Source organism: Panthera onca, chromosome X, assembly GCF_046562875.1.
Source record: "Panthera onca isolate mPanOnc1 chromosome X, mPanOnc1 haplotype 2, whole genome shotgun sequence".
Classification (NCBI taxonomy): Eukaryota; Metazoa; Chordata; class Mammalia; order Carnivora; family Felidae; genus Panthera; species Panthera onca.
Window position 1 is genome coordinate 127990344 of NC_138357.1, and position 144179 is coordinate 128134522.

Here is a 144179-nt window from a genome sequence, read left to right on the forward strand (position 1 = left end):
GGGACGCAGCTGGGAGTCTGAGATCTAGGCAGGGCTGAGGCTGGGAGGCTGAGATCCAGGCAGGGCCGAGGCTGGTTCCTACTGAGGCCCTCTAGGAGTGTATGTGTCCTAATGTTCTAAGGACCCCAGTCCTATGGGATCAGGACCCCCCACCTGACCTCATTTTACCTCAGTCCCCTCTTTAAAGACCCCACCCCAAATAGAACCACATCCTGAGGTGGCTTCCACGTGTGAATTTTGGGGGACGCTATTCAGCCCATAGCCACGGGTATCTTTGATCACAAAGCTTTCGACGTTCTCCAAAATTTAATTTTAAACATAAATTTGTAGACATAACATGACTGGGCCTAAATGTATGGTCATTTCTAACACAGTACGTCCTTCTGCTAATGGACATTACAGCTAAAAGTGTGTGAGAATTCTCTTGTGGGCAGGGAGTAACCCATGCTTCTAGTATTAGATGGATTTTCAAAATCAGCCGCCACGTTTGTTCTTTGATACATTTCTTCCATCCCTTTCTTTTTCTCCTTCTCTGAATGCCCCTCATCTATGCACTTCTTGGGGCTTAATTCTGCGTTAATACCCTTCGACCACGTATCAGTCAGCATATACGTTTTTAATTTCATTTATATTTCCATAACTTTCTTACGTGTTTGGGTGGTCATGTCTTTTTTTTTTTTTAATTTTTTAATTTTTTTTTTAATGTTTGTTTTAAATGTTTCCATTTAGTTTTGAGACAGAGAGAGACAGAGCATGAGCAGGGGAGGGGCAGAGAGAGAGGGAGACACAGAATGCGAAGAATGGCTGGTGGAAAAGCGGGCTGTGTTTTGCAGGGGGCAGCAGGGCGGGCCGGGCACGCGGGCCAGTGCGGTGACCCCGGGGGTTTTGTCGATGGTATTTTCAAGTTCACAGTTCTTGTCATGTTGCTTTGTCAGACTCTTTAGTTACTTCAAAGCTTCAGCGACTAGCCCGGGAGCAAGGCGTCCAGGCAGAGCTATGTGACCCAAGTGATCAGGGCAGGCCATTGGTTTGCATTTTGCCAAGCGTTATGCACCTGTGTGAGCTCAATAGCACGGCTTAGATTTTTCCAGAAACGTCTCCAGCATCTGAGGACCGAAACCTCTCACGCACATCTCGGGCGAAGAGTGAACTCAGCAAAGTCTAATTCCAGGCTGGTGCGGCCCAGACAGCGTTCCCCCTCTCTGTGCTTCCTCTACGGTTTCCTTTGAAATCACTTTCTAGAAGCCTCGGACTAAATAGGCACGTTCAGAAGCGTTATTTTTAGAAGTCCGCGCTCCATGCAAGAATAAGCCTGTCTGCTCAGATTTTTAAGCTTTACTTTGGAGAGACGGTGCCTTAGGGTTTGGCTTGACTTTAGTGATTGATGATTCATTGATTTTCCTTAAATGCCCAATTATCGGATTGCTCATGTTTCTACCCAGTGAGTTAATTGCTGTGAGCCCATTTGGAACTCGCGACCTTCCTGCCCAGGGAAGGGTTTGTGAGGTCTCCAGGGTGAAAGCTTCATTTCCATCACCAGCCTGGGTATTTATTTCTTTTTTCTTTTTTTTGTTTTTCATTTATCTTCAAAAAAAAATTTTTTTTTTTTTAATGTTTATTCACTTTTGAGAGAGAGAGGGCAGGGGCACAGAGAGGGAGACACAGAATCGGAAGCAGGCTCCAGGCTCCGAGCTGTCGGCACAGAGCCCGACATGGGGCTCGAACCCACGAACCGTGAGATCATGACCTGAGCCGAAGCTGAACACTTAAGTCACTGAGCCACCCAGGCGCCCCGAGAGTGGGCACTTCCAAGATCATTTGGTTTCAAGACATATGTTGGGCCAGGGCGGCATTTCTGATACAAGTGAGGGTGTAACATGGGGTCCCCCGACCCCCCGAGAGCCAGCTACCGAAATACAGCCCTGGGGTGTCTGTGCAGGCTGCTTGCGGAAGACGGTGACTCAGCGGGTCTCACACTGGAGCAAGCCTCCATGACTGTGGCCACACATACAATTATAAAGCAAGTTTCATCATCTCTGATTAGTCACCAAGGGTCTGCCTCCATGCACAGAGGCCCAAGTCCCCGGGATGGTAAGAGAACATGGCCCACGAACCATGAATTCCCATGAATTCCCAACGCATTAAACCAACACAGACCCACCAGGGGCCGTCCAGTGACCGGGAAGAAACCAGAAGCAGAAGATTGCAAAGCTAAGAGCAGTAAATGCTGGCCAGTCCTGGAAACCCTCCTTGCTGGCCAAAGGGTCATCGGTGATCAGCGAAAACTCGCAAACCCCAATACATGGCTTTGCCACAGCTCATCTGAGAAAGTGGGGAGAGATGTACTGACAATGGAAAATGACCCTGTTATATTCTTAGTAAACACAGGACACCTGGTACAGGGCTTCACCTGAATTACAGGAAAATCTAGCTGCTGAAATCTGAAACCCTAATCCCGTAGCTAAACATCCATCAGAATTTTCTGCCTGCCCGCAAAGAGCAAAGCCTAAGTGGGCATATTTCCAGGCATCCAGCGATAGAAATATTTTCATCCCTGGCTGCGTCCACATTCAAAGCATTCCTACGTTGTTGAAAGGATTGCTTTCCAGAAGTCCTGGGAAGGCTTCTTCCAACCATGTATTGAAACCCACCTGTATATTTCCAAAATATGAGTTTACCTGAGTGAGAGATGCTATACAGACATGTATTTAACTCAAAAGTATATATATTTTTTGCATATATAAATATGCAAATTTTTCATATAAATATGCAAAAAAGGCAGCTGAATGCTTGTTGTTTAGAATATATGTATTAGAATTTATAGTGAAATATATTAGAATATATATTATACAATATTAGAATACAATGTATAATATATCTAACATTATATATAACTTGTAACGTCTGAAGGCAGCTGAACATGTTTTTTTTACTTGTTTAACTAATCAATTTATTTTTTATTTTATTTTATTTAAAAAAATTTTTTTTAACGTTTTTATTTATTTTTGAGACAGAGAGAGACAGAGCATGAACAGGGGAGGGGCAGAGAGAGAGGGAGACACAGAATCCGAAACACGCTCCAGGCTCTGAGCCGTCAGCACAGAGCCCGACGCGGGGCTCGAACTCACGGACCGGGAGATCATGACCTGAGCCGAAGTCGGACGCTTAACCGACCGAGCCACCCAGGCGCCCCTCAATTTATTTTTTAAAGCTTATTTATTTTCGAGACAGACAGAGCGAGTGGGAGAGGGACACAGAGAGAGAGAGAGAGAGAGAGACAGAATCTCAAGCCGGTTCCAAGATGTCAGCACAGATCCCAATGTAGGGCTTGAACTCACGAACCATGAGATTATGACCTGAGTGGAAATCAAGAGTCAGATGGTTAATTGACTGAGGCACCCCAATGCCCCTGAATATGTTTCTTAGAATAGAAATGTTAGAATGTATAATAAAATATATTAAAATATACATAATAAAATATATTGGAATATATTACAGAATGTTAGAATATATATAATACTCAATATTATATATATATACATATATATATATATATATATATATATATATATATATATATATATAATGTATATGTACATACATACAAGTTGTAAAGTCTTTGAAAGGCCATAAGCATGTCTTTTAGAATATACATAGTAGATGGGGCGCCTGGGTGGCTCAGTCGGTTGAGCATCTGAGTTCGGCTCAGGTCATGTTCTTATGATTCATGAGTTTGAGCCCCGTGTCGGGTTCTGTGCTGACAGCTCAGGGCCTGGAGCCTGCATTGGATTCTGTGTCTCCTTCTCTCTCTGTCCCTTCCCCGTTCATGTTCTGTCTCCCTGTCTCTCAAATATAAAATAAAACACAAAAAACATTTAGAATATATATAGAATACATGTCATAAAACACATTAGAATACATATTATAGAATATATCCGAATATAACATACACAGTATGTAATATAATAAGTATAAAGCCTGCAAAGGTAACTATATACCTTTTAATTAAAAAAAATTTTTTTTAAGTTTGTGTATTATCTTTTGAGAGAGAAAGACAGTGAGAGCAGGGGAGGCACAGAGAGAGAGGGGGAGAGAGAATCCCAAGCAGGTTCTGTGCTGTCAGTGCAGAGCCTGATGCAGGGATCAAACCCACAAACCGTGAGATCACGACCTGAGCTGAAACCAAGAGTCGGACGCTTAACCGACTGAGCTACCCAGGCGCCCCTGTACTTTTTAATTTTAACTCACTGTCTCTACAGTCATACACACACACATCACACATACGTATACACACACATATGTACAAGTATATACCTAACTCTTCCAAAAGAACGACACGTATACATACTCCCGCTGGCTTAGAAAAGTACACATTTATTCCTCTGGTATTGAACACCTGGACGGGTTGCTGCGTTAACCTCACGGTTCACGGGACTAGAGCCAGGACCTCCTTCTTTGCACATGACAGAGTTCAGTGTGCCTTCCCTGCACCCAAATGTCATGTCGCAGCCCAGAGGCTGTACTGACCCCTTAATGCCTAGCTTACAGGGTTTTGTTTTGTTTTTTTCTGTTGTCTTTCCGAGTCATATGCTGTGGTTTCTGAAGAACTTTTATGATCGTCCCGGATGAAAGCTGCTTTTGTACAGCAAGGTGTTGCCGAAGCTGGCCAGGATATTTGTTGCCGAAGCTGGCCAGGATATTTATAGGAAGACGTAGGTATGTGGTCAGGCTCAGGGGTGGGAGAGGACTGAGTCACGTCAACTGGGCCACCTGGCCTTATAATGATCCTGAAAGTTTTTCTGGAACCCTTGCTGCCTGGGTGCAATAGGAAAGGAAAAAAGCATGTCCCTGATTGACCCAGACTTGACCACCAAGCTTAGTCCCCTAGCACCATCGAAGGGGCAAGTCCCCGGGGACCATCCTGAACCCCCCCACCCCCCCAACCCCTCCGCAGGGCAGGGCCAGGCAGGACCTGGTGCCCAGAGCCCCTCCTAATTCCAGCCCGGTGCCCTCGGCCTGCTCAGGGCGCGCATTTTTTTTTTTTTTTTTTTTTTCCACCTCTCTGGCAATAAGCGACCAGACCCAGCGCTCTGCCTAATGCCCTGGGGAAAATGCCACCCACAAAGTGTAGACGAAGGGTGGGGCGAAGCTGGCAGCCCGGGGCCAGAACGCCACACCCAGAGCCGGGTTCTGGTTTCCTGTCGCCCCTCCCACTTGGCCAAGCCCGGCAGGCATGGCCTAGTCTCGGTGAAACGCTTCGCTTCTGACTTAGACGTGGCCTTGCCTTCTGGACCGGCCGCCCCTGCCCGCCCCGAGCGGACAGGGTGGCCAGACACAAAACAGGACGCGCCGTGACATTCCAAGTTCTCATACACACTAGTCGTTTATTCTGGAAGTGTGCCCACATGGGATCTCGGACACGCTTAAACGGGGGCGGGTGGGTGGGAGACGGAGCTGTAAATGCAAATGGCCTGGGGCGCCCTGCCTTCCTTCCCCACATTGTGCCCGGTGTCCTGAACACAGGGAGCCGTCAGAGTTGGGGGCACTGCCTTCGGGCGTCCGAGCTCTTAAGTCTGCCTCTGGTTGCTTTTGTTTCGGAAATAATCATGGGTTGTTAGCAAAGCTTGCGGGAAACTCACGGGGCGGGGGGGTCCTGCGCGCTCGCCCCGCCCCTGCCCACCCCTTCCCCTCCACTCCCGCCAGCATCTTGTACCAGTTTGGCTCCCCCCCGCCCAGGAACCAGGAAGCCGACCTGGGCGGGGTCTTAGGATTCGCCAGACCCGGCAAGCGCCCCAGGGGCCGCGCGGGCCGCGCGCCCTGGGCGCACTCAAGCTCCCGCTCCAGTTGGATCTTTTAAGTTTACTTTAGTGCCAGCCACGCCCTCCCGGTGCCCAGCCCGCCCCGCCTGCCGGCCTTCCGGGCGAGCTCGGCGGGGACCCCAGCCCCCGGGGGCGCGCGAGGGGGCGCGGCCACCACCCCAGCGCCGCCCGCCCGCGCGCCCCGGCCTGGCGGGGGCGGCTCCGGGGCGCGGCGGGGGCGGAGCGCGGCGGCGGCGGCGGCGGCGGCGGGGACGCCCCGGTCCCCGGGCCGGGCGCGGGCGGGCGGGAGAGCGCGCGGCCCCGCCCAGGCCGCTTCCGCCCGCCCCCCCCCCCTCCCTCGGCGCGCACGCTGCGCCCGCGCGGGTGGCCGCGGACTCGGGCGGCGAGGGATGAACCGGGACCCCGCGTCGCCCCCGCCGGCCCGGGCCGCGCCCCCCGCCTCGGCCGCACCGCCCCCGCCCCCGCCCCCGCCGCCGCCCGGGCCCCCGGGCCCGCCCTCCGAGGCCGCCGGCTACTCCCACCAGCTGCTGCTGCTGCTGCTGCTTCAGTGAGCGCCGCCCCGCGCCCCGCCATTGTCCCCGCCGCTCCGCCGGGCCGCGGGGGACGCGCATGGGTGGACGCCGCTGATGCCGCCGCCGCCGCCGCGCCGCCCTCCGAGGCTGCGTCCCGCCGAGCCCGGCCCCGCGCGCTCCCCGGACTGGAGCGCGCCCCCATGGAGGCGCCCGGGCTGGCCAAGGCGGCCAAGGCGGCCAAGGCGACCGAGCCCGAGGCCCCGGGGGGCCGTGCCGACGCCCCCGACGGCGCGCCCGCGCTCTGCCCCAGCCCCGAGGCGCCGTCGCCGGAGCCCCCCGCCTACCGCCTGCAGGACTTCGACACGCTGGCCACCGTGGGTGAGTAGGGCGCGCGGGGCACCCGGCCCGGGGGGACGCTGGCGTCAGACAAAGGGCGCGCGTGTGCCGTCGCCCGGCCGTCCCCCTGACCGGCCCTGGCCGCTCGCGTCTGCGCGGGGGGTCCCGGCCGTGCGCCCCTGGCCCCTGTGGGCGCCCCGAGACCCGGAGCCAGTCCCCTTCCAGCCCCCCGCGAGTCTCCCCGCCTGCGGGGCGCCCGAGCCCCGCGCCCCAGAAACCCCTTTAGGTAGGACTCCCGTCCTCCCCGGCCGCCCCAGGTGTCCGTGGCACCCGACGTCACGAAAGTTCCTGGGGGGGGGGGGGTCACCTCACGTTGGGGTCGTCGCCCGCCCTCCCAGCCAGGGGCCCCGAGCGACCGAGGCGGCGGCCACACGCACCTGCACAGCTCTTTCTGGGCAGCGTCCCTGTGTCCAGCGGCAGGATGCTTCCGCGTAGACCTCACCGGGGGCTTGGCGGGGACAGGTGTCCCGGGGCGCCCGTCACGGGGCGGGCGGGGGGCGGCGAGGGACACGGACGCCTTGAGCGCCTGAAAGTTGGGGCTCCTTCCCGGACACTGATTTCCCTTTGTCTCGTCCCTTTGACTTGCATGTAATTTCCAGCGAGTTCCCTGGGCGCGCGGATCCCCAGACGCGCTGGCTTATGGGGCCGCCCCGAGTGGGGTCAGAAAACCCCGACCGCACGGCGGTGCCGGGTTCAGGTTGTGGACACCCACCATGGGCCTGTGGCTGCTTAGCACGTCTTTCCGGCCCACAGGGTCCGGGGATGTGCGCTTTGTCAGAAAGCGCGTGGGGAAGGGGCCGTGTCACCCTGGGACAGGGGAGTTCGGGGACTTTCCTGGGTCCCCTAAGCCTGTTTTGGAAAGGAGGAAGCTGGGCGGGGAATCATGAAGCCGTGAACTCGAGGTCGTGGCCTAGGGTCAGTCACCCCGGCAGACGCGGCCAGACCTTCTCTTTTCCCTCTGGGGTCCCCTGCTGCCCTCTGCACTCGGCTGTGAGGAAGGGTCTCCAGGAAACCTGATTTGGGGAGGACGGCCCGGGACGCACCTCCTCTACCTCTCCTTGCTTGCCTGTGGCTGTCTCCCTCATCCTTCCGTCTGTCTGTCTCTCTGTGCCCATCTCCTTCCCTCCCTCCCGGAAGCCGGCTGGTGGAAAAGCGGGCTGTGTTTTGCAGGGGGCAGCAGGGCTGGCCGAGAACGCGGGCCAGTGCGGTGACCCCGGGGGTACGTGGAAATCCGAGTGAACAATGGAAAGTTGCTGGGGGACCCGCCGAGCCTTGGCACGCAGAAACACCCATTGTATTGCTTCTGGGCACAGACATGGCTGTATTGTCAGACGGGCCCCGGGCCCCGGGCCAGGACCCCGCGGCAGGGTGTGGGCGGGCTGTGGACCTGACCTCTCCTGCCGCCTGCAGTCACGCGGGGCCCCGTGGGCATAGGTGCCCAGCCGGTAGTCTTGTCCTTAAAAATAGAAGGTCGCCGCCTTTGGGGACGGAGAGGGGCGGCTGTGGGAGGGTGACTGCTTCCGTCCAGCTGCCTCTTGGCCTCTCCTACTGGGGACGAGGCTCCTTCCTCAAGGATAACTTCCTGCGGGCTCCAGGGGTGTGGACGGAGAGCTGGGGGCGCGTGTTCAGCTGTTCGGTTACAGAGCGTGGTCAGGGGCCCAGGGGTGTGTGTGTGTGAGAGAGAGAGAGACAGACAGACCCAAGTATGTGTATGTGAGAGACCCAGGGGGGTGTGAGTGACGGAGGTGTGTGTGCAGTTTCTGTGGTGTTGTATCTAACCTTGTGCTTCAATACTGAGGAACCTGAACCTGAGCCCTCTCAGCCCCGGAGACTAAGCCTGGAGGGATCCCCGGCCGTCCCGGCCCGGCCGTCCCGTCCCGCAGCCTGTGCGTGTCCCCTCCAGGTCCCGACATAAGGTGCAGTGGGTCCCAGGGGGACGAGCAGCCGGGCGACCTCACGGGGCCCCAGGCCACACGGGCACCCATAGACCACCTGTATGCGCTTTTCCTCATGAGAGTGCAGTCCTCCGTGACGGGAACCCGCCCTACACGCGGAGGGAGCACTCCCCAGATGCCCCCAAGCCCTCCGCACCTCTGTTTTCCACCACCGTCCCCACGCCCCAGAACCTTCTGTGCAGGATGATTCGGGATGGAAGGGCACAGCCCGGCTCCGCCCCAGAGGACGTTTTCCTTCGTGGTCGCGACACACAGTGTGGCTTCCCGTTGCCCGTCTCCCCTTGGGTGTGTGACTCACTCTTGTCCTCCCCCCGACCCTGCCGTGTTTTCACCCGTCACTTGTGCCTGCCAGCTGGGTGCTCCGGGGGGGGGCGGGGGCGCCCACAGGACAGGACTGACGAGTCCCCGTCGCAGGTCTGACTTCGGCTCAGGTCATGATCTCGCGGGTCATGAGTTCGAGCATCGGGGCTCCGTGGTGACAGCTCGGAGCCTGGAGCCTGATTTGGATTCTGGGTCTCCCTCCCTCTCTGCCTGTGTCCCGCTTGCCCTCTGTCTCTCTCGCTTGCTCAAAAATACACAAAACAATAAAAAAGTAAAAAATATACTATATGTTTTGAAATAATTATACACTCGCAGGGAATCCCCAAATCCGTCCCGTGCACCCTTGGCAAAGCTTCCGTGCGTCCTGATTCCTTCTTGGCCCAAGATCCCAACCAGGATGTTGCCTTTGGTTCAGTCGCAGAGACCGTGAACCGTGTGCAAGGCGTCCCAGTTTCTGCAGGCACGGCTTTCAGATTCTGCGGGGGATGCCTTTCTCTCCAGTTTTACCCTGTGCGTTTATTCCCCTATTTATTTATTTATTAAAAAATTTTTAATGCTATTTTTGAGAGAGAGCGAGAGCAGAGGAGGGGCAGAGAGAGAGGGAGACACAGAATCCGAAGCAGCTCCAGGCTCTGAGCCGTCAGCACAGAGCCCGACGCGGGGCTCGAACCCACGCACTGTGAGATGGTGACCTGAGCCGAAGTCGGGAGCTTAACCGACTGAGCCCCCCAGGCGCCCCATCCTGTGCATTTCTATGGCGGCCAACACCCCCAAGTCGAGGCCAGAGCGAATTCCCTTCACACAGCCTGGGGGCTCATGGTCACCACCTGCTATTTGTTTAGTTCACATGTGGCACAATCACAAAGTTGTATTTCCTCAAGATCGAGGAGACCTTTGTCCGAGAATCACTGACTGTAGGCGGATCTGCCTAAAGTCCTGGCAATCATTTTGCTTCCCCACCAATAGGACTTTCTCCCGCGCTCTTGCTTCCCCCCAACTTGGCCCTAATCCCGCTCCCGCTGCCCTATAAGGGCAGCTCCTTAAGGGAGCTCCTATAAGGGAGCTCATTGCAGCCCCGGGGGGACCCCAGCGTCACAACCTCGCCTAATCGTAAACACGTCCCGAAGGCCCAACAGCAAATGTGAATGCCATGATGCTGGGGGGCACGGCGGGGACACAAACATTGATCTGCGTCAGTGCGTAACTCCCTCCATCCCCCTCCCCCAGCCCCTGCCTCCGGACATGGGAGGTCATAGACGGACATGGGAGGTCATAGACGGACATGGGAGGTCATAGACGACTCAGCTCGAGTTTACGCTGCGCTGAGACGGGCGCACGGTGGGTACCATTGGCGGGAGGAGAGAGCAGCGCCGTGGGATCGGGGCCACGGCAGGCGGAGGCAGGGGCGGGCCATGCTGGCACGTGGAGGGCACCGTGGGGTCCGCCGTTCCCAGGAGGAGATGTTTGATCGAATCCTCGAAGGTGAGGCAGGGGCTCCCTTGCGGACAAGACCGTGGGCACCGTGGCTGGTCTTCAGGCTTGGGCCGCGTCACCATCCCCTGCAGGGCCGATGCTGGCCCCGCCCTGGAGATTTTTCCTGGGTCCCCTCCCTTGAGCTGGAGCCCGTGACTCTGCATTCCTCACAAGTCCCCAGCGATGCTGCCAGCCCAGAATGTGCTCTGGAACCCCAGGGCCACCTCAGGGCCCCGTGCACGTGTTCCAGAAGCTCTCAGGAGGTCACTGTGGCCGGTGTGGGGCTGGGCAAGCCGGGACCGGAAGGCACAGAGCAGGGCTGGCCGGGTGTGAGCACTGGGGGAGGGGGCTGTAGGATCTTGAGCTGTGACCGCGTCTCCCGTGGGTTCAGAGGTTCTTGTTGGGGCTTGTTCGGGACAGAGGCTTGGGAGCATGCACCCTTGAGGATGTGGTGGATGGTGGTGTTTAGAATCGGGGACATCTTACCGGGTGCTCGACTTCTGGGACCATTTGGAGGTTGAACCGAGACTATTTGCTGTGTGAAAGTGACCGTATTAGCCCAGTAGAGCCGCTGGGAGACATTGCCACAGAGTGGGCGGCTTAAACCGCAGACCTTGGTCTCTGGCAATTCTGGACGCTGAAGGTCTGCAGTCAGGATGCGGGCTGATTGGGTTTCTGGTGAGACTTTGCTTCCTGTTTCGCAGATGGCCATTTTCTCATCGTGTCCTCAGGTGGGCTTCACGTGCAAGCTGAACGGGTCGGGGTGGGGACAGGGTGCGTCCTCCCATGTCTCTTCCTACAGGGACACTTACAAGGGGTTCTGTTGGATGAGGACCTCACCGTTAGGACCTCATTTCACGTTTGTTTCTTCCTTAGAAACTTCGTCTCCAAATACAGTCACACTGGGATTTAGGTCTCAAAGACGTGAATTTTGCAGGGGGGGAGGGGACACAGACATTCCGTCTGCAACAGTGACTTAGAGAACTAAGTCATGAGTAACTTCAACTCCAAGATTTTTGGGTTAAATAATGGGAAAGCTGGTGCTGCATCAGGCAACGCAAGGTGGGCTGTGGATACATCCGTGTTTGAGAGAAGATCACCACATCGTCACCATTCACATCACCATCACCTCTGTCTATGCTTGTCCCTGACACCTGCCCACATCCTACCTCCTCTATCATGTTAACCACCACCATCATCAACAACACCATCATCATCATGGCCATGGTGACCACCAACACCAACCCTATCGTCATCATGACCATCATGATCATGGCCATGGTGACCACCACCGCCAACCCTTTCGTCATCATGACCATCATGATCATGGCCATGGTGACCACCACCAACAACCCTATCGTCATCATGACCATCATGATCATGGCCATGGTGACCACCAACACCAACCCTATCGTCATCATGACCATCATGATCATGGCCATGGTGACCACCACCGCCAACCCTTTCGTCATCATGACCATCATGATCATGGCCATGGTGACCACCACCGCCAACCCTATCGTCATCATGACCATCATGATCATGGCCATGGTGACCACCACCGCCAACCCTATCGTCATCATGACCATCATGATCATGGCCATGGTGACCACCACCGCCAACCCTGTCGTCATCATGACCATCATGATCATGGCCATGGTGACCACCACCGCCAACCCTGTCGTCATCATGACCATCATGATCATGGCCATGGTGACCACCACTGCCAACCCTTTCGTCATCATGACCATCTCACCATGACTCACGACCACCACCACCAACCCGATCATCATCACCAACACCATCATCCCCACCTTCCCTTCAACAGCTGCCTGCATCCTCCCTCTTTGTACCCTCTTTGTCATGATCACCATGGTCCTCGTCACTTCCGACACTCATGAAACTCTTTTTAATTGAAATTCACGTGACATAAGATAATTTTGCAGTGAACAAACCCGAGAGCATTCGGCACATTCCCAATATGCAACCCTCCCTTCTGTCTTGTTCTTAAACAGTTCCGTCGCCCCAGAAGGACACCTTCTATGCATTCAGCAATCATTCTTTGCTCTGCTTCGCCCTGCCCTTGGCAACCACCCGCCTACTTTCTGTCTTGATGGGTTTGTCTATTCTGGACGTTTCATGTAAATGGAATCATACAGGATGGGGCCTTTCTTAATTTGTTTCTTTCACTTGCATGATGTTTTTGAGTTTCGTATGTATAGGTAGTATATTTCAGTATTTCATTCTTGTTTATGATCAAGTAATATTTCATGGAATGGATAGACTACATTTTTTTTTTTTTTTTTTTTTTTACCCTGTCCTTTGAGTTTGCCTAGAGAAACAGCACTGCAGACGGGCAGCTTCAGCAACAGACATTTATTGCTTCACAGTCCCGGAGGTCCCGGAAGTCCAAGATCCAGGTGTGGGCGGGACCGGTTTGTTTTGAGGCCTCTCTCTTGGGCGTGTAGACACCATCTTCTCTCTGTGCCCTTACATGGCCTTCCCTCTGTGTGTGTCTACGTCCTAATCTTCTCTTCTCATGAGGACACCTGTCCTACGAGGTCAGGGCCCGCGATACTGACCTCCTTTTACCTGAATCCCCTGTTTTAAGACCCCATCTCCAAATACAGCCACCACAACCCATCAACCCTCAAGGTGCCTTGTGCATTCAGGTAGCACGTCTAGCAAAACTCTGCATGGGGTGTGGGCGTTCTTTCGTCCTTGGGAAGGGATGGCTGGTGAGAGGTGTTACTGGTTCCCGGGGACCCTGCGTGCCGCTCGTGGATCTGGGATGCCGTGCGTTCCAGGGGCTTTCCTGGGGTGCTCTGTGGATCTCCTTCACGCTCCACCGAGAAGGGTGAATGTCTGCCCCATCTGGTGGGATGTCTGTGGGACCTGGTGCATAAATCTGGGTCCCTCCATGTCTTGGGAAGTCACCTTCCGTGACTTCCACGCCATGTGGTCGGGCAGCCCAACTTTCTCATTCTTTTTTTTTTGTTTTGGAAAACATTAAATTTTTTTTTTTAATTTTTTTTTTAATTAAAAAAAAATTTTTTTAACGTTTATTTATTTTTGAGACAGAGACAGACAGAGCATGAATGGGGTAGGGTCAGAGAGAGAGGGAGACACAGAATCTGAAACAGGCTCCAGGCTCCGAGTTGTCAGCACAGAGCCCGATGCAGGGCTCGAACCCACGGACCGCGAGATCATGACCTGGGTCGAAATCGGACGCTCAACCAACTGAGCCACCCAGGCGCCCCTTTTTTTTATTTTTGAGAGAGAGAGACACAGAGAGAGGGAGACACAGAATCGGAAGCAGGCTCCTGGCTCTGAGCCGTCAGCACAGAGCCCGACGTGGGGCTCGAACTCACAAACTGTGAGATCATGACCTGAGGCCAAGTTGGACGCTCAACTGACTGAGCCACCCGGGTGCCCCTCTAATTCTTTTTTTTTGAAACAATTTTTTTATTATAGTGATATAACATAAAATTCACCATTTTAACCAATTTTAAGCGTACAACTCAGTGGCATTAAATTATTCACAGTAGTATGTAACCATCACCACCCCCTACTTCCAACACTCCCGTCGCCCCCAAGCGAAACCCCACACCCATTAAGAAGTCACGCCCTCGTGTCTCCCTTCTTGAGACCCTGCTAACCTCTAAATCGTTTTCTGTCCCTATGAAACCCCTGTTCCAGGAACTTCCTATCAGTGGAGTCCTACGGGGTTAATCCTCATGTGGCTGGCTTCTTTCTCTCAGTGTAACGCCTTCCGGGGTCATCCACGTTGTAGCCTGTGGTGGTGCCTCATCCATGCTTTCGCCCTGCCTTTCTTCTTTCACTACTGGAGAGTGGTCAGTGCACTTACGAACCAACAGTGTGTTAGGGTTGGCGCTCAGGGTCCTGGGCTGAGTGACGGGGACAGAAACCATGCCTCCCCAGCACCGTATTCCCAGCTCCGTATTCACTAAATGGGGTATAGTTTCCTGATGCCTGTGGACCTGGCTCTCCATCTCCACATTTTGCCCACATGGTCCTCGAGCAGGGGTTAGTGAAGGGCTGGGACGCTCCGTGGTCGAGGCGGTCACTCGCCAGATGCACTTTTCACGTAGTGCGGTGGGTGTGTGTTGTGTTTTATTGTGTCCTTTGAGGAGGGCTGCGGGGCTTCAGCCATGAGCACGAGTGTCTGCTGTCCTTTGGCATCAAGTAGGAAGTAGGCACGCCTCACCAAGGCGAGCATCGCCATCATCATCGTGGCCATCATCATCCTCATCATCGCTTCCCAAGCGTGGTGCAGGCTCGTCATTTCAGGGACGGATGGTGGTGGTATTTGTCTGGATTTGGAGCTTGTGCCATTCAGTAGATCTTGAATCTTCCGCATATGCTTCTCTTGAGGCCGCTGAAGAGTCTTCACCACCCCCGCCCCGCCTCTTTGTTCCATCTCCTGGTTTGGGAGTTGGGGTGCGGGGAGGGGTCCCAGAAAGCCCACCGCAAGGTCATCTCTGCTTACTCTCCCATTGTGATCACTCTCGGGGGCCTTGTCTCTACATGAGTCTTCCATGACTGCTCTAACAACTCACTCCACACTTAGTGGCTTAAAATAACACGCATATTTTAAATCCCACAGCTGTGCAGGTTAGGAGTCTGAAGGCGGGTGCCCCTGGGTTCACATCGAGGGTGAGCGGGGCTGCGTTCCCTTCCGGAGGCTCCGGGGGAGAGTCCGGTTCCTTGCTTTCTACAGCTTCTAGATGCTGCCCGCCTTCTTTGGCTCATGACGCCTTCGTCATCTTCTAGTGCAGCATAGTTGGGTCAGGTCTCATGGTTCTGTGTCTCCGGTCCTTGCTTCCCTGCCTCCCTCTCCCACTTGTAAGGACTCACCCATCGCACCGAGGATCGTCTCCCTATTGCGAGTCAACGACTTAGCGTGTGTAATTAGCACCGGGAAACTCAGTTTACCCTCTGCCATGTAAACTAACATTCACACGTTCTGGGGATTTGGGTGACAGGTAGCACGTTGGTGGTGAAGGCATTACTCTGTCTCCGGCACCCGCTTAAGTCGCACCGCTTAGAGAGTGGAGTGGGGTGGGGCGGCTGTGCTCCTGCCTGACCTTCCCCCTTCTCCAGCCGCACTGACTTCCCTAAATGGACAAACCGCATTAACAATAAAAACTCTTCCATTAGGAGGAGAAATGCTAGGTCTGATTAGCTATGCATGAAGTTCTAAGTGGGGTGTGTGTAAGTGAGAGACGGGGGCGGGGGGGGGGGGGTGGAGAGACAAGGGATTCATTGAGTTAATTGACCATCTTACCTCTGTGCCCTCCTCTGCCTGGACTAATTGCCACCTCTGTGGGACCCGTCCCCTGCGCTGGGCAAGCAAAACCAGTTCTCCTGTTACAAGGGAGCCTTGGTGGTGGCGTTGCTCAAAGCGGAGGTGACACCACCTTCCCTTCTAGAAGCTTCAGTCCGGCCCTGGATGCACAGTCAAGACACGCAGCTCTGAACCGGACGGAAGGCTCGCCACATGGCATCCCGGAAGCAGAGCTGGTGTCCACCTGGAGGCGTGAGATCAGGAGGACAGACAGGATTGTCGGCGAGGAGTCTAGAGCTGCTTGACTGATTTGATAACACGGGCACTTCTTTTGGCTTAACTTGCCAGGCTCTGTTCTCCGAGTTAGCTCGTGAGACAGTAACACCACCAACACGAGGAAAGGCTGTAAGGAGCTAATTCCGGGAGCCTCTTCCCCTGCTTCCTGTGGGTAGGGGTCTCCGCGTCTGTGCCGGGTGGGATGGACCCCATGGGCCATTTCTGCCTCAGCGTTAGCGCACTTACGTGGAAGTCCAGTTGGCATTCGGATTCCATTTGAAGAGGAGACAACGCGGTCCTTAGCCGCCCGATGCATTTGAAGTTGGCCAGCGATTTGTCCTTTCAAGCCTCCCGAGCTCCGAGACGCGCCCCAGCAGGGCAGCTGTATCAGGGCTGTAAGTGGTGCGCATTCCGGGGTGCAGAAGCCTCCCTGCTCCTCCTGCCCGGACGAGGCCGAGCAGAGACGTTCTTCAGGGTGGGGGGCTGCCTCCAGCCCCACGGGTCAACCGTGTCCGGGTGTAGGAGTTTCCTGTAGGACCCCTCTGGGCGATCCTTCCAGCTCGGGTGTCCCGTGGGCTCCCCAAGACCTGCTTGGAGCTTCCCATGCCGCTCAGGGCGGGAAGCCTGCCGAGGCTGGACCTGGGGCGTCCCAGGACGCCTCCCACCTGGGTGGTTCCATGCTTGAGACAGACATCCACCTTGGGTGCAGCGTGTTCTGTGCCACAGTGCGTGGAACTTCAGGGACATGTGGAAATTCATACTGGCCTTTCCGCCAGTAGCCGAGGAAGGGCACCGTCCCCCAAGATCCCTGCCGAAATGGACGAGTTGCTGCCCGCCCGTCGCACCCGCTGCCCCATTGTCTTGCGCGGCTCTCGTGTGCGGAAATTACAGTCCTTGTCTTGAGGTGGTTCGTTTAGACATATTCTTGACGAGGCAGCTCATCAAAGAGGTTCGGAGGGCAACCCCCAGAGAGTTCTTTTAAAGTGGTTGACGATTAATTTGGTGGATGATTTCATCCCGCTGCATCATTATCTCGGTAGCCACTCCACGGAACAAAGGGCCCCGCACATGTGGGGCCGGGTGTGGCCGGCAAGAGCTGGGGCTCCGAGAAAGAGGGCCTTTGTCATGCTCGGGGCCCCCGGGATGGGACTGCGGAGGGCGGACAGAGGCAGGACTGTGTGTGTGCCCGGGCGTGCCTGCTGGGGGGGCGTGTAGCTGGGCCGTCGGCCGGAGGATTCTGGGCCAGCTTATGTTTGGGGACAACCTCAAAGGAAATCATTCTGCAGAGTCGGAAAATCCAGCTGGGAGTGATTACTCCCGACCGAAAGGGCCTTAAGATGGTAACGTGTCCAGAATTTCCCCTTCCTGGGCCCCGGATCCCGTTATCCTTACACTTTCAAGAAAAAGCAAGTGTATGTACAAAAATAAAATCGGTAATGAATGGGGTGCCCGGGTGGAGGCGTTGGATAAGCATCTGACACTTGATTTCGGCTCAGGTCGTGCTCCCGCGGTTCATGGGTTCGAGCCCCTCCCCCCGCGTCGGGCTCTGCTCTGACAGCTCAGAGCCTGGATCCTGCTTCGGATTCTGTGTCTCCTCTCTCTGCACCTCCTGTGCTCATGCTCTCTCTCTGTCTCTCAATAATAAATAAACTTAAAAAAAAAAAACACCTAAAATCAGTAATGACTCCCCAGTCCCCGAATAGTTGAGTTATATTGTCAGGTGATTTTACTTATGAAGGCTTTTCTGTCTTTGGTCGGTATCTTTTTTTTTTTTTTTTTAATTTATGATTCTACTTATTTATTTATTATTTTTTTTAATTTTATTTTTTTGGTTTACATCCAAGTTAGTTAGCATGTAGTGCAACACTGATTTCAGGAGTAGATTCCTTAATGCCCCTTCCCCATTTAGCCCATCCCCCTTCCCACAACCCCTCCAGCAGCCCTCTGTTTGTTCTCTATATTTAAGAGTTTCTTATGTTTGGTCCCCCTCCCTGTTTTTATATGATTTTGGTTTCCCTTCCCTTGTGTTCATCTGTTCTGTGTCTTAAAGTCTTCCTATCATGCAGTCATATGACGTTTGTCTTTCTCTGACTAATTTCACGTCGCATAATACCCTCCAGTTCCCTCCACGCGGTTGCCAACGGCCTTTGGTCGATATCCTTAAACAGTTCAGTCTTTTATTTTGGGAACAGAGCCCAATGTGTCCATTGTATTGATCTTTTCCAAGAACCAGCTTCTTTTTTCTTCGATTCCCCGCCCCCTGCAGTCGACTTCCTGTTTTTAATTTCATGGGTTTCTACTTTCTTCTTGTTACTTCTTTGGTTTGCTTGTCTTGTCTTTCCTTTTCTATCTGTTGTTTTCTTTCTTCCTTCCAGCTTCCTTGATGGCTCTCATTTTTCTGGCAGTTCTGAGTTCGTGTTCTCTCTGCTCACCCCAAGTGTCTTCTTTTGATCAAGATTCTGGGCTGCAAGAAGATTGCTGGGAAGATTGCTCAGAAATGCCCAGCCCTTCCTGGAATCACACCACTTTCCGGGCAGCCCCTTGGTACCCCGCCTCCTGTGGGGGGCTCAGAGTCTGCTTCTTTGGAAGCTCGTGGCCTGTTGGTTCTTTGAACGGGGCCGTGCGTTCTCGTGGGGCACAGGGTGTCCCTCCCAGCTTGGGCTGGCGTAGGCCTGGCTTCCTGCCACCACACAATCAACCACCCTCTGCTGCTTCCCCGTCGCACAAGCCACGAAAGGGAGTGTGAGGAAAACAAGTCAGCGGCCACCTGCTCCAGAAACGTGTCCCCAAATGCGCTGCATCTCAGGACAGCTGCTCTGAGTCCCAGGGGGCTTATCCTCCTTCACAAGAAAAAGTAGAGGGGCGCCTGGGGGGGCTCACAGTCAGTTAAGCGTCTGATTTTGGCTCAGGGCATGATCTCACGGTCCGTGAGTTCGAGCCCCGCGTCGGGCTCTGCGCTGACAGCTCAGAGCCTGGAGCCTGCTTCGGATTCTGTGTCTCCCTCTCTCTCTGCCCCTCCTGCACTCTCTCTCTCTCTCTTTCTGTCTCTCAAAAATACATAAACATTAAAAAATTAAAATAAAAAAACAAAAGAGGAAACAGTTGAGTAACACTGCCATCCGGCTGGAGTGAGTCTAGGCGTGAACTTGAGAACACCGTTCAGAGCTTGCGATGTTCGTGACAAAGCCATCAATGGGAAGCTTTGACAGGTGGCTCTGTGGTCTGGATTCTTTATCTCTTGTATCAGCAGGTGGGGGTTCCCTACCTTTAAAGGTGAAAACCTACTGTTTTTTGTTAAGTTGGGTTAGGTATTTTGTGGCGTGTTTTTCTTCTCACGTTCGTTAGCGCACGGGACGTGTGCACACGGTCTTGAGTAGAGGATACGCAGCTGGAAGGGGTTTGGCTGATTGGGTGACATCCCTTCGGGCACTCGGACATACTGTCCTTCTTTGGATTTTGGCGAACAGGGCGGCTCCACCGAGACCGGCTGCCACATTATATGGGGAAGCAGCGTCCGGCTCCAAAGCTGGGTGCCCGGGGTTCTTCCTCAGCAGAACAGGCGGCCCCCTGCTCCACCCCAAAAGGTGGCTTGGAAATTGTGCCTTTGGACGGTCCTTGTTCCAGAAGCGGTGTCCCATACTACGGCTGGGCATCCGGGCTTCTTCACTGGTAGCACAGGAAAGACGAATTCACTGTACTGAACGTCACACGCTGGTAGGAAAACATACAGCAGGAGTTTTATAAAATTCGCCATTCGGCGAAGGAATGAATAACTCCGTAGTGCGGAGAGCAGTCGCGTTCGATGCGTTTGCTTGACAGATGGCGCATGTCACGGGACGGGGGGAGGCCATAAGACAAGGTGAATGGGCATATCAAAACTCTTGAGGGAATTGGGATATTGTGTCTGAGAGACGGTTGTGAGGGGGACGTATTTGCATCACATTCTCCCAGGGGCACCTTTGGTCCCGGAGGAAAGGTTGTGCTTTGACGCGGGAAGCCTTGGGAACACTCTCCGTGGAAGGCATCCTGCATCCGGCTGTGATACGTCAGGGTGCGTGCCGTTTGCTCGAGACTTTCTGAATGCCCGGATTTAGTGCGTGGGGCCCTTTAACGATCGCCATGGACGTGTTACCGCAGGGTGACAAGGGCGCATCGTAAAACCTTACAAACGAAACGTTTGTGTCCTTTGCAGAGCAGAAACTGATACCGAACATACACCTTCGTCGTGTTCGCGGAACTGTGCCGTGTGCAAAATACTCCCATTTAACGCCCCTTGGAGGACCTTGGTGGTTGCATGATGGGTTGCCATGGGGAGCTCATGGTTGAGACCGAGATAGTTTTCCAAGTGGGGCCCGGGGACCCGTGGGGCTCCCCTGAGAACGTCTCAGGGAAGTGCATGGGGTCACGCCTCTGTTCACCATAGCACGAAAATATCCTTTGACCTTTTCTCTCTCCCTCTTGCCGGGGAGTGTCTGGTGGTTTCCGGAGGCTTCCTGAAGGGTGCTGATGTCATCTCTGGCCACCAGTGGGGTGCACTAGCTCGCTCTTGTGTTTTCTATATTTGTTTTCCTCGCTGATATGGTTACGCTCGCCAGATAGTGACACCCACTATCCACAGGCCAACAACGCAAGCATCGTTTAGAGTCCTTGATCTGTTGCCAGGGTGCCGAAGAACCCCGAGATCAGGGCGTTTGACGACTGCCGTTCTAAGCCAACGACCGGGTCTCAGAGGATCTTGAGTGGGCACCGGATGCAATGACCGATTCATGGCGATTTGCATATCTGGCGACTCTTCAGAACATGAAACGCCTCCTCGTGTCCAAAGAACGTGCGTTGAATTTGTGGCTTACGTCTTCCGCCAACCAGCCGACGCGGTCACTGGTGCTCACAGCTGGATCCTACCCGACTGCGTTGCTTCCTTCCAGCTCTGGATGTCCCCAACGCAACGTAGGTTTGGAGTTCGCTTCACAGAGGCGTTACTTAGAGAAAGCGGTTGTTCGCGCGTCCTGCGTGCAAGGAACCGTAACGCGTCATTGGGGGAGGCAAAAACACAGGATTTCAAGAATCGCACGAACGCAAATAGCTCTAAGAAAAGGTCAGCGTTGGAAGGATTATAATCAAGGTGCCAAGAAGGAGCTAGCGATTTGATAACACATGTTCAGTGCCGAGCAGGATCTGGGTAAACACGACCGCGGGGGGGACGCAGGGCTTCTGGGCTCTCCAAGATGATGCTTTCGCTCTGAGAGCCACCCCCGCTCCCCACACGCACTCCCTTGCGGAAACTTTCAGAGTCGCTCTCTCTGGTATCGTCTCATTCTTAAACGGGGCGGTGGAGTTGGGGGGAGACCGCAGACCTGATGTTTATCAGCAGGTTGCACTGTGCGAGGCATTAAGATAAGAAAAGACATGGGATCCCAGCAGAAGCTGATCATTCAGGGAACCCAGGAGAAGCTTGATTAAAACAACACGAGGAGCACGGGAGACGTTTGACACATTAGACTTACGTGGAGTCCCCCTTTTAGAGAAGTTGAAGATACTGTTCCCATCAGCGAAAATAGGATGTGACCGTAAAAGAGAAGCAGCTTTAAATAGGATTGCTGAAAATTTAAATGATTAAAGAAGAAAAGTCTCAAAGATCGAAGGCTGATCTTGGCCATGCTTGTGACTTCGGTCGGTGAGAGCCGTGGGCTCCCAAATGCACACCTGTAACCTAGACCTTTCTCTTGAGTGAGCACTGGACTGGAGAGCGTGTGTCCAAAGCAACGTCCATTGAGGGGTCCTTGTCTCCCGACATCCAGGAGTGTCTTCCTGTGGCTCTCCTAGCAAATCACTGCGAACACACAAATTTGTGTTCCCACGGTTGTGGAGACCAGAAGCCTGAGATCCAGGCGGGATAGGGTTGCGGTGATCCAGGCAGGGGGGTGGGGGTGGGGGGCGGAGCTGCTGAGGTCCAGGTGGGACAGGGCTGTGCTCCCTCCAGAGGCTCCAGGGGAGGGTCCTTCCTGCCTCTTCCAGCCTCTGGGGCTCCAGGCGTCCCTGAGCTTGTGGCCGCGTCCTTCCCGTCTCTGCCTCCCTCTTCACGTGACTTCTCCTCTGTGTCTGTGTCTCTCCTCTTCTATCCTTTATAAGGACACACATATTGGGTAAGTGCCCACCCTACTGGCTTCCTTTGATTCCATCTGCTCCTTCCCTTCCTCCCCTGCCTCCTTCACTGCCTCCCTCACCTCCTTCCCTTCCTCCCTCACCTCCTTCCCTTCCTCACCCCTTTCCCTTTCTCTGTCACTTCACTTTCTCCCTCACCCCCTTCCCTTCCTCCCTCACCTCCTTCCCTTCCTCATCCCCTTCCCTTTCTCTGTCACTTCCTTCCCTTTCTCCCTCACCCCCTTCCCTTCCTCCCTCACCCCCTTCCCTTCCTCCCTCACCCCCTTCCCTTCCTCCCTCACCTCCTTCCCTTCCTCCCTCGCCTCCTTCACTTCTTCCCTGCCCCCCTGCAAAGCAGCCTCCAGCCTGAGCCACCCTCCTCTTTCCATTTTGAAACTTGACTTCCTCGAAAGGGACAGCCTGAGCCACCCTCCTCTTTCCATTTTGAAACTTGACTTCCTCGAAAGGGAATGTCTTTTCTGACCCCTGACCCCAAGGTAAGTTCCATCCTTTTCTTCCTCCCACACCTGTCTGACACAGTCACAGAGCCTCCACAAGCTCAGGAAACCCCAGTAAGCTCATCAACGTTATTATTGCTAGTATAACGAATGTTTGCTGCCTGCCCGCCCGGCCTGGTTGTAACTAAACTAAGTGAAAGCAGGAACCGCCTTTATATTGTGCCTTCCTGCATCAGGGGCGTGTGAGCGTCTGACACACAGTGAAATACGAACCGCGGTGGAAACAACAGCTGGCCTCCTTGTATTGACTCTGTCTTTGTTCAGAGACCTAGGGTGTATTCATAACACGGGTGAGCTGAATGGTAGAACTTTATTATCCTTAAATATTTATTTTTGATACAGAAAGACAGAGTGTGAGCAGCAGAGGGGCAGAGAGGGAGGGAGACACAGAATCTGCGCTGATAGCTCAGAGCCTGGCGTGGGGCTTGATCTCATGAACCACGACATCATGACCCGAGCTGAAGTCAGATGCTTAACCCACTGAGCCACCCAGGCGCCTGTGAACGGTGGACCTTTAAAGCAGTCCAATATGGTAGCCACGAGCCACATGCAATACAATGGTCTCATCAGCTAGTCTCAATGGCCACATGTCAGATCCCCAGTAGCCCCTGTGAGCTTGTGCCTTCTGTGGTGGACGGCAGGTTGGGGAAGGTTCCTGCCCCACAGAAGGTCCTACCTCCAGTGCTTGCTGCATGGCAAGGGTTCGTAACTAGGGGCACTGCCGTTCCCCCTGGACACTTGGCAATGTCCGACCACTATTGGTTGTTACGAGCGGAGTTTGGAGGGGGTGTGGCACAAGCATCTGCTGGGTGCAAAAAAAGGGATGCTTCTCAACATTCTACAGTACTCAGGACTCCCCAGATGTCATTTATGGCAAGGTGGAGGAAACTGTGGCTTAGAGTGAGAGATTCTGTCTCTCATTTGTCTGCCTATGTATGTATGTATGTATCTATCCATCCATCCTATCTATCCGTCCTATCTCTATCTATCTATCTATCTATCTATCTATCTATCTATCTATCCATCCTATCTATCCGTCCTATCTGCATCTATCTATCTACCTATCTATCTATCCATCCATCCATCCTATCTATCCATCCTATTTATCTATATCTATTTATCCATCACTCCTATCTATATCTATCTATCTGTCTATCCATCCATCCATCCATCCATCCATCCAATCTATCCATCCATCCTATCTATCCATCCTATCTATATCTATCTATCTATCTATCTATCTATCTATCTATCTATCTATCCATCTATCCATCCATCCATCCATCCATTCACCCATCCATTATATCTATCTATCTATCTATCTATCTATCTATCTATCTATCCATCCATCCATCTATCCATCCATCCTGTCTATCTGTCCTATCTATATCTATCTATCTATCTATCTATCTGTCTATCTATCTATCTATCTATCCATCCATTCATCCTATCTATCCATCCATCCATCCCTATATCTATCTATCTATCTATCTATCTATATCTATCTATCCATCCTATCCATCATCCATCCATCCTGTCTATATCTATCTACCTATCTACCCTATCTATCCATCTTATCTGTCTATTTATCCATCCATCCCTATTTTGATCTATCCATCCATCCATCCATCCATCCATCCATCCTATCTATCCATCCATCCATCCCTATATCTATCTACCTATCTATTTATTTATCTATCCATCCTATCCATCATCCATCCATTCTGTCTATATCTATATACCTATCTGTCCTATCTATCCATCTTATGTATCTATCCATCCATCCCTATTTTGATCTATGTATCTATCTATCTATCTATCTATCTATCATTTATCTATCCATCATATCTATCCATCCATCCATCCATCCATCCATCCATCCAATCTATCCATCCATCCATCCCTATATCTATCTACCTATTTATCTGTCTATCCATCCTATCCATCATCCATCCATCCTGTCTATATCTATCTTCCTATCTGTCCTATCTATCCATCTTATGTATCTATCCATCCATCCCTATTTTGATCTATCTATCTATCTATCTATCTAAAATCTATCTATCCATCATATCTATCTATCTATCTATCTACCTACCTACCTACCTATCATCTATCCATCCATCCACCCATGTATCTATTCTCTATCATCGTAATCATGTATCATGTGTCTGTCTATCATCTGTCCATCAGTGGTGGTTGTTTTCAACCATTGGTGCTTTCTGTTTTTCCACACACACACTTGAGAATGTCTGGGGACATTTCTGGTTGTCACACCTGGGTATAAGGGTTGCTCCTGGCATCTGGTGGGTGGAGACCAGAGCCGCTGGTCAGCACCAAATGGAGCACAGGATGCCCCGCCCCAGAGAGTCGCCCAGCCCCAAATGCCGATAGTCCTGAGGCTGAGGAACCATGATCTATAGGGCTGTACATTTGGGGGCATTTGAGGGGTTTCTCTGACACACGCCCATCCCGTCCTGGATACAGGTTAGGGCTGCGCCTTTAACCTGGCCAGCTTGTATTGTGAACGTGTGAAGACCGACCTTTGTTCATCTTGGTACAGACTCAGCCGGGTGACATTAAAAGCTGCAGATCTCCTGCTTATAGGAGCACTGAAGCCGAGCCAGGAATTCAAAGCATTTCCCTTGTGGGACATTTGCTCCGGCTGGGGGCGCGCAGGAACTTCCTGTGTTTCTTTTTTCATTCGTGATTACCTATTTTGTGTCTTTGATGGGGGAGAGCATAATTTAGTAAACAATTTGTAAATAGGAGAATTGTGGTTCTAAAATGTCTGTTCTATTTTTATCTTTTAAAATAGAACGATGTGAAATTGAACGTGGCTTGACTCAGCAAAGTTTTGAGGGAGTTACTTGTTTAAAAACACAAAAAGCTGTCTAGACAAGCGATCTCGCAAAACAACCCCCTCCTGCTCAGTGCTGAGCTGAATTGGTCCAGTTTTTTTTTTTTTTTCCAGCTGATCTTTGAAGTAAATATTCCAAGTTAAAACAAAGAACCTTCATGAGATTGTCCAAAGCACACCGTTTCTGTAAGTTTTGCATACTGAGAGATAGATAATTCACAGACCATAAGAGTCACCCTTTCAGAGTGTCCAGTTCTGTGTTTTTAAGTTAAATCACAGAATTAGCAGACATTTTTTTAAGGGTTTTTTTCCCCCCATAAAACAAAAGTCTGGCTGTACTTGTCTGCAACAGTAATTTTCAGAATTGCCTTTTGAAAGGAGAATTGCATGCGTTAGACATTTATTATTTCATACATTGTAGCTTATAATCTTTTCTGATATTACCAAGAGGGGGACAATGCGAAAAGGAAAGGAAATGGGTTTTGTGATGATAAGTTCATATATTATGATGTAGTAATTACAGTAGACTCTCGAATAACATGAGTTTGAACTGCGTGGGGCGTCTTATACGTGATGTATATATACATATATATACACATATATATGTATGTATATATATTTACAATAAATTGAGTACAGTACTGTAAATGTATTTTCCTTAGGATTTTCTTTTTAAAAATTAAAAAAATATATATTTATATATTTCTGAGAGAGAGAGAGACAGAGTGTGAGCAGGGGAGGGGCAGAGAGAGAGGGAGACACAGTATCCAAAGCAGGCTCCAGGCTCCGAGCTGTTAGCACAGAGCCCGACGTGGGGCTTGAACCCACGAACCATGAGATTATGACCTGAGCCGAGTTGGATGCTTAACCAACTGAGCCACCCAGGCACCCCTTCCTTAGAATTTTCTTAATCACGGTTTCTTTTCTCTAGCTTACTTTATTGTAACAATATAGTATGTCATACATGGAACATACAAACCGTGTGTGAATCAACTGTATACGTTATTAGGAAGGCTTCCAGTCAGCGCTAGGCTATTAGTAGTTAATGTTTTGGGGGAGTCAAAAGTTGCACGTGGATTTTCAACTGCATGGGGGGCGGTCCAGTACCCCTAGCTCCCGGGGTTATTCAAGGGTCAGCTGTATTTTGAAATAATTACTTAATGCATCAATTTCATGTAATTGATCCGTTTCACTCAAATGTTGCTATTATGTAGATAAAACGTTTCTATACTTTGAGAATAAAAAAAAAAACTAAGAAAATTAAACTGTGAAATGCACCTCTGTTTTTGTCCCCGGTCTGTCCTCTCCCGTGACCCCCTGGTCCCCATCTTAGCGTCCTGTATCTTTTCACAGACATCCTTTCAACACATAGAAGCCACCAACACTATAAAGCGGGGACAGATATTTTAATGACCAACAGGCTGAATGCTTTTGGCCTCCTTAGCAGTTGTATGCTTTTCAGTTGCTTTACACATTCCCCAAGCTGATTTCAACAGGTCCAAATAGAGTTCAGCACTTCCCGGTACAGGAGGACGCTGCTAACTGGCTCGTGTGGTGTCCCCTGGTGGGAAGAGACCCTCCCCAGATTTCTCAGGATGTCCAGTGACTCAGCTGAGTCCGAGATCCTTCCCACTGTGTACCAGCCTCACGTTAGGAGTCTGCTTATTCCTTCAGGCCACGTGGCATGCCGGGTGAATTAAGGGTGTGTCATGTTCTGCCACGTCCCCGTCATGCACACTGGCTGCATCTGGGGGACACAGGGCCTTGAGGACAGGGGTGTCCGATCCTCAGGCAGTCTTGGGTGTGAAGCATAGTCCAGACCCTCCTGTAGCTGCTTATGGTGGGGTGGGGGTCACCCAAGGAGGTTTCTGGTTGCTGCTCCTCAGTACATACCCCCCTGTATCATCCCATGTACCTTAATGTGCCACGTGGACGGATGAGGAAGGAACGTGTTCCCTCCCAACCCAGTGTGTGCCATAACTGTGTGGAGTAGTTTGGACTGTCCCAGCGTTGTGTGGGCTGTTAGGAAATCAAGTTGGACGTTATGGGTTATTGCCAGGTGGGTTTTGACAAGGTTTTATTTTCTATTTGGGAAATAAGCTTACAAAGTAAATAAATGGCTAAAGTTAATTAGTGTCTATCTGTCCATCTTTCTATCTATTTATCTACAAAGCTAGTATCTTTCTGTCCATCCGCCAGTCCATCCATCTGTCTTATCTACTCGTTTATCTTCTCTATCCTCTATCAATGTATGTATCAGTAATCTATTTATTATTGGTCTGTGTCTGTGTCTATTTATTTATGTGCTAGCTATCCTCTATCTCATCTGTCTTATTAGATCACTCATGTGTCTACCTATCAGTCATCTGTGTATCATCTTTGTTTATATCTATCTGTCCATCCATCCATCCATCCATCCATCCTTCCATCCATCCATCATACCTATCTATCCATCCATCCATCCATTGATCTATGAATCCTGTCTGTCAATCTATCCATCCATTTGTCCGTCTGTCCATCCATCCATCCATCCATCCATCATACCTATCTATCTATCCATCCATCCATCCATCCATCCATTGATCTATGAATCCTGTCTGTCAATCTATCCATCCATTTGTCTGTCCATCTGTCCATCCATCCATCCATCCATCCATCCATCCATCCATCTATCCATGTATGCATCCTATCTATCTATCTATCTATCTATCTATCTATCTATCTATCATCCATCCATACATCTATGCTATCTATCTATCTATCTATCTATCCATCCATCCACTTACCCACCTATCCAGTCATCTATCCATCTATCTATCATCTACCCATGGATCTGTCTACCTATCATTTACTGTGCATCTATTCATCTTTAACTCCTTTTGTGACTCTTCTTGCCTTGGGATCAGGGAACACATATCCGTGTTACCCAGTCAGAGTCTATTTCATGGCACAAAATAAAACTATATTCTCATATCCAAAGTAAATAAATGAAATGGGATTTTATATTTTGGGTGTACCTTTGGGGAGGAGGTGGGAGACCCGAATACAGACACATTCACATCAAACCCAATGTCCATGTCTGTCTTTGTCTTTGTTTCAAAGGAAACGCCTTCATGCAATTATTTGTTTGAGTGTGAATACTTTTATACAATTGCAATTGGTACTGTTTCACTCTTACCTGTGTGGGCTGGCTTGTGGGTTTGTTAGTTCCTCTTGGGACCTATTATTACCTTCTCCTTGTTCTTTTCCACAACGTTTAAATGGTGAGGTCGTGGCTTAGGTATTTGACATTTTGTGCCAGGTCTGAATGTGCTTACGGACCTGTAGCGTTTTGTGGTTCCTGTGTGTCTGTTTGATTATGAATTCCTTAAGAACTGAGAAAACCTCCTGTTTGTAGTTAGTTGTATGTTTGTAGCAGAAAACACCATGGGGTGCCCATTAGTGAGGAAACTTTGTGTAAAGGGAGGCTGGAGAGAACACAGTTCTGTCTCCAGGAGCGTGCGTTGCGGTTGGGAACGGAATTTCATTTCCCTCTGTTTTCTTCATTTTTGCGATCACCAGCAGTCAGTCAAGTTTAGTGGCACCAGGTACGATGGACCCGTCAGTGGCATTGGCTTAAAAACTTACAGGGTCAGTATCAAGGACATCGTTAAGAGTCTTTTAGAGGAAACTACAAGAAATGCCTCCTTTCAGTGCTGTCAAAAAACAGTCAAAAACCAAAGCAGAACAAAACAAAAAACAAGTAAAGCAAAACTTAGAAGAAATAAAGTAACCGAAAGGAAACTATGCAGGAAGGAAAGACTCACAGCAGCTGGCCCAGTCACCTCTGACAATCACTGGACTTCTAAGGAAGCAGACTGAACAGATGACTTTCGAGGAAGAGACGCTTTTACCAAAATATCTGCGGTCGAATCCTGAACCTGTGCACTTAGGGTATAGGCCTTCTTGAAGATGGTCACACAGGCTACTCAACTTGGGTTTAAGGTAGAGATGATTTTTCCTAAAATTTCTTACAGGAAATAGTTTGACTCTCCATAATGTAAGACTCTTCAGAAGTTGTGAAATAGTGGACAGGAGACTCCCCATGTGCCCTCACCCCCAGGGATAATATCTTCCATAATCAAAGGACATCCATAAAACCAGGAACTGGCTTCTCTGTGATCCCATTAACAACTGTGTGGACCTTCTTTGCGTTATTGTGGATGGACTTCCTCAATTTTTTTTTTTTTTTTTTTTTGGCAAATATATGGAGGTACTTTATTTATTTATTTATTTATTTATTTATTTATTTATTTTTTAACATTTATTTTTGAGATAGGGAGAGACAGAGCATGAACTGGGGAGGGTCAGAGAGAGGGAGACACAGAATCCGAAGCAGGCTCCAGGCTCGGAGCTGTCAGCACAGAGCCCGACGCGGGGCTAGAACTCACGGACCGCGAGATCATGACCTGAGCCGAAGTCGGCCTCTTAACCGACTGAGCTACCCAGGCGCCCCTATATGGAGGTACTTTAAATATTCCTTGTTGCATTCCCTGTGGAATTGGAGCTATTTAGGGCCAAAGGTGTTAGTACCATACACAGGCCTGAGATGCCACCCTGGGTTGTCACCTTCTCCTCATTCCTGCTTCTCAGTCTGGGCAAGCTTCTCTAACTTTGTCCACATTTATCAAAGGACCTTCTAGTCTTCTGTCTTCCTGTAGCAATAGATTTGTTCCCAGTTCCCATGCCCTGTGTGGGATCCTTTCCCCACGAGATATATTCTACCTTTCAATTGAGGGTTGACGGATGTCTGTATCCAGGGCCCCAAAGAATAATGGGTGGAAACAAATTCCACCTCTGTTTCATGGAGCTTACTTAAAAAAAAAAACTGTCTCAGCCCAAATTTTTTGGTGTGGGGGTCAGTGTTCTTGAGGTATAATTTACAACAAAATTCACCCCTTTTAAGTGTTTGCATTGATGAAGCGCTCTCTCTGTCTCTCTCTTTTTTTACACAGATGGAAAATTCATTTATTACATTGGTTGAGATGCTGTGTCGTGTGCCCTGTGTGTGTTATTTTATTTAAACCCTGTTGGGGTAGAGTTTTGTTTTGTTTTGTTTTTTTCAGTTTTATTGAGGTGTTATTCACAACACTCTATTAGTTTAACGTGGATAGCATTATGACTTGAGAAATACGCATGTGTCGAAATAATTACCACTAACTAGTTAACGTGCGTCTTCTCATACAGTTAACCAAAATTCTTTTTCTTGTTACGAGAGCTCTTGGGATTTACTCTCTTAGCAACTAGTACCCAGCAATTGTTACGTTGACCGCCTTCAATGCACAGAGCACAACGACAACGTGAGTGGTGTTGGCTATAACTCATAAGGCCGTCCTTACGTACAACAAAGCTAAAAACTGGAAGTTTTACTTTCTTCTTTAAAAATTTTGTTCTTGTTTAACATTTATTTATTTATTTTTGAGAGAGGGAGACAGAGCAGGAACGGGGGCAGGGGCAGGGAGAGAGGGAGAGAATCTGAAGCAGGCTCCAGGCTCTGAGCTGTCAGCACAGAGCCCCACGCGGGGCTCGAACTCACAGCCTGTGAGATCATGCATGACCTGAGCTGAAGTTGGACGCTCAAGGGCCTGAGCCAGCCAGGCGCCCCTGGACTTTTGTGTTTCCTACAGGCAGACACTGAGAGCTGGCGGTGGATGTTGGTGAGCTTCCCAGCACCAAGTGGGAAAAGCCCTGTTTGCCCATTTCTTCCCACCACCTTGATGAGTTACAGCCAACACCACTCACGTGGTCGTGTGTTCTGTGCATTGAAGCCGGTCAAGGAGACAATTGCACTGTACTGGTTTCGTCCCCCTTGAACAAGACTTTACTTGTGTGGTCCTGGAATCCGATGGCGTCCAGGGACTGCCCGCGTCCAACAGGGTGGCACGGGCTTTGGCTGTCACTCAGAAGTCCCCCGTTTTGAGTTCTGTGTGTTTACGGCTGACACTGCTCAGAGGGAGCTTAACGCAAGTGGCCGGGAGAGACACAGAAAAATCTGGGTCATAGCTGGTGTGTTTCATGTACGTGCATAGGCACTGACAATGTCCAGGTGCAGATCCGACTCAGGTGCTGAGAAGCCAAAGTATCATCTAGTAAATGCAGTGCAGGGATGAGTCGGGTTCTTCTCGGGGGCAGTGGAGACGCATGGGCAGAAAGCACGGTAGCAGAGTGTAAGATCTAGGCACGCAGCCTTCTTTCCATCATGGGCATCTACCCAGTGGTGTGGCTGTCCTTTTATGTTCCCCTGAGGGCTACCTGCCCTGTAGGGGAGGTGAACAACAGAGGCCAAAAAGGATTAAATGTGTTTGTGCCAGTTCACGGATCACATAAACGGCAAACCTTGCATCTGACCCAGTGGAAACATCAGCGTCGTCCTAAAAACGAGTCAGCATTGCCAGTTCACTCTCTGTACAGCCTTCCTCCCCACACGCTTCGTGCTTTTGTCTTGATGGTGCAGAATTTCAGCAACATGCTCCTGCCTTAGCCTCTTTACAGTCCTGTGTTTGCTTCCAAATTCTTCTGATGAGCAAATCTACTTTGAAAGTGGATCAGCCCCTCATCATTTCCTTCTTCTTACACAGCACTTTCTTTTCTTGGCTTTTGTTGATCACTTTCTGTTTCTCCCGTGGTCAAATATTCATGATCGGAAACTGCATCTAAAGGCCAAGGTTCCTACTCACTGTGCCTTCTCCGACCCCCACGAGCCCCCGCCTGGGGAGGCGAGGAGATTTATTTCACAGCTCGGCAATTCTAATGTGTAGAAAATGCTAAAACCAAATGTCTTGCCTCACTGGGACTTTGTTCTCTTTCTCACGTCACCGTGTGCGATTCCAAACTCTGTAGGACAAAAAAGGAAATCTGTGGCTGTGTGGTTATGTTGGCGGAGGGGGTCCCTTATCTTCTCAGCTTGCCTTGAATTTCTTTCTCCCTCTTACCACATTAATTGGCATTATTCCAACCAGAGAGCCCCAACTGTTGACCTTCTTCCCCGGGAAGACCCCTTCTTCCTCATTATTGCCTAGACAGACAGTGATGGAAAACACAGCCGCCATTGATAAGCTCCGTGGGCGCCAGGTACCTGGAGGCTCACAGGTACAGATTTCCATTTTTCTCTCCCATCTTTATATCTTTTCTGGCTGTCGATAAAATTCCCTTGGATCTTTGACCTCATATTTGCATTAAGTGGTTGCCAGCCTGGGTGAGGGCTCCAAGGTGGCCACCATGCCCCCCTAGGAATAGAAGGGTCTGGAAGGGCCGGTGGAGGTTGCATTTGGGTTGGGAAGGTCCTGCCAGGGTATAAAAGGTTGGATTTCCTTGCATATTAGTAGGGATTGCAATTTTTAAATTTCAACCCGCTCTCAGACTCTATTCCTTTATATCCTACCTGAATACGTATGTATTCCCATATCCTATTGGTATCTGTCCCATATTCCAATCCTCTGCATATTTTAACGTAAAGACACAGCTGATGAGTGTCGTGTGCCCGATCCTTTGTCTTTATTCAGAAAGTCTTGAAGAGGAAACAACACGTTGAAGAAATGCCTTTACTCAAACTTTCCTTTTTTTTTTTCTATTTCATTTTATTTTATTATTTTTTTTAACTTTGTAATTTAACTTTATTTTTTTATTTTTTAAAATTTACATCCAAAGTAGTTAGTATATTGAAACTTTCCTTTCTGTCTGTCCCCGTCCGTGTGCGTGCGTGTGCGTGCGGTCTGTGGGATGACTCATCTACAGAAACGATGGCCGGCTTCCCCACTCCCCCTCCCCACCCCACACTGTCCCCCTGAATTACAGAACATTTCAGAGGCAGGTGACTGACTGTACGCACATCACATGTGCCCTCCCTTGAAGCTTCCAGAAGGCAGCTTGTCCTAGATTCTCAGCCCTCCTGCTGTATCCTCGGGTCATGAGCTTTGAAGCTGCCGGAATTTCCTCAAGGTCCTGATGCAGCCTTGTGCGCTGTCCCCCCTCCTCCAGGCACAGGGACGTTCGGGCGGGTACAGCTGGTCAAGGAGAAGACGGCCAAGCACTTCTTCGCCCTGAAGGTCATGAGCATCCCCGACGTCATCCGGCTGAAGCAGGAACAACACGTGCACAACGAGAAGTCGGTGCTGAAGGAAGTCAGCCACCCGTTCCTGGTCAAGCTGTGAGTCCCTCCCCACCGCCCCCTGCTGGTCCCCACCCTGTCTCAGATCCCAGGTGCTGGGCGGTGAGGTCACAGCTGGCCCTCAGTCACCTGCTCAGCCTCATTCGTGCAGGCCACTCGTTGGGTTTCTAGTGGACGATTCTGTATCTCCATTTAGATGCACCACAGACCCGTCTAGTTGAGCGTGCCCAGCACCGAACAAATACATCTCTCTCCTCTGATGCTCTTTGCTAGCAGAGGGTAAGACCATTCTGCAGCCAGGTGTCAGAGGTGGGATGCCCAGACGTGGCTGTCTTTCCGTGCGGCACCCATGGGTGTGGGTACCTTGCAACCAGTGTCTACGTCTTCCCTTCTGCCGTCTTCCTCTTGCTCCTTCTTATTCCCACCCCCCGCCCCTGCCTGATCCAGGCCGCCGTCTCTTCCCTGAGTTTTGACACGGACCTCGCAGCGGGTTTTGCCCTGCAAGGCCTCCTTCCCGCCAAGGCGGTCTCCATCTTACAGCTGCGGAGATCGTCCCGAGAGACCTCTCTGGTGACCTTCATTGGCACCTGCAGATCCTCAGGGAATCCTGCGGTCCCCAGAATATGGCCCCAGTGGCTTAGTGTCCCTAAAAGGCTCCTTGTGGATGCACCTCTGGCTTTCCCTTCTGCTTGCTGTCTCTTTCCTACACCCTGTCATCCGCTGCCCGATCTCAGAGCGCCGCCTGCAGGAGAAGGGGTCCACGCTGTCGCTCCCCCGCGTCCCTCGGGCCACCCCTCCCCTGCAGTGCCTCCTTCCTGTGCATCTCCCCTCTGGACACCCCTGCACCTGACCAACTCCTGCCCTTCTCTAATACACCTGTCTGCACACAGACACAGGAGCCGTTCGCCACGGCTCCAAAGCATCTCGCGTGCATCCCGACTTAGGGACGGACGCCTCCAAGCACAAGGCCGCCAGGGCCCCATCCTCCAAGCCCAAAGTGGCACCTTACCCAGAACAGGGCCATGTTGCATGTTTAACGAGGAGGAGAATGGAACCGGTTGATTTTTTTTTTTTTTTTTTTTTGGTTTTACTTTCCTTTTCTGGAGGTGCAGGTGATTCTGTGCCGATGCGGAGGGCTCACTACCATATCGTGGTTTCAAGTCACAAAAGTCACCGGTGATTCAGGGCACTCAGTGCTGCCCATTCAGTCAGCGGTGAGCCTCCCGTTTGGTCCTCGGGGCCAGAGTGGTTAGAAACACGAACGCACGTCGATCTTCCTCTAGGATTAAGGGAAGCTTCTAGTTCTGTCCCTTGCATAAACGAAAATAGCGATTCCCGGGAAGAAAGTTTATTTATTTTTGAGAGAGAGAGAGAGAGAGAGAGAAAACACAAGCAAGGGAGGGGCAGAGAGCGACAAAGAGAGAGAGAAAGAGAGAGCATCCCAAACAGGCTCTGTGCTGACAGTCCAGAGCCTGATGCAGGGCTGGATCTCAGGAACCATGAGATCACGACCTGAGCCGAAATCAAGAGCCCGATGCTTCACCGACGGAGTCACCCAGACACCCCTAAACAAATATTAGGGAACTGCACTCCTTTATCTTATTTCTGGACTGTTCTCCCGTGTCTTGGGCTTCCTTCCAAAGGTAGGGAGTTTCCAACCAATCTTGTGGTTCATGAGATGCAGGGACCATGTGGGGACGTGGGGAGCAGCAGGGAGCAGCCTAGATACTCTGGGGTCTGGACTGGCTTTGCGATTCGAGAATCTAGGTCAGGGGACTTCCCAAGATGGAATCTTCAAACTTGCGGAAATTGAACACGCACGCGGAAAGACGGGAGCTCGCACGACATAGCTGTCTTGAGTTCTTTCTGCCTCCTTCTTTCACCCCTGACTTGTTTCCATCACACATTCTAGAAGCCTAGATTTCGGCGCAATACAGCACAGGAACAGGTCACACAGTCAAATGTCGTCTTTTTATTTTTATTTATTTATCTTTAAACATTTTATTCTTTAAGTAATTTCTACACCCATTATGGGGCTTGAACTCACAACCCCGAGATCAACAGTCGAATGCTCTATGCACTGAGCCAGCCGGGCGCCCCCAGGTGTAGTCTGTTTATATGTCAAGTTCAATGTCGGGTGTGGCTGAGAAGAAGGGAGTTTTTCCTCATCTTTAAATCTACGTGGAATTTAAGGAACATTTAGATATTCGTCTTGGAGGGCTTAAACTCACAGGTTTGGGCAAAAGGTGGCAGGGCCTCGTTTAAAAATCTCTCTACTGGTTTCAGTCAGTTTTGGGTTTTTCCCCACAGTCCTGAGATGCACAAGACGACGCCTGTTGGCATGTGGGCTCTCCTGGAATGCTCAGGATCTAGAGAAACGATCATTAGCCATGGATCCCCTGGACACGTAATAGCGATCCAGATTTGCAGGTGACCCTTATCAAGAATTCTAGAGAATAAGTGTGTGCATTTCGGCTGCCATGACGTTATCACAGGCGGGGTGGCTTCATCAAGGGACGTTTATTCCCTCCCGGACCTGGAGGCTGGGAGTCTGACGTCCAGGTAGGGTTGAGGCTGGGAGACCGAGATCCGGGTTGGGCTTAGGCTGGTTCCTCCCGAGTCCTCTGTCCTTGGTGTGTAGATGCCATGTTATCCCTGTGTCCTCACGTGGCCGTCCGTCTGTGCGTGTCTGTGTCCTCATGTTCTAGGGACCCTAGTCCTGTGGGATCAGGACCCATCCTTCTGACCTCATTTTACCTTAATCCCCTCTTTAAAGGCCCATCTCCAAATACAGTCCCATTCTGAAGTCCTGAAGGCTTCAACATGTGAATTTTATGGGGACATCATTCAGCTGTAACACCTACTTGGTGAGTTGCCAAGAGTAGGTCTTTAAGAGCATAGCACAGAGGGCACGCTGTGTCTGGATGGGAGCCACAGGGTGTCCGAGGGCTACGTGATGAAGGACGTATCTTCCTGGGACAGACCATTAGTGAAGAACGCACCGAAACCTTCCAGCTGGGCACTTTCTCTTGTGAATGAGTGTCGCGTCACCCAACATCTGCTTCCCATACTGTCCGGAAACACGGAGGGGGTTTTGCTTGCATGTCTGGAGGCCGCGTGGAACACCGCTGGCTCCAGATATCGGGCCGCACAGCGACCGTTTGGAGTCTGATGTTCCAGCCGAGTGGTTTGGCAGCCTTGCCCGTGGCGTTGTCCAAGTTCAGTATGTGAACTGCTCCTTCGGTGTGTTTGAGAAGAGGCCAGGGCGTTCATTAAATGCACATTAGAGAACACGTTCTATTTGGGGATAAACCCCTTCCGAAGGCCAGCTCAGCCCGTGGAGATGATTCTACAAGAGCTGAGTAGCTCTCTGTCCGGGGTGCAAAGTCAAGATTTCCCTGGGACCGAGGCTGGGGGTGTGCCCAAACACCGGCGTCCCGTGTCCGCTTCTCATCCTTTTGGGCATATAGGAGTCGCTGGTGGTCTAGAGTTGTTTGACCCCAGAACAGGGGTCCTCAGTCTCGGCACTGTTGACATTGGGGAACCAGGTCATTCTGTGTGGTGGGGCTGCTGGTGTGTGTGGTGTCGCATCCCTGCCGTCCTTCCTCTCACTGCCCCTAGTACCCTGTCCCCAGTGGTGACAACCAAAAATGTCCCGAGACATTGATAGAAAACCTCCTATGGGGTGAAATAGTCCTCCATTGCAGACCACCGCCATAGGGCTATAGACAGATACTAGATAGCGATGTATAGATTTGATGGATGGATGGATGGATGGGGGAAGGAAGGAAGGAACAGAGGAAGGAAGGCAGACAGGATGGATATATAGGATAAATGATAGATAAATGATGTGTACATAGATAGGTATTTGATATAGAAAGATTGGTGATATAGATAAATATATGGACAGATAAACAGATGATAGATAGGTGATAGATACATAGGTGTGTAGGTAGGTAGATGATAGATGGATAGATAGATGATAGGTAGATAGATGATAGATAGGAATTTGATAGGTAGGTGATTGATAGATAGGTAGATGGTAGGTAGATAGGTGGATAGGTAGATAGATCAAAGAATGATAGATAATAGATACATCAATCGATAGAATGATAGATAGATACATGATAGATGATAGATAGCTATTTGATAGGTAGGTGATAGATAGGTAGATGGCAGGTAGATATGTGGGTAGGTAGATAGATCTAAGAATGATAGATAGATGATAGGTAGATCAATCGATGGAATGATAGATTATACAGAGATACATCATAGGGACATAGGTGGGGAGGGAGGGAGGTAGATAGAGAATGTCCCATGCTAAGGAAGACTTCTCAGCTTCAGCACTGCTGACATTTGGGGCCGGTTGACTCTCTCATGTGGGGTGTCCTGCATGCTCTAGGGTCACGAGCGGCGTCCCTGGTCTCTCCACCCTCCACATGCCAGTAGAACTCATTGTGACACCCAAAAATGTCTCCACGTTGCTGAGCGTCCCCTGTGGAGAACCTCTGCCCTTGGGAGATTGACTGCTACGAACCCGGTCACCACGAGGCGATGGGTTAGCCGGAAGGCCACTTGGTCAGGGTCCAGGAAGACAGAAATCTGGGGAGGGTTGACTTCCCTGCACAAAGAGTGGGTGCCAGCAGATTAAGGAGGGCTCTACTTGCCTGTGGTGACTGGCTCGGTGAGACAGGACTCGGGGACATCGTCGTGACACCAACCGGCTGGAGCTGCCATGCCTGCTCTGGGAGACACCTCATGAGGGACGCCCAGTGAGGCCAAGCTGGCCTGAGGCTGCCCCCCGGTCATGCACCTGCAGGAGACGTGAGTTGTCCACTCCTGCACTGAATCCCCGAGGCCCCCCCGGGTGTCCCTCCTCCCCCCTGGTTCAGGATGTACCTCATCCTGCGGTTGAAGTCGATCAACTTGAGGTTGGTCAACTCCCTTCCCATAGCCAGAAGCTCTTCCCTGACACCTGTTGACCAGCTGAAGCAGATCAGGGACCACAAGACACTTGTCTCCTGCCAGCTGCCTGCCCCTTTCTCTGGCCATTGCCGGTGCTTGCTTCTAGGTTCTCAAGTCTACTCCGTCCCAGGACAGGGTCCTCTCTTCCTTCTGGCTCAGATGCTTGCTCTGCAAAGAAGCTTCCAGCCAGACCGGGCCTGGGATGACCCCACTGGATGCCTCCCATGTCCCTATTGTGTGCCACCTCCAGTGATCGCCACAATCTGCTTCAGTACTTGTACGTCAGATACAATTCCAGTGAAGGCATTAATTCCGAGAAATCAAGTCAAACCAAGGAGTAGCTGGCTTTTTAAAAACATTGACTTGATGGAAGTCAGTGAACATACAAGAAATTCAGGACAGGGGTACCTGTGGGCTCAGTCAGTTGACCGTCTGGCTCCTGGTTTCGGCTCAGGTCATGAACTCACAGCTTCGTGAGTTTGAGTCCCACATCAGGGTCTGTATTGGCAGCATGGACACTGGGATTCTCTCTCTCTCTCTCTCTCTCTCTCTCTCTTTGTCTCCACCCCTCCCCCACTTGCACTGCCTCTGCTTCTCTCAAAATAAATAAATTAAAAAAAAAGGGAGGTCCCTGGATGGCTCAGTTGGTTAAGCATCCAACTTTGGGTCAGGTCATCATCTCCTGCTTCGTGGATTCGAGCCCCACGTCAGGCTCCATGCTGACAGCTCGGAGCCTGGAGCCCGCTTGGGATCCTGTGTCTCCCTCCCTCTCTCTGTCCCTACCCCGCTCACGCTCTGTCTCTCTCAAAAATGCATAAACATTTTAAAAAGTTTTTTTAAAAAATTCAGGGGGAAATCGCATGTTACCTTTGGGTGCCGAGCAGTCTCTCTCTCTCTCTTTTTTTTTTTTTTTAATTTTTTTTTTTTTAACGTTTATTTATTTTTGAGACAGAGAGACAGAGCATGAACGGGGGAGGGGCAGAGAGAGAGGGAGACACAGAATCGGAAGCAGGCTCCAGGCTCCGAGCCATCAGCCCAGAGCCTGACGCGGGGCTCGAACTCACGGACCGCGAGATCGTGACCTGAGCCGAAGTCGGACGCTTAACCGACTGAGCCACCCAGGCGCCCCCGAGCAGTCTCTCTTTATACACATGTGATCGCACAGAGAATTCAGCATTCTTAAGTAGTTGGCGGAAAGGTACCTACCTCCCGCCAGCCTGCATCTTGCTGGGATGTGATGCTGCTAAGGTCTGACCCTCCTAAAGCTATGTAGGGAGCAGATGTCCATGCCAACTGCAGTAACTAATGTAGCTCCCATAGGGGGCAGCGTGTAGGGGCTCTGGAGGGAGACTTGGTCACGCTCCTCCCAAGGAACCCCGAGAGACACCGCAGGCAGACGCGGGGAAGGGAGCCTTCCCTGGACCCTCACTGCCCATCTCTCCTGCCTGCCTGTCTCCTGCTAGCTCACCAACCCTCAGACGTAGGAGCTCACTCTCTTTGTGCCTGGAAAGGTGCACGGCCCATGGCAGGTGTTCAGACTCAGGGATGTTGAGTACGAGGACGGAGTTGGTGGTGGGGGGCGGCATCCTGGGTACGTGAGACAGCACGATCCCGACGACCAGAACAGAGAGGCAGATTTGAAGGGATAGACTGTCTCAAGTGTCCGACTGCAAGCTGGCGACTCAGGCAGGGTTTTATATGGTAGTCAAGTCCACAGGCAAAAATTCCCTCTCCCTTGGAAACCTCATGTTTTTTTTGGGGGGGTGGGGGCGGTGGTGGCTCTTAAGGCCATCGACTGATTAGACGAGGCCCACTCATATGAGAGAGAGTCATGTGCTTCTCCTAAAGTCAATTGACACTAGATGTTAATCACGTCAAAAATAAAAAAAAAAAAAAGAATCTTCATAGCAATATCGAGGCTCGTGCTTAATCAAATGTCAGTTTTGTCCTGTTCCGTTCCCCCCTTCGGCTGGTCCTCCCGTGTTCCCTTCCCGGCCAGCATCTTTCAGGCTGCGTTCTATCCACGCCTGAGCCACAAGGGCTCATTCTCTCGCTGCCTTCTCTCGGACGCCTCGTGCTCACGAACGTGGTTCGGATCTGCTTACGCCTCCTCGTGGGGCAACGTGGGGAACCGTGGGACAACGGTGAGCGGTCAGCGAGCAGGGATATTTGGGACGGTGCCTTCTGCCCAGCTACAGAAGCTGCCGTGCTGTCTGCCATTGCACGGAGTCAGGCTTGCAGGCGGTCACGGTCACGGGGGGGGGGGGGGGGGGGGCTGATTCCGCCCTTTAGAGGCATTATTCCGTAAGCCTCCTTCTGATGCTTGCGTCCTGTCTGCTGGAATGGGAAAGAGTGCATGGCACGGCTCGAGGGCTCCGTCCGTCTTTACCTCTTCTTTTTAAATGTTCCCTTATTTTAGAGAGAGAGAGAGTGTGTGAGCAGAGTAGGGGCTGAGCGAAAGGGAGAGAGAGAATCCCAAGCAGGCTTCGTGCTGTAGAGCACAGAGCCCGACACGGGGCTTGAACTCATGATCCGTGAGATCACGACCTGCCCCGAAATCAACAATGGATGCTTCACTGACTGAGCCCCCCAGGCACCCTGTCTCTACCTCTTCTTCCTAGTGGTCCCGGGACTCGGGCTTTGTCCCCATGACGTTGCTGCTTCGGGATTTCTCCGCCTGGGCACTGCTCACATCCGGGGGCGGATGGCCGTCTGACCTGGGGCTTCCTGTGCCCTGTGGGTGCTGACCGACATCCCCGGTCTGCACCCACTGATGGCAGTGTCCCCTCCTTTCCCAGTCGTGACCATCACAGTAGCCCTGGGCGTTTGCAGGGGATGCTGTGGGCCCCCTGTGCACTTGCCGGGGACTGGCTTCCAGGAAACCCCAGGAGGCGGTCACCCCGTCTCCAGCTGGCAGAGTGGTGTATTTGGGGTGGGCACACGCTGAGCAGGGTGGGTGGGTGATGCTGTAGATGCCACTTTGCCGACGAACAGGATGCAGCTGTCTCTGCATGGAGGAGGCGCTCAGCCCCCTTCAAGGTGCCGTCAGACCGAGCCAGTGAGGGCGGGTAGGGGATCCTTGGGGAACAGAGCTGGAGGACACCCTAGGCTGGGGGATGAAGCAAGGTAAGGGTGCCTCGGGGCAGGGCTGGTTGCCATGGAGCCTGGGTGGAAAGTGGAAGGAACTTTCCAGAGCCTCAGCTTGCACAGAGACATGAGTCCAAAGGGCTAGGGTGACGCCCAGGGATGGTGTCTGCTTTTCTTGTTTTCATGGCAGAAGCCCAGCTTTATACCTCGGCATCGGGAGACAGGACGACAGCCGTTGTTAAATGAAGGAGGCCGACTTTCGAATCGGCTACGACGGCCACACGCTTTGCAAGGGAAAGACGGCGGGGTGGTCGGTGTCAGAGGTCGAAGGTGTTGCTGGGGGTTGTGGTCAGGGTCAAGCTCGTTTGCTTTTCGTAGATTCCCACGTTCTCTGGAATGCATTTCAAAACGATCATTTCTTCATTGTGCTAAAATGCACCTGAACCGAAAATTGGCCTTTACCTGTTTTTCAGTGCACAGCTCAGTGGCATCGAGCACATTCACGCTGTTGTGCAAGCATCCCCACCAGCATCTCCAGAACCTTCCATCTCCCCAAACTGAGACTCTGCCCTCCTAAACCCTGGCTCCCTTCCTTATCCCCAGGCCCTGGTCCTACCATCTACTCTCATCTCTATGGATGCGATGCCTTCAGGGACCCCGTATACGTGGAATCATGCAGATTTGTCCTTCTGTGTCTGGCTTATGTCACTGAGCATCAGTTCCTCAATGTCCATCCTTGTGGCAGATGCAGAACATCCTTTTTCAAGACTGAGTCATGTTCTACTGTGTGCATGAACCACATGGTGTTTATGCATCTGTCCACCCATCCATCCATCCACCCATTTTCTATCCATCCATCCATCCATCCGTCCACCCACCCATCCACCTATTCATCCATCCATCCATCTATCCATCCATCCATCCATCATCCATCCGTTCATCATCCATCCATCCATCCATCCACCCATGATCCATCTGCCCACTATTATCCATCCATCCACCCATGATCTATCTGTCCACCCACCATCCATCCACCCATCCATCATCCATCCACCATCCATCCATCCATCATCCATCCATCCATCCATCCACCCATTTTCTATCCATCCATCCATCCATCCGTCCACCCACCCATCCACCTATTCATCCATCCATCCATCTATCCATCCATCCATCCATCATCCATCCGTTCATCATCCATCCATCCATCCATCCATCCACCCATGATCCATCTGCCCACTATTATCCATCCATCCACCCATGATCTATCTGTCCACCCACCATCCATCCACCCATCCATCATCCATCCACCATCCATCCATCCATCATCCATCCATCCATCCATCCACCCACCCACGCTCCATCTGTCTACCCACCATCCATCCACCCATCCACCATCCATCCATCCACCATCCATCCATCCATCCATCCATCCATCCATCCATCCACCCACCCATGCATCTACCCATATATCTTGTCTGTCTGTCTGTCTATCTATCTATCTATCCATCCATCCATCCATCCACCCATGCACCCATCCATCATCCATCCATCCATCCATCATCCATTATCCATCCACCATCCATCCATCCATCCATCCATCCATCCATCCATCCACCCACCCATGCATCTACCCATATATCTTGTCTATCTATCTATCTATCTATCTATCTATCTATCTATCCACCCATACATCATATCTATCTATCTATCTATCCATCCATCCATCCATCGACCCATGCCCTACCCATATATCTTGTCTATCTATCTATCTATCTATCTATCTATCTATCTATCTATCCATCCACCCATCCATCCATCCATCCATCCATCCATCCATCCATCCACCCACCCATGCATCTACCCATATATCTTGTCTATCTATCTATCTATCTATCTATCTATCTATCTATCTATCCATCCATCCATCCATCCACCCATGCACCCATCCATCATCCATCCATCATCCATCCATCCATCATCCATTATCCATCCACCATCCATCCATCCATCCATCCATCCACCCACCCACCCATGTATCTACCCATATATCTTGTCTGTCTATCTATCTATCTATCTATCTATCTATCTATCTATCTATCTATCCACCCATACATCATATCTATCTATCTATCTATCTATCCACCCATACATCATATCTATCTATCTATCTATCTATCTATCTATCTATCTATCTATCCATCCATCCATCGACCCATGCCCTACCCATATATCTTGTCTGTCTATCTATCTATCTATCTATCTATCTATCCATCCATCCATCCACCCATCCATCCATCCATCCATCCATCCATCCATCCACCCATGCACCCATCCATCATCCATCCATCATCCATCCATCCATCCATCCATCCATCATCCATTATCCATCCACCATCCATCCATCCATCCATCCACCCACCCACCCATGCATCTACCCATATATCTTGTCTATCTATGTATCTATCTGTCTGTCTATCTATCTATCTATCTATCTATCTATCCATCCATCCACCCATACATCATATCTATCTATCTATCTATCTATCTATCCATCCATCCATCGACCCATGCACCTACCCATATATCTTGTCTGTCTGTCTATCTATCTATCTATCTATCCATCCACCCATCCATCCATCCATCATCCATCCATCCATCCATCCACCCACCCATGATCCATCTGTCTACCCACCATCCATCCACCCATCCATCATCCATTATCCATCCCCCATCCATCTGTCCACCATCCATCCACCATCCATCCATCCCCTATCCATCCACCATCCATCCATCCATCCATCCATCCACCATCCATCCATCCCCCATCCATCCATCCATCCATCCATCCATCCATCCATCGACACTTGTGTTGTTTCCACGTTCTGGCTCTCGTACTTCGTGTTAATGCCAAGTATCTGTTCGTGTACCTGCTTTAACTGCTTGCTGCATTTTCTGTGTCGAATTATATCTCCTTCCTGTTTGTGGAGGAGCTGAAGCATTTTCTCTTGTTGGTTTTCTTTTCTTTTTCTGCTCCCCTTGCGTAGGGCTTTCCTTTGTCTCTTCTTCCCACCCTCCTTCAGTGCCAGGTAATCACACGGACAGTCTGATACAGATCTTTGTGTCCTTAAAGCGCGCACACAAACACACACACACACACACACACACACACACACACACACGACTCAGGCTCTGCGCTGTCAGGGCAGAGCCCCACACGGGGCTTGAATTCAGGAGCCATGAGATCATGACCTGAGCCGAGGTCAAGAATTGGACACTCAACCGACTGAGCCACCCAGATGCCCCTACATACTGAATTTTCGACCCAGGAATGCCTCCTTTTCTCATCCCACTCGTGATAAACCCACTTCTTTTTGCCCTTGCGTTTTCATTGTTTTTTAGCCTCTACGCGAGGGGCGGAGCCCCGCAATGAACCGTTATTAATTAACAAGCGGATTGGCCGACATGATTCATCCTGTTTCTCCTTCTCTAGGCTCAGATTTTAAGTCGTTTGTGGCCACCTGGACCCCTCGTCTCTGCCCGCAAGCCCCAAGGGATGACTAAATACTTGTACATTGTGTCTTTGAATATTGTGGCTCTTATCAGTAACCCCCCACGGCGTTGCCCATTCTCTCCATACCAGAAAAGCCTTAGTAGTGGAGATTTGAAGGAAAGATGAGCCAGGGGCACCAGGGCCCTCAGGATTTTTTTTTTTTTTTTTTTTTGTAGCCTTGTTTTTCGACTCCTTGGGGAGTACTCCACAGCGCACTTGATATATAGTGACTTTCGTAGGATTGTTATTGATGCTTTGTTGGATCTTATTGAGAGATTTGTGGGACAGATGTGTCTCCATATATCCATACACACCACTGTCCTGCGCCCCACTCAGTCGTTAGTGTGTGACATTTGTCCCTGTGATGTTGGGATTTTTGGCAAGAAATAGATGTTTGCTCTTTGTCCCTGGCACCGAGGCCCTAAAACCCTTGGAATTTCCTAAGTGAGCAGAGTGACAAAGGTGGCTTTTGTTATGTGAATGAGGTGACTTTTGGAGAACCTCCCTCCCCCCACCCTGGGCAGAGGGCTGGTTGCCGGGGAAACTAATCCTGTAATTGGAGGCTTGGGCTGCTCAGACCCACCCCACATCTCCGGGGAGGGGAGAGGGGCTGGAGTTTGCGTTACTCCCCAAAGGCCAATGATTTCATCAACCTCGCCTACTGGATGAAGCCTCTATGAAATCCCAGAAAGACGGGGCTTGGGAGTTTCCAAGTTGGTTGGCGAACTTGGGGAGATTTGGAGGAGACTGCTCACCTGGAGAGAGCACGGACGGTTCCCCACACCTTGACCCCCCGCTTCTCTTCCATCTCGGCCATTCCTGGCTTCTGTCTCTTTATCTGAAGCCGGTGATTTACCTCGTTATGTGTTTCCCCTGAGCTCTGTGAACCGCTCTAGCAGATTAATGGAACCCAAGGAGGGGTCTTGGGAACCTCTCGTCTCTAGCGGGTCAGTCACAAGCACAGGTGACAAGCCGGACTTGGAATTGGCGTCTGAAGTGTCTGTTGGGCCATTGTTGTAGGACTGCGCCCTTCTCCTGCGGGATCTCTGTGGTCTCCAGGTCGACCGTGTCGGAATTGAGTTGAATTGTAGGGTGCCGGGTTGGTGTCCCAGAATCGCTTCATGGTGTGGGGGAAAGAACAGCGATGCGTGTTGAAATTGGGAGCAGAAGGGTAGACACTAAGTCCTATCTTTGCCCAGATATATCTATATCTCAACCCACTCGTGCCCCAAATTGCAGTTCAGCTGGAACGCAGGTGACAGACTGCTCTCGTTGACCCACTCCTTCTGCCTGGATCTCCTGGTCTCCACCCATACAGTCCTTGGATCTATGCACCTTCCACTTGGCTGATTAATCCCCAAAGCTCCCTTTCATTCCTTACCACTGGCTGTCTCTTGGCCCTGTTCTAATCTCCCCCATTGTGAATTCTCTCCTGTGCCTTTGAAGGGTGAAATCAGGTTGCATGAAAACATGGCGGTGCATTGTTCTCTAGAGCTGAGAAACCATCTGCGTGTATTTTGATCCTGGCTGTGAATCCGTAGGAGCGACAATAGGATATATCCACAGAATGGGTGCATCCTAATTGGTGAAGAGACTGTGTGCGCGTGCGTGCACACGCACGCACGTACTTACGCATTTGCGAGGTGGGAAGGTAGGGTTCTGCGTATTTTTTCAGCTTTTCAACCAAATTCACAGCTGTAGAACACGCTAGTGCCGTGACCTGCGTAGTTTTGGCCACTTGGGGTCTTTTCAAGGGCTGAGCGCCATGCCCAAACTCCGGAACACCATGCTTTTTCCCATGGGTTCTAGCCAAATTTACCACCCGTCCTGTTCCAGAGAAATCCAGAACGTCAGGGGCTTACATACAGCTTTCATTCTACACGTGTACCACCCAGGTGCTATCTGGAGCCCAGACCATATTTGCTCACCAGAACGGTGGATTCATTGTTGGATCCCCACGACAGCAGAGTGTGCCTGCCATATGCATTTGTGACACCGAGCCTTGGTAGTGAAGCCTCCCCGGAAGGAATGTTCTTGCTGTACTAATCAAGAAGTCAGTCGGTGGCCCAGTCGGTTAAGGGTCCGACGTCGGCTGGGGTCACGGTCTCGAGCCCCGCGTCGGGCTCTGTGCTGACAGCTCGGAGCCTGGATCCTGTTTCAGATTCTGGGTCTCTCCATCTCTCTGCCTCTCCCCTGCTCATGCTCTGTGTCTCTCTGTCTCTCAATAATAAATAATCCTTAAAAAAAAAAAATGAAAAAAAAGAAGTCAAGGGCGTGTGGCTGCAAGGAAATACTCCTCTGGACTTTCAATGCTAGAGAGAACGTGGCCGTCTGGTCAATCTGTGTCACTGCAAAAAGATTTCTCCAGAAAGTCTGAAGAGCAGCAGAACAGGACCCCCGCCCCTGCCAACACCGTTCGTGCTCCCCATATGCCTTCACGCCTCAATCCCGCACATCATGGGCCCTTCCGGCAGCAGGAAGCAAGAAGGGGAAGCAGGAGACCCGGGCTCGGCTCTCAATAAGTGAAACAGGGACTTCCTGCATGTCCTCACGTCCGCACTCCCTGTACCGGCTTGGAGAGAACACGGCATCCGTGCAGAGGCCGCGAGCGAACAGGTGCCGTCCCGAAAGGCATCCTCACCCCGAAGACGCTGTGCGTTTGCACACGCATTTCACGGACGCCTTTTGTGTATACGACCGTGGCTTGGTAGCATGTGTACCCGTCAGTGGTCGGCAAAAGGAACATGTGTTTTAATTTTGATTTCATTTCTTATTTTTCTAACGTTCGTTTATTGTTGAGAGAGACAGACAATGAGCAGGGGACGGGCAGAGAGAGGGGGAGACACAATCCGAAACAGGCTCCAGGCTCCGAGCTGTCAGCACAGAGCCCGACGCGGGGCTCGAACTCACAAGGTCACGAGATCACGTGACCTGAGCTAAAATCGGACGCTTAAACGACTGAGCCCCCCCGGGCGCCCCTAAACATGTGTTTTAAATGCTTCCCTTCGGCACAGCAGGGCTTCCCCTTTCCGGGATGGGGAAGGTTTCCTCCCTTCTGCCTCAGGTTTGTGTTTCTCTGCGTGACCTCCTCTCCCGACCCCTGTGCACGCTTCTTCCTTTATGATTTTCTCTTGAGTGCATCTTTCCGGTCCTGGCGAGCTGTCCCCCCGCGTGTGGCTTCGTCTTTATCTTGTTGGCACGGCCTGTCCCAGCAGGCAGGACCCTCTGCTGGAGGTGGACGCCCTGAGCCCGCTTCTCCAAGCAGGGGGGGTTCTCGGTGCATAATTGCACTTTTTCTCGTTTGGTCATGAGGCTGCTTCCTCCTGTCACCTGTTACAAGGGTCCCCAGTCCTGTGGGATCAGAGCCCACCCTGGTGAGCTCATTTTACCTTAATCTCCTCTTTAAGGACCTTATCCCCTAATACGATCACATTTTGAGGTCCTGGGCATAGGGCTTCTGCATATAATTTTGGGTGACAGAATTCAGCCTGGGGGACACTTTGTTATCACAACATGCTCTTGGGGCTCAGTTGGTGAACTGGCTGACTTCAGCTCAGGTCATGATCTCACAGTTTGTGAGTCCGAGCCCCTCATTGGACTCTCCGCTTAGCACAGAACCCGCTTCGGATTCTGTGTATCCCTCTGCCTCTGTCCCTCCCCCGTGCGCGCGCTCTGTGTCTCAGAAGTAAAATAAACAGCAAAAAACAAACAAACAAAAAACATGGTAGCAGATTACATCTACATACGCATATTCAAGCATCTGTTCCCGTATATGAATATCTCAATAACTATACAGCATCTTTCTTTTTTTTAGGTTTATTTATTTATTTACAGAGAGAGAGTGGGGAAGGGGCAGAGAGCAAGAGAGAGAGAGAGAAAGAATCTGAAACAGGCTGTTTACTGCCAGTGCAGAGCCTGATGCAGGGGTCAAACCCATGAACCATGAGATCGTGAGTTGAGCCGAAATGAAGAGCTAGATCCTTAACCGACTGAGCCCGCCCCGCGCTCCTGTCCATATGGCATCTTACTGTCCGTTCACGCCCGCGCCCTAACGTCTGTGTGTCCCTGGCGCGGCTCTGACTCCCATGTGCCGTCCCGCAGGTTCTGGACGTGCCACGATGAGCGCTTCCTGTACATGCTCATGGAGTTCGTGCCCGGCGGCGAGCTTTTCAGCTACCTGCGGAAGCGAGGCCGCTTCTCCAGCAGCACCGGGCTGTTCTACTCCGCGGAGATCGTCTGCGCCATTGAGTACCTGCACTCAAAGGAGATCGTCTACAGGGACTTGAAGCCGGAAAACATACTGCTGGACAGGGATGGCCACATCAAGCTCACCGACTTTGGGTTCGCCAAGAAACTGGTAGACAAGTAAGTGACCGTTTTCACCCATTTCAGCCCACTCGCCCGGTGCCGCGTCCGGATTTTCTTGAATGCTTATGATTTTTGAGCGACCGTGAGAGTAAGAGCACAGATGCTGGATGGGGCTGAGTTGAGTTCCAGGAGCAAACAATAATTCTATAAGGTGAAATCTTACGCAGTTGGGCATACGATGCCTTTTTTTGGGTGCGCTTCGCCCCATGATCTGCCGTGCTCCATTTAGCTGAGGACATGTTCGGACCTAGTGTGTACGATTATAGAATATACAACGTATAAACGTCCAGCCTTTAGCTTAAGGGAGGGTAATGCACCTGTAATGCCCGTGTGTGTTGATTTCCACGGGTCTTTAGGTGCCGCGAATCACAGAGACCATATTCTCTCTCCGTGAGGAGTAATTCAGCCTTTATAGATACAATTCAGGGCAGACAGTACCGTAAATCCCATGCATTTAAGCCCGGTGCATTCGTAGCATATTTCATCAAAAATACCTCATCAGATATTTCATCAAAAATATTTCATCCAAATAACCTGAAAACAAAAGAAACAAAAAAACCTACAAAACTGATGTGCGATGTGATGGGAGTGTCTACACAGCGTGAAAGAAAATTTTCCACACCCGTCTCTATATCCTTCCGCCTTGCTTGCCTCTTTGGACTCAGAATCTAAAATTCTATCCAAAACCAAACCTTTAGACCCCGACAAGCCCCACATACTGAGTCACCCAGGTGCCCCAAGAAGCCTTGTTTTAAAAAGTAAAATTTTAATAAGATAGCATACGTAACCCACTGCATCTCAAATATGATTATTCCAACACATAACCCCTGCAAACAGTTGGGCGCGTTTACGTGAATTTTTGGTGCGTCTCAGGGTACTACATTTTCATCAGAAACACTTACTCTGTGCTTTAACCCATAAAATTTACAGTTGGGAAGATAGACGCACATGGCCAGGCTTTCCAAAAATACTGGAAACTTTCTCAGCAACTGTAGTGAGTATTGGGTTTTAAATTTAAGTGTAAGGGCGTCTGACTTCGGCTCAGGTCATGATCTTGCAGTTCGTGAGTTCAAGCCCCGCGTCGGGCTCTGTGCTGACAGCTCAGAGCCTGGAGCCTGCTTTGGATTCTGTGTCTCCCTCTCTGTCTACCCCCTCCCCGGCTCGCACTGTCTCTCTCAAAAATGAATAAACATTAAACAAGTTTTAAGTTTAAATTCATTAAAAGTGGATTAAAATTTCAATTCCATAGTCATTCCAGGTCATGATCTCAGGGTTGTGAGTTTGAACCCCATGTTGGGTGTAGAGATTACTTACAAATAAAATCTTAAAAAAAAAAGAAAAGAAAGAAAGAAAAGAAAAATCTCCCCATATTTTTCCATTTCTTGGTGACGTGGGGATGGCTAAGGTGATAATTCTATTCCTCATGTTATGGACACGTCTGCATTTATGAGAACGTTGATTTTGGTCGGAAGCAGTTTTGCACGTTGTGATGCGGTTAACTTCCATCTGATTATCCCCTGTGGAATTTCCCGTATTCCCTTTGTAAGAATAAGGCCCATAAAAGCAAACTGGTCTTCCATACCCCTGTGAACGGAGACCCTATTAACACATCGTAGCTGGTTTAGAATATTGGGGCCGTCCCCCGTTGGCATCACGTCGTAGAAAGTCCTTACACCCCCTTCTCCGCTTTTTGTTTTCTTTAAGTCCTTTTATTTGGAAGTCTGATTCCAACCATCCCGCCTTAAAATGTTTCACGCATTCGCTTGCTTCTAAGTTTGGCGAGCGGTGTTCCTCTGCAGTTACCCCATCGTGTCCATTTAAGACTAAATGGATGACGGTGGTGGTGTAGATAACATCACGCAGTTAATTTACTTAAGACGTTGAGTTCGGGGAAAGAAGGCCTCATTACCATCTCGATCTATTGCTTTTACAAACAACTTCATTTTCCAGGCATGGGCTGTGTAGACCACAAAAACACTCCCCCCGACCCCCCCTTCTTCCTAATTGTTCTTGATTTGCTTGGTGAAGTCTCTCCCTTCTGGGCCAGCTCTGGACCCGTGGTGCCCGTGGGCACATAGTCACGTCCTCTCTTCTGGTTCAGGATTCGACAACAGACCTGATTTTTGCATAAAGGTGGAAGGAAACGTCCACAGGGATCAGCCCAGAAGACGTGGAACCAACCACAGACTCATCTGCAGTAATGTTTTTTGTTTTTTATTAAAATTTTTTTAATGTTTTTATTTATTTTTGAGAGAGAGAGAGACAGAGTGTGAGTGTAAGAGACCCAGAGAGAGAGGGAGACACAGAATCTGAAGCAGGCTCCAGGCTCCGAGCTGTCAGCGCAGAGCCCGATGCGGGGCTAGAACCCACGAGCCGCGAGATTACGGCCTGAGCCGAAGTCGGACGCTTAACCGACTGAGCCACCCAGGTGCTCCTGCAAGAATGGTTTTGAACACATAATGTGGAAAAGTGTGTTTCTCCTGTCTTTTTAATAACATCGCGTGCAGTGTGGTTGAGCACGTAATTCGGTAGTCCACCTGCTTCTTTCGTAGTGACTTAATTTTTTAAGCTTTCCCTCGGTTCTCAATAGCAGGTGTATTTTTTCCCTCCTGTGTCTTAATTTTACAGAACTCTTATTTTCTTAGAGTGAGTTCTTTTTACACTGGTGTTTCTTATTGTTGCGTGAAACTATTTATCACACACTTTCTATTCTGCACGTAGCTTTCCTAGCAGATGAAGGGGCACGCTAGAATTATTTTTCATTTTCTGAAGTGATCAAAAGAAAATACTGACGCATTTACTTCAGTTATTCTGTTGTAGTTTAAAAAAATTTTTTTTGTGTTTATTTTTGAGAGACATTGAGAGAGAGAGTGAGTGAGGGAGGGGCAGAGAGAGAGGGAGACAGAGCCTGAAGCAGGCTCCAGGCTCTGAGGTGTCAGCACAGAGCCCGATGCGGAGCTCGAACTCATGAACCGCGAGATCACGACCTGAGCCGAAGTCGGATGCCTAACCGACTGAGCTACCCAGGCGCCTCTGTAGTTTTTAAAATTCACATGTTTCATTGAGTGCCATCCTTTGGATTTTTGTGCCTGACATCTTGCTAGTAATAAGTAACATTGTTCCCAGTCTTTAACAATAGTTCCTTAACGTTCTCAAACACCCACCAGAGGGGAGAAAATTGTTGACCTTGAATCCTGTATGCCTCTCACCCAGATTCAGTGGGCATCAAACCTTTGCCACCTGATTTGAGGGTTTTTTTTTTTTTTGGCTTTATTTATTTATTTTTTTTATTATGAAATTTATTGTCAAATTGGTTTCCATACAGCACCCAGTGCTCAACCTGATTTGAGTTTTTACCTCTCCCACATTTTTGTTTCTTACATTATTTATTTTTTATTTTTTCAAACTTTTTTTTAAGTTTATTTATTTTGAGACAGACAGAGCAAGTGGGGGAGGAGTAGAGAGAAGGAGAGAGAGAATCCCAAGCAGGCTCTGCTCTGTCAGCACAGAGCTTGACTTGGGGCTTGATCTCATGAACGGTGAGATCCTGATCTGAGCCAAAACCAAGAGTCAGACGCTCAACTGACTGAGCCACCCAGGCGCCACTGTTTGGTACATTTTAAAGTAATTACTCACCATGCTATCTCTAATGGAGAATGATTTAAAAAAATAACATCAATACTTTATCACATTTTTTTTGATGTTTATTTTTGAGAGAGAGAGATAGAGAGCAGGTGAGGGGCAGAGGGAGAGGGAGACACAGAATCCGAAGCAGGCTTCAGGCTCCGAGCTGTCAGCACAGAGCCCGATGCAGGGCTTGAACCCATGAGCTGTGAGATCATGACCTGAGCCGAAGTCCCACGCTCAACCGACTGAACCTCCCAGGCACCCCAATGCCCTGAGGATATTTGCCATCCACTGCTTTGCTCATCGGTGAAGTGAAAATTATTCCTACTCCTTAGGATTGTTGGTAAGAATGGATGGATCTGCTAATTGGAAAGTACATACTTAGGACAGTTCCAGGCACATAGTAAGCACTGAGCATACATATGTTGCTTTTGACTTTATCATCCCTGCCATCAGCATCACCATCATTACCACTATGACCATCCATTGTCATCACCTTCATCACCATCACCACCATTATCATCATCACCTTGACCATCATGACCACCATGATCACCAAGATCACCACCATCACCATCACCACCATGACCGCCATCACTAGGACCACCATCATCATCACCTTGACCATCATCACTGTGACCATCGTCACCACCTTGACCATCATGACCACCATGATTGCCGAGATCACCACCATGACCATCATCACTATGACTGTCATCATCACCATGACCATCATCATCACCTTGACCATCATCACTGTGACCATCATCATTATCACCTTGACCATCATCACTATGACTGTCATCATCACCTTGACCATCATCATCACCTTGACCATCATCACTGTGACCATCATCATCATCACCTTGACCATCATCATCATCACCTTGACCATCATCACTATGACCGTCATCATCACTGTGACCATCATCATCATCACCATGACCATCATCACTATGACCGTCATCATCACCTTGACCATCGTCATCACCTTGACCATCATCACTGTGACCATCATCATCATCACCTTGACCATCATCATCACCTTGACCGTCATCACTATGACCATCATCATCACCCTGACCATCATCACTATGACTGTCATCATCACCTTGACCATCATCATCACCATGACCATCATCATCACTATGATCACCATGATCGCCGAGATCACCACCACGACCATCACTGCCATGACCATCACCACCATGACCATCATCACTATGACAGTCATCATCACCATCACCATCATCATCAATATCCTCACCATCATCATCACCGTCATCACCATCACAACCATCTCCATCACCACCATTACTGTGGACTGAATTGTGTCTCTCCAGAATTCATATATTGAAACTTTAACCCCCTGAAGTGACTGCGTTTGGATATACTGCTTTTAGGAGGTACTTGAGGTTAAATGAGGTCAGGAGAATGAGATCCTAGTATGATAGGATTGATGGCTGCCTCCTCACCGTGTCCTCACATGGTAGAAAGAGATGTCTTGTGTCTGTCCCCCTCCTTATAAGGACACCAGTTACTGAGTTAGTCTATCTTCATCCAATATTACCTCGTCTTAACTTGATTCCATCAGCAAGATCCTATTTCCAAATAAGATCACATCCACAGGCTCTGGGGTTTAGGACTTTTGGGGGGAGACCGTTCACCTCCATACAGGTGTCATGACGAGCGATTCGAGGTGCGCTTTGCAGAGTCGTGTTTTTCTTCCGTTAACGCGCCCACGGCAGTGGAAGTGATAGCCGTGCACAAACGGAGAACCTCGGGTGTCCCCTTGCCTTCTCTCCAAGAGCCGAGTGAGCTGAGAGACACGAGACCAGGTGCATAGACAATTCACAGCCTGCACCGGTGGTGTCTGCGTAACATCCAGGGCTGTCTGTCTGTCTTTACCTACTTACTGAGGTCCGAAGCTCTCTGTTGCAATTTACGCCTCTCTGTGCAGCCAAGAAGCACCAGACGCTTTTGCCGGAGGCTCTTCCTCTAGAGAGGCATCTGCCTACCCCAGGCCACTTAGAAATTCCCTCTGTGCCCCTTACGCTAGGACAGAGCCAGAAAGATACTCCCCTTTCCAAGTGGAAGTGGAGACGCTGTACCTAATGTATATATAATGCGGCCACCTGTGCATTTAGGAGCTCAGAGCCCGATTGCCAGCTGGCTTCAGGCAGCCTTGGGAGCCCGTAAGTTGGCAAGGTGGGCAGAGGTGTTCTGGAGATGGGCTCAGGGTCTCACGTGTCAGAGTCTTAGTGGGCGAGGGGTCGTCAGCCATCCAGCGAGACCACGTGGGAGTCAGTATGACCATCTTCTGGACCTCCAAACTTGGGTTTTCAGAGGTTTTCTGTTCCCTGCCTTCAGTTGGCTTATGTTCCCTTAGACGACACACCGTGTCCCGTAGAACGTGCGGGTCCAGCCCGCATGTGCTTCAGAAGGAAGGTTCTGCGTGTGAGTGGCCGGCTTGGGGAGTGCGTGCCTTTCCCACGGCTGCCGTAACAAAGCACCGTGACCGGGGGGCCTCGGATGATGACATTCTGCGGTTCCCTCACTTTTAGCCCACGGTCCTCTGCGCGGGGCTAGAAGCTACATTTTTGGCAAGTCTCACCTCCTCTGTGGAGAAAATCCTTCCCAAAGCCCCCCCCTTGCTCCATTTCAACCCCAAATATCCCAGGGTCCCTTAACCTCAGGATTTCTAGAAGCCACTGGAGAGACTAACATGACCTTGAACCCACAGACACCTTGAAAACGCGTCAGATCTTTTCGGGAACAGGTGGAAAGTTCGCAGCACTTCCTCCCCGAGGACAGAAGTACTTTGTTGCTGGGGGCTCTTGATGGGACCCCCAAGACAGGAAGTTATGAACAAATTCTTGCATTTGTTTTCCGTATCATTTCCTAGGAAAACCAGTACTGTGGCTTTTTTGCGTTTCGAGTAATAATGGTGAAGCGACAGCCAACGGCGGGTGGTGGTCAAACCGAGCATGTATTTTTGCTTGTATCGGGATAGATGAGTGTTGGTAAGGGAACCAATCCTGGTTCACAATGCCAGTATCTCTGTCCAGCGCTGTGTGTCTGCGGGATGGGGAGGGACATGGCTGTGATGGCCGAAGCCATTGTCACGCGAGGTCCTCCTGAGACGCACGCATTCGCCGACCCCAGCTAACTCTTCTGTGCGTGCTGTTCTCTGTCCCCAGGACGTGGACGCTTTGTGGCACGCCCGAGTACCTGGCCCCCGAAGTCATCCAGAGCAAGGGCCACGGGAGAGCTGTGGACTGGTGGGCGCTTGGCATCCTGATATTTGAGATGCATTCGGGGTGAGTAGGGCTCCCATGGAGAAAAAGGAAGTCCACTTGCTGACGGGGTACCTCCCTTTCCTGCTTCTAGAACCATACTTTCCGCTGGCAAATACCTGTGCCAGTTTCCCAGTCGGTGCCACCATGACCACGGGGACCCACAGGTAAGTGCGCTTTCGTAAGAGCAAAAGCGCCCACCACAAGCACCGGCCGTTGGGACCTCTACCCTGTGTCTAAGTGTTCCTGCCTCCCGTGAATATAATATTCAATCTTCCGCTTGGACCCTTTTGGAGCAGTGGACAGAGCTAAGCAATTACAGCACGTTTCGGATGAAAGTAAATAAATCCGCATGGAGTTCAGGACGTTATGAAGGAGCAGCGAGCCAGTAAGCAGAGAGCGTGCCCATGGTCGCTTTGCGTGAGGTTTGCAAAGTCACCCTGTCCCGTCGTCCGGATGCCAGAGGTGTTTCACATGTTATCAAGGCATCGTCATGGTGAAAAACTCCTGTCTGGCTTAGGATGCTCTTTTACCAGAAGCATAAAGCAAGCATCCCATGCTTAGCAAGTGTGGACGTGGGGACTCCTCCTGGTCCCATGGAGGAAGAGCTCTTCTCTGATGGTGCGGACGACGGGCGTCTGGTGTGTCAGGTGCCAGGAGACTGGCGGGGGGCTCCTGGATGTGCGGGCCTCGCTCCCTGTCCTTTGTCCTCTGTCTTTAGCTTCCTTGTTTCCTGCTGGGGAGGTCAGCAGACACTCGGCCAAACCTGGACCCCATTCCACACCTGATATCCCTGTAGGGCAAGACCAGAGATTTTTGCCTGGAAACCTTCCCCTTCGGTTTGAAAAAAAATGATGGAAACGGGTGTATTTCTGCACGGAGGGTGTGGCCAGCATGGAATCTGTGAAAGCCTGAATTTCTTTGTGTGTCTATTGATTATCTCAGTATTTAGCAACTGTTTACCTATATATTTATCATGTTTTAGCTATCATGTGTCTGTCGTCTATGATCACCTCTCTACCAGTCTGTCTATGCATTCTGTGTATCTATCCTATCTGTTTGTGTATCTAATCCACTTGTCTCTATATACCTACCTGTCTGTCTATCCATCCATCCATCTATCCAGCTCTCCATCTATATTTATCTATCTCTGTATCTATCATCTATCAACGTGTCTATCTGCCTACCTATCTGTCTTTCTGCCTATCTATCTACCTACCTACCTGTCTCTGTATCTATCCGATCTTTCTGTCCATCTGTCTGTTTACCTGTCTATCATCTGTGTATGTATCTATCTATTCATCTATCTCTCCCATCTCTCCGTCCATCCATCCACCCATGCATCCATCCATTACCCATCACCTATCTGTCATCTATCTGGTCTTCTGTATTTTCCATTAACTCTTCGCTCAGATGTCTTTAGCAAATCACACAGAAACAAATTTCTTAATAGACACCCAGCCTGTGAAGTGCCAGGCAGACCAGAAGGTTAATATGAATCACACACAGGGTTCATCCATCAAGAAGATAAGACGGTTGTGAATATTTATACGTCCAAATTCATCAGATTCCCCTCAGACGGCCTGCAGCATATATCCCTTCCTTCATATTATTGACCGCTAGAGGTCACCATTGCTTAACAATAAATGAACCTTGGCGTCCAGGGCTTTAATAGATGAGGTTATGAGCAAGGTTTTCTTTGTATTACTAGGTACGTTCTGTTAGGATACATTCTACTTACAGAATATAATAATGGGAAATATTGTTAGTAAGTACAGTTTTGGAACATATTGTTAGACTATAAGGAAACTATTGGAATTAAATAGAATAAAATAAAATTAGATTATAATAGGGCATATTCGAATGAATATATTAGGATAATTATGTAAATAATTATTGGGATGATTAAAATACTATTAGGATATATATAATCCATTCAAATATTAGAAAACACTGTATTAGAATATTAGAAAATGGAATGTTTCTTTTTTTAATGGAATATCATTGATTTCTAATATATTTCTAATATAATATTAGGAGTAGAATAGAAAATAGTGCAGGTACCTGTGCGTTTACACTAACGTATTTCTGTTTTACACATCTCCAGTTGGAGTGAGTCTGGGTTTTCTGGAGGGATTTCTTTTACTTTTCTTTTTTTTTAAATATTTATTTATTTATTTATTTATTTATTTATTTATTTATTTTGCTTATTTAATTTTGAGAGACAGAGAGAGACAGAGCATGAACAGGGGAGGGGCAGAGAGAGAGGGGAGACATAGAATCGGAAGCAGGCTCCAGGCTCTGAGCTGTCAGCACAGAGCCCCACGCGGGGCTCGAACTCACAAACCGTGAGATCATGACCTGAGCCGAAGTCGGACGCTGAAGCCACTGAGCCCCCCAGGCGCCCCTGGAGGGATTTCTTGACAGTGATGACTGTCTATGCCGCAAGCCTGGCTGATCCCTCCTGGGCATTCTTTGGCTCCTGCAGTTGTACGAGACTCTGCCCTCACCTGGACCCGTTCTGAATTTCCTCCTTGCCCCCTCCAGCTGCTCCCTGTGTTGGCCAGGGGACATTTCCCTGGCAGGAGCTGGAGTTGTCCCCCACACACACCAACGAGGCCACCATTGCTGGAGTTGGATGGGGAAAACAAAAACAAAAACGTATCCACATTCAGCTCTGCCGTTAGAAAAAAAAGGCCATCGCAAAACTCCTCAAAGACGCTTCAGGAACCCTAGGGTTCCCTGGGACCCCATATTGAGAATCGTGGCCAGCCGGCTTCACCGAGTGCCCCTCAGACTCTTTCTTACCCTACACTCGGCCCCTCACCCCCTCGCACAGCCCAGCTCGTTGTCTTTGCCCCTTTTTCTACAGGATGCACGTTTTACGTTTTCTACGCAAGTCCCAGGTCTTTGAGGAAAAGCAGCGAAAAGAATGGTGAACGGGTCGCACCTGCCCTTTCTGTTTTCTCTGCAGAAAAGTTCTTTCTTCTTGACAAACTCTTCCCTCGAACCCATGTCCCCCAGGCTCGCCCCCCGTGTGGTTTTCTAAGAGGGTGATGGGGAACGTGACGGCACGATGTGGTGCCTCTTTCTGGACGATCCATTCTACTGGAAGGTGTAGGTGGCTGGGTCGGATCTGGAAAAGACATCATGCAGCGATGATCTTCTTTTTCCGCTTGTTAAACTCCTGCTGACATAGCTTCCCGGTGACGCGGTCCTGTAATGCCTGCTTCCTGAGAACACTTTGTTTCACGCCGTCCGTAACGGTCGTTAGGTACGTATGACACATTTTCTCCTGGTGTCGGACGAGCGCGTTTCCCCGATGAAATCATACGGCCCGGTGTCCTCAGATGGGCTCGCCACCCAAGAATGGACGACGACGACTCTCCCAACCCTGGTTACACAAAGCATCTGGCAGATGAGGGAAGGTTGACTCGGGAGCTGTTAACTTGATAGGCGTAGTCGGATGGTGAGGACCGGCTGAGAATCTGCGTGCGTGTAGACCTTTCCTCCCGAGCCTGGTCTGGCCGGGTTCGCAGTACGAGGCAGCTCGTAACTCTGGAAGCAACCGTGGTTGGAAGAGTTGGAGTCACCAAACCCTAATCACCGGCCGCTCCGAGACACGGCGCTTGTCTGCACGACGCTGAGTCTCTGTTTATGGATCTGGAACGTCACTTCAGAAAAAAACGCGATTTCATGCCTGCATCACCCACAGCCACACGTTCACCTTTATGCAGCGTTTTCCACGTCTCCTTCTCACCTGCCTCCTCTCCCTCAACGTGCCCATTAATTTCCTTTCTTTGTACGTTCTGTTCTGTTCTTTGTTTTTTCCATTTTCCACTTCTCTGTAATATACGTGCAGAGGTAATGGGTCTATTCTGTGTATCAGTAGCTGGCAAGACAGATGGCTAAAACCATGGTGGCTTGGGATAGGAATTTATCGTTTTTCTGTTCTGGAGACCCGAAGGTTGAGATCCAGGCATGGGCAGGGCTGCTGAGATCCAGCAGGCTCCAGGGGACGGTCCTTCCTGCCTCTTCCAGCTTCTGGAGCTCCAGGCGTCCCTGGGCTCGTGGCCGTGTCCCTCCCGTCTCTGCCTCCCCCTTCACGCGGCTTCTCCTCTGTGTCTGTGTGTCTCTTTTGTCTCTTACAAGGACATCTGCCATTGGATTCAGGGCCATCCTCAATCAGGATCGGCTCATCTCATATCCTTCACTTACCCACATTTTCAAAGAGTCTCCAAATAAGCTCCTATTCACAGATTGGCAGGGTAAGAAGGTGAAAAAAATTGAAAAAAATAAAAACAACTGTACTCTTTTGTTTTCTGTCATTTGTTTTTATTTTTTTTCAATTTTTTGGTTTTTTTTTAAATGTTTATTTTTGACCGAGAGAGAGAGAGAGACAGAGAAACCGTGAGTGAGGGAGGGATAGAGAGAGGGAGACACAGAATCAGAATCAGGCTCCAGGCTCTGAGCTGTCAGCACAGGGCCTGACGCGGGGCTCGAACCCACGAACCGCGAGATCATGACTTGAGCCAAAGTTGGACGCTCAACCAACTGAGCCACCCAGGCACCTCTCTGTTGTTTTTTTTTTTAATGTCAGAAATTAATTTGGAGTATTGAAAGTTGCCATCTTCCATCAGGATACCATTTGCAAGTTGCATTTTATAAGTTATTTTCACTGCTTGTTTCACTTAATTAGAAGTTCCACTTCTAAAGAATCCAATTAACAGTTATACTTTTGAGTTGAGGGTATTACCCTTGGGAAGGAACTATGAGCCCATATCCAAAGTACAGTCTGTGCCTCGGGGCATGTAGGTAGGGATCTGGGATTTATTTCTTGATTCACTTCTGGATTTTCTTGGATTTTTTTTCCTCCTTGCGGTTTTAACTATATTTCTTACTTGTTTCAGATTTTTTTTCTATTTCAAGATATTAGAGAAGATACATATGTTGCTTTCCCTTTTTATAAATTAAAGAAGGTTTTTTATGTTTATTTTTGAGAGAGAGACAGAGAGATAGAGTGTGAGCAGGGGAGGGCCAGAGAGAGAGGGAGACACAGAATCCGAACCAGGCTCCAGGCTCCGAGCTTTCAGCACAGAGCCCGACGTGGGGCTCGAACCCACGAACCATGAGCTCGTGACCTGAGCCGCAGTCAGACAGACGCTCAACCAACTGAGCCACCCAGGCACCCTGTGATGGGGTGACATTTTTAATGCCAGAGACCGACCCCCACAGTCGATCACGTGCTCTAATGGTCATTGCCTTGTCTACGCTGGCCATTCCTCTGCTGCATTCTTTTCCTCCTGGAACCAGCCGTGCTCCGTGTGTCCCAAGATTCCGGCGTCCCCAGCGTGCAAGAAAGGAGTCCATGTGCAACAAATTGTGCCCTGTATGTGTGTTGAGTGGAAATCGTTAGGAAGCAGGATTTTTTCCGTGCTTGCTCTCTGCTAAAAATAGATGTTTATTTTTCTTACAGGTTTCCTCCGTTTTTTGATGACAACCCATTTGGCATTTATCAAAAAATTCTCGCGGGCAAAATAGATTTCCCCAGACATTTGGATTTCAGTGTAAAGTAAGTAAACCGTTTTCCCTCCTCATGGTGGGGGTGGTGGGGGCGTGTTGATTTAGAAAGGACATCAGATTTCCCAGACACGGCATCTGCCCAGCAGGATAGCATCTTGCATTGTGAATGTGTCGTGACAGAACTCTTTGGGTCATTCTCTTTTCCCCTGGAAGGGAAAACATTGTCATTATTTTCGTATAATGATGCTTCCCCTTTTCACGACTCTTGGCCAGATTTTATGCCTTTTGAAAGAAATGACATTTACAAGTAGCCAGTGAAGGCATTTGTTAATTGCATTTACTAAGAGAGCCCTTCGGGTATTTGACGAGAAGGGTCCCCCCTCCCTGTCCGCCCCCCCCCCCCCCCCCCCGCCTCCTCCTTTAGCTAGTTTTACGGTTGGCAGAAACATGGCTGGCTTTAGCAACGTTTCTTTTTTTCTCCGGCTTCAATTATTTTCCTTCCTAAATTCTTTCTTTCACGCTGAAATTTAGACTGATGAACATCTGCTGCAAGAACTTTTCTGTGGGTTCAGTGTTAGTAACTTTGGGAATGCATTTCATGAAATCTGTGGCAGGGGGGTGCGGAAAACTAAGTTTTTAAAAACACAAGAATGATTTCTTTTTAAATTTATTTTTCACGTTTATTTATTTTTGAGAGACAGAGACAGACAGAGCGTGAGCAGGGGAAGGGCAGAGAGAGGGAGAGACACGGAATCCGAAGGAGGTTCCAGGCTCCGAGCTGTCAGCACAGAGCCCGACATGGGGCTCGAACCCATGAACCGTGAGATCGTGACCTGAGCCGAAGTCGGACGCTCAATCAACTGAGCCTCCCAGGCGCCCCTCCAGGCAGGCTTTAAAAGACTAGCAAGAAGAGGAGGTTCCATTTAAAAATAACCATCCAGAAGGGGGACACCCTGTGCCGTGAATACTAAGACACTGAGATGCCAGGACAGATACAGCACGCAAAAAGGTTTCTTTTCTCTCGAAAGAAATGAAAAATATTGTATAGAATTTCCGTCCCATGGTCCAACCAGGGACCCTGGGACCCTGGGACCCTGGACCGTTACATAGATCACCACGGGTCTTGGGATCTCAGCCTTCCCAGCTGGTCATGGAGCCCGGGGCGCGGTGTGAGTCTGGCTATGTGCTCCTGAGCCCGGGACATAAGGCACATCAGGAAAGCTTAGTCACTGAAAGCTGCATCATGGAGTTTTTGAATCTGGGCTGTGGGTCTTTCGATTGGCCTGGGGGGTTTCGATATCTATTGTTTTGCATGTTATATTAAAAGGCTCATTTTCTGCACAACGATTTTTTTTAATGTTTTTAATGTTTTCTTTACTTTTTTTCATAATTTAAATCCAAGCTAGTTAACATAGCGTAATAGTGATTTCAGGAATAGAATTTGGCGATTCATCACTTGACGACACTCAGTGCTCGCCCCAGTAAGTGTCCTCCTTAAGGCCCATCATCCATTTAGCCCATCCCCCACCTACCTCCCCTCCAGCAGCCCTCAGTTTGTTCTCTGTATTTAAGAGTCTCTTATGGTTTGCCTCCCTCTCTCTTTTTATCTTAATTTTCCTTCCCTTCCCCATGTTCATCTGTTGAGTTTCTCAAATTCCACATGTAAGTGAAATCTTATGATACTTGTCTTTCTCTGACTAATTTTGCTTAGCATAATTCCCTCCAGTTCCATCCATGTAGTGGCAAATGGCAAGATTTCATTCTTTTTGATGGCCGAGTAATACTCCAGTGTGTGTGTGTGTGTGTGTGTGTGTGTGTGTGTGTACACCACATCTTTTTTTTTTTTAATTTTTTTAATGTTTATTTATTTTTGAGAGAGAGAGACAGAATGCGAGTGGGTTGGGGCAGAGAGAAAGGGAGGTACCGAATCCGAAGCAGGCTTCAGGCTCCGAGCTGTCAGCACAGAGCCCGACGCGGGGCTCGAACTCACGAGTGGTGAGATCACGACCTGAGCCGAAGTCGGACGCTCAACAGACTGAGCCACCCAGGCGCCCCCCACATCTTCTTTATCCATTCATCCATCGATGGACATTTGGGCTCTTTCCATACTCTGGCTATTGTCAATAGTGCTGCTGTAAACACTGGGGACATGTGTCCCTTCAAAACAGCACGCCTGTATCCCTTGGATAAATGCCTAGTAGTGCAATTGCTGGGTCGTAGGGTCGTTCTATTTTTAGTTTTTTGAGGAACCTCCATTCTGCTTTCCAGAGCGGCCGCACCAGTTTGCATTCTCACCAGCAGCCTGCACAATGATTTCATCCACGTTTCCTCAGCCCTGTGATCTCTGTGTAGCCCACCCAGCTTTGCATACGTTACTTAGAAACTGATAATCGGTTAAGAAACAAGGGCTAGAAAAGGTTGAGGCCAAAGGAAAGTTGATCCTCTCTCCAAATGCCGACGATGTGGCTGTGGCCATCCTGTGCTTGCCCGGTTCCATATCAAGATGTGTATACTTTCTGTCTCTTTCCCCCCAATAGGGACCTCATTAAGAAACTGCTGGTCGTTGACAGAACGAGACGGCTCGGAAACATGAAGGTCAGTGTTTGTTTCCATACGTATCACCACTCTTTGCCCCTGTCACTTCTCACCACACGTCCCTATGTATGGAAACAAAGGCATGGTATTGGTGTTTGATGATTGGACAGATTTCAAATCTGGGTGTCTGGGTGTGCCCCGTCCGGCTGGGTCTACACCCCATCCCATTTCTCTCCCAACGAGGAAATGACTCAACCGTGATCTCGCAGCTCTCGGTATTTTGCTGGTTTGTTTCTGCTTTTCGAATAGCGTTACTGACCTACAAGTCACATAATGTATGACCAACCGATTGAAAGTGGACAGTCCGGTAGCTTTTAATACTTCTACAGCATTATGCAGCCGTCACCACAGTCAATGTTAAAGAAATTTCCTTCATCTCAGAAAGAAACCACATACCCTTCTGCTGTCGTTACGCTATCCTTCTGTCCCTCTTGCCCTGAGTAACCACTAATCTACTTTTGTCTCTGTGGATTCCCCCATTCTGGGCTTTCCTGTAAATGAATCACACCATCAGTGACCTTTTGTGTCTGGCTTCTCTCCCTGAGCATCATGTTCTCAGGGCCCATCCGTGGGGTAGCAGGTGCTTTATTCCGTTTTATGACTGAGTCATACCCTGGTCATGGATGGACCCCGTTGTGTTTCCCTATTCGCCTGTTGATGGACATTTGGGTTGTTTGCACCTTTGGGCTGTTGTGAATGGCGAGATAAACATGGGTTTGCACATTTGCGTGCGAATTAATCATTTGAGGTGGACATCGTGTATGATTTCCACACGCTTTTCATGTGGAGGGTAATATATTTAAGGGATTGTTGCATAAAGGGTATGGTATCTTCTATGCGTGTTGTGGTTGTGTTATGGGATCTCCGAGCCTAAGAGAGTCCGTGAACATCTTTTTAGCTATTTCTAGTTCTGGACGTCCACGGAGGAGCTTAAACTTGGGCCAGTGCATTGGCCTTGTCTGCTCTAATCTTGGAGGACACAGACCCGTGTGTGAGGCTCGGTCTCCAGCGAGCTCTCGGGACGCTCTGTGTATGTGGGTGTATTTGTGTCACTGTGCCTGCTGCAACAAAGGACCAGAAGTTTGAGATCCAGGCGGGGCAGGACCACTCAGATCCGGGCAGAGCAGGGCTGGGCGCCCTCCTGAGGCTCCAAGGAAGGGTCCTTCCTGCCTCTTCCAGCTTCTGGGGCTCCAGGCGTCCCTGGGCTTCTGGCCACGCCCCTCCCATCTCTGCCTCTGCCTTCACTTGGCTTTTCCTCTGTGTCCGTGTCTCTCCTCTTCTGTCTCTTATAAGGACACCTGTCACTGGATTTCGGGCCACCCTGATGACCTCGTCTTAACTTGTTTACATCTGCAAAGACCCTATTTCCACACACTTACACTGACAGGTACCAGGGCTGGGACTTCGATGTATCCCTTTTGTGTAGGGCACAATTCAACCCATAACAGTGGTCTCATTTGTCCTTCACATCATTCACGGACACTGGCTCCTATGTCCCCGTCTCCAAGGAGGGTCTTCGATGTTAATTTATGGGATGTTACTGGTGCAGGGAACACAGCCACGAAACAGATTAGTTCTCCGTTCGATCTTCCCGCCGTTTTATGACAAGTCGTATGAAAATTGCCTGATGGATTCACAGCTAAGCTCCAAGACCATGCCTTGCTCGAATTGCTTGCCATGTGATTCCTTTACGTTGCCCGATCAGAAATGGTGTGATGGGCTTGTGAGGGGTGTCATCCATGAGAGGCTAGCGCCTAGGACTCTAACTTGAACAACCACGAACCCGGCCACTGCACGTGGTAGTCGGGTGCCACAGCCACGGAGTAGTAGTGAGGGGAACCCTCCAGGATCAGAAGCTCTCCCTACCGTTCCTCAACCTGATGTTTTAAAAATAAATGTTGCTGTTTCAGAAGAGTTTGGGATGTGGAGAAAAACTAAAAAGATAGTACAGAGAGCTCCCGAATACTCACACCCAGTTTCCCTCATTCCGAACATCCTACTCCAGCGCGCCATGTCTGACATGACTGGCTAAAGTCCAACTCTGTTCGATGTTGTTCAGTTTCCCCCAATGTCTTCTTTGTGTTCAGGAGTCACATCGGTGTCCCATACTGCATTTCGTCATCGTGTCTCCTTTGGTTTTTTTCTGTCTTTTTTTTTTTTTTTTAATGTTTATTTATTTTTGAGAGAGAGAAACAGAGCATTGGTGGGGGAGGGGCAGAGAGAGAGGGAGACACAGAATCCGAAACGGGCTCCAGGCTCCGAACTGTCAGCCCAGAGCCCAATGCGGGGCTCGAACCCACGAACCGTGAGATCGTGATGGGAGCTGAAGTCAGTTGCCCAACCGACTGAGCCACCCGGGCACCCCTCCTTTGGTTTTTCTTGACCGTGGCACCTTCTCAGGCTTTCTGTGTTTCTGAGGATCTTGAGAGTTTGAAGACTTACCAGTTATTTTGTAGAATTCAGCTCTATTGGGATTTGTCACATGTTCCTGTCAGGATTAGCCCAGGATTATGGGGTTTGGGGAAGATTTCCCCCACCCAACTAAAGACCCCCAAACCCACAAAGATAAATTGGATTTTCTCTGTTCCTTTCAGTTCCTATAATTTCATGTCATCACTTTGGTCTGTCACATGCGTTTTGGAGGCGGGGGGGAGGACGGAATATTGCCTGTGTTTGTGTTTTCAAGGAGGCTCCTCCCATGTGAGGTGTAATTGACATAACATTGTGTTGGTTTCAGGCGTGCCTCATAAGGACATGATATTTGTGTTTGTTTCCTGTAAGGAGCAAAGATAATTCTTTCACGTGGACATCTCGCTAAAAACGTAGGGGCGGCGTGTTGTGTGTCCCAGAAAGTCTTCGGGACCTGCTTCTGTGTGTTGACTTCCAATCAAACACAGCTCTGGTGACGGTTAAAACGTACGATGCGTTTGTCACTCGTGTCCCTGGTGCGCCGCATCCAAATAGAGATAGAGGAGGCTGGCCTGCTGCGCTTGTCTAGGTACCTTGGCCCCTGGGGAGGTGAGCCGGCCCGCCTGGAGCAGTTTGGGTTTGCAGAGAAGGAGGCACAGAGCTAGGCCATGGGTGCTCCGGGCTTTCATCTGAGCCCCTCCGTCCAGGAGTGTGGTCTGGACGTGTCCTCTTCTTACGAGTGGACAACTGCCGCGGTAATGCCACAAACATGCAGCGAGGAGCAGGGTCCTTGGCCACGACTTCAAGGACGACGCAGATGCCCCATCGGTAGAACGTGACGGGAGGAGCTCAGTGACCACGCCAGGCCTCCTGGGATGTTCCGACCTAGGGAATCTGGAAAAGGCACACACAGACCTCCAAGCTAGGACTTACGGTCTGGGTGGGGTTTCGCCACGTGGACACTGGCTGCAAGAGGCTACAGAGACTGCCTCATCAAAATGAAAATATGTTCCTGAGTAGCAAGCGGTCTAGCGCAGGTTGCGTGTAGATGGACGTGTGTGCTTTCGCCAGGCTGCCCGTCTCTCCATTCTGCGCGGTGTCGTTGTCCTTGTCAGGGTGTGTGTCCCTGCCTTCCGGGGTGGTGGTTGTAGCTTCCCGCTGCACGTGTGCCCATTGTAGGCTTTCTCCATCCACGCACTCATTTGTCTATGGAAAAGGACGTGTGTTCCCAGTGTAGAGCCCAAGGGCCTTAGCTTGGCGTTCACCGGCCTCCTGGTTCCTCCCCAGCTCAGCTTAGGGTGCACTGATCTTCATGGTGCGGCCTCAGGCCAGCCGTGGTGGGCTAATCACCCCTCCACACACCCTTCTCTGTGTTCACTGCCCACCTTGCTGGTTTTCTCCTGTTAATGCCCTTTATGTGCACTCTTTCTTCCTTGTGTTCTACCTGTCTCCCTGTCTGCCTATTTGTCATCCACCTATCCATCTATCCACCCTGTATATCTATCTATCTATCAGTCTATTATCTGTCCATCCATCCATCCATCCATCCATCGTCTATCAATCAGTCATCTATTTATCTATCCATCATCTATCCTTCCATCTGTCTATCCATCCATCCATCCATCCATGCGTCCATCCATCCATCATCTATCAATCAATAATCTATTGATGTATCATCCATCTATCCATCCATCCATCCATCCATCCATCATCTATTTATCCATTATCTGTGTATGCATCCATCATATCTATTACCACCTATCTATCCATCACCTGTCATCTATATCATCTATCCATCATCATATCTATCTATCTATCTATCCATCCTATCTAACTACCTACCTCTTTACCTATCTCTATCTATATAGTATAATCCGTCACCACCCATAGTAGAGTTTCACTTACTTGAGAGTAAACTTCCAATCTTACTTGCCTTCTCTCCATATCACTCACAGTAACACTCAACAGGTATTTGCTGTTTGACTTAGAAGGGAAGGGAGAGTATTTTTTTCCCAATAGGGAAAGAGGAATGGTTGTCAAAATAATACGATTAGGAAAAAAGTGGAAACAATTCACATCACCATGTCTTTCCTTTTGTAGATACAGTAATTGAGAGCTTTGCTGTTTGAGGATGAAAAATTGAAAAGGTTAAAAATATGAGCTCTGTACTGTAAAACATTTCACAAACGAAATGTTACATCCAGATCCACTGGCTTCTTCCCATGTCACAGAATTCGTGTATTTCTCTCTCCGCAGTTTCTAACATTTAATCGATTAAAAAAGTTGCTCCGAGGACCATAAAAAGGGAGAATAAAGGGAGGGTCGAAGGCCGGACACTTGGGAGGGGTTTTCAGAGGCCATGCTGCCGTCGGTGTCTGCAACGTGGCCATCGGATCACACTTGAGAAACACACAGGCGTTAGCATACCATTACTAGTCCACAAACACACTAAGACTCTAATTGAAAGGTACTGCTGAGTGGGTGGCTGTTCAAGATCTCTGAAGTTGGACATCGTGGGTTTGAGTCCTAGTCATGTGACTTAATAGCTTCCCAATACCGAGCCAATTACATCCTTCAGTGAACCTTGGTTCCTATGTCTGTATGATGAAGATACTAAATACCAAAGAAAATCACCAAGATGAACACAGGTGACAGATTCAGAAATGACTCTGTGTGTCTCTCTTTTATCTCGGGAGCCTGAGCTGGCATCACACGTTCATGTGTGGTCCAGAGGTTTCTGCTATGAAGGAAAGTGAACAAAACACAAAGGGCTTCATTGACGGGTGTCCCCCTCATAGCGTATGGTCCAGGGACAGTTACTCAAAACAGCAAACTTTGTGTGTGCGTGCATGTGTGTGCCCGCACGCGCTAACCTAAGTACAGTAGACCTTCTCTGGAATATTTTCTTTCCTGTCCTGTCAAAATTCTGTCTGCTGATGGTGCCTGTTTCTTCTGAAGAACGGAGCGGAGGACGTGAAAAGACACCGGTGGTTCCGAACTGTGGATTGGGAGGCGGTCCCACAAAGGAAACTGAAGGTACAACATACGTAAGCGGGTGGGTCTCAGCTTGGCGTCTTTTACTTGTCGTCAACAAGGGGCACAGAGTGACCCTGTGACTCGTTTGTTTATGGCTGACACCTTGTTTAATTTGTGTAACAGAGCAGAGCATCTCAAATCGTTAATCCAACAACATCCCAGTTCGGTGTTAAGTCTTAGCGATAAAGAGACACCTGGAGGTAATGGGTTGAGACCCCTGGCAGTAGATTAGATGAGGAATATTCTCTAGATCATTCTTTGAACTGAATATATACATTTATATGCATATATAAAAATATATATAATTATAAATAATTAAATAAAATGAAAATAAATAATAATAATAAATAAAGTTAAGTAATTACTTATGTTTTTAATGTTTGTTTATTTCCGAGAGAGAGGGAGAGAGCAAGACAGGGAAGGGCAGAGAGGGAGGGGGGCAGACAACCTGAAGGAGGCTCTGAGCCGACAGCAGAAAACCTGATGCAGCCCTTGAACTCACGAACTGTGAGATCATGAACTGTGACTTCAATGCCTTGAACTCATGAACTGTGCAGCCCATGAACTCATGAACCGAAGTCAGATGCTTAACTGACTGAACCACTCAAGCGCCCCTAAACTGAATGTAGTTTTGAAAAACATTTTTTAAGTTTATTTATTTATTTTTGAGGGAGAGACAGAGAGAGTGACTGGGGAAGGGGCAGAGAGCAAGGGAGAGAGAGAGTCCCAAGGAGGCTCTACGCTGTCAGCATGGAGCCTGATGTGGGGTTCGAACCCACAAACTGCGAGATCATGACCTGAGCCGAAACCAAGAGTCGGACGCTTTACCCACTGAACCACCCAGGAGCCTCCCTAAACTGAATGTACTTTTGACACGACTCCTTAACAGTGACATTCTCAACCTTATACTTCTTGGACTCGATGGAGAGACCTAAAAAATGCTAATGCTTGGCCCCCCAACCCAAAAGCTAACATTCAGCCCAGACCACCAATGTCTCAATGAGCTGCATTTAACTTTTAAGTACTTTATTGTCTTAACTGACTTATTTTTTTCCAATTCAATAAGTAACATATTTTCGTTGTTCAAAAACCAAATAGAGGGGCGCCTGGGTGGCTCAGTCAGTTAGGTGTTCCGACTTTGCTCAGGTCATGATCTCGTGGTTCGCGATTTCGAGCCCCACGTCAGGCTCTGTGCTGACAGCTCGGAGCCTGGAACCTGCTTCCGATTCTGTGTCTCCTTCTCTCTCTGCCCCTCTCCCAGTCACGTTGTCTCTGTCTCAAAAATAAACACTAAAAAAAAAAAAAAAAAAAATGAAAAACCCCAGACCAAATAGATATTAGAAGGTATGCATTGCCATAGCTGAGTGTTAGTCTCTTACTCTATTTCCTCCTAAGCCCCTTGCTTATTTTTTTAAATTCTCATGATTATTTATGTATTTTGATAGAGAGACAGAGACAAAAAGAGAGCTCACGTGTGCGCACATGGGGGAGGGGCAGAGGGATAGAGACAGAAAATCCCAAGCAGGCTCCACCCTGTCAGCTCAGAGCCCTGCATGGGGCTTGAACCCATGAACCATGAGATCGTGACTTCAGCTGAAATCAAGAGTCAGACACTTAACCTACTGAGCCACCCAGGCACCCTTGCCTCTTGCTTATTTTTATAAATAAAGTTTTATTAGTGCACGGCCACATCCCTTCATTCACATTTTGTCTGAGGCTGCCTGACCCTGGAGTGCCAGAGCTGAGCAGTCACAACAGAAATTCTACAGCCGGCAAAACCAAAAACATTTACTCAGTGGCCCTCTACGGGAAACCTTGGCCGACCTCTTATCCAATGCCGATCACCTCATTTTACCAACGCAGGACTGAGGCTTGACATCTTTCTGGGATTTTCCCAAACTCTGGCCACTGGACCAGCTACCTCAGAATCCCTGAGACCGCGGCTGGCCTGGGAATCTGCATTTAACAAGCGATCTGGGTAGTTCTCCCTCTAGACTTCAAGGAGCAACTGCTGGGTAGCGTGTTTCCTCTCTTCGTGCCTCAAACTGGCACGGTTTCAGATTCGAAACTTCCCACGTTCGTAAGCAAAGGAAAGACGGCTTGGGTTCTCTGTGCTTTTTATTCTTGTTTTTCAATTCCTCTCCATTTTTACGTAAAGCCGTAGACGCTGCGACGCACGTCCCTTCCCGGTGCGCGGTGTTCCTTCCTAACCGTGCCTTTGTGTCTTGCCCGGGCCCCACAGCCACCCATCGTGCCCAAGCTGTGTGGTGAGGGCGATACCTCCAACTTCGAAGCCTATCCCGACAATGACTGGAACGCGGCCCCTCCCGTCTCGCCGAAGGATTTGGAAGTCTTCAAGAATTTCTGAGGACGCGAATCCACACGTGGAAGGTATATCTTCTTCTCCGTAATTGCACTCCAGTGAGGTTGACACGTCCTCTCATCAAGGGGATGTTGCGTCGACCAAGACAGGGGCTTCCCTCATCCAGTGGGACACGAGCGGGGGAGCAGAACTTGACCTGGTCCTTCCAAGCATCAGCTTGTTTAAGAAGCACTCCCCCACCCCCGGCCCCCCGGGACATGTTACTCAAGGTTACTCAAGGTGTCACTCAAGGTGGCCCAGAGGCAGTATTGCGTCCCACACCCTCCTCCCCAGACAGACCTGAGGGACACAATCCGTACGTCTGAGTAAGAGCCCTGCAAGGTGTGTGTGTGCCCGAATGTAGAGACGCATGCCTCCTTTCGTAAAACTCCCTGCGTTCTCGACTTTTCTGGAAGCCCTGAGCTCCACACCACCTTCCCCGTAACACTTATCACGTATTTCCAAAAAGGTATTTTTTTTTTAGGTCCCTTTTCACCAAAAAGTGATCATACCAGCTTACCCCTCGTATGAAATTGGCTAAGCTCAGTGTGACATTTAGAAGGATGGGTTTTGAGTCTGTCATGTCTTGGAACCTGCAAAGGTCTCTGATTCTGTGTCTGCGGAATGTCTGAGTTTATGGCTTTGCTTCTCATGTCAAGGCAAGAAAAATGATGTGAAGGAAGAGAGGCGACATATTGCCAGTGATATGCCTATGTGGTGACTTTGATTTTCGTATTTTTTTTTAAAGTTTATTTATTCTGAGACAGAGAGAGAGACAGAGAGAGAGAGAGAGAGAACAATAAGCAGAGGCAGAGAGCAGGAGAATCCCAGGTAGGGTGCGAGCTGCCAGTGTAGAGCCCGACGTGGGGCTTGATCCCTGAGATCGTGACCTGAGCCGAAATCAACAGTCGGACACTTGACTGACTGAGCCATTCGGGTGCCCCAACGTTTTAATCTGTCTCCGTCATTTTGCACACGGGGCGGAACAGAGATCCGGCATTTTCCGTGCTCAGTCATCAGGGGTGAGTCTCCGTGCAGGAAGGTATTTCTTCGGGAAACGAAATGGTCTGCCACGGATGAGAGGCAGGCTCAGGGTGAATCCTGCCCTCCAGAGCTGACTGATAACTGTATGTCTTAACTGTTCATCTTTGCGAGTGCCTTCTCCATGTGTTTTAGCCCAAGGAAGACGATGTTAGGACAGCTGGAAGGGAGATAGCTCACACTTGAGCTTTTATTTGACCTCAGAATAAAATGTGTTCTGTCTAACTGGAAGGTTCTATGGTGAAGCCCATCGAGACAGGATCGAGATTTGCTTGTGAAATCCATGCGATCTATATTCATGACACCATCCTATCACATTTGAGACCCACCTTTAAAAGAATGCTTAGTTTGGGGGCGCCCGGGGGGCTCAGTCGGTTCAGCGTCTGACTTTAGCTCAGGTCATGATCTCACCGCTTGTGGGTTCAAGCCCCGCGTCGGGCTCTATGCTGACAGCTCGGAGCCTGGAGCCTGCTTCGGATTCTGTGTCTCTCTCTCTCTCTGTCCCTCCTTCTCTCACACTCTCTCTCTCTCTCTCAAAAATAAATAAACAGTAAAAAATTTTTTTGTAAAAAGACTGCTTAGTTTTGTTGTGTTTTGTTTTATTAAGCATCTCACACCCCTTACGATCCCTGCTTGTGGATGTTTGGAATAAGAATTTCATTGAAAAAGTTTCCTCCTGTGTGTGCGTATCGTTGAGTTCCTTTTGAGTTATTGCTGTTATTACAAAATTGACCCCGTTATTTTGCAAACTAACCAAATCCTTTATCTTGTCTCCTGGGAGAAACAGGACCATTTGAACCTGCCGGGGACACTGATTGCTCAGAAGAGGGGTCGTCTACGCGGGATAAGGACGTTTCCGTATTTCTATATATCTGGATGTATATAAAGAGCCTGGAGACCCGTAGAAAGTCATGGACCTGGCCTTATTTAAACAACTGGAAATCTACTGCACAGTAGGAACTTTTGGAAAATTGTTTGGTTGTAGATTTTGTCTTCTCTCTTAGTGCGATGAACCTACTGTGATATCTCGGTTTTCCTCCCAGACTTCACTTTATAAGTTTGAACTCAGTGTGTTCCGCCGTCACCACAGATGGTGTGCGTGTGCGTGTGTAAAAAGACTGTATGAGTGGCGTGCAAATCGTGCGTTGATGTCCATGTTCGTACTTGGCACAGCCTGTGATTTTTATTTTTCGAGTCGCTCTTTCAAGAATCTGTTTCCTTGGGGACAAAACCTAAAACGGATACGGTGTGTGCATTTTGTGTCGTCTCCTGTGCATTTCGTAGGCGGTGAAGAAAATTTCGTGTGGTGGGTCCGCGTCTCTTGTCTTTAGTGCGTCATACCTGGTGACGTTAGCTCTTGAAACAGAAGGGCAGAGACACATCTAGCAACACGGTGAAAAGGCAGATGTGGAGTGGTCCACACTGAGCGTGTTGCTAGATGTGGTTCTTCCCAGGACACGGGATGCGCAAAGACGTCCTCGGGGTCCGTGCTGTCCGTGATCCATGACCTTCTGCCCTGTGTTTCCGCTTCCTGATTCTGAACTTTGCTGTACGGGCCTCACGGGATTGCCCGTTCCCCCCTGGCTGTGAGTGCTCTGGAAACGCAGAGCTCCTCACCTCTGTCCGTGTGACTGGTCGTAGGGCTCAACCAGGACCTTCTGCTGCAGGGATGTCTGTGCACTTAACTAGTAGGTTCCAGAGCCCAGGGCGACGCCAGGAGGACACCTCCACAGACGTCCAAGACCCCTCTGTCCCCTTCCTTTCTTCCCATGCTCGCCTGGAAACATCCGTGTCCTCGGGCAGCCAGGAGAGGAGCTGCGCATACCCTGGGAGGTGTGTTGGAGAACGTGGGTGTGGGGCGAGGGTCGCCTGAGGACCCTCTCAAGCTTTCTGCAGCTCAGGTGTTCTTGAGTCACCTGCTGGGTCTGCACCTTCGGAGACACTTTTCCAGTGCTGCGCTTGCAAAAGCCTTTTCTGTGCATGGAACCACTCTTCTCATTTTTTTTTTTAACGTTTATTTATTTTTGAGAGATCAAGTGTGAGCGGGGTAGGGGCAGAGAGGGGGAGACAGAATCGAAGGAGGCTCCAGGCTCTGAGCTGTCAGCACAGAGCCCGAGGTGGGGCTCGAACTCACAGACTGTGAGATCATGACCTGAACCGAATTGGGACGCTTAGCTGACTGAGCCACCCAGGCGCCCCCTCCGACCCCTTCTGCAGCTACATCTACGGGTGTAACGACCTGCCCTGTGGGGAAGTCAGGCATTTTTCTGAAGCAGCAAAGTGTCAGAGGCCATGCAGTGGTCTGTCAGGTCCGGCCAGATGCCATTCACACGCCCAGGAGGCCGGGGCTCTTGGTACTTGAATGTAGAGTGAACAGCACATAAAAAAGCTTTTAAAAGACCGTGAAATTCAAGGCGTCCAGCGTATCCCCCTTTCCCGTAAATGACCTGCTCTTCAGGTGGACCTCCGATGAGAAGGTCAGAGTGAGTACAAGATTTAGCAAAATAAACTCTTTATAATGACGAACTCGACAATTCTTTTCAAAGGGTGTTCCAGCAGAGTGGTGCTTTCGGTCTGTGCTGAGCGATCCCCGTCCTATTTGGACAAAGGAGAGGGTCCAGAACGGGCCACACATCGAGCGGATTCTAAACTATTTCACCATTGAATGTTCCAAAACGGAATCAACAAAGTCACTTTGTACGCTCCGATATAAACCCACAAGGGAGAGCAGGGATCTCGCCTTCTCTGACGTATAAAAATAAATTATTATTATTATTATTATTTTGGAGCTTTGTGCTTAAGAAAAACAAAAATAAATGAAACACCTTTCTTGAACACGATGAAACATTGTGCGGAGATACGTGGACCCAAACGCCTATTTTTGGGTTTCGTGCTCACCGTCCCGGATTTAATATCTGGCATGAAAATTGCATCAAGATAGCACGGAATGCATTGCCTTAATTTTGGACAGATATGCACACACACAAAAACAACCCCACGTTGCAACGCTTCGATCACACGGTTCTTTAAAAACATCGTCATCCGCCATCAGCCATGCAACACAAATTAAAAATTAAAAGGAATTCCAAGAATACCAGATGGTGTTAAGCTCACTCTTGCCATTTCAATATTCCAAGTGGCACAAGCCATGTGTTAACTGCCCGTGGCTGGGCTGTAAATGAAGCAGGGTGATGTCATACAAACACTGGCGTAATCAAAATGAGTCCCAAACCCCCGGGACCGTCACTATATATAACTGAAAAATAGTTTACTTGGTGGGGGGCACTCTCAAATCTTCAGGGATCTGATCAAATATCCGTGTGCAAAAAAAAAAAAAAAAAAAAAAAAAAAAGCCGTGAAAAAACGTCATGGAAATGTTCGCAAAATTCGCACCAGAAACAAAACTGTACAGTCCTTTTGTCCTATGCAATTTTATGACTTGGCAATATTTTCTGAAATACAAACACCGTTAAAAAAGCATCCTCAGGAAATGAATGTTTCGCAAAGAAGTATGTAGGGGTGGGTGTCGTTGTTTTTTTTTTTTTTTTTTTTTTTTTTTTACTAAGGGGATGGGCACCAGCCCGCCTGGATACACATCTTCAAAACTCAGAAGGTGATAAAGTCGCAACTGGCCGTAACCGCATATCCTACATTTTGTTGGACGACATCCAGCCCCTTCTTGCACAACACAGGTGGGAACCCTCTGTGTCGTGCACAGATCTGTTGAGGCAAGGGGCACATCGTGGTTTCTGAGGCTGGAGTCAAGACGCGTCGAAAGAGAGCCCAACTCAACGTGTCAGCCGCGTGCCCCGCTCACACCATCGTGAGGCTCTCACATCGCTCTCCCCACCCCTGCCCAGCCACCTGTGAGTAAGCATCTGCTGCCCTGCTGTGTTTCACTCTCTCTGCTCTACTCAAAGTCTCCCGTGGGTGTTCCCACCCCCAGAATCCCCAGTACCCCAGTCGCGTCATGTGGGACGCATTGGCCCTTTCCTGTATGACCTGAGTTGCCTCTGGATTTTGGACCACTTTAACTGTGAAAATATGAATCCGTGCCCTCACCTAAAGACCCCAGCGCCCCACCCCGTGGGTCCCCAGGGCTGCCCCCGCCCCGGGAGCGCATCACGCCGAGTCCCGTCCCACGATGACTTCAAAATTGTCGTCCCACCTACGTGGTTATCATAGTGTGGGAGAAATACTCGGTTGGATTTTGTTTTTCCAGCCAGTTGATTTTACATCCGGAAACAAATAGGTTCACAGAAGCCCCTGATGGCTCCCACGGCGGGGATCCCGGCATGGGAGGCTTGGGTTGTTCTTTTCCCGGAGGTCCGTCCACCGAGTGTGGGTTTCGTCGGCGTGGGGCCAGTCCTGTGTGCCGTGTGTCCCATTTTCTCACGGAGGTGAGAAGATCCTTCTCATGATGCCGCCTTCAGGGGGCGACATCCACCTACCAAAACCAAGAAGACAAGCACACGACCGCTGGTGTTAATGATGCGTGTGGGCAGTTTGGGGTGTGTGTGTTTGCGTGTCTGTGTGTGTGCGTGTCTCAGTGGCGGTGGAGGGCAGGACATGAGTTGTCAGCAAGCGTTGCGTGTTCCTATGGAGTCTGCTTTTCGCATCCCAGGGAACAGACCTTCAGAGTAGAAGGCAAGTCCTGTGTCACAGTTCCCTATAAATTACTGTGTTGTAACCCGTTCTGTTGCACTTCCATGGGACCTTCCGTGGTCGGCACCTGTGTTTAGAGTAACGGAGAGAAAGTGTCGTTCCGTGGGTGCTTTAGCGGATGGGAGCTGTGGCCTTCTGACGCTCAGCGCGCCTTGCGCTCTGAGATGGCTTTTCAGCTCTGGGTGACGACTGTAGCTTCCTTCTCTCTTGCGCTGCGCTTCACGGGGCCACCTGGCTGGGTCGCCCGCGCATTGCGGGGTCCCCGTGGCGGTCCAGTGGGGTGGCCGCAGACGCGAGACGGAGTGCCTTTGCGGGTGCGGTGCGCCCCGGCGAGCCAGCACGGGGATTCCTGGGTGGGGATGGGGAGGGTCATCGCAGCTTCCCACGTGGAGAAAGAAAATAGCCTGTCGCTAATCCTTTCAAATCTTGCACAATGAAAATCACTGTGATTTGTATATATACCCTAGGAAAATTTTACTGCTGCCTAATTTATGTAATAATACTCTTCATTCCAGGATTGTTTAATAAAACTTTGTAACTTTTAAGGAGCCTGCTTCTGCTCTGCTTTTTCCATTCACAGAATAAGCTTTTCTATATTCGTCTAGTTCAGGGGCCAGCCCTGGCTCTTTTTCAATTCAACTTTTAATTTTTTTATTGAGGTATAATTGACAGAGGACACTATTCAGTTTCGGGTATACGACATAAAGATTGGGTGCCCACATATATTGCAGAAATGATCACCACAGTACGGGTAGCCAACATCCATCACCACACATACTTACAAACTTATTTTTCTTGTGAGGACAACTTTTAAATTCTGTTTTCTTAGCAACTTGCAAATACACGATACAGTATTATTGTATCATTTTTTTTGCAAAGGACCAGATGCTAAATGTTTTCAGCATTACAGGGCACACTGTGTCTGTGAGAGAGCGCGAAAGCTTCCCTAGACAATATGTGTTCCGATAAAGTTTTATTAAAACAAAGCACTGTTCAGGGGCCGGGTCTGTTGTTCAGGCCACGCTTTGCCAGATTCTTACCTGGTGCCTGAGAGTGACCGTGCACGTTGCCTTTGCCGCTTGTTAAAAATGTGCCTCCGTCATCGTTATCAACAAATACGTTATTTGATTGCACGTTCCCTCTACTCACATGGCTTGACCCTTGCCGCTTGGTAAAAACATCCTGCCTTCATCACTGAAGCCCAGTCGTGTATAGCTGATAACACTGATGTCACTTGCAGCCGGGGAGCAGAATGTCGCGACCAACTGAGGGTCACACAGAAGCCTGTTTACCGGCTGACCAAGCTCGTGCACCCCTCTCGTGGAGAGCCCTTGGAAGAGGGAATCTTTCAGGGACAGGCAGGCCGACGTAGGGAATTTCTGTAGAGTCACTGCACACTCTGTTCATGCAAGTCTCTTACCGTCCTTTTGCATTTTTGTGAGAAGGATCCGATAACCTTGTCCCCAGAACGCTAAGGAAAACTTAGGTGCTTCTGTGTCACATCTCTTTTTTCCATTCATTCATCGTTTCCGTATCTTGGTTCTTGTGAATAAATAGTGCAGCAGTGAACAGCGCTGTGCACACATTTCTTTGAGATGCCGATCGAAACTACAGTGAGTTATCACGTCCCCTTGTTAGAATGGCTCATCAAAAAGACAAGACCTAACCAGCGTTGGTGAGGGTATCGAGAAGTTGGAACCCTGGTGCGCTGCGGGTCAGAATGCCAACTGGTGTAGCCACTCTGGAAAATAGTAGGAAGGCTCCTTTAAACGTTAAAGCATAGCCAGCAATCCCACTTCTGGGCACACATTATCATCTGGGACTTAAATACTCTGAACGAGAGGATATGTGTCCACTTGAAAGGTAGCAGAATTGAGCCTGAGAAAGACGAAGTCATTTGTTTGAGATCTCGCAGTTAATACGTCACGGAGCTCAGATTTATGCTACATCTGGTTCCTGCTCATTCCAGTGAACCATGTGACGCTTCCATAATAAAACTAACGAGACGTTCATTAAAGAGGCTAAGAACCAGATTCTCTGTGTTCCTTCTCCCGAAAACACTGGACACTGGATAAAACTGTCAAATGCTCAAGACCTACAGTGACTGTGTTTATGCGAGAATTTGGCATTTGATGCTTTGTTTTGTTTTACACAGAAAACTACCATCTCCTTAAACCCCCACTCAGTCTGCCGGTCCCAGGGTTTATCTGAACAGGCACGTTTCCTTCCAGAAGTGCATGCGAGAAACGGTCTTGTAAACCCTGTGAACTTGGAAGCTGAGATAAGCTTTTTTTTTTTTTCGATGGTGGTAAAAAACACATAATAGGAGATCGACCGTCAACAAAATGCTCAGTCCACTTTACTGGGTTGCTAGGTCTATGCACGGTGTGGGACAGTACATCTCCGAAAAATGTTCATCTTGCGTAACCCAGACCTCATACCCACCAAACAGCGACTCCCCGTTTCCCTGTCTCTTCCCTAGCCAAAGACCAGCCGAGGCGGAGACCTGCTGGCCTTCAGTTTCATCCGAAACGATCTTCATTCTCAAGGACATCACGGAGAAAAGACTCAGGCTTTCATATCTCGTTATACACGTCTGGCTTCCAGCCCGGTGCAGAGTCAGCTCTTACAGTCCCCTCGGGAGCAATGTCTCGGAAAGCCACTGGCCAAAGAACGAGTCTTAATAATGAATCAGAATTTGTGTGCAGGACGCTTAAAACCAGTGCCTTGGGAAAAGGGGGGAACCCCACAACGGGCAAGGTTTACAAAGTGGTATCAGTCCAGTAAGTGGGAAATGAACAAAGGTCCGAGATCTGAGCTCTTGGCGTTATAATGCCCTGGAAATACCCGTTTTGCCGTGGACAGAGTTCGGCACGTGACAGAGTTTCTACACGTGACACTGCGCTCATCACATGTGTAGCCACCATGGGCCATCATACTGCCGCTTTGTTCTCTGCATTTATGGGTCTGTTTCTGCTTTTTGGTGGCTTGTTTATTCATACGTGTGGCTTTTCAGATTCCACGTAGGAGTGAAATCATAGTATTTGTTCTCCTAAGTCTGACTTACTTCACTTAACGTGATACCCTCTAGATCCATGTCTCAAATGGCAAGGTTTCATCCTTTTTGATGGCCGAGTTATGCTCCATCGTATATATAGACCACATCTTCTTTATCCGTTCATCCATTGATGGACATTTGGGTTGCTTCTGTATCTTGGCTGTTGTAAATATTATGCTGCTGTAAACGTAGGCGTGCGTGTGTGTCTTTTTGAATTCGCGCTTTTGTTTTCTTTCTTGAATTAATGCTTTTGTTTTCTTTGGTTAAGTACTCAGTAGGGTAACTACTGGATCGTAGTGTAGTTCTATTTCTAACTTTCTGAGGAACCTCTGTACTGTTTTCCAGAGCAGATGCACCAGTTTGCATTCCCACCAACAGTGCACGAGGGGGCCTTTTTCTACACATCCTTGCCAACACTGGGTATTTCTTGTCTTTTTTTAAGTTTTAGCTACGGAATATAATCTTACACAGCCTTGGGGCTTAAGAGGAGATCCCATAAGCTGTGATTTTTCAGACCCTCACTGTGGCGTGTTTGGCAGAACTATCTGGAACCCAAACCTGAAACCAAAGGTGAGCAAATGTGGCTTTATTAATGTGTAAATAGAACACTCTTTCATTTCAAATTTATTATTATTTTTATTATTGTTGTAATTATTATTTATTTTGAGAGAGCGAGAAAGACAGAGAGAGAGAATGCAAATAGGGGAGAGGGGCGTTGTGGGAAAGAGACAGAATCCCAAGCAGGCTCTACGTTCAGCATGGAGCCCGACCTCAGGGCTCAATCCCATGACCCTGGGATCGTGACCTGAGCCGAAAACAAAACTCGGACGCTCAGTGGACTGAACCACCCAGGCGCCCCTTTTTAGTACTAGTGGGGACCCAGCGAATTGAATGCATGACCCACGCTTCTGTCTTGGTCCGTGTTAGAAAAAACACTGACTCTCTTTACTTTTTCGTGTTAAATCAGAGCTCGGTATTGGCGATTGAAGGCAGGATTGAAAGCCAGCTGGGGTCGAGAAGAAACCATTATCCCACATGGCACACACCCACCTTCTGGCCGATATAGGAGCATTTTACAAGGCAGTTATTAATGGTCCGTCATTATGTAATATTTTCTTTTCCACAGCTCTGATTCTCAATCTCTATAAATTTATACTTTGACAGAAAACGGGTCCAACTTTTTTTTTTTCCTTTTTGGTTGTTTCTGTTTTACAACTTTGGGTCAAAATTCCCATGGTCGTTGGATATTGCCGTTACATTTTACAGTCTGCTTTGGGAATCCAGTTGGATGGACCTCCCTTCCTAATGGAGGTGGAATATCTTTGTCAGCTGTTGGCAGCTGGCGACGAGGCAGCCGGACCCTGCACGAACCTTTCCTAATTCTTGTGCACGATCTGCACAGGCGTTGGGAGTTCTTGATATACTGGAGTGTTCTCTTTTCCAAGGAAAAGAGGTACTGGGGATTTCCAGGCATTTCTCTTGACTACTTCAGATCAGAGGTGTGGCTTCTGAGCCTTAAGAATCCAGCTTGTGCTGGGCGCCTGGGTGGCTCAGTCAGTTAAGCATCTGACTTTGGCTCAGGTCATGATCTCACGGTTCATGAGTTCGAGCCCCATGTTGGGCTCTGTGCTCACAGCTCGGAGCCTGGAGCCTGCTTCGGATTCTATGTCTCCCTCTGTCTTTGCCCCTTCCCCTGCTCAAGCTGTCTCTCTCAAAAATAAATAATCATTAAAAGCATTAAAAAAAAAAAAAAAAAGAATCCAGCTTGTCCTTGCCAGCAATGGAAGCCCCTCAAATACTTAACCATGTACCCTCTCTCAACCCCAGACTTTTATTTTCTTTCCTTGATCTATTTTCATTATTCCTGTTTTCTGTGCATGGGTCTTCTGAAAGTCTGCTTCTGCACTTTGAAGAACATTCTTTAAGTAATGATGAAGCACACTCATTGTAGGGTTTTGGTACAGTAGCAGATTTTGTGGATAACCCACTTTTAAAAATCTTTGTTTTTTTGAGGTGTGCGTTGGCCCCCTCACCTTTGTAATATTGAATATTTAAAACTAATTGCGGTAAAACCTTGGTTTGTGAGCGTAATTCGTTCCAGAAACATGCTTGTAATCCAAAGTGCTTGTAGATCAAAGCGAATTTCTTCATAATGGTGGAAACTCAGATGATTCGTTCCACAACCCAAAAATAGTCGTATAAAAATGATTGCAATACTGTAATGTAATACCAAATAATAAAGAAAATACAAAATGAAAACAATAAGTTAACCTGCACTTTCCTTTGAACACCTTCGGGGCTGGTGTGAGGGAGACAAGAGAAAGGAGGGTTATTGTGTAGGATGACTTTCACGATCACTAATGGAGTCACTGGTATCTATTGGCTCAATGGAATGTTTTTCTTTATGTGCAGCTTTAACAAGGAACCTATCCAGGGACACTTACCTTTGCGTCCTTTTGAGGATTTGTCAAAAATGTGACACTGCATTGACTATCGCCCACAATCCTGCAGTGACAGGGAGAGAGAGAGAGAGAGCGAGAACACCCATTGGCTCAGTTCTGATCATGTGACATTCCACATCAGGTACCGCTTGTATTGTAAGACATAACTCGTTTATCAGGTGAAAATTTATTAGAAATTTTTGCTTGTCTTGCGGAACACTCACTGAACAAGTTACTCGCAATCCAAGATTTTACCATCTTTGAACACTTTGAAGTATACTAATACGTAGATAGCGTGATATTTAGTTAATGTGGTAAATATCCTATGTCTTAAACATAGCACAGGAATAAAACCTACTTAGCCATGCATAAGTTCACACGACTGTCAATGTCTACTTTGGTCATGGTTACGTCGACTTTACAGTTGTATTAAACTATACAAAAGTATAACTGCTCTTTCTCTATTGTTTTTACTCAGACTCTCTATTTATAAAATATTCTTGGCTAATGAGACAGGCTATGGTATTCTCATAAAGAAACCCTAGGGCTTCCTGATTTTAGTCTTACCTTTTCCTAGTTTTACCTCCAGATCTACCAACAACACCCCTTGTAACACCGGCCGCTGACTACACGGTTCATTCTTGGGCTTTTGGGGCCAGATCACTCTCTGGGGTGGGGCGTCCTATACACCATAAGGTGTTGGACGGTGTCCCTAAGTTTCCACCCACCACTTGCCAGTAGCATCCCCCTCCTTTCCAGTAGTGACCACCCAAAATGTCCTCAGATGTTGTCAAATGTCCCCTGGAGGTAAAATCACCCCGGGTTCGAAACCATGGTCTTGAGGAGTATTTTGATGTCAGGGACCATTGAAGGGTGGCCAAAAAAGAAAGCAAAGAGGAAAACAGGACCTCAGCGACCAGCTTCATTTAAACGCTTACAACATGATTGACCTTGGTGCCCAAGCAAGAGCCTGAATCACCACACTTGGAAAGCTCGGATGCGTCTCATCAACGCATCAAACCAGGAGTGTGAGCTCGCCTTGTGCAGTCTTCCAGTTGGATCCAAACCAGGTCACGCAACCAGAGGCCCGCCCGCCGAGACAGACAGAAAGAACCTAACAAAGGGAGGAAGGAGCTGTTGAAGATGCCCGTGTGGGGTGTGCATTTTGCTGTGGGGCGTGCAAAGGCATTTTTTCATGGATCCTATTTCCTACTTCTGACTCCATCTTGGAGTTTCTCTTGAACGTCACCAACGTTTGATCCCCTGCAAAGACAAAAATATTTAAACGAGCAGTGTGGGGAATCGTAAGCAGACGGAGACGTGCTGGGTGGTTGGAGGAACCCTGGACGCTGATTCAGAGACTTGGGTTCGAGTGCAGTTGTGTGTCTACCTGGACCCAAGATGGCGGCCAACCTAGATGCACTGTGCTCCCATTTACTCATTAGTGATGCTCGTTCTTCTCCTGCATCTCTGTCTGCACAACACCACGCGGTGGCTCCCCGTTGCACCGCGAGCAAAGACAGCATCCTCACAATGTGTGCAAAGCGGCCCGTGCTCTGCCGTCCGGCATGGGTGACTCTGTTTCTTCTCTGCTCACTCGGTTCTGGATGCCCTGGCCCCTTTGCTGATTTAGGACGTCCCTACAGCAACGCCTGCCACAGGACTTTTGCCTGGCCCCATTTCTGTCTTTCCCGAGTCTGTCTTCTCCCTGTGTATACAAGAGTCCCCTTGTTGGACATTCCCGCTTCCCGGGATACCCGAGTCTGACTCGAGACTCTGTGTTTGCTTCCGTGAGTCTGTCTTCAACCCGATGGATAGCTTCTCTTTTCCAGCATGACGTGCTCTCCCGTGGAGTCACGATGTGGAACACACGTTATAAAGAAATCGTTACACATCACTCTACACCATCCATTCACCTTGTGAACTTAGCCCCTGATCCCCTAGGGAAGGTCTTGCCTGTTATTTTAGGTTATGAATGCCAAATAAAACTCTCATTAATTTCATGTTTCACCGGCGGCCACTTTATATTGTGAGTACGGTGTGTGTGTTAACGTTGGGAGGCATGGTAGCCAATGTGGGCCCACCATATTTCTACAATATTTGAAAATACACGAGCACAATTTCTAAAGTATGTTATTGTCCACTTGCTGTGAACAGCCAGGAGGTTATAGTGGACGGTAATTCTTGCGTCCAAGTAGAAGCTGATGGTAGCATATTATTATAGTAGTTTATTAATTTATTATAATCATGATAGTATCTTAATTTATGACCTATAGCATTATAATGCTGATAGTATATTAATGTGTTTACGAGGTCTTGGGCAGTGGTGTTGCCCGAGTCACTTCTCCCGGGGAAAACAATGCTGAGGGGGGCCTGGGTGGCTCAGTCCATGAAGCATCTGACTTCAGCTCAGGTCACGATCTCGTGGTTCCATGGGTTCGAGCCCCGCGTCGGGCTCTGTGCTGACAGCACGGATCCTGCGTGGGATTTAAAACAATTTTTTTGCCAATTTTGTAGGCAAAAAGTACTATTTCACCTTGATGTGTGACTTTTTAAAAACTTTCTGGGATTTTAGTTTATTTTCATTAAAAGTTTTTTTCAACGTTTATTTTTGAGAGAGAGAGAGTGACAGAGCAGGGGAGGGGCAGAATGAGAGGGAAACACAGAATCTGAAGCAGGCTCCAGGCTCTGAGCTGTCAGCACAGAGCCTGACATGGAGCTCGAACTCACAAACTGTGAGATCATGACCTAAGCCAGCTCAGTCTGACGCTTAACCGACTGAGCCACCCAGGTGCCCCTGATTTGTGGCATTTTTTAAGTGAACCATATTGACCGTCTCTTGTATGTTACTTTCTACATGCTGCTTTTCAGTGGGTGAGATATTTATTTATGTTTTCTGCCCCTTCTGTTACATTTTCTTAATGATTTACATCTGCGAGACACGTACGAACAGGATACGACATCGGTACTCTTGAATTTTCTTGCCGGGGACGCACCTCACTTACCGAAACAAAGGGCAACAAAAATTTCTCTGCAGTGGGATTATCAGACCGTTTGTTTTGTTTTCAGTGTTCTCAATGCAAAGTACTAAGAAACTAACCAAAATAAGAGAAAAGTGGCTTCGGACATAACCATCAATTAAATCTTGAAAGGGAGAAAAAATCGCAAAAGATAAAGAAACAAAATGGATAAACGTCTCTTTTGCGTCAGGAGAAGATTTCTAAGACCTACCGACATGTAAAAAGTGATTTGCCAAATTCGGAGTACGGCGTGACTGCTTCTGGGTAAAAAGGGACACCCCCTGGGGGAATTATATACATCTGTCAGTGTGCATTTGTGGGACCTGCATCCAAAAGAAAGTTCTGGAAGCCTAGCCAGGAAGCACGTGGCAATGGTGGGAAATGGAGGCAGATTGTCGAGAACAACTTGGAATGGGTCCTCTGCCATTGCCCTGTAGTTTGGGTTTCGACAACAAAGCTCATGTTCAAATACCGCCACCGTGTTGTGGGCGAGTGCGGCCCCCTGGGCAGACAGACCCCTTCTCTCTGGGGCATTTCCAGAGGCAGCCTCGGTGGGCTGTGTCACAGCAGAGGCACAGACTTGTGTTAGGCATGACAGGCACGCACAAGAAAGCAAATCCTCAGGAGACCATACGTCACAGTTCTTAGAAACAGGTAAACGATGCCCTTTCAGAGTAATTGGAAAATTACCGTTATGCAAACACTCAGTCTAAATAATGAGGCATTCCCGGTATACACTGCACAGTATCCCCCTTCCCCCATCAGCTAGGTAACTACAGGTTATCAGGAACAACGTACTTTTTAATTTTTGGGTCATTAGAGGGAGAACGGTGATTATTTTTGTACGTTTTCATGGTTTCTGTCTTTTTTTTAAAAAAATAGGGCTAGCTGATCTAACGCCTGCTCGTTAGTTTCGTACAAGCCTCAAACCAGATCATTTCAGAGTCTATTTTGGGGTTATAGTGTGGTGCCTGCGGCATCGGAAAAACGCAGATGTTTTAATGTATTGCAGGAAGTTGCCAAAAGTCGAAAGCACCTTTCCTTTGTAAAATATATTTCGGTGAGGGCAGCCTTGGCTGGCTCAGTCAATACAGCATGTGTGTATGAATCTCAGGGTCGTGAGTTCAAGCCCCAAGTTGGGCATGGAGCCTACTTAAAATGAAAAATAAATAATAAACCAATACAATAAATTCAAAGAAATCTGTTTCAGTACCACAGCAAGTCTTCACGCGTTAAGAGATGGGTTGTTATTTTTGTCGTATTTGGGCTATCCAACAGAGACCGGAGGGAAAAATCAACTCTGGTTCTGGCTTCGATGTGTTATGCCTGGTATACCTCCTCCAAATAAGGGTAAGGACCGTGTTCAAGTGTAGAAAACAACAGACAAGGAAAGGTAAAACCCCATTGTGAGTTTATGTTACGTGACATGAGAATATCAGGCTTTCATGGGGCCACTGTGTAGCAAGAGGGAGGTGTCAACATTTCTATTTTTTTTTTTTTTAACGTTTATTTATTTTTGAAACAGAGAGAGACAGAGCATGAACAGGGGAGGGGCAGAGAGGGAGACACAGAATCTGAAACAGGCTCCAGGCTCTGAGCTGTCAGCACAGAGCCCGACGCGGGGCTCGAACTCACGAACCGTGACATCATGACCTGAGCCGAAGTCGGACGCTTAACCGACTGAGCCACCCAGGCGCCCCTCAACATTTCTATTTTTATTAGTCCAGTTGAAGTATTTAACAGTGCGGAACACCATTAGCACAGCTTGAAATGGACATTTAGCAGCACACAGAATGGGCTGAGCCTCATGCAGGACAGTCCATGAGAGCATCTGTGATTTGTCATTTAAAACAATTTTTTTTAATGTTTATTTTTGAGAGAGAGACACACACACAGAGCACGAGCAGGGGAGGGGCAGAGAGAGGGAGACACAGAATCGGAAGCAGGCTCCAGGCTCCAAGCTGTCAGCACAGAGCCAGACGCGGGGCTGGAACTCACGAAGAACTTTGGGCTCATGACCTGAGCCGAAGTCGGACGCTTAACCGACCGAGCCACCCAGGTGCCTCTGTGCTTTGTCATTTTTCACGAGGGACAACACCTTCGTTACTGGAATTCTCTTCTTCCCCATTCATTCATCAAGACCAAAGGTCAGGCACAGTGACCACTACCATGATTATGGGAAGAACACAGGATGCGTGTGGCCCCGTAGACGATGCTGGTCTTACGAGTTTTCTGTAGCTAAGTGTGAAAGTGTTTGCTCTTGCCAGGAGTTGGTTGAGCGAACTCCCCCATCCCGGCTGCTAGGAAAACATGATGTAAATAAATAATGTCGACATCAACAGTAGATCCTATAATGATTTATAATGTCTGTTCAATGTCGGCTCTCCAGCGAAGGCAAGAACCATATTTCTTGCATTAATGACGATGTACTTAGCGAGTCGCACACACACACACTGCAGAACTACACTGAAAGTAATTCCATTTCTGTTTGGACCCAAGAAGGACATTGGGAACGACTGATCTAGCTCTGATTTTCTCCTGCCTGGGGTCAGGCTGACCTCTGGCCGCGTTTGTTCCTCAGATACGTCTCCTCTGTGAATGGGCGGCCATGCCAGCCAGGTTCCGTGGGGACGAGGTGCTGTCCAAATTCCTCTCTCTCACATCATCCTGCAGGAACCTCTCTGGTAGGGACGGTTGTTGGCCATGTTTTTGCCAGATCGCATGGGTCTCTAGCTCAAGTGCTCCAGACTAGCCAGAATCCAGAACAGCCCCCCAGCGTCCAGAGCATCCGTAATAACCAGAGCCCCAAGAGGGCTCCTTGCCTACTTACCCCTCCCCAGTAACCGGCCCCCACTCTGCAAAAAAGCAGGGGCTTTGGACATTCATGAGGGGGGCAAGCTTTCTAGAACTTGATTCAAGGAAAAACCATTGATTCTTGAATATTCTAGGAGACGCTGCTTTGTATTTTTTCGTAACAATGCGTACTTGCAACCTCTTCGTGTTCACCCTCTCTGTAATGTCTCAAGGCCCATGATGGTGCTGGGAACCAGGGGAACCCCCTTTATCCCCTCACAGAGAAAGAAAAGCCAAGGGAACAGAAAGCAGGGATGAGTTAAGAAAGGAGGTCTCAGGTCTCCCTGGGTGGCTCAGTTGGTTAAGCGTCCGACTACTGATTTCAGCTCAGGTCATGATCTCATGGTTCATGAGTTCAAATTAAAAAAAATTTTTTCAATGCTTATTTATTTTTGAGAGCGAGAGACAGAGAGTGAGTAGGGGAGGGGCAGAGAGGGAGGGAGACACACAATCCAAAGCAGGCTCCAAGAACTGTCAGCACAGAGCCTCACATGGGGCTCGAACTCACAAACCGTGAGATCATGACCTGGACCAAAGTCGGACGCTCAACCAACTGAGCCAGCCAGGTGCCCTTCACAGTTTATGAGTTCAAACCTTGCATCAGGCTCTGTGCTGACAGCATGGAACCTGCTTGGGATTCTCTCTCTCTCTCTCTCTCTCTCTCTCTCTCTCTCTCTCTCTCGCCCTCACCCTCTCTGCCCCTCCCTTGCTCTCTCTCTCTCTCTCTCGAAAATAAATAAATTAACTAAAAAAGTAGGTATCATGAGTACAGGGCTTGACTTAGGTACAAACACATAGGACAACCATTTGCCGCCTTAGGAGATTTTTCTTTTGTTTTGCCCCTTTTGCCTTTGTGGGCTTTATCCCAGACAGTTTCCATGGCTGAGCGTCAAATTGCACAATGAGAGGGTCACACGTTTGGTGACTGGTGCGGACTTCTAATCCTGCAGAGACGTCTGGAGCAAATTGCCCCTGGTGGACAGTCACATAGACTTAAGACAACATAAGATCTGATTTGCAAAAGTGGCTTCAGAAGGACCATGTTTAAATGTTCCTCCTACACCAAGATGGTATTATTATACTAACATCTGCTACTTAAAAACAAAAGCACTAGTTTATGCTCGTAATGGTAGCTTTGCCAGATAAAATATAGGAGGCTCGGTTAAACTTGAGTTTGGGGTAAATGATGAATAATTTTATTTATTTTTATTTTTATTTTTATTTTTAACGTTTATTTATTTTTGAGACAGAGAGAGACAGAGCATGAACCGGGGAGGGGCAGAGAGAGAGGGAGACAGAATCTGAAACGGGCTGTGCTGTCAGCACAGAGCCCGACGCAGGGCTCGAACTCACTGACCATGAGATCATGACCTGAGCCGGAGTTGGACGCTTAACCAACTGAGCCAATGATGAATAATGTTAAAGTACCAGGCGCCCCAATGATGGATAATTTTAAAGTACCAGCATGTCCCACATTTGCATGGGACATACTTATCCTTTAAAAGTTACTCATTTAAGACAACTTATTAACTTAGACTTAACATAAGCAACTTTTAAGTATAAGTATGTCCCAAATTTCCGTGCAGCATACTTACTCTGTAGAAATAGCTCGTTTTTCTTTCCAATGTGCTTACTTATTCTTACAAATCATTCATTTTTGCCCCCTCCGTTGAAATGCAACTGGTTGATGTGTTAGTGGTAAGGGTAAGTGTGCATCCCGTATCCTCGTGCGCTGAACCATCAGCCATCGTCAAAGGACGATGTTACAAATTGTTTGTGACCGATGAAAAATCGTCCTGTGATCTCCACATGCTTTCACTCAAAAAGCAGTCTAAATAGGATTGACTTAAAGAAAACAAATCTTAACAAATAAGAGAATGAGAGTCAGTCATTCCACCCAAGATAGTTCTTTTGTTAACAACGTAGAACTCTTCAGGTTGGCTTTTGTCCCAGAGTTGGCAAAGCTGTTCACGTTACGGGCAATAAATTCAAGTGGGCTCGCATTTCTGCGACGGGGGGGCATTGTCTGCAAGCATATCCTGCTGTCCACCGGGAGCACTGAACGATTCTGACGTTGTGTGCGGTAACTACGGACAACATACTCTGTGCAATTTAGTAAATGTTTTATCATATTCCTATCAATTCAGGTTCTCACACTCATCCTGATGTTGCCGGGGACTTCAGTACTAATTTGTGTAGAAAAAATAAACACGAGACTCACTTCCTACTGTCTTTAAGGCTTTACAACAATAAGTAAACAGTTCGTTCCTGGCCATCCCATATTTATACAGGTGGGCTTTATGTCCCTAGGCAAAGAAAAGCATTTTGAATTAATAAATTCGCTGGCTTGCCATGTGCTGTGACATTTTGTTTTGGTAAAACAATGACCTAGAAGGCAGAAGTCTATTGAATCCAAGTGTGGCCGACATGAGAGAGACGTACTGGCTTTAAATGAAGTTGTTTTTCCTGGAGACAAACTCAGTGTGTGCGAAATGTGCTTTGCACATGAACTGGTTGCAACAAATAACAATGTGTGCATCCACAGGGCAGTCATGACAAGTGGGTTTTTCCTGAGATTTCTAGAAAAGGGAAAAGACAAGCCAGAGAATGTCTCTTCCGATGGTCACCACAAGACATCTGGATTGCATGGCTCCAAAACACAGAAGTGGTTTTAATGAACAAAAAGGAAAGTTTGGACCAGTAGTAATCTAAGGTACAGATCCTCCATTGGATTACCTTAGATTTATGCTATTTTTGGACCAGAGACCTGGGTTTTTAGAGTAATCACTTATAATACTTTATTGACATGTTGGGCCATGAACTCTAGAACAGAAGTGAGTTATCGGAAGGCTCATTAACGTGTGTCATGGTGGGAAAAGGAGGGAAGGAGAGAAGGAAGGAAGGAGGGAAGGAAGGAAGGAGAGAAGGAGGGAAGGAGGTAGAGTGGGAAGGAAGGAGAAAAGGATGGGACGAAAGAAAGAGTGAAGGAAGGAGGAAATGAAGAAAGGAGGTAAGGTGGGAAGGAAGGAGGAAAGGAGACAAGGATGGGAGGAAGGAAAGAGTGAAGGAAGGAAGAAAAGAGGGAAGGAAGGAAGGAAGGAGGGGAGGAAGGAAGGAGGTAAGGTGGGAAGGAAGGAGGGAAGGAGAGGAAGGAGGGAAGGAGGTAGGGTGGGAAGGAAGGAGAGAATGATGGGAGGAAGGAAAGAGTGAAGGAAGGAAGGAAGGAAGGAGGGAAGGAAGGAAGGAAGGAAGGAAGGAGGGAAGGAGAGAAGGAAGGAGGAAGGGAGATGAGAGGGACACTAACAGGTGACCAGATGGTTTAGTGCGCTAGAGACAGAGTTTTGTGTTGGTGACAGGTGTATACACAAGAGAGAAGAGACAATCAGTGAGTCTTACTGAGGACTTGTGAGGTGTAGACGTGGGAAGGGTCACCTGCCCTAATTCAGTGGATTTTACCTTCTTCTCTGGCCTTTCGTTTACTGTCCATTGTTTTTCTGGTTGTAGACGATGCCATTGTGGCCAAGGCCATGCTTAAAAAAAACAAGCCACCCTCAAAACCTCTGTTGCGGGAGGAAGGTAATAATATTACATCTCTCTGTTTTTTTGGAAACAGTGTAAGAGAGAGAACACAAAGATTGGAGGTAGACGTGCTATGATCTCAGAATGATTTAAAAAAAAACTAAACAAGTCACGAGTTAATGGCTATTTTAGTAACAGTATACGTGTTGTGTATTTCGTGTGTGTGGTTCTCCAGTACACGAGTATGAAGGGCTCCTCTCTGTATGAGAACACAACAATTGAGGTCCAGCGGAATCGCATTTCCACAACCTCAGTGTCCGTACAGAGGTGCTTGGTGATTGGGGGTGAGGGGTTTGTGGGAGGAAGCTTTGGAGGAGTTAACCCGATAGTGCATCCTGATGCTGGCCCTTTGTCCTTTGCTTTGCCCCTTCCGTTCTTCATGTCTGCCTACTGAGACCACATCCCGCAACATTGTACCTACACATGGCTTATGCCTCATGCCCTGCTTTTGGGGGACCCCATGGCTGTCATGAAGAAGACCATTGTTTCCCAAATTAATGTCTAATCTAAATATAATGCCAAAAAGAAGGCTGATTGTTGAGCAATTGTGAAACTAATGTAAAAGACCCATGAAAAGAACACATCTGAGACAAGCCAGGGCCATCGTGGGGGAAAATGGAAAGAGAGGATTTGTCCCACAGATAGGGTGTTCTTAAATGCCAAAGCTGCAAGAACACGTAGGCACTGGGGGTGAGGGCAGCCCAAAGAAAAATGGGATACAGGGGAGTTCCCCCAAATTAATGCCTTCTCGATACGGCCCTTAAAAATTTTTTTTTAATGTTTGTTTATTTTTGAGAGAGAGAGAACATGAGCAAGGGAGGGGCAGAGACAGGGAGTCACAGAATCTGAAGCAGGCTCCAGGCTCTGAGCTGTCAGCGTAGAGCCGGACACGGGGCTCGAACTCACAAACCGTGAGATCATGACCTGAGCTGAAGTTGGACGCTCAACCGACTGAGCCACCCAGGTGCCCAAGAAATGTGTATTGGGGAAACTGGTTCACTATATGAAAGAAGACAAAACTGGGTCCCCACTGTCTCAGCATCTACAAAGATGGATTACACACTTACATCTTGATGATCAAATAAAGTAAAAGGAAATAAAAAAGTATCTTTTTGGCCTAGGAGCGAGCAAAGATATCTTGAACAGGATCCTGGAAGCAAAGATCATAAGTAAAAACAGGAATTTTACTCCATTGAAATGAAGGCGTTGCATCAAAGGCATCATGGTCAAGTTTAATTGATGGTTGAAAGGATGGAAACAGTTACTTGCAATATCCAAATATTAAAAAAGGTAATTTTTTTTTGAGAGAGTGTGCAAGTAAGAGAGCAGTGGCAGAGAGAGAGAATCTCACAAGGGGCAGAGAGAGAGAGACAGAGGTGGAGAGAGGGAGAGAGAGAAAGAGAGAGAGAAGTGGGGGTTCATCCGGGGCTCATGTTTTTACCTGAAGTGGGGCTCCAGCTCACCTGAAGCAGGGCTTGTGCTCACCCGACGTGGGACTCGAACTCACCAGCTGTGAGATCATGACCTGAACCGATGTCAGATGCTTAATGACTGAGTCACCCAGATGCCCCCCAAAAAGGCATTCTTATCTAGAATATAGGCAGTACTCTTGCAAATGAATCCGATAAAAACCTGGAAACCCTATAGAAACAAAGAGGCAAAGTACAAGAACGAGCAATGCAGAGAAAAAATGAGTAAACCCTGTTACCAAATGACTATTCATGATCAGGGAATTGCAAACTAAAGCAGCAGTGAGGGGCAGTTTCGTATGCATTTGGGATTACACACTACATAAAACAAGAACACACCTAGTTGTCTCCAGAGCGTGAGAAAACGGCAGCTTTCCTGCCCTGATGGTGATGATCAATATTGCGGTTGCCATTCAGAGGAGCATTCTGGCCAGGCTTTAGATTTTTTGCCAAATAAAGTAGACAGCTCATCACCCAGCGATATCCCTTGTTAGGTAGATAGCCTGGAGGAATTCATACCCAAGTGCGTAAGTGACACGTCCAGCATATTCCACGTGGCTTAGGAAATCAAGAGCAGCTCAGGTAGCCATGAGCACGTGAAGTTCATAAAATGTGGTAGTCGCATGCCACGTGCAGATATACAACAGAATAGTCGGATATTTGGCAACATGATGGGGTCTTAAAAACATTCTGTTGAGTGTTTCAGAAACAGGATGAGATTTATAGCACTGCGCTATTTATATAAATGGAAAACACATCCTTGCAAGGCGGTGCAGCACGATGTCCTTTACAAGCCTCAGGCATAGTTAAGGGCAGATGTTAGACAGATTGCACGGGCAGTGGAGTATGTGCATTGCTGGGCTGAGAGCGGGGACACGGGCGAAGGGGAAGACACACATTCACAAGGGGAGATCTTGCCTCTGGTGCTGGCGGCTGTAAGACCAATGATTAACTCATCTCTTGGTACAGAGGTCTAAGTAAGAATATCAACAACAAACAGATGAATAACTAGAACCTTGGCAGGAAAACACATAAGAGTGAGGAAGCATGGAAAAACCAAGCAGATGTTGGAGGTTGATACGCCATGATAGTTTAGGGTTTCCCCATCTTGGCACAACACTGGGGACTGGATCATTCTTTATGGCAGGACGTCCTGGGCACTGAAGGCTGTTGAGCAGCGTGTCTGGTCTCCCCCAGGAGACACGAGTAGCATCCCCAGTTGTGCCATTTAAAAAACATCTCTTAAGCCTTGCCCCCATCCTCTGGAAGAGGGGCCACCGCCACTCCCATTGAAGATGGTTTATGGAAGGGAAAGCAAGATGGCACACTAGAAGAGGTTGTGGAAGAGGAAAGTAGGGTCGTGAGTAGCTTACAAAATACCCGGGATCATGTTGAAGAGCCCAAGAAGGGAGTCCATCGGACAGGTCTTGGGAAGTCTCCTGTAGATGCTTCGAGCTCTGTAGACATTTGAGGTCACCCTTCCCTTGGAAACCCCTCATAAGAAAGGAACTTGAGTAATCTCATTACAGCAGCGTTCTTGGTGTTCTTCCCTGTATTTCTGAGGATATCTGGAGGTGCAGGTTGGTGGCAGTGGTGGTTATGTGTTCCAAGTTGTGTCTTCTCAAGATTCCTCGACGGGGTGCCTTTCTGCTTCATAATAGCAGGGGAGAGAGCCTCCACATCGTCGTTTCTCTTGTTCCTCATCATGCCTCCCGTGTCTGACCTGTGTGTGTTCTAGGCATCGCCCTTGTTGGTGCCAGAAGGAGACAAGGAGACAACTCAACTCCCACCATTGGACTCGCAGTAACCATCCTTAGGCACGTGTGACAAGAGGAACTTCTCCCTACCTCTTCCTCCTTAACGCCTGGCATATTGTGGGTTTCCCAGTCTCCCCATTGACGCTTTTTCCCTGTTCACCCGTCCCCTTTCCAGGACCCTTACCACCTCATGTAGCCGGGCGACAGTGCCCCAATTCTGCAGAGCCTTTATTGGGCAGAGTCTCTGAGCATCTTCCCTTTGCATTTGCTAACGTAGACACCGCGATACAAATCCCAGGTTGATCTCTGTTCCCTTCCGTCCTTCCTCCAGGGCCCTGGGCTTATGAACTCAGGTGGTAGAGGGGATCTAAATGGAAGAAGCCAACTGGAGAGAGAAAAGGTAGGACACCCAAAAAATGGAAGAGTAAAGGCAAGGTGAGGGGTGCGGTTAGGGGTGGGGAGTGAGCATCTGTGAAATTTGGGGACACGGGTGGGTAGATTGGAGCTTACAATCCAGTCGTTATGTGGGAGAAACGGGACTTTGCGGGCTGTATACGTAGGCTCTGGAGTGTTTAACTTTGAATTTACTAACGGATTTTAGATTATAGACATTACCGTTATGCATTATAATTCTCATTGTATTATTTTATATTATATGATTAGTATGTTATAAATTACAATATAGCATACATTGTAAATTATAACATGGCACCTCCATCTGAACACAAACTCCCATTTGGAACCTCTTCAGTGTGACTTAGCAGACAGCTCAAAGTCTTAACCTGTGTTCCCATACCACCACCTGGCTCAGTCACCAACCTACCCCGCTGGACCCAGCAGGCATTCCAGTGTGCATTTTGCTGATACAAGTTGTACATTAATCTGAGCTTATTATTTTATAATTTTATTTTGTTTACTTTATTATTTTAAGTATATGTTGTCTGTCGCCTTTTCATTGTGGTTGTCTTTGTCATGTGGATTCAGATTCGGGATGAACAGACTATCCGTTCATTTCTTTGAATTCGGCGGGCTTCTTTTCATCTGTTGATCTGCGTCTTCTGCGCCAACCCAGAAAAGTTGTGTTTTTTTTTTTTTTCTCTCTGAGTTTTCCTTTTGGGATTTCTTTTTGTTGGATAAGCTTGTCTTCTTGCATACGAGGCATCTTCTTTTATGGCTCTGCTGGATCGCTTGTCTGTATTAGAACAAAACAGCACACATTGTTCAGTGTTCTGGTAAAGTTCTTGCATTTTGCCCAATGCAACCCTTTAAGGATCTGCAGACTTACAAACCCAGTGTCACGTCTCCAGTTGAGCTGGACGTTGGTCAATCTTTCCTTGCGAATGTCTCCTTGTACATGTTATAAGTGACGTGACGTTGTGTCCTTATGCTTATTGCACGCTGTGTCCGACGTGTGGTAAGCCTTCCCTGATTATTTGTCTCTGAATGCAATTTAGAAAAGGTAACTTTTCCTCAGTAATGATAAACGACAGAGAAAACAAACAGGAAAATATTCCCCTTTATCCTTGGACTCGAGAGAAACACACGGCATGGTTTTGATGAGATCCTTCTGGGTAAAAGTTGCTGATGCTAACAAAACCAAGGGGGAAAATTTCTTCGGCAGAGACAGTTTGCTAAAGGCAGAGGGGAGCCAAAAATAATTTTTTTTTGAAAGGGTGTTCTTTTTTTCTTCCTCCAGATTGATCCAATATAAATGTACATTTGGAGGTCTCATTTGGTGACCTCTGTGGGCTGGGGCATTAAAATAAAGCCTGGCCTGTAACCTTGAGAAAATCGCTTGCAGGGGAGGATCCCTTGGAAAATGATTACGGACGTGTAAATGTGGTGTCGTAACCACAAACAGCTGCGTCTCGCAAATCGCTGGACCGTGGTCATCGCCCTGCGGATGTTAGGTGCGGTTCGTCCAGGAAAGGCCAGCGTGCTGACTTCACCGTAAACTGGTCTCGGGAAAGAACGAAGGCCATACAGAGATAGAAAGACCCCGTATCTGATGCCGATTTCAAGTATTTCCCCGACTCTGCTCTGTGTGCCGTGCAGCTATTTTCTTTCCACAGACACCACGAAGGATCCAGCGCTCTGGGACACGCGGATGCCCCAAAGCAGTTCAAGAGGCTGTCGGTAGTGGGGTCCGATGAGCCCGTGATCAATGACGCTTGCTACGGAGGCAAGACCTCGATGACTTTCCAGTGATAGTGCGTTTTCTCAGTTCTTCCAAGAAGGGAACACTGGGGGAAGACTTGGAATTATTAAATATTTTCAACATCAAAAAGGTATTTTAAAAAGCCAAGAGTAAGGGGGTCTTTGCCCGTCTAATCTGTGGGGCATGCCTTTGGGGCTGATGGTCACGCGCTCAGCCTACCCGAACAAACAGGTAGGGTGTGGGTTTCCAGAAGGACCCACGAGCTCGACTTACATAGGTACAAGGCTTTACATGCGGCTCTCTCCAGCTGTAAGGTGGAGACTTGTTTCAAATGACATTGCTTTCCATTAGCATTTCCTTTATGGCCCAGTTTTGGCGTGTGCTGTGTAAACGCCCCTGGTCCAGCACTTGTTGTCGTGACATGCTAATTTACATAAAAGGCAGTGGAGATCTGAGCCACAGGGGCACAGCCGGGCCGAGAGCACGCGTCCCCAGCCCACGGAAAACAGGCACCACCGTTTCCGCACAAATCACCACATGCAGCACCCGTCTGTCACGGGGGAGGCGATGTCCCGTCTCCAGCTAAGCAGGCAATGACTCAAAACCCCACAAAACTGGAAAGCAAGTGAACAAACATAGGGCCAAGCCTCTTGCGAGGGTTATGGGAGCAACTTTCTCTGCCGTTGGCATGGCTCCTTGTGGTTGGCTTTGCCCTAAAACGATAGAATCGAGAGTATTCGAGTAACTTTGGAGAACCAGCAACAGAACCCAGAAGAATCTTGGCAAGAGGAGTCGTCTCGCTAAGTCTGGCTCGGAACGTGAGCACGGATCCTAAGATGCTTGGAACTTCACAGCGTCATAATGATGAGATTTACCTACAACTTTCCATGTGGACCTGCGGTACGGTCACCCCATACTTCCTTCAGACGGTACCTCGTGCAGCAGGGATGATCCAGCAGCAGTCAAAACACAACAAAGCAAAACCCTGCCTACTATGTGTTAACATCCAGAGTAGAATTAATATTTAAAAACAGGGTAGGTGGGAACATCTGGGTGGCTCAGTCGGTTGAGCATCCGACTTCGGCTCAGGTCATGATCTTGTGGTTTGTGAGTTCGAGCCCCGTGTCGGGCTCTGTGCCGACACTCGGAGCCTGGAGCCTGCTTCGGATTCTGTGTCTCGCTCTCTCTCTGCCCCTCCCCCGCTCATGCTCTGTCTCTCTCTCTCTCTCTCTCTCTCTCTGTCAATAATAAATAAACATTAAAAATTTTTTTTTAAAAATGAGTAAAGTGTTAGTGACAAAGGTCTTGCAAATGAGTCCCTTCCTATAGTATATATTTATAACTGTTTTTAACATATTTTTAATGTTTGTTTAATTTGAGAGAGAGAGAGAGCACAAGCAGGGGAGGGGTGGAGAGAGAGAGAGAGAGACAAGGGGAGAGAGAATCCCAAGCAGACATCGCACTGTCTGTGCAGAGCCCAACAGGGGGCTCGAACTCAGGAACCGCGAGATCATGACCTGAGCCGAGATCAAGAGTTGGGCGCTCAACCGACTGAGCCACCCAGACGCCCATTATCATTATTGATTTATTGTTCCAGTAACCTACCCTCCAGAACACCCAAAATTAAGTGGTTTGCTTTTCCATTCACGTGCCTCATGCTCTCCTTGGTTCGCAACATGAATTTATGCATACTATTCATTCTCCGTGTCCTTATGGACAAATAAAACCCGTTTTTCAACACTGGGCATCACTGGGTGCTCCTCTAAAGACATTTCTTGGGTTCTCTTTCCAGGAAACCCTCTCTTTAGCCGCCATTGTGGTCCCGCGTATCACCTGCTGGCTTGGAGCCACCCTCCTGCTTCTTTCCCTGTAGACTGTGAACCCCACATGTGCTCAAGTACCAGCATAGCCCTGCACGTGACACCGAGCATAGCCATTAATGACATAACCCATATCTAAGAACATCCTTCGAGACACGTGGTGCCCAGATGCAACCACTCCTTGAACTTCCATTTTTAAAATTTGCTTCCAGTGCAGAAATTAACTTTCGTATAACGGAAGCTTACGGGGAGGCTGTTTATAGCTCGCAACATGGGTTCAGCTACAGAGAGGGATGACCTAATCCATTAAACATACACATGTTCCCCCCACACAATGAGCATAGATGGGGAATATTGTGAACAGGGGCCGCGAGATCCCACTCTTTCCTGGTCAGCCTCGCCTCTGGCTTCCTGTAGAGCAATCCCTGTTTATATCGACAAAATACAAAATAGTCCTTCTTTTTTTCTCTTCCAAGAGCCCTGCGGGTTTTTGTGAGGTTTCATTGTGGGATTTTCCTCCCTGTTTGTGGTATAATGTGCGTGAGAGTCAAGAAAAAGGTTTACCGACGAATACACTAACATCTAGGCGAGAATATGTGTGTGTGTGAGTCTTGAGCAAAACCGAATTCTTCGTGGCGAGCCACCCCGCCTTCGGACTCACGACAATTACAAATTTAATAGAGTTGGCGTGATTCGAGCTGTCTGAATTTTAATGGAAAAACCACGAGGCTTGGTCTTCACTTCAATGTGACTTCTTCCACAGAACTTCCCAGGCAGGGCTGGGAGCCTCCCTTGGTTATTTATTTATTTAGTTATTATTATTATTTTTTTTTTAGCAACTCCTGCCTTTCTGATAAAACCTTCCCCCCCCCCCCGCCCCCACCCCACAGCACTCTGTTGTTCTCTTCTTGTTGTATCCTGGGCTATGTGTTCTTTCCCTTTGCTTTTTTGTTGTAGGTGCAATGTTGGTTTCCCCAGTGAAGGTGTCCATGTCCTAAGTCCAAGGACCTATGAATATTTTTGGTTATAGGGCAAAAGGCAGATTAAAATTACAGATGGGGTTAAGGTTGTGAATCCGCTGGCCCTTCCCATCGGGAGGGGATCCTGGATTATCCGGGTGGGTCCAACACGACCACAGGGGTTTTTAAACATTGAACAAGGCAGCAGAGATCAGACTAACTCTATGTGACAATGATGCAATCCACCCTTGCTGGCTTTGAGGATGGACAGAGGGGGAGACAGCCTTCGGGAGCAAGGGAATGGATCCTATGTTGGAGCCTCTGAGATAAACGCAACCCCGCACACATGTTGATTTTACCAGTGAGATCTTTGTCGGACTTCTGACTTCCACTGTTGAAAGGGAGTAAGTGATTATGCAGCCCTAAGAAATTACGACAGCTTCCTCTCTTGGTGACGGTGGGCCAGTTACCTGAATCTGCAGAACACCAGCTTGCTCACGGAGGGGCAGTGTATTCTACACTCATGGCCCCCTGGGACAGTTCCCGCTGGACTTAGTCTACTGGGCAGAAACAAGTCATGGTGCTAGAAACCCTCTGATGCACCTGACAGCCCATGACAATTCTCTGACCCCAGATGTCAAGAGTGCTGCGGTTGAAAAGCCCTACCTTGTTCAAAGCTGGGATTATGAGGCACATCTTTATCATCAAAGTTACTGCATGCTAGTTTTGGTCTTTCTTCACAACATACCACAGGTGATCGTTTTTTGGTCTAGCTTCCAGGAGCCATTTCATTTTTAGTTTTCCAACCTCTGTTCACCACTCAGTTTCAAAGCCAATACAGGATGGTGTAAGCTCTTGTTACAGGAACAGCCTCCCCCAGGCAACACTTTTCTGTACCTGTTACTAATTGCTGTGGGTAAAATCAACTCTAAGTTTGTTGCTTCAATATAACAACCACTATATTTGTTCCTAATTCTATGATGAGCAACTTGGGCTGGTCTCCACTGGGGAGTTCTTTGGTTGGTCTCGTGTGGGGTCACTGATACAGCCACCATCATCAGGGTGGTTTGGATGAGACTGGGTGGTCTTAAGCCAGTTCACTCCCATGCCTACTGGGTGGTCCTGGTCATCAACCTAGAGTCCTGAGACCTCATGTGAAGAAGCCAAGATAGCTTCTTTGAGATGAGCAACCATGAGAGAGGAACCCGGGAAACAGCAACACCAATAGCCAAGCATGGGAGTGCGCCCCCGCTGGGGTCATCCATCCATTCTCGGTTAACCAGCCAGCCGACTGCTGCCACACTGACAAATCCTAGATAAGACCAGCAGAAGGGCCACCCAGGGGAGCCCAGGCTCAATTGCTGACCCCCGGAAATGTGAACAAAGAAGATGGTGGTCGTTTTTAGCTACTAAGTATTGGGGCTGTTTGTTTTGCACCAATAAATAACTGATACGTGTCCTTAGCAAACAAACAGCTCATTTCATGGAAATGTGGAAGCTTTCATGTCTATTTCGTAAGGAATTCTAACATGGCGGAGAAAGAAGTTCATCGTTGGTTCTGTGTGGCTAGAAGTGACGTGATGTAACGGGGAGCCTGTGGGCAGGTGGTAGCTGGGTTTAGCTGCCTGGGAGGGCACATTCGTTGTATGTGGCTTATATCATGGCTCCAGGCCAAGGTCAGCTTGGGTTTCTAAGGGAAATTCTCTTAAAATAGGAGAAGTTAGACACAGTGAAAGCAAGTTACCGGTTTTAGACAGGATTTTGCTTTTGATTACTTGACTTGTATATACTACAATGTCTTTACTGTGGTCACCCCTACATTGGAATGTCCAACAAAGCCCATGGTGAAGATTCCACGTTGTGTGAGGACATGATGTTATTTGTTTGCACAGAACAGTTTGACTCGGGAGTGTTAGTAGCAACTCTGAACTGTAATTGAGATCTTTAAATGTTTCTCTTTGGGTAATTGATGTATTTTTTTCATTGATGTACTTTTTAGCCCTCATCTTCTTAATGCTCAAATGCTTGTGTAATCTAGGGCAGAATCAGGCTATCTGTTTCTGATTTATTTTATATTAACTCAGTGAATATTTTTTATATGTACAAGAAGTCTTCTGAGAGTATTTAATATACTATTTTGATCTTTCTGTGCTAAAAGCATGAAGCCATATTTTCCCCCCCAAGGGTAGAAATCTGGAAGAGATTTAAATTATGATCAAAACAGCAAACTCATGAAGTTTGAATGGTTTCTAAACTTGGAAGAAAGAATTTCTCCAACCTCCTTCCTTTTAGGAGAAAATCAGATTTCAACTCCCTGGCATCACATAGAATGCCCTGTATTTTTTTTTCGTCAGTGTATGTAAAATTCAATTTTATGTGATGCATTGATTTTCCTACCGATCCTGTTATCATATTTAACTTCATTAAAAGGTTTCATAAACAGCTAACTAGTCAACTGATAACGTTAACCTTTATCTTGCTGGTGTAGGGAGGTACTTGGGAGTTGGATAGGATTTAAACCTGGTGATGATTTTTTCAGGAACATTCACCCACGTCCATTTCAGTAAGAAGAGAGGAAGCAAACAGATTAAGGAGAACACAGTGGGGAGATGAACTGTAGGTTCACACACACGTCAGTGTGGGGGCTGCTGCTGGACGGGAGACACAGAACTGTTCGCCCCCACCGCCCGCAAGTATCAGCAAACTCTGCCTGGGCGCCCGGGTGTCCGCAGATGTGTGCCACACTGCATCATGTTGAAGTCCATTTAAGTCCCTTTGCCCTGAAGTAGAACCAGATGCATTGGAACCGCGGGTGGAGAAAGTCTGGCTGCAGTAACTCTCCAGGATGTGAGTTTTATTGCACCTAACGCCCAAGCAGATTTGAGGAACAACGCGCCTCTTACCGTCTTCTTGCAGATGCTTTCTGGAGCTGTAAACCCCCCACCTAATGTTTCTTGGATCTCTGGAGTCAAAAATCTGCACTCAAATTTTTAGAATTCCTTCCGCCACCTCTGTTAAGAGAAACTGAGTCATCCATTCAGTTACTGGGTTAAGTGGACAGCTGGGTCCTGGTTCCAGCACCAGGTCAAGGGTGGGGAGAAACGTGGTGCATGATGAACCTTAGGACCTGCCCAGGGCATGGACAGGGGCTCTGCAGTGCTGGGGATGCACAAGTGGGCAGAGCACGCGAGGCAGGCCGTCCGCACAAGTGACCCCTACGTGTACTTCGGTATGAGGACCCAATACAAAGGGAATCAGGCCAATCGCTGACGGCTGATTCCGGGAAGAACAATTTCTGTATTTACAAAGGTACCCATTTTATCCCCCAAAAGTGTTTCATTTTGAATACTTGTGTATTTACAAATATCTGTCCATCTACCTTTCTATCATCTATGTATCTATTATTATATATAATAAAATAATAAATAGGTTAGAATAGAATAGATCATAATATAAAATATGAATGAGATTATTTATATTAGATAAATAGATACATAGATGATAGATGGATGGATAGATAGACATGATGGATAGATAGATAAGATAGATAATAAAGATGATGGATGGATAGAAATGATGGATGGACAGATGGATAGATAGATATAATGAATGGATGGATAGAAAATAGATACATATGATGGATGGATGGATAGATAAATAGGTAGATAGATAGATAGATAGATAGATAATAGATAAAGATGATGGATAGATATTATGGATGGATGGATAGATAGATAGATAGATAGATAGATAGATAGATAGATATGGATGGATGGATGGATGGATAGATAGGTAGGTAGGTAGATAGATAGATATGATGGATGGATGGATAGATTGATAGATAATAGATAAAGATGATGGATGGATAGAGATGATGGATAGATATGGATGGATGGATGGATAGATAGATATGATGGATGGATGGATGGATGGATGGACTGACAGACAGGATTCATAGATCAAAGGATGGATGGATAGATAGATGGATATGGATGGATAGATAGATAGATAGATAGATAGACAGAATGGGTGCATGGATAGATGTGTGGGTGGATGGATGAATGGATGGATAGATAGACATATTGGTAAGGATGGATGGATGGGTGGACAGACAGATGAATAGATAGAAGATAAATGATGGACGATTTCAACAGGTTTTAAAGATTTCAGCAAGTATTTTGTTGACCATTTTTACCGTTGATAAAGTTTATGCCAATTCATATTACATTGGATGGTTTAAGTGTCTTTTGAAGATTCCTTGGGTGATTTTAGTTTCCTTTTCCTAACGGCTATCTAAGGAATGTCCAATTTGTCTGGGCCCCAGCTCTGAGCTGCTGTGGGGGAATGAGCTGGAACAAATAGCAGCCACCTTCTGCCGTAGGAAAGGCAGACAGACAGGTGAGTTGGCACACGGCCCACCCTACAGCTCTGGCTTCCCTGGGGACCCCTGTCAACATGTTTTTGGTGAGTCAGTAAAATGAACCATTTCTAGGACTTGATCCCCTGGTGAACTGGCTATCGGAGAACCAACCTAAGGTCAGGTACCAGGGGGTTGAGGACCTGAGGTCCATCAAAGTCAGTGCAAAGGAGAGATAATGGTAGACAGTCCCATGGGCTGGAATCAATGGCAGACCTCGGGGTGTGGCCGGTGAGACAGACAGACGGGGTCTTGGTGAGAAGTGCCAGGTCTGTTCTGCAACACTCTGGGGACCCCCCTGGGTCGGAGGGCCCTCACGTGCACCAATGTGCCTTGTTACCACTTTTCTCTGAGAAAGAACGGGCTGCCTGGCGTGAGACATGCCTCAACTTCCCTAAATTTCCAGGTGGGAGAGAAAGCTCTCATTCCTACACAGCGGCCAACTCCTTTAAAAAAAAAAAAAAATTGCAATATAATTAACAGACAGCGTCGTTCACATTTCAGGCGTGCACCGTGCCGATTTGATACATGTACATGTTGCGGTATGATTGCCCTTCTCGCGTGAGCCTCTGTCACATCACGTATTGTCATTTCTTGTCTGTGGCGGGAACCATCTAGTGTCTTAGCAGGTGTGATACTAAGCATCTAAGTCTGCGATCGCTGTCACTCACTATAACCTGCATCAGATCTCCAGGACGTGCTTATTCAGTTTTCATTTATTTGTTTTTAAATTCCAGTTAGTTATCATACAGTGTAATATGAGTTTCAGGTGTTCAATACAGTGATTGGCCAGTTCCGGCAACATCCGGTGCTCATCACGACAGGTGCACTCCTTAGCCCCCATCCCCGATTTCCCCCATCCCGTACTCTCCTCCCCTCTGGTAACCACCTGTTTGTTCTTTATAGTTGAGAGTCTCTTTCTTGGTTTGCCTGTCTGTCTCTGTGTCTTTTTTTTTTTTTGCCTCTGCCCATTTATTTTGATTCTTACATTCCACATGTGAGTGAAATCATATGGTATCTGTCTTTCTCTGACTGGCTTATCTCGCTGAGCATCGAAGTCTCTAGGTCCATCCACGTCGTTGTAAATGGCAAGATTTCATTCATCTTCATGGCTTAATACTGTTCCAGCGTATACATTCCCCATCTTTATCCATGCATCACTCGGTGGAGATTGGCTCTTGTGGGTTGTGTTTTTGTCTCCTTTGGAGATCCAACTCCTACTTGGAATTCAGATGTGCTTGCAGGCCAATCTGAGCTGTCTTTCTGAGCGTGACATCCACTCTAGAAAGTCCAGGAACTTTTACAGCTGGTGTTTTCCTCCACCTCCTTTACATAGAACATCAACGAAACAATTATGCATCTTGTTTCCTTGAGCATTTCTCAGCCTTGGGGCTGTTGACGTTTTGGACCAGGTGACTCTGATGTGGGGGCTCCTGAGCCCTGTGGAATGTTGAGCAGCGTCCCTGGTCTCCACCCACCAGGTGCCAGGAGCACCCTCCCCCAACGGCTCCATTTCAACTACCAGAAATGTCTCCAGACATGGCTGAGGGTCCCCTGGATGAGCCACATCACCCCTCTTTGCAAACCACTTCTCTCTAAAATAGGAGGAATGAAATATTTTCTCTCCCTACATATATATCTGAAGAATGCATGGTTGACTAACAGAATTACTACAGCTGGGTCCAGGTTGCCACATAGGATGCAATCTGTGTTTTTGTTAGGTTTTTGACACACATGAAAAGCACGGTAGAGACGACCTAAAAAAAATGCACACACACAACGTTCGGTGGTCTGTCTTTCTATGAGATTTCAAAACCCCCTGACTTTTTTAAAGAAAAAATTTTTAATGTTTATTTAGTTTTGAGAGAGAGAGAGAGAGAGAGAGAGAGAGAGAGAGAGAGGTGGGGGGGGGGGAGGGCAAAGACAGAGGGAGACACAGAAACGGAAGCAGGATCCAGGCTCCGAGCTGTCAGCACAGAGCCCGACGCGGGGCTTGAACTCACGGCCCACGAGCTCATGATCTGAGCCGCAGTCGGACGCTCAACCGACTGAAGATAAATGAAGTCTAGATTTGCTCCCCGCATCGTGCCCCAAGTCAAGACTAACACATCACACACTTAAACATTGGTTACGAGGGTAGATTTCATGTTAAGAGTCCTTAGCACAATATAATAATAAAAAAAGAGAAGAAAGAAAGAAACAAAAAGACATGGTCTTAAGCCGCAGAAGGAAGTGGGTCTATGCTGGTCTTGTCTGGAGGCTGGGTCGGCTGTGTTATCAACAAACGGGAAGTTATCTTATCTCTGTAGGAATGTGTTAGGGCTATCTTTAGACAAAGAGAGAAAAAAAGCAAAAAAGCCCATCACCTCTGCTGCGGCCACATGGCAGTCGAGTTAGAATTCACTCTGCTGCACGTCTGCTTTCCAACAAGTCACAAAGAGCAAGAAAGCCCCAGGTTTGCCATTGCGCACGGACCCACCGTCATCCTTAAAAAGCATTACTATCGAGATCACGAGGTCACTGGTTTCCTTTGCTTCTAAACTCCAGCTCCCATGGAATGACGCCCTGAACAAATGGAAATTCTCGTTGCGTTGAAACGTGGTTACTTCTCTTCAAAGGAAGATCATCTTAATGAAACCAGAATGGAAAGAAAGTGAGAAGAATGGCGTATGTCTGCGGTCCATCTGTGGATGCCAACGTGCTCCACGAAATCCTCTGGAGGAGCCCTAATAATGACCCCAACTCCGGGCACCTGCCCTGTTCCTGAACCTCCGCCTGCAGGTTCTGATAAAGCATTTGGCAATCAGATAATCACTGGGGAAGGTATTACTTGAGTTTCTTGCCTCCCCTTCCCCCCTGACTTCGCAAGGCTGCAAGCACGTTTTAAGACAGATGTTTGCCGTGCGTTCCTTCCAACATTGCCCTGGATGGAACACAGAACAAGGTTTCGTCGAGAGCCTTCTCAGATCTGCTTCCCTCCATCTGCTAAGTTTTCAAGAGTTGTATAATTTATTACATGGCAGGTCAAAGGGAACTTTGCCGAGAGCGGATGGGTGTGTAGAACTTAAACATTTAGGGATTATTCAAAGTAACTCAAACCGATGGATATGTTTTGGGGAAATAAACACAATGCTCTGTAATCGGGAATTCAATCAGATTACGATCTCTACTTTTTTTTTTTTTTTTTTCATTTTCGAGAGAGTGAACAGGGCAGGGGCAGAGAGAGAGAATCCCAAGCAGGCTCCGTGCTATCAACACAGAGCCCGACGCGGGGCTCGAACTCATGAACTGTGAGATCGTGACCTGAGCCGAAATCAGTCAGACATTCAAGTGAGTGAGCCACCCAGGCGCCCTTGGTTCCCCTTAACGGTAGCGACTGTGTGGATAAATTAGGGAACGCATGAACAACAACAAAAAATAGCCTGAACTGATGTCTTTCGAGGTGCACCCGAAATCAAGCCACACGGGATGATGGGGCCAGAGATGGACACATGGGCCACAGCCCCCACAAGGCCAACAGCTTATCCCGAGAATGCACACGAAGTACCATTTTCTCAATAAACCTGGTTTTTGTTTGTTTTTAAAGAACAAACTTCTGATCTATCCTTGCACGTGGATGAAGGTCAGAAACATGATGCTCGGGAAGAGAAGCCTGACACAAAGGCACCCATCACGTGTGACTCCATAGGAACCCAATGGCTGGATGCCAGGGGCCAGGCAGGGCACGGGGTTGACTCTCTGTGGGGGATGAAAACGCCTGGGAACCGGGCCCAGAAGGGGGCTGTGCACGATGGCGAAGGTACTGAGCGCATCTAAAGGGTTTGCTTACTTTTGTCCAGTGGGTGCCTGGGTGGCTCACTCGGTTGAGCATCTGACTTTGGCTCAGCTCATGGTCTCACGGCTCATGAGCTCAAGCGTCACGTCAGGCTCTGTGCTGACAGCTTGGAGCCTGGAGCCCGCTTTGGATTCTGTGTCTCCCTCCCTCTCTGCCCCTCCCCTGCTCACGCTCTGTCTCTCTCTCTCTCTCTCTCTCTCAAAAATAAATAAACATTAAAAAAAATAGTCCCGGAAGATTCTCGAACTCCAAGTCAGGCTTGCTTATGGGGGGAAGTGCACGTGAAGTGAGAATCTCAGGAAACATGCAAACCGAATGGCTTGACATCATCACTGTGAATTCAGGTGCTGGGCAGGCTTTCGACTCAGATAAGTAAAGAATTGTCGCACATGATTGTGGAGGTTCAGAGAGTCCGAAATTTGAGGGGTAGTCTGGCAGCCTGGGGACTCAAGGTGTGTGTGTGTGACATCAGGCTTTTTTCTCTCCAGGACTTCAACTGATTAGATGAGGCCCACCCACGTTATGGAGGCAGTCTGCTTTACTCAAGGTCTGTTTATTTGAATGTTAATCTCATCCAAAATCCATCCTCACAGAAATATCTAGAATAATATTGAAACACATATCTGTTTTTTTAATTTTTATTTATTTATTTGTTTTTTTGAGAGATGGAGACAGAGGGAGTGTGAGTGGGGGAGGGGCAGAGAGAGAAGGTGACAGAGAATTCCAAGCAGGCTCTGTGCGTCAGCATAGAGCCCCATGTGGGGCTCAAACTCAGGAACCGGGAGATCATGAACTGAGTGGAAGTCAGAGTCAGATACTCAACCAGCTACTCAACCCAAGTGCCTTGCATACTGTTGGTTTTACAGTTAGTTTCACGGTAGTCCATTTTCTTTGAAAATTAGGTACATATGAGAAATTTGCTAATGCACTTTGCTATTTTTCCATGTTGCTAAAAGACATCTGTCTCTAATTGTATTATCTGTCTACCTACCTATCATCAGTTATCTATCCATCCATGCCTCTATCTATCCTATCTACCTATGTTCTATCTATCTATCTATCTATCTATCTATCTATCATCTACCTGTCATCTATCATCTACCCACCCATCCATCCATCCATCCATCCATCCATCCATCCATCCATTATCTATCCATGTATTATCTATCTACTATCTATCTATCTATCTATCTATCTATCTATCTATCTATCTAGAATCTGCTTCTCTGCTATCCAGCATCTATCCATCCATCAATCCATTCATTCATCCACCCATCATCTATCTGTCATCTATCAAATACCCATCTGTCATCTATCACTTATCCATCCATCTGTCCGTCCATCCATCCATCCATCCGTCCATCTATATATCATCTATTTATCTACTATCTATCTGTCATCTATATATGTATCTATGTATTGATCTATCATTTAACAGTCCTATAAATCTGTACAGCTATCCTAACTCCTTGCACAGAAAGTGATTACACAACTCTTCTCCAGAAGAAGACTCCATTAGAGCCAAACTATTAATCTTCCCATAAAAAGTCTAACAACCATTTTCTGAGCTCATCCTAATTTCACATTACTCTGGGGGGGGGGGTGGTTCTGGAGAACGGACTTGGGGAGGGTCATGGAAGGACAGAGAACTTGAATATTTTATGTCCTTTTCACTTCAAACACAGTTGGCTTTAAAAGACGTTTTCACAGGTATATAGAGCCACTTTTTTAATTCAGTATTTTCTTCCATACTTCCCCCAAGTGACAGATTCCATGCTTTGATGACCTTATCCGGATGTAAAAGCTTATATCAAAGTTGATATCAGCATGTGGAGAAAAGGAGAACCCTTTTGTGTTTTTGGTGGGAATGCAAACTGGTGTAGCCACTCTCACAACAGTGTGGAGGGTCTTCAAAAAAATTGAAAAACAGAATTATAGAGGCCAGCGATTCCACTTCTGGGACTATATGTAAAGGAAATAAGAATACCGACTCAAAGAGTTATGTGTACCCCTATGCTGAGAGCAGCATTACTTACAACAGCCAAGACATGGAAACAACCTAAACGTCCATCGATGGATGAATGGGTTGAGAGGTTGTGGTCTAGAGATACCCACGATGGAATATTATGCAGCCATAAACCATCAGAAAATCCTACCATTTGCCACAATGTGGATAGACCTTGAAGACATTCTGCTAAATGGAAGAAGTCAGAGAAAGACACATACTGTATGGTGTCACTGATATGCGGGCTCTAAAAAAAAACCTGAAAAACTCACAGGAGAAAATATCAGATTTATGGTCACCAGAGACAGAGAGGTGGGGGGGGGGGGGGTTGGAGGAAGGTGGTCAAGAGGTAGAAACCTCCATTTATAAGGTAAATACATGCTTGATGTACAACGTGATGACCACACTTAACAGTGATGCATAGTATATAGGGAAGCTTTTAAGACTGCAGATCCTTAGCTCAGAGCCTGGAGCCTGCTTCAGATTCTGTGTCCCCCTCTCTCTCCGCCCCATCCCTGCTTGTGCTCTGTCTCTCTCTGTCTTTCAAAAATGAATAAACATAAAAAAATGTAAAAAAAAGACTGCAGATCCTTGTGATGAGAAATTCTCCTTTTTCTTTTTATTGTATCCACATGAGAATATGGATATTAACTGAATCTATTGCACTCATTTCCCAAATATGTCAATCATCAATCAAACCGTCAGGCTGTATGCCTTTGACTTACGCGGTGACATTTGTCAATTATTCCTCAGACTGGAAAAAACATCGCTATCACCAGAGAACTTTTTGTAAATAACACATAGATCGTTTCACCGAAAACAGCACTGAGGCTCATTGTGTTTTTAATGGGAAGGCACACTTTAATAACGAAACACGAATAATAAAACACCAATTTATCCATGGCTTTCAATGTTCCACAACGACAACAGGAAATACGCTCGTTTTTAGAAGACAGGATTGAATCCTTCCATCTGGTTGGTACTCCTTCGTGCTCTATGGAGGAGGCGGGGTTCGACTGGATGAATTGGCAACATGTGGGCAGACCGTGGGTCGTGCACGTGGCTGAGTGCTGTTGGCGTGGGTCTCCAGGGTGGATGCTCTCTTTCTGGAGGTGCCACAGACTGTGTGCGTCCCCTCAAAATTCATACGTTGATACCTAAACCCCAGGTTGGTGGTGTTAGGTGGTGGGGTTTGGGGGAGGGGGAACATTACATCATGCAATTAGAATCGTGCCCTCATAACAAGAGGCTGAAAGAACTTGGTTTTCTCTCCCCGCTCTGTGAAGGCACAGCCATTCAAGACTGAGTGTGTGAACCACAAGAGGGTCCTCGCTGGACACTCATTCTGCCCACACCTGGATCCTGGACGTTCAGCCTCCGCAAAATGTGAGGAGCAAATTGCTCTTGTCGGTAAGCCACCCAGTTTATGGTGACTGAAAGCACCTGCTGCATAGCGGATGTCGAGGGTTTACTCATCTTGCAGAATTGAACATTTTTACCATTGATGGACAAGTCCCCGTTGCCCTGGTCTCTGGGACAGAATCTTCCACACTTCTCCTGTTTGGAGGAAGGGATTACGCTGGACACCCTGTGAGTCAACCGTGTGGTATTTGTCCTTCTGCGTCTGGCTTATTTCGCGGAATGCCACGCCGTTCAGGTTCACCCGCCTTGTTGTGTAAGGCAAGATTTCCTTCTTTCTTTTCCATTTTTTTAAATTTTCAAATTTATTTTCTTAATAATTGTTTAAGTGTATTTCTTTATTAGTGAGAGAGAGCACAAGCTGGGGAGAGGCAGAGAGAGAAGGAGACACAGAATCCGAAGCAGGCTCCAGGCTCTGAGCCATCAGCACAGAGCCCGATGCGTGGCTTGAACTCACGAACCCGAGATCATGACCTGAGCCGGAGTCAGATGCTCAACTGACTGAGCCACCCAGGTGCCCCAGATTTCCTTCTTTCTTTTTCTAAAAAAAATTTTTTAATGTTTTTATTTATTTATGAAGGAGAGAGAGAGAGACAGAGCATGAGTGGGGGAGGGGCAGAGAGAGAGGGAGACACAGGATCCAAAGCAGGCCCCAGGCTCCGAGCCATTAGCACAGAGCCCGATGCGGGTTCGAGGTCACGAACCGTGAGATCATGACCTGAGTCGAAAGTCAACCGACTGAGCCACCCAGGCACTCCAGATTTCTTTCTTTCTTAAGGCTGGCTAGTACCCGTTGTGTGCATATCCCACATGTTTTGGTCTTGGTCCGCTCATTTATGTTGTTTCTGTGTCTCACCGATTGTGAAATCGGGATGGTGCTCTTCTAAATATTCACCTTTCTCTGAGCAACACGGCACACTTGAGCAGAATGCTTTTACTCTCATTTCTTGCCCACTTCGTGCTTTGCGCTCTTTGTGTCCGGTTTCTAAATCCATTCTTCGTTTCAAACGAGTTGGGGGAAGACCCAGGTGTTGCAGGGGGTCCGGCTGGCAGAATGTGGAGGGGTCTGCACAGGTTCAGTGCCCCGTGAGCTGGTGAATCTGTAGATACAGGTGGCCTGGCTCAGAGCTCAGTCCCCACAGCGGGATTCACCACACGCTTGCTCACGGCCCCAGTCCCTGTCTCCTCTTGCATACGCTTTACTTCGTTGGCTCAGTGGAAAGAATTAGGTTGAAATTCTTTGACTAGACGCTATACAAGGATTACAAAACTCCATTGGTCTTAGCAATATGGTTTCAGTTGCAGACAGATGCGAGGCAGGAAATGCACACGCGCGTCTCCACGTTGACCATTTTAAGCACATTTTTCTTTATTCTTAATCTTTTGAAGGCTTAATATCTGTTGGGATTTAAGTTTGCAATGCCAGATAGTGATCTCTTACTTCCTAAAATACTATAGAAAGAAGTATTATCCATAGTTTCCATTTTACAAAGTCAGTTCCTGCCCAGTGAGACCCTGGAGAATAGTCGTGTCTAGTTTAAATTTCTTGCATTTTATTTATTTATTTTGAGACAGAGAGAGACAGCAACAGTGAAAGCAGAGGAGAGAGAGAGATTCCCAAGCAGGCTCCACACCAAAAGCACAGAGCCCAATGCGGGGCTCAAACTCATGGACCGTGAGATCATGACCTGAACCAAAGCCAACAGTCAGACACTAAACCTACTGAGCCATCCAGGTGCCCCTAGTCATGTCTTATTTTATTTTGTTTTATTTTATTTTATTTTATATTTTATTTATTTTTTTGATGCTTATTTATTTTTCAGAGAGAGACAGAGTGTGAGCGGGGGAGGGGCAGAGAGAGAGGGAGACACCGAATCCGAAGCAGGCTGCAGGCTCTGAGCTGTCAGCACAGAGCCCGACGCGGGGCTCAAACCCACCAACCGCGAGATCATGACCTAAGCCAAAGTCGGACGCTTCACTGACTCAGCCATCCAGGTATGCCATAGTCATGTCTATTTCAAAGGAAACTTTCAACTTTGGGGAAAAAATGGGAAAGGAGTCAGGAGCATAAACATTACCTGGGACCTTGTGAGAAATGCAGAAAATCAGAAAATCTGGGGTGGGACTCAGCAACTCTGATTATCAGACCCTCTAGGTGATTTGACACGAGGAAAGTCAAGTTGAGAGCCAGCCAGACAGTTCTCACCCACTGGCCGCACATCAGAACCACCAGGCTTTCTAAAACCCCCCATGTTGGGAGTCACTCCCAAAGATTCTGACTTCGTTGGTTTGGGTTGGGGTTTGGGCTCAGAGGGCATTACACTTCTTAAAACCATGCTTCTCAAACCTGGGCGTCACCCAAGTTCTAGAAACCTTGGTGCCCAGACCCAGCTGTTACATCTCCCCAGGTGGCTTTGATGCACCGCCCGGGCTGACGGCCACACGTGCTTGTCCCCCAGGGGATTCGGCTCTGCAGACGATGCAGAGAATGTGTGGTCTGCTTCTTGTCAGACGTTGACGTGCATAGAAATCACTGTGGATCTTGGTAAAATGAGGATTCCAAGTTTGGAAGTCTGGCTTGCAGAGTCAATAAGAATGCAGGTGGTAGAGAACTGAGTTAGAGGCTCTCTGTCCTTCTTAGGGCATCTTGCCAAGCCTTTCATTTTTTTCATGAAGTCCCCCTTTGCCTTCTTTGTCAATTGGTGTTTCCAGGTGGGGATCACCCGTGGAGCCTAAGTCACGGTTACTCACATCAACCTTTCTCAGCCTCACCACCGTGGACACTCGGTTACATGATCCCCAGTGGTGGGGCTGTTCTGTGTGTTGTGAGGTGTCGAGCAGCGTTCTTGGTCTCCACCCTGTACGTTCCAGGAGTTCCCCAAGATACGACAACGAGAAATGCTTCTGGACATTAGCAAGTGTCCTCTGCAGATAAAATCCTGATTGCGATAACTGCCACAGATGGAGGGGTGGCTGGCTGGATGGGTGGATGGATGGATAGGTAGATGTTAGGGTAGGTAGGTAGATAGATGATGGGACAGGTAGGTAGATAGATGATAGGTAGATATAAGGGTGGATGGATGGATGGGTGGATGGATGGAAAGGTAGATGTTAGGGTAGGTAGGTAGATAGATGATGGGACAGGTAGGTAGATAGATGATAGGTAGATATAAGGGTGGATGGATGGATGGGCGGATGTTAGGGTAGGTAGGTAGATAGATGATGGGACAGGTAGATAGATGATAGGTAGATATAAGGATGGATGGATGGATGGGTGGATGGATGGATAGATAGATAGGTAGATAGAGTCTCTCATGCTAAGACAGCAAAAGCGACCTCAACAACGGTGACATCTGGGGCTGGATGAGTCTCTAGGGTGTTGAGCATCATCCCGGGTGCCTCCCCACCAGATTGCAGTAACACCTGCCCCCCAAGTTGTGAGGACCACACATATCTCCAGACATTGCCGAATGTCCCCCAGAGGTACAATCAATCATCCCGTCCCTGTCGAGAACCATGGCGTGAGATGAATACGGTGAGGACCATTCTGAATGTGATACATTGGCCTCTGCCCTTGTCAGTCCCTGGAACCAGAAGGGACAACACACAGCCGGAGCCTCGATTCCCCACGTTGTGCCTTCTGCAACGGCTTCTTCCCAACACTTTGGAAAGTCCCTGGCTCTCTGAGTGAGCTCAGATCTTTCTGGCTCCGTGGATTCAACAATTAAGTATTGCCACATTCTTTTTCAGTTCTGAAACCGGCTGTGGGGCCAGGAATGGAAAAATAAAGTGTCATCATGCAGTATACGGCAAGGAAAACCCTGCTTCTCCTGTCTGTTGCCTCCAGAGGACTTTGCGCTTGTTAAGATATTTTCAACGGTTGTTAAACTGTGTGTTTAACATCAGGCGTTACTCTGTTCTTGCTGGTGGATGATGTTATACGATGAACCTGGCAGATCTTGGAAAACTCTTTAATGATAAGTAGCCCGGACAGATTTGAACTGATGTATTTGACCATTAAAAAAAAAAAAAATTTCATGGCTGCCTCATTTTTGGAACGAGGAAGAAACAACTTACTTTACAGTGACTTGAACTGCAAACTTACAAAGAACATACACTGTTTGCTGATATTGCCGACTGTGGCTTTGTGGATGATGAAACAAATCTTTAATCGACTGAGAAACATTTGCAGACTTATTTGTCTTATCTCTGCTGGAAACAACTCGTCCACAAAGGCCAAAAAGATATTTTTCGTAATAGGTCAACGGGATGTTTTTGTTCAAGTAGTCTCCACAAGAGGGCAGTGGATACCACTTAGAGGGTCTTGCCCCTGGGACTTGGGAGGTGATTTTTATTTTCCCAGCAGATTTCACTCATTCTGCTTCAGAACGAACTCTTTGGGAAAGTGAGTCTTCTTACATACAGATTACTGCTTATATTGAGTATGACCTGTTTTATAAGCTAAGGATCGTTCACCCATGTTTTGGGAAGAACTCATATTTTCCATCTTGCTAACGCAGACTGAGTTTCTTCATCCGCCATGTTGAATATCCAGCTCCAAGGAAAACACCAGTCAACCTTTTTTCAAAAAATGAAGTGGCCTATGAGTTACTGTTCCAGGGAGGACAACCATGCGAGGTGAGCTGGAACACCAAGATGTGCATCACATTTAACGACACTTAATCAACACTCTCCAACTTGTGAATGCCATCTTTCTCTGCACAGCCCAATTCGGATAGACTCTGCCCAAAACGCGTCTCAAGAAATAAGCTCGCACACCTACTTAGAGTTTCGTGACATAAAACTCTCAACGGAGGGTGAGTGGCTTACGACTCAGCAACACCGAGTCCCTGCAAAGCCCCACCTTCCCCATCTTCCAAAAGAAAACACGTCACAGAGCTGCAAACCCCTCTAACCCGATTCTCTACGCTAATTACAACCTTCGTGCCACGAGGGCTGGCATGTGGTAGGTGCTCTGCTTTTGGAACCCCACTAGCCATTGGAAAAAGAGCAGACAGTCCTGTCTTTGTCTCCAACTCTCATTGCTTTGGGTTAATGAAAGGGTACAGATGTCTGGATACTGACTAGGATGATTGTGTCCATGCGCCGCTAACATGATTCACCGACCAGTTATAACCCGTCAGTGTCTTATCTGGGGAAGGCTGGCTCCTTAAGGAGTACCGACATGCCTCCCTTTAAAGTCTGGTTTGCTTCGGGTTTGTGTACATTCCTTCAAGCCAGGACGTTTGAGCACAGATGAATTAGCTCTGAAATAAAAACACTTCGCGGGCCATTATGCTCAGTGCCCAAGCATCTGCAAGTCCTTTGGGAGGTTCTGGAGCCATCTGATGTGGCTGCTGGAAACGTTCAGCTCCTACTTCTGCTTGGTCCATGCACACCCTATAGCTAGCAAGCACTGCCCCTGCTTTGAGTTGAGTTAAGGACCACAACGATGTTCAGAAAGGAAATAGCACCAGCCTCCCACTTACAAAACTCTTCTCACGTAGCAATCTGAGAACCTTCCGGAACCGAAGCAGTTGAAAATCCAAACGTAGTGCCAATAGACCGTCTGCTAACTGACCGAGAGCCGTGGCCCAGAATTTTAGTTGTCCTCCCGTGTGAACTTGGCCAATCAGTTAGCGGTTGTGCTAACTGAATCAAACCAATGCACATGCTGCCTTTTATTATCATTTATATTTTTGAGGAGAAAGGAAGTGTGAAAGATTTCAAGACTGTGCTGTTATTTTTGTTAACATAAGGTATGCAAAAGTTTATTTCAGTGAAATTCACAAGAATATCTCTGTCACTATCTGTGTGTCTCGATCAATACCCATCCATCCATACATCCATTCATCCATCCGTCCATCCATCGTATCTGTCTGTTTCTGTCTCCCTCTGTCTATGTATGAATCCATCCATCTATGTATCCATCCATCATATCTATCTATGTATCCATCCAGCTATCATCTATCTATCTATTATCTATCTATCTATCTATCTATCTATCTATCTATCTATCCATCCATCATATCTATCTCTCTCTCCCTCTGTCTCTCTATCTATGCATCCATCCATCTATGTATCCATCCATCATATCTATCTATGTATCCATCCAGCTATCATCTATCTATCTATCTATCATCTATCTATCTATCTATCTATCTATCTATCTATCTATCTACCTATCCATCCATCATATCTATCTCTCTCTCCCTCTGTCTCTCTATTTATGCATCCATCCATCTATGTATCCATCCATCAATTCATCAATGCATGCATGCATCCATTCATCATGTCTATGTATCTATCCATCCAACTATCATCTATCTATCTATCTATCTATCTATCTATCTATATCTATCCATCATATCTATCTTTCTCTCCCTCTCTCTATCTATGCATCCATCCTTCTATGTATCCATCCATCCATCCATCCATCCATCCATCCATCCATGCATCCATACATTATATCCATGTATCTATCCATCCAACTATCTATTATCTATGTATGTATGTATGTATCTATCTATCTATCTATCAATCATCTATCTTCTGTCTATCCATACGTCCATCATCTATCTGTCCATCCATCTGTCTGCCTGTCCATCCATCCAGCCATCCATCTTTCATCCACTATCTGTCGATCTATCTACACATTTGGTATAAGAACATGGAAATGGTTATATTTAAGTGATGATCTCAAGCGTTGTGGTAGTTTATCCAGGATCTAGCTGCAGGTTTTCAAATAGATAGATAAACAGAGGCTACTTTATTGAGACACAATTTACATCACATAAAATTAACCGTTTAAAGTAAACAATTCAGGGGCATTCATCGCATTCAGAATGTAGGGGAGCAACCCCCTGTGTCCCCCAATCATAATAAGGATACTCTCTTCATCCCCCTCACCTATTTCACCCATCCCCCATCGACTTCCTGTCTGGTATCCATTGGTTTGTTCTCTAGAGTTAAGCACCTGTTTCTTGGTCTGTCTCTCTCTCTCCTTTTTTCACCCTTTACTCTTTTGTTGCTAAAATCGTTCATGTAAGTGAAATCATATGGTATTTGTCTTTCTTGACTGACTTATTTCACTTACTATGGTACCATGTAGCTCCATCCATGTTGTTACAAATGGGGAGATTTATTCGTTTTTATGGCTGACAATAATCCAGTGTGTGTGTGTGTGTGTGTGTGTGTGTGTGTGTGTGTGTGTACATACTATAGATGGGCACTTCCGTATCTTGGCGATTGTAAATAATGCTGCTATAAACATAAGGGTGCATGTATCCCTTTGAATTAGTGTTTTTGTATTTTGGGGGGTGATGGTAGTGTGACTGCTGGATCTTGGGTCGTTCTATTTTTAACTATTTGAGGAACCTCTATACTGTTCTCCAGAGAGCAGCTGCATTCCCACCAACAGGGCAAGAGGGTTCCCCTTTCTCCACATCCTCACCAACATCTGTTGTTTCTTGGGTCCTTCATTTTACCCAGTCTGACAGGTGGGAGGTGGTATCTTATTTTGGTTTTGATTTGCATTTCCCTGATGATGAGTGATGTCGAACATCTTCTCATGTGTCTTTTGGCCACTTGGGTGTCTTCTTTGGAGAAATGTCTGTTCGTGTCTTCTGCCCTTTTTTAATTGGATTATCTATTTTCTGGGCTGGGCAACAACCAATTCTGTCTAGTTCCAGAATATTCTCATCCCCCCCAAAGGAGACCCTGAACCCATTAGGTAGTCACCACTCTGTTCTTCCCACCTGCGGGCCCCAGCCAACCACTGATCTGCTTTCTGTCCCCATGGATTCACCTGTTTTGGACATTGGGATACATTGACTCACACACCATGTGGTCTTTGGTGGGTGGCATCTTTCACTGCCCTGGATGTTCTTAAGGTTCATCTACGTGTTAGCAGATGCCATGTTCTTACCTTGTCACAGGTGAGTAACATTCCACTGTCTGGATGCATTAGAGACAAAAGGTGGCAACAGCCCCAATGATCATCAGCGGACAAATGGATGAGCACCATGTAAAGAGCCTTGTCCAGTGTCTGTCATGGCATCGGGCACAGGGTCTCAGAGGCCCGGCCCGGCCCGGCCCCAGGGCTCTTTCTGCCCAAAGAAGAAGAAGGAGAGGGTGCACCAGCCCTTTCCCTCATTACGGATTCTCTTGCAGGGGCTCAGGTGAAGGGATAATGATGTAAGCAGTGACTGAACACAGAACCTCATTCTCCACCGAAATCTGGGAATGCGTGGCTTGGGTGTTTTCTGAATGTGACCAAACTAATAAAATAATTAATGATCTTTGGTGGGATTGAAAGGCACTATCAATACAATCATGTGAACGCACAAATCTACTAATGAATTATATTGGTTTCGTAGGGTTGCCGTAGCAAAGTGCCACAGACGGGTTTCAGGACTACGTCTCGCCCGCCATTTTCTTTCTCAGCAGATGGACTTACCATCTATGTCTTGATGCAAATTTAAGGCTCTCTGGACCACGTGCTACTCCCCCGTCTATCCCACATGCACGTGTGTCTTTGAGATGTGACCCCATCTGTTAATTCCCTCTGGGCCAACCCGTTTAGTATCGTTTGGGCAGTTATAAAACCGTAAATGGGAGTGTATCATTCTCTTCAATAAAATCCTATGTAGTGAGTCTTTGTCCTTTAGAGCTCAAGTTGACCCCGTACCCCACCCCCTTTTTTGGTAATTGGTGAGGTAGTAACTATCTTCAGCTTTGCAGGTGATCTGTTTTCCATAGGACCCACCCAACTGTGCCACAGTATCACAAAAGCAACCATAGAAAATATATGAGTGGGTGTGGCTTTGTGCCAATAAAACTTTATTTGGAAAAACAGATGATGGGCCATATTGGGCCCACGGGTTCTAGTTTGCCAGCCTCTGGTTTAGAGGATAAAATCCCAGCATTTAAGCTATCACGTACAAAGTTTGTCATGACCTCAGTTTGTCCCCTTAAATGATTCTCTCTTTTGTCATGTGCCACGAGTGGAGGAAGGACAGAGAGAGAGGGAGACACAGAATACCCAGCAGATTCCAGGCTCCGAGCTGTCAGCACAGAGCCCGACGCGGGAGTCAAACTCATGAACCGTGAGATCATGACCTGAGCCGCAGTCGGACGCTTAACCCACTGAGCCACCCAGGCGCCCGGGAGATAAGGTCTTTGAAGAAATGGTTAGGGTAAGATGAGGTCAGTAGGGTGGCCCGAACCCAGAAGACTGGGGTCCTTATGAGAAGAAGAGATCAGGACACAGACATGCACAGAAGGATGACCACGTGATGATAGGGGGAGAACACGGCATCTACACGCCAAGCAGAGATGCCTCAGGAGGAACCAGCTCCGTTCCCCGCCTGGATCCCTGACTCCCGGCCTCCAGAAGCGGGAGACCATCAGTGTCTGTTGTTGAGGCCGCTGCATCTAGGGTATTTGTCCTGGCAGCTGGACCACACGAACACGGGCACCTTCTCCGTGGCCCAGAAATCACCCTTGCTTTGTACTTTCTTACAGTAAGTCACCCCGAGCTGACTCCCCTTGGAAATGCCTCCCCGCCCCCGTCTCTCATTTTTCCATTTGGCCTCCGTTCATGAGATGCTACAATGGATGTATTTTTCTTGGTGCAATAATCTTTGCTGGTTTTTTTTTTTTTTTTTTTTTTCTCTTCCATGCTGTTTCTCGTCTGGCTGAGGGAAGTGGAAAATTTTAGGCAATGGTCCCGGGATCTCAGACCACTTCCAAACTCTTGCTATTGAATAAAAATATTGTATGTTCTCCTTCTCCGTGATTGGCTCAAATTGACTTTCTGTTTTCATCACGTTCCCCAGGTGATGGACGACCCCCACCCCCCATTTTTTTTTCTTTTTTAATTTCGTCTCTGCTGCCTTGGCTACTTTTAAAGCAGGCTCTCGGTGTTCTTATTTTTCACGACGTTCCACGAGCCTTTCACGGAATCTGAGTGTCTACATTTTCACCGAGCCAATGCACACGTTCTCGGGATGATGCACACGATCCAAGCAAACGAAGGTTCTGATAAGGTCTTACACGTCTTGGCCAAGCGCTTCGATCGTGGACTATGTAGGATCTCATTGAAGAGAATGACGCGGGCATTGGCACCCACATGTCCCTGATGATAAGTGACACAGAGCATCTTTTCGTGTGTCCGCGGCCATCTGGACGTCTTCTTTAGAGTGAGGTCTGTGCCCGTCTCACCAGGCACGCGCACAGACCTCTTGAGATTCTGCCTGTAATTTAAAAGCTGGCTCCTGAAAAGAATAAAGGGGGTGCCCTGAGGAAAGTCGTAAGGGGGAACGCAGACAAATGAGTTTCCACAGCAAGCTGTGGGATTGTAAATGGGGAGCCGATGTGTTAACCCTGCCTTTGCCATAGGACAGGCCCAGTTTGCAGAAGGAGTCGTGTCTCCACTGACGGCTTGTGGAAACTCGGCCACGTTCTCTTGTCCCCCCGCACTCCCGTTCCCCTATGCGTAAGCTAGAGTTGACCACGGTGCCCATCCCAGGATGGTGACATCCTGCCTGGGACGCCGTGAGTCTGACGCGCTTACGAACGTGCCTGGAAAATATCGAGGCGGTTCGATGCCTGTTCACTCGATTTCCCTCTCATTTTCTGTATTTTCATGTGATTCTCTTGTTCATGTAAGGAAATGAGACTTTGGGGCATCTGTGTGGCTCAGGCTGTTGAGCGTCCGACTCTCGGTTTCGGCTCAGATCATGTCTCACGGTTCATGGGTTCGAGCCCCGTATTGGGGGCGAAACCTGCTTGGGATTCTGTCTCCCTCTCTCTCTGCCCCTCCCCTGATCTTGCCCACACGAGCTCTCTCTCTGTGTCTCTCTCCCTCTCTGACTGCCCCCTGCTCCAAAATAAATAAACATTAAAAAATAAAAAAGAAAGAAAATGAGAATTTGTCCTTACCCATAGGAGAGAAAAGTCTTTCTCAATGTGAGTTGGTGACACCAGATATCCAAGTCCCCAGGGCTGAGTGTTGACTTCTTGACTCCCTTTATGAAGTGCCATCAGTGAGGAGTCTCTTTAGCAGATGGGGTTTGGACCCACAGGTTAACCCATAACCTAACCCGCGAGCTTTTAGGGGAGGCAATAATATCCTCAGCTTAACAAACACACCTCATGTCATGCTGAAGTGTCATCAGCTAGGTGTGACCACAAGACTGCATTCAGCAGGATTTTAGGGAAAGTGCTGGGAGCATTTAGGAAGGCTGCTGAGAAAGAGCTCGTTCCTCACTGCTCCCTTGTTCCTACTGCCAGGAATGCAGATGGAAGTGATGGCTGGAGCTACAGCATCCACGTTGCACCACGAGGCAACATGAGGGATGGGAGCCATGGGTTGTGATGCCAGCACAGAAAGGACATTCTTGGGTATCTTGATCCTTATTCCCAATATCTGAAGCTTTCAGGTTTGCTTTTAGAAGCGTCTGTGTGTCACCAAGTGTTGTTGTAAGTATCTGTCTGTGCTTTGGCCAGAGTGGGGGCACATGAGTAGGAGCCGACCCCATCCGGGGTCAGACATGTGCGTGTGCACGTCTGGGGTGAGGAGGGGACGGGAGTAAAGGGAAGAGAGACCTCCCCCCTGTCCGTTCCCCAAGGGACACAGCCTGAGCCCAGAGAGTGTGAGAAAATGAGCACATCGGCAGCGTCTTGGAGAACAGAAGCTTGGATTCGGTCACGGGGTCTCCTCGCTTTGCCCACGGGCAGCACCTGCTCTGTTAGGACCGCACGTTTGCTTCCTGACATCTGCTTGACGACACGAATGACTTAATTCCCGACCTCACCCCTGGTGGAGGGTCCCTCGATGAGCGGGGACGACCCCGCGAGCCCGTGAAGGAGTCCTTCCTCTTAAGGTTACAGCTCTGACTGGCGGCTGTGATTTTGGGCAAGAAATGCCCTCGTGGGGTCGGACTGGAGGGGCTCCTTGCGAACTTGCTTGCATGTACCGGGAACCGGAACAGGTGTGGTGATGTTGTCCCTGTGCCCAGGGACGTTGGGGAAGCGGAAAAGGTGGGCGTGACAAGAACGTGTGGCAAGGTTTACGTCTGTTCTTTCCCTTTCTCTTCCGGAATGACTCTGGAGGGGACAGTGACCCTCTGTGCTGGGGAGTCGCACTGCCAGATGGCCCAGGTGGGGATGAAGGGCACCGGTCGCAGCAGAAGGCTGGGACCGGGGTCCCTGTCGGGACCCAGGAAGCACGCTCCCAGGCCGTCAGCCACAGGACTCCTCCAGGGGGGAGGTACCAGTGGGGGCAGAAGCCACATGTGGGGGGCTGTGCATGTGGCTCCCCGGGCTGTGGCCACTGTTGGCCGGTCACTGATTTTTATGGCACGCTGCCCTAAAATGTCAAACGTCAGGGTGCCCTGTGCACCATTGTGACGCACAGGGGTGGTTCTGCCTTGTCTGCTTCTCCTTCCAGACTGGCTCTTCCTTCCGTAGCTCAGCTCGGGCCGTAGAGCCTGTGCAGCCCGGGGCCCGTGGAAGGGTCTGTCTCTGCCCGACGTGGGTCCCCTGACAGCCACTGCTTCTGATCCCCAGGACCTCGTGACCAACATCGTCCATCCTGGCCAAGTTCGTGCCTGTTGCTCTCAATCACTCCCCCTGTGCAGACACAGCACGCTTGCAGGGTGGGGGTTTTAATTACCCCGATACGGCTACAGGCTCAGGGTTTTATCTACACGCAGCTGAGGCTGCCTTATTCGTCCTTTTGCAATCGAGTACCTTTTCCTTGTTTCCCCCCAAATTGTTCTCTGTTCTGCCCCCTCACCTCCCACTGAATGCTTGCACCTTGACCCCTTCTACCTGTATTTTTAAAAATATGTTTTAAATATTTATTTATTTTTGAGAGAGAGAGAGAGAGACACAGCACAAGCAGGGGAGGGGCAGACAGAGAGGGAGACACAGAACCCGAAACAGGCTCCAGGCTCCGAGCTGTCAGCACAGAGCCCGACGCGGGGCTCGAACTCACGGACTGTGAGATCATGACCTGAGCCGAAGTTGGACGCTTAACCGACTGAGCTCCCAGGCACCCTTCTCCCTGTATTTTATTTCATGTCTGAATGCACTTCCTCGGGGGGCCTGGCTGTATGAATTTTCATGGGTACTAGACTTCAGTCATGCCGTGACAGAGCCTTGGTCAGCCTGGGATCTCAGACGCCCCACAGGCTTGAACGCAGGGAAGCTCAGAGACAGGTCTACGGGTCAGTTTTCCTGGGATTCCAGTCTTTACCTGGTGCCATTCCAGAAGTGATGTCGTAATGCAGTGGAACCCACGCGAATGGCAGTGTCTCTCCCTTTCACCCTGAAAGCCAGCCGACCTTCTGCCCCACAGCTGCCCGTGCACAGAACTGTGCACATCCCTGGTGAAGATGTCTGCTTCTACAGGGCCCTGTGCCACCAGAGGACAAAGCCATCCCGCTCACGAGTTCTGGCATCCTCCCCCTGTGATCCAGTGACCCGGCCAAGACCCAGGATGAACCCAAGTTCTGATGTCCGAGAATGTGTGTGAGACCAAGTTAATCCCCGAGCAGGGGACAGGGGCCAAATGTGGGAGCGCCCTCCCCGTCTGGAGCAGGTCTTCCAGCGAAGGAAAATCGCAGCCTCATTCCCTGTGGGGCGGGCTGCTGAGGAGTGTGAGGGGCTTTGAGACCTGGCCTTTGTTTCCTATTCTTCTCAAAGTTTGTAAGAGGTTCTCACGTACACCGTTCTCTACCCACACGCCTGCCTTGGGGTCTTGCACATAAGCAGGGAATATATGTATACACAGAATCCATATATATACACACACATATATATCTGATGTATATACACATATATAAATCATTTATATATACATTACATATGATATATATACATATACATTATATATAGTATATATATACACATAATATAGATACATACAAATATACATAGTATACATACATGTACACAGGTAATATATATATACATTATGCATCATGTATATACACACACATATAACATATACATTATATGTAACATATATACATATACACATAATATATACATATATGCATTTTATATAGTGTGTATATACATATAGTATATACATATACATAATATACACACACACATATTTGTAATATATATATACACATAATTTTTATATACATTATATATAATAGATGCACATATATACATACACATTATATATAACGTATATACATATACACAATATATACATATATGCATTTTATATAGTGCATATATACATATAAATAATATACATACATTTGTAGTGTATATACACCTAATTTATATATACATTAATATATACATATATATACATAGATATACATTATATATAACATACATATACACATAATATATACATGTATGCGTTTTATATAGTGTGCATATACATATACATAATATACATATACATATATTTGTAATTATATACACATAATTTATATATACATTATATATAATAGATGCACACATATACATTATATATAACATATATACATATACACAATATATACATATATGCATTTTAAATAATGTGTATATACATATACATAATATACATACACACATATTTGTAATATATATACACATAATTTGTATATACATTATATATAATAGATGCACATATATACATACACATTATATATAACGTATATACGTATACACAATGTATACATATATGCATTTTATATACTGCATATATACATATACATAATATACATACATTTGTAGTGTATATACACATAATTTATATATACATTAATATATACACATATATACATAGATATACATTATATATAACATACATATACACATAATATATACATGTATGCGTTTTATATAGTGTGCATATACATATACATAATATACATATACATATATTTGTAATTATATACACATAATTTATATATACATTATCTATAATAGATGCACATATATACATATACATTATATATAACATATATACATATACACAGTATATACATATATACATTTTACATAATGTGTATATACATATACATAATATACATACACACATATTTGTAATATATATACACATAATTTGTATATACATTATATATAATAGATGCACATATATACATATACACTATATATAACATATATAAATATACACAATATATACATATATGCGTTTTATGTAGTGTGTATATACATATACATAATATACATACACATATATTTGTAATTATATACACATAATTTATATATACATTATATATAATAGATGCAGATATATACATATACAGTATATATAACATATGCATATACACAATATGTACATATATGCATTTTACATAGTGTGTATATACATATACATAATATACATACATTTATATTTGTAATTATATACACAATTTATATATACATTATATACAATATATGCACATATATACATAGATATACATTCTATAGTATATATATATATACTGTGTATATATAGTATACATTCTATAGTAGACTGTAATATGTAGTATATATTATACACATAATGTATACATATACATAATATACAGAGATATATATGTAATGTATATACATTATATGACATGTACATAATATATGCACATGTATACATTATATAATATATAAACACATATGCATAATATTCATACACATATATACATGATATATACATGATGTAGATACACATATATACCCAACATATATATGCATAATATACACAGATACATAATATGAGTATATATAACATACATATACACACATATAGACATTATACATACATATACACATTATACATAAATATACACACATATATACATGACATATACACACAAATAGACACATGATAATTGGCGTATATACACAATACATATATATCCACGTACTATATATACGTATATATATTGACCAAATGTCTGTGTTATTTAGTGACAGAGTTGCAATAGGGTAGCCCAGAAAAGGGGGTGACGTGAACGGCCTTGGGGAATCCTAACACTCTGGTCAACACCATCCCAGTGTAGATATGCCACGAGGCGTAAGGTTTGCAAAAACAAAGCATCAGCATCAGTGTGCTTGAAACATGAATCCTTATCGCAGTCCTTCTGGCCTTCTTGCCTTGTGACAGGAAAGGACATCCACCCAAGTTGAGAGGCATCAGGGTCGCTTCCGCCTGGCCTTTTTTTCTGTACTGTGGGGGACACACGACGTTGCCTCAGTGTCAGGAGTAGAGCATAGCGGGGCGGAGGGAGGGGGAGATGCAGAATCCGAAGCAGGCTCCAGGCTCCGAGCTGTCAGCACAGAGCCCGATGCGGGGCTCGAACTCACGGACTGCGAGATCATGACCTGAGCCGAAGTTGGACGCTCAACCGACTGAGCCCTCCAGGCGCCCCTATTTTCCACTTTTTTGAGGACCCTCGGTCCTGTTCTCCAGAGCGGCTGCAGCAGTCTGCATTCCCACCAACAGGACACAAGCGTTCCCCTTTCTCCACATCCTCTCTGATGACTGTTGTTGCCTGTGGTGTTTGTTCTAGACATTCTCACAGGTGCGAGGGGATACGTCACGGTGGTTTTGATTGGCATTCCCCGGATGCCGAGGGACGTGGACCATCTTTCCATGTGTCTGCTCTGTGCTGGCGGGGGGGCAGAGTCTAGCCTTCCCTCAGCACAGCCATCCATGAATTATCTGCGATCATTCCTCCCACGCGTACCGACTCCTTCCTGCCTTCCTCCTGCCTTGCAGGAGAGCAGATTTCTGCCTTTCTGTTTGCTATTTCCCCGCTTTGCTACCAAGGCCCGTGCGCTCGGACCCGCCCTGAACCTGCGTCCCCGGGCTCGCCCCGATGCGCTCACATCCTGCCTTGCAGACCACAAGCCAGCCAGTGGAATTTCCATCCACTGGGGTGGGGGGAGCCAGCTGCTACAGAACTTGGCAGGGTCGAGGAGAAGTGGTCCCAGCTCGCTAATGAACATCCAGAAGGAAACTATCTTCTCCTCTGGGTGGTTGCCTCCAAAGGTGTCATTTTCTCATCCACATCGTTGAGAGGCATGATCAACGGCAAAGCTTCAGTAATTTGAAGGCACTCATTGGCTCCAGAATGGGGACGTTGGAAGAGGGGCGTGCGTTAGAAGTACCTGGAGATGCTTTTCTTCTCAAAGCAAGATGGCTTAAGATTCTCTCGCTGGACCAGAATGCCTGGGGGTGGGGCCGGACGCATGAATTTTGATCATCTCCTCCCTGGGATTTTGGTTTCCAGTCCTGGGTGTGAACGCTGCAGTAAACTGGGCAGGGAAGCTGTGTGGGGGGCTGAGGCTCACGGTTCTATAAATTCTTAAGTTGGGGATGAGGTGGTGGGAACGTGGTGACAAGCCCAGATGTCCCTTAAGGTCACAGATGCTTGGGTAAGGGGCACTGAGCCCCTGATCAGTTGAAAATGCACGTCTAACTTTTTGGGAGTCACTCGAAAGGTAGCCACTCATAGAGCACCATTGAGCGGAAGGCTGGACGGTAACGGTCGGCCCATATGCTCTGTGTATCACATGCTGCCTTCTTGTAGCCGAGAAAGCTGGAGAAGAGAAGATGTGGTTCCAAGGGAGGCAAACCATAAGCGACTCTTAAGAACTGAGAACAAAGTGAGGGTTGAAGGGGGGTGGGAGGGTGGGGAGGGTGGGGGACAGGCTCTGAGGAGAGCCCCTGTTGGGAGGAGGCCATGAATGTTCCAAGGATGCCCACCGAATGGAGAACACGTTCATTCCTCAGACACGGCGGATGGCGTAAGGATTGCATAGGCGTCATCCCTTCGTGCCTCCCAGACGTCCCTGCGGCTCGACGACCCTCCTGGTCTTCCAGAAGAGTCCGAGGTTCACGCGTCATCACATCCCGGGATGTGCGCTTTCAGTCCTGAGGGTGAGCACGTCCCGGGCCAAACCAGGATGCGTCGGGGGCCCTCTTCCCGCTTGCGGTTCAGGTTCAGGTAACTGGTTTACCCTCCGGCCCCAGCCAGTCAAGCAATAAAGAGTCCACGCATAGGAAGCAACAGTCCTCGAGACGGGACAGCAGGCCCTTACGAAGGGGAATCCCCGGGAGACGAACCATGAGAGCAGGTGCCATCGCGGTGTTCTGTGTCCCCGTGCGGCCCGTGGGGGATCTGGCCCTCAGGAGAGTGGACACAAGAGGAGGGTGGCCAGTGCCTTTTCTGCAAGGCCCCGTGCTCCCTTAGCTGCAAGGAAGGCTGCACAAGACACCCTCCGGGACCACCGTGCGCCCGACAGACCCTCGGGGGTTCTCTGAGCACATGCACAAGGGCAATAATGGAACAAGTGGGGTGACCGTGTCCGCACCGCCCCGGGGGAGATGACGAGGACCAGGAGAATGGCACTGGGCCCACGAGGAGGCGCAGTCTGGAACCGGTGGGACGTCGGGACAAGTGGGACAGGAACATGGGGCAGGGGGCAGGGAGGCAGCCATGAGCCGGACTTGACTGCAGCTCGTTGCCAGCTGCCAAGGGACGGCCGAAACGGTTGTGGTCCGTGGCTGAAGACGCTGGCTGTGCTCAGGAAGAGGACAGAGCGGCCTCCGGGAGGGATGAGGTCAGGAGAAGCCCCGTCAGCGCACGCAGGGACGTCCCACAGCAGCTGCCGTCGCTTCCCTGCAAACGGCCCGGCTGCATCTGACAAGCCGCCTGCCTTCTCCAGCGACGACACCACCTCCTGGAAGCCACCTCCACGCATATGAGGCACCGCCTCCTGCCCCCTGATGCAAAGACGGGACATTCCCACTCACGCACGTTCGTCCATCCCGTCCCTGGGAGTGCTGAGTCAGCTGCACGGCTCCTTTGGTCGATTTATCCCTCTGATTGATTTATTCTTATTTTTTTTTAAGTTTTTTTTTTAACGTTTATTTATTTTTGAGACAGAGAGAGACAGAGCATGAACGGGGGAGGGTCAGGGAGAGAGGGAGACACAGAATCTGAAACAGGCTCCAGGCTCTGAGCTGTCAGCACAGAGCCCGACGTGGGGCTCGAACTCACGGACCGCGAGATCGTGACCTGAGCCGAAGTCAGACGCTTAACCGACCGAGCCACCCAGGCGCCCCAATTTATTCTTATTTTTGAAACAGCACAAAACATCCCAAAGTCCCCTCATTCTCCAGGAGTCACACGGATGTCATCAAAACCTCACCCTGTGCTTTCCATTAACGATGGAAACTTTCCCTCCGATGACTAAACGGGCTTATGGGACAGTTGAGGGTGAACCCTAACATCTTCGTGATTAAGGAAAGGAACGGCCAGTGTCATCGGGGATATTAAGCTATTTTCCCCGTTACGCGTGTGGTTTTTAAACATCTCAATGAGTAACGTTCTCACTCTCTCCAGCAGTCACTGCCCAATAGACTTGATTTCGCCACTGAGATAGCCCAGGGGTCTGACCTCTCTGCCCATGGCCGGTGGTGAGTAGAGCAGCAAATGTTAATTATTGGTCATTAGCATATTAATTTATTGTAGTAATACTATTCTAGTATTAATGCATTATAATCCTGATAGTATATTAACGCATTTTATATATGGCATGTTAATCCTGATAGTATATTAATTTATTATACAAGTATAATTATTCATTATAATCCTGATAGTCCAATTTAGTATAATCCTGATGTGTATAAACTGACTATATGTAGCATATTAATCCCGATACTGTATTAATTTTTTATAGTAGTTTATTAATTTATTATAATCATGATACTATATTAATTTATTGTATATAGTATGTTAATCCTACAGTATATCAAGTTATTACAGTAATATATTAACTTATTATAACCCTGATAATATATTAATTTATTATAATCCTGATAGTATATTAACTAGTTATATGTACCATATTAATCCTGATAGCATATTAATTTATTATAGTAGTTTATTAATTTATTATAATCATGATAGTATCTTAACTTATCACCTATAGCATTTTAATGCTGATAGTATATTAATTTGTTATAATAGTTTATTAATTTATTGTAATCCTAATAGTATCTTAATTATTACATATGGTAGTATATGAATTTATTATAGTCGTTTATTAATTTATTATAATCCTAATAGTACATTAATTTGTTATACATAGTATATTAATCCTGATAGTATATTAAGTTATTATAATCCTGATAATATAGTAATTTATTATAACTGTATACTAAGTTACTGTACATAGTATATTAATCCTGGAAGCATATTAAGCCATTATCGTAGTATATAAATTTATTATAATCCCAATACTAAATTAATTTACCATAGTCCTGACAGTATATTAGTTTATTAAAATTAGTTTATTAAATGGATCGATTTAATTAAATTTAAATTACATTTAAAAAGACAGACACCGCTTCCCTCCATGCAGAAGCTCCACAGGCGAGTGATGGGGATATTTCTGTGGCTGGGACCAGTCTGGCTTTGAAACAATTTCTTTGGCGAGAATGAGGGGAGGGATACCCAGGGTGCAGGAGATTGGAGACAGTGTGTGTGTGCCGATGTTCTTCTGCACTGAACTGCTGTCTCTGACCAGCACTTTGTTATCAGGCACAAAGGTTCGGATGAAGACACTCCTGGCAGAATGCATTTGCAAATTGTGTCACTCTCTTCACTGTAGGGGAGTTATTGAAGACATCTTTGGCATTAATGACTCAGAGATATGACTGGAACAGCTCTCCTTCCTGGAAGAAAACATTGGGAAATCGTTATTTGCAGACTAGGAGATGTCTCACTTTTTCCTTTGGCTGCTAGGAAGCTCAAAACTCAATTATTTTTAAAACTCTTGTTGTGGTTGATAGGGATGCATTTATATTAACAGATTTCAAGTCAAGTGGATGAGAGAAGACAATTTTTTTAAATGTTTATTTAGTTTTGAGAGAGGGAAGGAGACAGAGTGCAAGCAGGAGAGGGGCAGAGAGAGGGAGAAGGAGACACAGAATCCCAAGCAGACTCCAGGCTGTGAGCTGTCAGCACAGAGCCCGACGCGGGGCTCGAACTCACGAACCGCAAGATCATGACTTGAGTTGAAGTCACGTGCTTAACCGACCGAACCGCCCAGATGCCCCGCGAGAAGGTATATGTTTAAATAGTCTGCCTTCCAAAGTTTTCATTATGAATAAATTTTTTCTGGAGAATTATACACACATTCAAAGGCCGGGAGAATATTCTCTTGGATCCCCCACATACCCATTATGTTAAATGACTAGCAACCCATGGGCGGCCCTGTTTCTTCTACACCCACACCTGTCCCTTCCTACAAACCCCAGATTTACCTCGAAGCTAACCCCACGCATCAGACAACTGCATTCAGCTACTTTCCTAAACATGCTTGCCTTTGCACTCCGTCCCAGCGTTACTGACCACCCCTTGCTGACAGGACGGTGTCCAAGTGTCTCATCTTGCTATGGCATTGATGGCCCTTACCTGACTTGTTCCTTTTCTTGGGCCCTGATGACATTTTCCAAAGTGAAAGCATGCAATTAAAAAAGAAAGAAAGCATCCCATGATTGTACTGTAGTAAGACACTCCGGGGGCCAGAGGAAACCAATAATTCCTTTCTGCCCCCGTCATGCCTGGGACCACAAGTCATGGCTCCATTCACCAAGGCGGGGGTGCCATTGTGTTCGGGCATTCTGGAAGGAGAGCCCATTCTATGCCAGCACAACATCGCTGCTTCCATGGCTGTGTGGTTCCAGCCGAGCGGTCGGCCGTGCCCGTCCATGCGCTGCTCACGCATCAATCAGCATCGCTCGGATCTCCTACATCAAACACGAGCGAGGCTCTCCTTCAGAATGTGCGTTGAGGTCACAGCTGCCGTGGGTTTACAGTCTTGCGAAACCCACAGCTGCCGTGGGTTTACAGTCTTGGTATTGATGGTTAGTCCATTTAAGCGATGACGATTCTCTCAGTTTGTGTCTGCACTTGGCAGAGGGGAGATCTGCCTTGGCTGCTTGCAGAAGTGAAAGTCGTGGACTGTGTTTTCCAAAAATGACTGACTCAGAGCCATGGAAGCTTTAGAGTGCAGGGTGACTTGGTGGTCTTAGAGGGAAAATGGGAACTTGGTAGGACCACACCCATCGCTGGGGCCCGTCCGTGGGTGGCATGGCTCTTACTGAGGACGCATTCTCAAAGGCGGGTTGGAAAACCCTCGTTAACAGGGCAGAAAAGACAAAGGTCCGTGGAATTCCAAATGTGTTATCCAGTGTCAAAATCAGGGGACAGTTAACAGATTTTTTCTTAAGCTTTTGAGTTTCCTGTGGACTTCTACTAACGGCTGTGGAGCATGGGTTGGCCACCATTTTCTGTATAAAGAATAATTTTTGGGGGCGCCTGGGTGGCTCAGTCGGTTGAGCGTCCGACTTCGGCTCAGGTCACGATCTCGCGGTCCGTGAGTTCGAGCCCCGCGTCAGGCTCTGGGCCGACGGCTCAGAGCCTGGAGCCTGCTTCCGATTCTGTGTCTCCCTCTCTCTCTGCCCCTCCCCCATTCATGCTCTGTCTCTCTCCGTCTCAAAAATAAATAAAACGTTAAAAAAAAAAAGAATAATTTTTTTTTTGGCTTTTGTTTGCCATAAGTATGGTCTCTGGTGCAGCATTAATTCTGCCTTGAAAGCGGGTAAGCAGATATAGTCAATACCTAAGAAATGGGCATGAATGTGTTCCAATAAACCTTTACTGGAAAAAGAGACGGTTGAATTTCACATCATTTTCAGGTGTCACAGAATACTGGTCTTTTGAACTTCTTCCCATTTTTTTATTTTTTAAATTAAATTTTTTTAATGTTTATTTTTGAGAGAGAAAGGTTCAAAAAATAATAATAACAAAAAAAATAATAACAACCCCACCCCCCAAGTGTATGAATTACTCTTAGGACACATACAAAAACAGGCAGCTGGCAAGCTTTGGCCCACGGATCATTGGTTCTCTAATCCTGGTCTAGATGATTTGCTTTCCTCAGGGGTCATCAGAGGAACAGAACCGATTGGATGCGTAGGTAGGAAGAGATGTCTTATGGGGAATTGGCTCAGACCATCATGGAGCCCGCAGACCGCAACCGTCTGCCCTCTGCAAGCTGGAGGGCCTTCCCACCTGCCTGCCTGGACGAGAAGATGGGAAGTTACGGGTCCGTGTCCCAGGATCCTTGGTGCCTGGGATCCTCCCCTGAGCCGGATTCTTCCAGGTACGTCTGCTGTCATCCCACGAGGCGCAGGGATGACCTCTGACAGGGAGTGCTCACGGCACAGGGGCACGTCTTCCGGCCAGCATGCCAGCACGGTGACAGGGGAGCATCTGCTTCTTCTGGAGTCCCCACAAGAGTCCCCAGTCCAGTGGTGACATCACGGGGGCTGCAGATGCCAGGAGGCTTCCCAGGGCTTCTAATTCACAGGTCTGTGTTCACACCATTCCCACCCCCACCCTTCCATTTACTGAAATATAGTTGACACACAATGTTATACCACGTTTGGGTGCACAACACGGTCAATCGCTGGGACCCTGTGTCTTCCCCTCCCCTTCCCCCGTTTTGCCCGTCACCTCCCCCCCCCCTCCCCTCTGGCAATCACCAGTTTGTTCTCTGCGTTTATCGGTCTGTTTCTACTGTGTGGTTCTTCACAGTCTGCACGGGAGTGAGATCATACAGTATTTGTCCTTCTCGTTTCACTTAACATGGCACCCTGGAGGTCCATGCGTGTTGTAGCAGATGGCAAGATCTCATTCTTTTTCTTTTTTTTATGCTTGAGTAATATTCCACATGGTTCTGTTCTCCCGCATGCTCAGCATTGTTCTCAAAGGACTATGTTGAAGCCCCTAAGTGCTCCTGGGGGTGGGGGCGGTCAGAGCCCTCGTTTTCAGGATGATATGTCCAGGGGACAGTCGGAGGAGAAGACAGAGGCTGCATCTGTCCTCCCAATACGCAAACGATGACTTGCTTTTATCGATCTGCAACTCGTCTCAGTTAGACGGATGTGCTGTTGAGCTGAAATGACTCATCAGTGAGCCGAAATGATGTGCCCGTGGGTCAGACCATCACGTATGACTGCTTAAGTGACTTTTTAAAAAACACAGCCTTTGACGGGGTCACCTGGGTGGCTTAGTCAGTTGAGCATCCAACTCTTGATTTTGGCTCAGGTACTATTCTCATGGTTCGTGGGATCAAGCCCCACATCGGGCTCTGCACGGACAGTGTGGAGCCTGCTTGGGATTCTCTCTCTCTCTCCCTCTCTCTGCCTCTCTCTGCGCCTCCCCTGCTGGCAATCTCTCCCTCTCTTTGTCTCAAAAATAAATAAATATTAAGAAAACAAAAAAATAAATAAGTATATCCTGTGATAGATGATGGGGCATGAAGCCCAGTGCGAGTCCAACGTTGCTTTAGACGTCCTTGAGAAGATATTTTTTACGTAAGTCAAACACTTAAATGAGGAGGCTTGGCATCAAGTGGATGGCCCGCCACAGTGTGGGTGGGCCACACCCTATCAGTTGAAGGAATTAAGAGAAACTAGGAGGAGGCCTCCAATGAAGAGGGAATTCTGCCTCCAGAGCACAGCATAGAAATTCCACCTGAGTTTACAGCACAGTGCCCTGCGGAATTTGGACTGAAGCATGCATCAACTCAGGTGAATTTCCAGCCTGATGGCCTGCCTTATGGACTTAGGACTGGCCAGCAGCCCTCAAAGTCATTTGAGCTGATTCCTTAGAATAAATCTCTCTGTCTCTCTCTTGGTAGGTACGTAAATAGATGGATGGATGATAGATAGATAGATAGATAGATGATAGATATGATGGATGGATGATAGATCGATACATCGATAGATAGATATGATGGATGGATGATAGATAGATAGATAGATAGATAGATAGATAGATAGATATGATGGATGGATGATAGATAGATAGATAGATAGATATGATGGATGATAGATAGATAGATAGATAGATATGATGGATGATAGATAGATAGATAGATAGATAGATATGATGGATGGATGATAGATAGATAGATTGATACATCGATAGATCGATAGATAGATATGATGGATGGATGATAGATAGATAGATAGATAGATAGATAGATAGATAGATATGATGGATGGATGATAGATAGATAGATATGATGGATGGATGATAGATAGATAGATAGATAGATATGATGGATGGATGATAGATAGATAGATAGATCAATAGATCGATAGATAGATATAATGGATGGTAGATAGATAGATAGATAGATAGATAGATAGATAGATATGATGGATGGATGATAGATAGATAGATAGATAGATAGATAGGATGGATGACAGATAGATAGATCAATAGATCGATAGATAGATATGATGGATGGATGATAGATAGATACATAGATAGATAGATATGATGGATGGATGATAGATAGATAAATAGATAGATAGATATGATGGATGGTAGATAGATAGATAGATAGATAGATCGATAGATAGATAGATATGGATGGATGATAGATAGATAGATAGATATGATGGATGGATGATAGATAGATAGATATGATGGATGGATGATAGATAGATAGTTGTCAGTGATAAGGTACAGAGAAGTTACAGATAGAGATATAAGGTATCTGTATATTTGCCTACTGATATTTCCATATGTTTCTCTCTGTGTTTCCATTTCTGTATCTCTTTCTGCACGTGTTTCTCTGCCTTTCTGTGTCTCCCGTTGCCTCTCTGTCTGGAGATCCCTAACTATTACAGCCCCAAGGACACAAAACCAGCACAACGCCCCACAACAGCTGGCCCGCGTCTGGTTCCAGGCCAGAGCCCCTCCCCGTGATCTCCGTGAAAGGATTAAACTATTCCGGCCATCACTGACCTGCAGAATCTGAGGGTACCCTGTCTAGACAGGTCTTGGGTTTCCTGCATCTGAGCAGAGCCCGTGCCAAATGTGGTCTCTTAACGGGGAGGTCAAGACAAGTGACTTTTATTAAGACGCCTAAACCTCAGACGCTGAGTGGGATTTTCAGGCTCTTACATCAGGTCTCAGATCGGGAAGAGCTTGTGAGTGAGGGTCACGGGGTGGGGGCTGTGACGTCCCTGCGGCCAAAATACATTTTTTGAGATCTGTGGGGTCCACCCCGCCCCCACCGAGTTCATTTTGCTTTCGTTCGTGGATCCAACTGTTCACCAGGAGCCCTTGGGCCGGAGCTGGAACACTCACAGCCTTGTCGGCAGCCAAATGCTCTCCGCAGGTTAATGGCAGCTGAGCGCGGGGGGCGCAGGCTGGCCGTGGTCCTGAGCAACGACCCCGTGAGTTCTGTTTTCACTGCCCAGCAACACGACAGGATGGCCACACGCTCCAGGAATCTGACTCCCTCACACCCCTGCTCCCGCCCCCCACCCCCCGGTAACCGGGTTCATCCAGCACCATGGTCTTGTAGCCTTGTAGCTCCGTGAATTTCTGGTTCTTTCCACTGGGCTGGGTCCGTCTGGGCTCAAGCCGTTGCCTTGCTTATGTCAAACCCGAGTCCCCGTCCGAAGTTCACCAAACCCGATGCGAACCGTCCGGGCAATCCTAGCTGCCCAGAGCGAGCAGAGAAGGTCCCCTCGTTTGCAGCACGGCTTCCTGCTGGCCCGGCCCGCAGCTGCCCGGCTCCGTCTGGAATTCTCTGACGGCAGTCTTCGCAGAATGCTTTTGCTTCCCCGTGAATCCTGCTGCTTGGCCCTTTCCCATTTGGACAATGAACGCAAGCAGCTTGGGAGCATAACTTTGCAAGAAAATTTTATGCCCGTGCACTTTTTTTAATAGACTTTTTTAAACTTTATTTATTTTGAGAGAGAGAGAGAGCAGGGGAGGGGCTGACAGAGAGAGAGAGAGAGAGAGAGAGAGTCACAAGCAGGGTCTGCACTGCCAGTGTGGAGCCCGATGTAGGGCTCGAACCCATGGACCATGAGATCACGACCTGAGGTGAAATCAAGGGGCGGACGCTTAACTGACTGAGCCACCCAGGCGCCCCTGTTCTCAGTTTTTAAGAGTCTCTTATGCTTTGGCTCTCTTAATTTGTGGAATTTTTTAAATTGTAAGATCCCAAGGTGCATGGTAGATGACACCCATGGAAAATATTCAACATTCTCTTCATAACCGGGACACAAATATATTTACCTCAAAACCTGTAGCTCATGAGATAGTGTAAAAAAGTCCGGATGTGAACGAAAACCACATTCTGAAAAATCCGTAAAACTGCCATACTTCTAACTGTGCGTGGAGAGTCATACCATCCACCTGGAGTAAGGCTCCGCAAGTCTACTAATTGTTTATAAACACGTATGTGCTGATTCTCAGGTTCCCTCACGATTATTTTGCCATCTGCAGACGCGCAAAAGACAAGAATCCGGCTTCCCAGAGGGGCGAAGCAGGTGCGGGTGAGTAACCAGCAAAACAGCGGACCAGTCGTGCCTGGAAAAGAGACACGCAAGTTGCGTCCGATGTTGGCTGTCGTTGGAGATGCGCACGATCCATCCCTTTCAGAAGGCTGGCCGTCTTAACTGCAGTAACGCTCACGCGGGGCGGGCAGAGACGGCCGAGAATTTGTTTGAACACAACCACCATTTATTCGTTTTCAATGACTCGTGCATTGCAGGTGTCCCAGCTTGAGGAGCGTTCTTCCACGTGGCGCCTGGGACGTGCAGGTTCCTCGCCAGCTGTGGGTTCTGCCGTCTTCGACACCTGGCTCCCAAGGTATGCACGTTTTCGTTTCTTGGCTCTTTGCTGTCGCTGTGTTTGGGCCGTGGTTCCATTGTGGTGCAGCTGCAAGGGAAAAAAAGCACGCGCGTGCCTGCCGCTGGGAGGGTTCCCTGGGGTGCATCCTTCCACTCGTGCGCCTGTGAACACAACCCAGCCGTAGGGACTCGTCGCGGGTAAGACCAGCTGCGAAATGTCGTCAAGCTGAGAAGAGGCAACGATTGCTTTTCTGTCTGTCAGCACATCCCACCTACTGGCACCACCATCTGTTGAAGCGCGTGGTAAGCCGTCAGGATGCTGGTCCCGAGGCACCTGGGGGGCTCAGTCGGTTGAGCCTCTAAGTCTTGATTTCGGCTCCGCTCATGATCTCATGGTCCGTGAGTTTGAGCCCTGCGTTGGGCTCCATGCTGACTGTGGGGAGTGTCCTTGTGATTGTCTCTCTGTCCCTTTCTCTCTACCCCTCCCTTGTGTATGCTCGTGCTCTTCTCTCTCTCTCTCCCAAAATAAATAAAGTTAAAAACAAACAAACAAACCCGCCCATCCCTCGCTGCCAGGATGGGAAATTCATGCAGTCTCTTTGGAAATCCATTTGGCACTGGCTTGTGGAGAAACTCTTGGGTATGTGTGCATGTGTAAGCGTGTCCTTAGTGGTAATGTCTGCAGTGGTGATAAACCTGTACACAACCCACATGTTTGCTGATGGGAGAGTGGGTATATAAAGTGCGCAATCATTGCATAATGGGCTATTGTGCAAATAATACACTAAATCTGTATGCAATGTTAGGCATGAGTGTTAGCAATCCGGTATTCAGAGACAAAATGACACAGGACTAGACAGCGTGCTTTCAATGACTAAGGCTCAAAAATAAACATACTTATATGACATATATATGTAATACACACACATGTATACACGGGTGTATATGACGTATATATGTCATGTTATATATATTGTATTACACATATTATTATCGGTAATGATATATTATACATGATAACATTAGGCATGACAGTGTGTATAATATAGATAAGACATATATGTAATATACATACATGCATATACACATTACATATGTGCATCTTAGAAATTCTTAGAAATCTTTCAGTGTCGACAGAAAAAAAATACAGAACACCAAACAGTGTGCTACCAATGAGTAAGACTCAAAAGTAAACATATTCATATATATATACATATTTATGTAATATGCACATATATAATAGGTATATAATAATGTAGCATATATAATATAATGTGTATGGTAATATAGTATTATGTATGATAATGTATAATGTAAATAAGACTTGTATATGTAACATACACAGACATAATATATATAAATATATATATAAATATATATATAAATTACATATGTGTCTCTTAGAAATTCTTAGAAATCTTAGAAATTCAGTGTTGACACACACAAAAAAATACAGAACACCAGTGTGCTATCAATGAATAAGACTCAAAAGTACACACACACACATATATATATATATGCATATATGTAATACATGTATATGTATTACCTATATGATATATTACCTATAATATAATGGTATTGTATATATGATAATACAACATCATGTATGATAATAAGTATAATATAATTAAGACATGTATATGTAACATATACAGACACATATATATTACATATGTCTGTCTTTAGAAATTCTTAGAAATCTTAGAAATTCAGCGATGACCGAAAAAAAATACAGAAGACCAGACAGTGCACTATCAATGAATAAGGCACAAAAGTAAAGATACTTACATATATGTCTTATATGTAATATAATAAAATATATAATATAATATATTATGCATGATACTATGTAATGTAGATAAGACGTGTGTGCAATATATAGACATATTACATTATTATTATGTAATATAATAATGTCATATAATAATATATTATGTATAATAATATTTACAATATAGATGTGTGTATAATATATACAGGCGTATATTACAGATATATATATATATACATATAATGTACCATAATAATATACCACATATAATATATGATGCATGATAACATATAATGTAGTTAAGACATGTGTGTAATATATAGACACATATTACAGACATATATAATATAGTAATTTAATATAACAATATATCATATATGAGAATATATTATGTATGATAATTTTTATAGTATAGATGTGAGTGTAATATATACAGGCATATATTACATATATATAACATAACATCACATAATAATATACCATGTAATATATTATGTATGATAATATTTATAGCATAGATCAGACATGTGTGTAATACATGCAGACTTATATTACATGTGTTATATATAAGTATATATGCACATGTACATATGCTATATACAATATAGTATCGTATGTTATTATATGTTATACATGTGTACACATGTATGTGTATGCCTTGTATGTAATACGTATCAGTCTATACATATGATACAGATATGCACACAAACACATGTATATGTGTCTTAGTCTGTTTGGACTGTTATAACAATATATCACGGACTGGGGATCTAACACACAACAGACGTGTGTCTCAGTTCTGGAGCCTGATCTCACGTCCCAGATCAAGGCTCCAGCAGATCTCGTTTCTGGTGAGGACCCTTTTCCTGCAGTGTAGACGGCCATCTTCCCACTGTGTCCTCACATAAGGGAAGGGGTGAGGGGGCTCTCTGGGGTCTGTTTTGTAAGGTCCCTGATGAATTCATGGGGACTGCACCCTCATGACCTGATCACCTCCCAGAAGCCCACGTCCCGATGCCCTCACCATGGGGATTAGGGCTTCAACCTAGGCTTCTTAACTACATTATATGTTATCATGCATCATATATTATATGTGGTATATTATTATGGTATGTTATATTATATATATATATATTATATTGTCTCATGCAGTTCAGAACACTGAGAAGTCCAAAGACACATTGGCAGTGAGCTGGAGACCCAGGAGAGCCCGTGATGTTGTTCCAGTCTGAGTCTGAAGGCAGGAGAAGACAGCTGTCCCAGTGCAAAGGGAGTCAGGCAGAGAATAGTCCCTTCTCACTCATGGGAGGTTTGGTCTTTTGTTCTCCTAGGACACCTTCAATTGATTGGACGAGGCCCACCCACACTGGGGTAGGTCTTGTGCTTTACTGATGCTATATAATGTCTATATGTGTGTGTGTGTGTGTGTGTGTGTGTGTGTGTGCTGACAGCTCACAGCCCGGAGCCTGCTTCGGATTCTGTCTCCCTCTCTCTCTAACCCTTCCCTGCTCGTGCTCTGTCTCTGTCTCTCTCGAAATTTGCAGACGAGAGAAGAAAGAGCGATCACGGCCAATGAAGACAGAACACAGATGCGGCCAAAGAGTGTTCCACGGCACGTAGGACGGTGTGCGTTGGGGAGAGGCAACCTTCGCCA

At 47.7% G+C, this 144179-nt stretch overlaps 1 protein-coding gene across 2 annotated transcripts; it reads left to right on the top strand.

Moving 5' to 3' along the window:
* The first annotated feature begins 6111 nt into the window (after positions 1-6111).
* LOC145713984 (cAMP-dependent protein kinase catalytic subunit PRKX) lies at positions 6112-74649 on the top strand. 2 transcript variants are annotated; one of them, XM_081792933.1, is made up of 9 exons: positions 6112-6709; positions 33596-33764; positions 49432-49695; positions 56526-56645; positions 62098-62193; positions 64682-64739; positions 70107-70184; positions 72427-72575; positions 74369-74649. In XM_081792933.1, exons 1-8 carry the CDS (start codon positions 6532-6534, stop codon positions 72550-72552), a joined length of 1089 nt encoding a protein of 362 aa, XP_081649059.1. In that variant the 5' UTR covers positions 6112-6531; the 3' UTR covers positions 72553-72575; positions 74369-74649. The 2 variants fall into 2 exon arrangements, with proteins under 2 accessions (XP_081649059.1, XP_081649058.1); XM_081792932.1 differs by having other exon boundaries at positions 6120-6709; positions 74375-74649.
* Positions 74650-144179: the final 69530 nt, after the last annotated feature.

Bases quoted from the DNA above. Each gene is read 5' to 3' on its own strand.
- LOC145713984 (XM_081792933.1), top strand. From the start codon at position 6,532: ATGGAGGCGCCCGGGCTGGCCAAGGCGGCCAAGGCGGCCAAGGCGACC. The intron at 62,194-64,681 runs GTAAGTAAACCG...TCCCCCCAATAG, and splicing joins CATTTGGATTTCAGTGTAAA to GGACCTCATTAAGAAACTGC. The intron at 70,185-72,426 runs GTACAACATACG...CGGGCCCCACAG, and splicing joins TCCCACAAAGGAAACTGAAG to CCACCCATCGTGCCCAAGCT.